Raw genomic sequence first — 144,179 nt, 5'->3', positions numbered from 1 at the left:
GTAGTATGTCTACTATTATAATTATTTATAGAGTCACATTAATTCCATGGTGTGGTGTACATTCCAAGCATTACTTACAATAAAAAAAAATATAAAAAACTGGTACAAAAATAATAATGACCAATAGGAACAATGGGATATAGGGCCCTGCCCACAGGGGGTTGCAATCTCTGAGGGATGGGGATAAATGAAATGCAGTAGGCGAGGTTAGAGGCTGTGTAGATGATTCCAAGACGGTAGTGCTATTGGAGGTTGTAGTCCTTCCCAAAGAGGTGAGTCTATGGGGTCTTCTTGTAGATTGTGATTGTGGGGTACAGTTATATGTGTCATGGTAACAAGTTTCAGAGTATGGGGGATGCACAGGAGAAATCTTGGTGGCAGAGAAGAGTGAAGTTTTCAAATCCTTATCTCAAGCCCAACAAGGTACTATGCTTATCTTTATATGCAATGTTTCAGTTGACAGACTCCCTTTACTTCCTTTACTTAGCATATTGGGTGCTGAAACTAGCTATCTCATGTTATAGCTAAAATTTAGAAATTAACCGTGTCCCCCTTCCTCCGTTCCTTGCAGTCCTGTGACAACTGGCTGCAGCAGAAACCTATCTGCTATGCCCTGTCTGCAGTAAAACACCAATACCATTAAGGGTTAGTTCACATCTGTGTTTGTATTCCGTCCTAGGGAGTCTGCATGGGGACCCCACTGAACGGAATACCAAATGCAATTGCAAGCGCTGTGTAGTAAAAGCACACAGATCCCCATAGACTATAATGGGGTCCGTGTGCTTGCCGCCAGATCTCCGCAGGGATCATGTGGACAGGAAAGTAGTTCACAATCTACTTTCCTGTCTGCATAATTCTTGCGGGCAGTACACGGCAAGCACACAGACCCCATTATAGTCTATGTCAGGGGTAGGGAATGTACGGCTCTCCAGCTGTTGCAAAACTACAACTCCCAGCATGCATACTGGCTCTACTGTTCTGGGAACTCCCATGGAAGTGAATGGAGCATGCTGGGAGTTGTAGTTTCACAGCAGCTGGAGAGCCAAAGGTTCCCTACCCCTGGTCTATGTGGACCGTGAGCTTTTACTGCACAGCGCTTGCAATTGTGTTTGGTATTCTGTTTGGATCCCCATGCAGACTCCCCAAACAGATTACCAAATGCAGATGTGAACGAGAGGTAAGTTTCCTCCCTTGGCTAAGCCTCACAACTTTATTCAGTCTACAGCTAAAAATGAAAGGGATCAACAAGACACAGGACCTTGTTCTCTCTGGATTTCCACAAGACTGATTCAGGATCAAGCAGAAAATGTTATACACTGTCAGTAATGGCAGCAATATTTCACACGCATACATATATAATAACAATATATAATAAGGACTTATACAGAAAGGTGGACAGCCCTTGAAAAAAATCCTGCTTTTGTTGCAGCATTGGAACCACCATAACCTTTCTTCACTGCCCATTTGTGCGTCCATCCGCAGGACAATGCCACCATTATTATTGTGGTGACTTTCCGCACAGACTACTGTTGGTCTTGTCTGGATCCGATTTACAAATAATTAGCTCATTGTCTCTTGCATGGGATTTTTCTTCATCTGAGATGATCCTAGCTAATCCTGTTAACTGGTCTTTTGTGATACGGCTTGTGGCAGCTGATGGGGACATGGACACTGACAATACTATGACAATGGAGCACTCCTTCTACCCCGTCACTGAGATGCTCTGTGACAATAGCTACATTCAGTTTTTCATTGTCTGCTATACCCTATTTAGTGACTCACTTCCTAAAATCTTTCCTCTTTTCTACTGCCTGGGTATACAGAGCTATATATCCATCCGAAATAGAGGTATGCTGCATCAACATGGGTTAGAAAAGGACTAGCAAATAGAAATGATGGTAGGTAAACTTACTTATTATTTGCTCATAGGGAAAGGAAACAGACGACTGTTCCTGGGATCAGAGAAAAATGGCAGCATATACTCAATTCAATGTGAACAAATAAGTCACAGCTATTCTGAATGGATAGAAGTTTATAGTATTTAATATTCCATCTATTATTTGTAGAACATGCAAAAGAGGATTAGATAATCTACTTTTTACACTGTAACCAATGGATAGTCTTCACTAGCTCCGGCCATTCTCTTAAGAGCCCTCACCTCAGCACCCATCCACCAACGATTCTGTTCACTCGATGCTGTACCTCAAGACTGAACTAACTTAGGTACCTCAGTCTATATCACATATTATCAACACTGTCCCAAATAGGGCTCACAATCTAAGTTGTCTTTGGTGTATTGGAGGAAACCCAAGTACCCAGAGAAAATCCACGCAACCACGGGGAGAAGATAAAAGCTACTTGTAGTAGGACCCTAGAGCTGCAAGGGGTCAGCGGTGACCACTGAGCCACTGTACATGAACTATTATTCAAAACTAGCAGCAGTAGCTTGGCTCAGTCTGAAGCCACAACTATTATGTTTGTCCTAAACACGCAAGGAACATTACTGTTACTACTCTTTATAGCATTGCGTGTGGGGACTGTGAGACAATGCAGCAAAGCTATGGACACTGCTTTGCTGCATTGTTTCACACTATATACTCACATGATGCCATATATAGTAATAGTAATGTATAATGTTTAGAGATGGACTGGCAATAACTACACCAGAGAGATAAATAGACTCTATCGACTGTTAAAACTTGCTCTATGATTCAAATCCAAAAGTATGGCATAAGGCAGGTAGTGGCGGTGACAGCGTGAGCATGACAATGGCTGCTTCAGGTCTTTCAGAATTGAAAGGCAATACAGCAAAGCCATGCAAACAACCTTCACGATTGACAATTATCGCTATAGACCATGCCTACTTTGGTTTCCAGTTCTCCACAACCACCAAGATGGGCAATCTTCAGGACTAACTATCTCATAGGCAAAACAGGCTACTACTAGGCATGCCAACCAACCATGTTATACTCTGTCATGGCTCCAGACTTCCCAAGAGACTATCATTATCATACTCAACTGGGTCTAAAGTCCAACAGTCTGAGTTGCACACAGACTTCCCTGGCTTTACATCTGATTCTAGCTACCCACTAAATTGTTGCTCTGAGCTACTTATATATTCATGTCCTATCCTGCTCTGTGTCATCAGGACAGATCAAAAGCTCCCATAGTGGTGAGCGCATCATGGACGGAACTTGGATATCACTTGGTCATGTGCTTGGGGCCTCACCTGGGATGAATTCCATACCTGGAAAAAATTTAAATGCCTATATTGATGTTTTTTCACCGCTTGAACAAAAACTGACCATAATTTTATACGTTACCCAAAATGAAATCAATAAAAACTACCTCTTGCCCCACAAAAAATACCCCTTAGACAGGGCAAAGCTATATGAATTTGGCATTGGCATAATCATACTGACCAACAGAATATAGCATATCATTTTTACTACACAGTAAAATTGTCGCAATTGCATTTTTTTTCCAATTCCACTCAATTCTGAATTTTTTCCAGCTTCTCTGTGCATCAGTTTGTCCCACAAGAAACAAGGCCTCGTACAAAAGTTATGGCTTATGAAAGGTGGGTGTAAAAAAAAGAAAATGCAAAAAATTAGAAATTGCTGCAGCTGGAAAAGGTTAGCATGTTTGTGTACAAGGAAACAAAGCGATCTCCCAGTGCAAAACATACAGGGACTAGATATGAGCGAACACTGTTCGGATCAGCCGATCCGAACAGCACGCTCCCATAGAAATGAATGGAAGCACCTGTGACACCGGCTGGCTGCCGGCAAAGTCAGCGTCACAGGTGCTTCCATTCATTTCTATGGGAGCGTGCTGTTCGGATCGGCTGATCCGAACAGTGTTCGCTCATCTCTAACAGGGACCAATATATCATGCCTTGTATTCCAGTTTTCTGATGCAAAAGCTGCAATTTTTGTCGCACATGACTTCCTTTTAAAATTACGCCTTGTTCACCACTGAAAAAGAATCTAGGCAGATGTAAATTACTAAAGGCCAGTGTTGTGTGTGTACCATCCTAGCACAAGTAGGTTGCATTGCAAAGAAAGTAATTTATCCCACTTGCCCAACCTTGCACAGACTGAGCATAAATAATACTCCACTACTGATTCTGGGCCACATGCACTCACTGCTCCCAGCATACAAGACACACAAAAGGCAATGGATCCGTAGACAATAGAGGGATTAACATTAACATAAACACCTTAATACAAAAAGGTTCAGTGCTTATAAAAAAAGATGGCGATACACTCAGATCTGACAGACTGCACGTGTGTAGCACTATTCATATGGACAAACCTATGTTTTAGGTTTCCTTTTGGGGTTTTTTTCCATCATAATATTCTAAAAGCCATAACTTTTTCATTTCAATGTTGCCATACGAAGGCTTGTTTTGCGAGTTGTATTTTCCTATTGAACCATTTTAGAAAACATCTAGGTTAATAATTACATTTTATTACATTTTGTATGGTGGGCATAATAAATAGCATGAATGACCTACGCTATGAATAGGTTATCAATACTAGAAACCAGATTACCCATTTAAGTCTTAGTTAATTGGCCCCACAGTTTGGTTATCTGTAGGGTTGAACATAATGCTTGACCTCTTTACATCTTCATCATAATAATGACCAATCAGTTGTCAAAGTCATAGTTGTCAACAGTCCCAGGATATGGGTGGGAAGGGGGGCATGACCAGTTCTAGAGGGAACAGATTTTAGCAAGTTATAGGACACAGAGGAAGCCCCTTAATTATATGGTTAAGTCAAGGGACATATTCAGGTAATACGTTGCAGGTTGTTTGTGGGTTGGTGTTGAGTTTGACACTTACATTTTGTTTCTCAGTGTTCGGAGCATCTTGACCTGATGACAAATTTCATCAATATCATTTCTTCAGTTAGTTTACTGTAATGCTCATATAATGTCATCTTACCTTCATCCCGTCTAGTCATTGCAGGGTGACTCAATAAATACTCATAATGGGAACATTAAAGGGCTGGTCCTAAATAAATAGAAATGAATCACTGTATAATGAAAAGTTTTACAGCTTTCTAATATAATTTGTGTTCTACCTCCAAACCTTTTTTGCTGTCAAAAAAAGGAGAATTTTTGCTAGCAAAACCTTGTTCTCATATCAGATAGGCCTGTTATAATGGGAGTCCGGGGCAGAGTTGTATACTATTACTGTGATCAGCTCACAGCGTTATAATAGGAATGACTGATGAATGTGACATTTTATTACAGTGCAGTATTATTATAAGGTCAATCACTTATACCAGACACATAAGGATGAACATGTCTCTGGAGGGGAGACCTATTATTTATAGTGCGGGGAACTATTAAATATAAGGGGTCTAGTATAAGAGATTAACTATTATATATAAGGGGGTATTGTATATAATGGTTCTCCCTTATAATAGTCCTCTTATACGTATATTATAGTTCCTCCCTTATAAATTACAACACCTTTTTAAATACCAGTGATAGATCTCCCTTATATTATTCTAATAATATATAATATAGTATCTACTTATTATAACAATGCTCCTTATAAAAGTTCCCTCTTCTATAACAGTCTCCCCATTCCAATAGCCCCCTTATAATAGACCCCCTTATATACAACAGTCTCCCCTTTTTAATAGTCCACCCTTGTAATAGCCTTTTTTATATATCAGTATTATATATATATATATATATATATATATATATATATATATATATATATGGCCCAATATACTGTACATATACAGTTAGGGCCAGAAATATTTGGACAGTGACACAAGTTTTGTTATTTTAGCTGTTTACTAAAACATGTTCAGAAATACAATTATATATATAATATGGGCTGAAAGTGCACACTCCCAGCTGCAATATGAGAGTTTCCACATCCAAATCCTCCTCTTTTTCAAGGGACCAAAAGTAATTGGACAATGGACTCTAAGGGCTGCAATTAACTCTGAAGGCGTCTCCCTCGTAAACCTGTAATCAATGAAGTAGTTAAAAGGTCTGGGGTTGATTCCAGGTGTGTGGTTTTGCATTTGGAAGCTGTTGCTGTGACCAGACAACATGCGGTCAAAGGAACTCTCAATTGAGGTGAAGCAGAACATCCTGAGGCTGAAAAAAAAGAAAAAATCCATCAGAGAGATAGCAGACATGCTTGGAGTAGCAAAATCAACAGTCGGCTACATTCTAAGAAAAAAGGAATTGACTGGTGAGCTTGGGAACTCAAAAAGGCCTGGGCGTCCACGGATGACAACAGTGGTGGATGATCGCTGCATACTTTCTTTGGTCAAGAAGAACCCGTTCACAACATCAACTGAAGTCCAGAACACTCTCAGTGAAGTAGGTGTATCTGTCTCTAAGTCAACAGTAAAGAGAAGACTCCATGAAAGTAAATACAAAGGGTTCACATCTAGATGCAAACCATTCATCAATTCCAAAAATAGACAGGCCAGAGTTAAATTTGCTGAAAAACACCTCAAGAAGCCAGCTCAGTTCTGGAAAAGTATTCTATGGACAGATGAGACAAAGATCAACCTGTACCAGAATGATGGGAAGAAAAAAGTTTGGAGAAGAAAGGGAACGTGATCCAAGGCACACCACATCCTCTGTAAAACATGGTGGAGGCAACGGATGGCATGGGCATGCATGGCTTTCAATGGCACTGGGTCACTTGTGTTTATTGATGACATAACAGCAGACAAGAGTAGCCGGATGAATTCTGAAGTGTACCGGGATATACTTTCAGCCCAGATTCAGCCAAATGCTGCCAAGTTGATCGGACGGCGCTTCATAGTACAGATGGACAATGACCCCAAGCATACAGCCAAAGCTACCCAGGAGTTCATGAGTGCAAAAAAGTGGAACATTCTGCAATGGCCAAGTCAATCACCAGATCTTAACCCAATTGAGTATGCATTTCACTTGCTCAAATCCAGACTTAAGGTGGAAAGACCCACAAACAAGCAAGACCTGAAGGCTGCGGCTGTAAAGGCCTGGCAAAGCATTAAGAAGGAGGAAACCCAGCGTTTGGTGATGTCCATGGGTTCCAGACTTAAGGCAGTGATTGCCTCCAAAGGATTCGCAACAAAATATTGAAAATAAAAAAATATTTTGTTTGGGTTATGTTTATTTGTCCAATTACTTTTGAGCTCCTAAAATGTGGAGTGTTTGTAAAGAAATGTGTACAATTCCTACATTTTCTATCAGATATTTTTGTTCAACCCTTCAAATTAAACGTTACAATCTGCACTTGAATTCTGTTGTAGAGGTTTCATTTCAAAACCAATGTGGTGGCATGCAGAGTCCAACTCGCGAAAATTGTGTCACTGTCCAAATATTTCTGGCCCTAACTGTAGATAGATGGATAGATAGATAGATAGATAGATAGATAGATGGATAGATAGAGCCGTTCACAATAGCAGTCTCCCCTTATATATAAGGGGCTATTACTCATAATGGGAGCTATTATTTATGAGGGGGCTATTATTAATAAGGTGGAACTATTCATAAGTGAGCACTATTATTTATAAGGGGCTCTTACAAATAAAGGGGTCTATAACTGATAGGGGGCACTATTTATAACAGGGACTATTATTTATGAGGGGGCTATTATTATTAAGGTGGAACTATTCATAAGAGAGCACTATTATTTATCAGGGGCTCTTACAAATAAAGGGGTCTATCTATAACTGATAGGGGGCACTATTTATAACAGGGACTATTATTTATAAGGATGCGCTATAATAACTGATGAGGGGGTGGGAAAATCTATTAAGTGGTTCATGGATGGTCATTTCAATTGTGTGTGGACAAAAGGGGGGATGGTTATTACTGTTTTAGGAACAGAATGGGGGTTATTAAAGGGGCAGCCACTGGAAGTATAGCATCTGCCTTCTGAATTCTCTGAATATGATATTGTCCAGGGTCACAGTTTGGCTAAAACCGGTACTGCAGCCAACCTCTCCGTAGCCTGAAACGGCTGATAACAGCAGCGACAGATTCCATTCACCTGCACAGCAAGTAAAGAGATTCCATTATATAATAATAATATTTCTCCTGTTGTGTAATGAACATGTCACTTGCTCCCCTATCCTTCCCTCTCTCCCAGTCTGTCAGGCTGGTGGCACCAGTAACAACTGAGCCGTTTAGTAATTGTAATCGCCGCAGCGGCTGCCAGCAGAGTGGGAGAGAATTGTCAGTCAACAAATATAGAAAAAGATGAAAAAATGTAAATATTGTGAGCGGAACGTGGCGGCTCCTGGCGCCTGCTGCCTCCAGTCCACACTGTCACAACAGATTTGCCGCTGGGTCCTGGGATGCTATATTCATTCCTGGGTAGACGAAACTGCAGCTAAGACAACTGAGAGAAAGCCTGAAAATTGCCTCCATGAGTACCTTCACTGCATTACTAGGAATAGTCCTGAGCCGCCAATTTCTATTGGATGTATGGAATTATGTTACAGCTAGATACAGACATTGCAGTCACAGTATACGTTCTCTGTTCAAAGTAGACTTACAAAAAAAAAATCTAAATTTTTCAAGAAAACTGGCAAACTTAATCTTCACTACAATCCCATCCACTATGCAAGGACTATAGACCACTGCGTTTATTCCACATGGGGCCCCGGCCTAACTCACATGTCAAAAGTAATAATGAATATATCCGGCCATAGAGTCCCCACCCCGCTCTGCTCACATTCATGCCATGCGGCACACAAGGTACAGAATAGAGTACTGGTGCGTGAAAGGGCCTTGTGCCAAATGTGTGCCACAATAACATCACTTTAGGTCACTGATTAAATCCCCCACTGACTCCACCAGCAGAATAGTGAGTGCAGCTCTGGAGTATAATACAGGATGTAACCTAGGATTAGCACAGGATAAATATAGTAATAACGTGTTGGTGATGTATAATGTAGTGTCCACACCTTTGCTATATATGATGCTCTTGTGCTACAAATTATATATTTGCTATTTCTTGTAGTATTGTATAGTCTACCCCTGTACATAGTATCTCTATATGTGAAAAATCTATATGAAAATCCATAAAACGTGAAGGACTCCGATTATTTCTGGATGCAAATGGTGATCAGAGGTGCGTATAAAGCCTTTTATGGGCTTGGCAATAGTACTAAAATTTGTCTGGTTTTACATGATCTGGAATCAGGAGAGTCAACAGCCAATCCCTAGGTAGTGGAGGTGTGGGATGTGGCCAGAAAGTGCAGGTATCTTATAAAGATGAGCGAATGAGAACTTACCCGAGGGACTGCAGGAAAGCACTGTACACTCTGCACCTAGTGATATAACGTATTCTCTACAATCCTTTATTATACTATAGTTTCCTATTCTGATTGAGAGCAATGCTGGGAATGTCTGGACTTGACTACCCCTAGTGGTCAACAGTGATATTACATATAATGTATAGTACATTATACTACAATATGGATGAAATGAGATAGAAATTCAGTTTCAATCTGTGTAATTAACGCACATAGCATTAGGGGCTGTTCGTACATAGGAATCTGATGCTGATTTGGGGGCAGATACGATCCAGATTCTGCGTCTCATTGTTTTCAAAGGAAGACCAAGATCACAGCAGGGCCCATTCATCTGGTCCTAGTCAGGATTGGAATACCGCGACTGAATGTCAATGCCCTTCATCAGCATCTCGGTATGGGTGGCTGATAAACGGTGGCACAAAATCAAGAGGAATTCTTTTCCACTTTCTGCCATGTGAACGGCTCCTTTTATTAATCCACAGTTTATATCTAGAGATACATTTTTCTAGATTAAAAACATATCACTTAAAGGGTCAGTAATCTTGGTAAGGACTGGCCCCTTTACTTTCTGGATAATACCTATAACAATCAGTAGAGTTTTAGTGCAGCTTTGGAGTAAAATAGACTGTAACTTAAGATCAATAAAATTAAGCAATGCAATGTTATCATGCCAAGGCATGAAAATTCACAATTTTTGCCGCACTTGTATGTGTAAAAATGGCAAATTTCCCTTTTGTGGCCCAAACTAATTTTCAAAATAGTGTGTGGAATAGGGTAGGAATCTAGGTGGGCCAGGGACAACTCACACTCAAATCATATTTACTATAGATTATGCCAGAAAACTGGAGTGAGGTACGCTAGAAATCTATGCCAGTCCCTGACTGGCACAGATTTAATTTCTGGTACACAGGACCACGCCATGGTGTGCCACACAAGTCTCTTAATAATTCTGGTGCATTTTATTCATAATGCACAAGTGCCAGTCTTAAAAATCAGTCCCATTGACTACCAGCAGAAAAGTGAGTTCAGCTCTGGAGTATAACGCAGGCTGTAACTCAGCATCAATATAGGGTAAGTAGAGAAATGTATGTATACAACAACTCCCAGTAGAATAGTGAGTGCAGATCTGGAGTGGAGTATGACACAGGATGTAACTCAGCATCAGTATAGGATAAGTAAAGTAACGTATGTATTGTGAGAAGGTGACAGGCAGAGTTCTGGAGTCACGGTATGTCTCTTCCAGATTCCTGACATGTTTGGTCCAGAGCACTTCTTGAATAAGCTGCAGCCCAGGTGTGAATCCTGAGGCTTGTTACTGGGCCATAAAAGGCTGCAGAGCCTGCACTTCATGGCAGATCTTGGGAGGAGAGGAATTAGCTGGGTCTGTCTTGAAACCCTGAGAGTCTGATGAGACAATACTTTAGTACTGTTTTGGTTGATTCGTGTGGCTGGTAGTAAGCTACACATAAAATTAGTATTTTCGGTTTAGTTAGTGCTCAGACGAGCAGGTTTTGTTTAGCCTTTTTGTCTGAAGTTAAGGCTGTATTTTATTTTCCACAGGAATAAAAAATTGAAGATCCAGCGTATCCGTAAAGAATCTTTTTCTTACTTTATTAAATGGTTCGTAGCCACATTAAAATTGGGTCACAGACGTGGATGGTATAGGCAAGATGGAAACAGCATTAAGTCTGACTGACGCGTTTCGAGAATATAGTTCTCTTAGTCATAGTCCACCGGACAACTGAGCACAGAGTTTAAATACATGTCTACCTTGCACCTGTCTCAGCTGTACCGAATATAAATTAACCAATCCTGATCATACATATAAACAAACAGTTAAAACCAATACTAACACACAAAAGAAATACAAAATGCTGCTCCAAACCAACATGATTACAATAAAACATATAAATAAACATATATAAATATATACAACAGACACAAGTACAAAATTTTCGCCCTCATTGGCAAACTTGGTTATGGCATTCTGGGAACACCTTTTTATATACAATATTCAAAACCCTTTCAGACAAGCAGTGGCCTGGTTTGGCCGTTATATAGATGACCTTTTAATCATGTGGTGTGGAAGGAACGAGGATATTCCTGCATTTATGAGTTATCTTAATAACAATGATTTCAATCTCAAATTCACGCATAGAGTGGAGGATATCAGTATTGATTTCCTGGACATAACCTTAGTTGCGGACACAGACACTGGTACAGTTAAGACTAGTCTTTATAGGAAGCCTTTGTCTGGGAATACTCTACTCCATGCAGACAGCCAGCATCCCACTCATACCAAAAAATCACTTCCTTTAGGTGAACTGATTAGGGCCAAAAGAGCCTGTACCACGGAACAAAATTTTCATAATAACAGGGTACAGATTGGTAAGAGATTTAGAGATAGGGGCTATCCCCAGTGGACCATTAAGAGAGCAGAAACAATTGTGGCAAATTATGATAGGAAAACTTTGCTTATTCCTAAAGAAACAAATACTACCAAAATTGATAATATGAATGTTTATTTTTCTACCACCTTCAGCCACAATTATAAACAGGTTGTTGATATTATTAAAAAGAACATGCCAATTTTATATCAGGATGAGGTCCTTGGATCCATCTTAGCACAAGGGTGCAAGTATGTTTCCAAAAGAGGTAAGACGCTGGGGAACATGTTATCACCGAGCCTTTACAATAGTAATACATCAGTACAGAGTGAGACATGGTTACATCTGAAAGGCTTTTTCAAGTGTGGTACTAATAGATGCAATATGTGCAGATTTGTGGATAAGACTCCTATTTTTAAGGATTCTGAGGAGAAGCGCATCTATCAAATAAGACAATTTTTAAATTGCTCAAGTACACATGTTGTCTATATGATAACTTGTACCGAATGTAATAAAAAGTATGTGGGATGTACCACACGTGCTGTAAAGATCAGGATAGCGGAACACATTTATAGCATAGTGAACAAAAATTGTGCAAAATCAACAGGAGTCTCACAACATTTTATTACTAACCATAATAGTGATATTAGCACATTTTCTTTTAAAGCTATTGACCAGGTGAGGAAATCTGTCCGTGGAGGAGATAGGGAGTATCAATTAAAATTATTGGAAGCCAAATGGATATTCAAACTCAATACACGCTTTCCACATGGCCTTAATAAGCGGAATGATTTGTTATACATTTATTAATGGAGTTGAATACTTTTTTCGTATATTATGTTTAGATACATTGTCTGACTTATTTTCAGGAACCAATGTTTCGTCCCAGGTATTGGGTATACGCTATGACATCAACATGGTTTCCTGTACATTACATTATAATATCCACTCCATTTAATAACATTAGTTATACTAGGTGGTCATCATTTGGATACATTTGTTTCCATATACATATATATTTTTTCTATCTTCAAAATGTGATATACTTACCTGTGCATAGCGTGTTTATTATCATTCATGATTTTTCTTTGTGTCATTGAAGGGTTATCCTGTGAGTTCTTATCTGATTGTGAGGCCCACAATCTGCTGTAGTTTCCGTGATTGAGTCCGGTTTGCATCTCGTTGTAAGCAGGACCTAAGGCATGCGCAGTGCGGGGTATTGGTAATATGAACATCACGTTTATTAAGGGCAGAATACAGTCTTCGCTGTCTGACATGATGCGCATGCGCATTATGATACTTGAACGATGGCAGCGCCATGTTTAATATGGGCAAACACGATATCGGGATGCGCATGTGCATTGTTAAACTCAGTTAGTTCGGATGCCATCTTTCATATGGGCATAATACATTACGGGAGCAGGATACACGGGCATGTCCTTTTTATGGGATTGTGGAAACATACAAGGTAATATTGAATCATCTTATCATGTGACTGTGTGTTTGCTTTTCTAGAGTTGTTGGACTTCCATCGTATGGATATTTAATCGTCCCAATTAAAGACATCGAGTGTCAAGACAATATACAATGTGTTTTTTTGTACTTGTGTCTGTTGTATATATTTATATATGTTTATTTATATGTTTTATTGTAATCATGTTGGTTTGGAGCAGCATTTTGTATTTCTTTTGTGTGTTAGTATTGGTTTTAACTGTTTGTTGCAAGGTAGACATGTATTTAAACTCTGTGCTCAGTTGTCCGGTGGACTATGACTAAGAGAACTATATTCTCGAAACGCGTCAGTCAGACTTAATGCTGTTTCCATCTTGCCTATACCATCCACGTCTGTGACCCAATTTTAATGTGGCTACGAACCATTTAATAAAGTAAGAAAAAGATTCTTTACGGATACGCTGGATCTTCAATTTTTTATTCCTGTGGACGTGTATGAATGCTTCTGACCGGAGGAGCGGAGAAGTCCGTGCGCATATTCCGTGTCTGGGACTACAGATAGATGGGTCAGTAATCCAATCTTATGAATTTTGGAATTTGATATCGATATATTATTCTAAGAACAAATATTGAGCGGGAGGCTGTGTATCTTCCTTTTTTTTCCCTCTCCCTGCATGCAAACTATGTATTTTATTTTGCTTATCCTGTGCCTGATGTAAAGGTTTATTTATTTTGCTGGGTTTTTTAAAAAAAAATAAACTGGTTTTAGATGCAAGACTTGTGTCCCTGTCTCTGACTAGTTGGGTCTTCACCACTGCTTGTACCGAGCTACCTTCCCCACAGTATACAACAACTCCCAGTAAAATAGTGAGTGCAGCTCTGGAGTGGACTATGATACAGGATGTAACTCAGCATCAGCATAGGGTAAGTAAAGTAATGTATGTATGAAACAACTCCCAGTAGAATAGTTAGTGCAGCTCTGGAGCATAAAACAAGATGTAACTCAGGGTCACCGCAGATAAGTAATACAATGTATATACCAAGTGATTCTACAAGCAGAATAGTAAGTACAGCTGTGGAGTATAATGCAGGCGATGACTCAGGATCAGCACAGCATAAGTAATGTAATAATGTGTTGGTGTAGCGCACTGTGTAATGTTAAGCATCGCATACCTACAAAAAAAGATAAACTAGCATTCTACAACCCCCATTTGTCATAAAGAATTTGCCATTTCACAAATGTTGTATTTTTTGCAATTATCTATTTTGTTTTCCTTGTAACTTTGGTGTCAATTGACAGATTTTGGCTATAAATATTTTTTGGGGAGATGTCATAACAGTAAATGAATAAGCCTGTGGTTGTGATTGTGGCAGCAGAGTCTGCTCCATCTGCTGCACCTGTCCCGGCAGTGATTATCACCCCTGCTTCATCTCATACTGTATATAGCACTGCTCAGGAAGTGCTTCGCCTGCCAGTAATATCGATTTTCTATGGATACTTTCCTGCTGAGTGAAAACAGCTTGTGTGACACCAGCCCAAACAAGAACATGGGCACTCATAACAACGTCCTCTGTATCCATCCACCATAACACTGCAAAATGCATTGAAGGTCTATATTTTTATATAAAGCTAGGTTGTTGTAGAATAAAAGAAAATAACAGTTTATTAGGTTATAGGAAAATCAAGATGGTAGAAGACAGGGCAGAGGGCAAATTGTATAGTGCGCAGATTATACGGTAGATTGTGTTAGAACTGACGCAGTCTAATGCAGGGGAACCTGCTAAGGTGACATGAGGAATGGCGTCTACAGCTGCTAAGGTGACATGAAGAATGGCGTCTACAGCTGCTAAGGTGACATGAAGAATGGCGTCCACAGCGCCTTCTCTTTCCCTGAGCCGGCAGCATGGATTGATGAACGGATGAACAATGGGGCATGCAGTATAGTCAGGAAGGAGCAAAGAAATTTCATCATTGCCCAATATGGAGGCGGTTTTAAGAAACCTTTCAGCCCCTCTTATTTCTTTTACTGACATTTTTTTGGAGGTCCTATATGGACGAGCGACTTTAATGGCGATTATTAAGAGGGAACGCACATCTGAACGCCATTTTCGATAATCAGTGTGTCTAATAGAGCAGCCGATCACCTAATGAACGAGAATTTGCTTGTTTATAGGGTTATCATTTGCTTTCAGCAGGTCATAAAATCATTGCTTGCTGGCAGCACATCACCCTCTGTAACAAGGGACGTGCAGCTGGCAAACAAAGCACATGCCAAGGGAACCATCTCTTTAGTGATCGTTCCTTCTGCAAGTGCTCTTACAGAAGTGATGTCTGTAAAGTGGTGTGGAATATGTTGACGTGATATAAGTAAGGCTGGGTTCACATCTGCGTTGGAGACTCTGCCATAGAATCCATTTAGGCTGGGGCCCCATGTGGCAGAAATGCTGCAGAAAGAACCACAGCATTTTACAGTCACTGCAAGGTTCTAGTGAATCACTAGAAAAATATGCGAAGCGGTTGCGCTGCAATTTCAAAAACTCTCACGCCATTGGAAATTGTTCCATGTCAATTATACAGTTGGTAGAGAGAAAAATCCTGCAAGGTGTTATATAGCCTATGGGGTATGCGGGTTTCTGCTTTTTAAGCAACAGTGTCTCTGTCTTTTGGGTTCCAATGTGGAGCCGAACAAAAGAGATCTGAATACTAGTGTGAAGCTAGTGTAAAAAAAAAAAAGATACCCAATGAGCCTAAGGAAGTTGGGGTAGCTGAGCATGCCAAACACTGGTACTTCTGGTCTACAGCATGGCAAACCTGTTGTTGGCAGACCGTGCCATCTATATGTCCACTTGGTGGCTAAGCAGGAGATTCTTAATCACATGCCATAATGGAAAGCTAAAGGCAGTCAAGCAGTTGAAATAACACAAATTATTGTTTGTCATTTGTATACATAGGTGATAAAATAACTGACATAGACCTTTATTTGGGGCAGCTGCCACCTGACATCCATTGGGGACAAGTTCATTTTTAAAGCAAGTGAATCCCTTAACCAATTTTTCTATACCCAGTGGTGAAGTCCATGATGACCGATTTCCTATTATTGAAACAAATTATAAAGTTCCTCAAAAAATGGCAATATCTGATCTGCCTAAAACTACATTTCTATTCAATGTTCTGCAATAATCCAACGTCCTTATAAGATGTTCAGTACAGATATAGGGACTTATTCTGATATTAGGTTCTACAGTGTTGGTGAAAAGTATTGGCACCCCTGCAATTCTGTCAGATAATACTCATTTTCTTCCACAAAATTATAGCAATCACAAATTCTTTGGTATTATTATCTTCATTTAATTTGTCTTCAATGGAAAACCACAAAAAGAATTGTCAAAAAGCCAAATTGGATATAATTCCACACCAAACATAAAAAAAGGGGGTGGACAAAAGTATTGGCACTGTTTGAAAAATCATGGGATGCTTCTCTAATTTGTGTAATTAACAGCACCTGTTACTTACCTGAGGCACCTAACAGGTGGTGGCAATAACTAAATCACACTTGCAGCCAGTTGAAATGGATTAAAGTTGACTCAACCTCTGTCCTGTGTCCTTGTGTGTACCACATTGAGCATGGAGAAAAGAAAGAAGACCAAAGAACTGTCTGAGGACTTGAGAAGCAAAATTGTGAGGAAGCATGAGCAATCTCAAGGCTACAAGTCCATCTCCAAAGACCTGAATGTTCCTGTGTCTACCGTGTGCAGTGTCATCAAGAAGTTTAAAGCCCATGGCACTGTGGCTAACCTCCCTAGATGTGGACGGAAAAGAAAATTTGCCGAGAGATTTCAACGCAAGATTGTGCGGATGGTGGATAAAGAACCTCGACTAACATCCAAACAAGTTCAAGCTGCCCTGCAGTCCGAGGGTACAACAGTGTCTACCTGTACTATCCATCAGCGTCTGAATGAAAAGGGACTGTATGGTAGGATACCCAGGAAGACCCCACTTCTTACCCAGAGACATAAAAAAGCCACACTTCAGGTCAGCACTAGAAAATGGTTTGAGAGAAAGCACTGGAGACTTCTAAAGTGGCCAGCAATGAGTCCAGACCTGAATCCCATAGAACACCTGTGGAGAGATCTCAAAATGGCAGTTTGGAGAAGGCCCCCTTCACATCTCAGGGACCTGGAGCAGTTTGCCAAAGAAGAATGGTCTAAAATTCCAGCAGAGCATTGTAAGAAACTCATTGATGCTTACCGGAAGCGGTTGTTCGCAGTTATTTTGTCTAAAGGTTGTGCTACCAGGTATTAGGCTGAGGGGGCCAATACTTTTGTCCGGCCCATTTTTTGAGTTTTGTATAAAATGATCAATGATTTGACTTTTCTTTCATTCTCTTTTGTGTTTTTTCATTGCAAGCAAAATAAATGAAGATATTAATACCAAAGAGTTTGTGCTTGCAATCATTTTCTGGAAGAAACTGAGTATTATCTGACAGAATTGCAGGGGCGCCAATACTTTTGGCCAACACTATAATTCACAAATTCTGCAGATTCTACTTAACAACATCCTTTCCTTCTGTGAGCTCAGCATTGTAGGAATCTACAGACATCCGTCTATCCACATACAAGGCAAAGGTTGCAAAATACTAAAAAAAAAATCAATATTTTCAGTTAAAGATTTCCAACAGCTGAGGCAGAGACGCCTATGGGGAAGCGAGGCGCGGATCTTATCCTGTAAGATGGTGAATAGAACAAAAATAAATACAGTGAATGTAAAAATAAATGAAAAATTCTACTAAATTTCTGATAAAAAGACTAAAATTGATTTTATATTTTGTGTATCTCACCACTTCTGTTTTGGGGGAAAGTTCTCTACCTTATAACAGTCAGTATCTGTAAACTCTTCCCAGACTTTGGTTTGCAAGTGCTTTACCTTGCTGGCTCCTCACATTCTGTACAAGCACAAAGGGCTGAATATTATCAGGCACTTGAGAGGTTAACACTGTGGACCCCTCACCCTGCCTGCTTCCCCCCTCAGTGGCAGGCCCCAGGATGTATGATAATGCACAGTCTGCAAGACACTACATAGTGTATATGGCTAATGCTCACATTATTCATTGAAGCCTGGGATACCCTAAGTGTGATAGACGACAATGCTTCAATATTCTGCAGCAGTATCAGCATTAACATATATATGTATAACCATGAGGGTCCGGGGGCTCGTCCTTGGCTATTTACAGTTTGATGATTCAGCACATACGTTAATCATAAAAACTATGAATGCAAAAAATAACAAAATACAATTAATAATAAAAATAAATTACTACTAATAAAAATGATTATTGTACAATCCTAAAAAATGAAATAATAAAATCTTAATAAAAAATGAAAAAACAAAACTAAGAATGAACGTAACACGAAAGATAAAGGTAACGAGTTCGAAAAGATAATTAAAATAATAAATAAAAATGTGTAAAAATAAAAATGAAAAATAATTGAATGAGCTTAAATTATATTTACAGTATATATGTGTATGATTTATAAATGTTATATTTATTATATATTATATTATTATTAGAAAGTAATAAATATATTATTAATATTTATATATATATATATATATAATTATTGGAAAAAATATAATAAATTCATAATGAATAAAAACAGAACAACAACTGAATAGGGATTAAAATAGATGATTAAAATCTCAAAAAAAAAATTGTCGAAATAATATAAAAATGAATAATACGGTAAAACTCATAAATAATAATTAGAATCCTTTTCCTGATTTGTGTCTCTAGTGCGCACAGAGAGAAGCAAATGCACCCAAACACATCTGCGTTTTTATCGCCAGTAACACATGTGATTTTTAAAATTTTTTTTATTAATGTTAAATATTTTATTTGGTGTAGGAAAAACTGCACATGTAATAGCAACCTTACAATAACAGCACTGGGCTGGATCCTCTGCTTATATTAAAATGTAGAAAGCAAGCAATTCAGTGCGGAAAAGAATGAAAAAAGGTAAGAAGCTCGCCACCCGCCGTGCTGCATTCACAACCTGCATTGTGTTAACCCTTCCCTTCCCAAGGACTTTTGTTCAAAGGGGGAGGGGGAAAGCTGCCTTGGTTGCAGCTGCAAATTTGCAGTCACTCTGTCGCTTTAAGACTATAGACTGCGACACCTCAGATGAACTTCGCTGCAGACAGTGGAAGAAAAAAAAAAAAAAAAAAGGAGCGCTGGCCCCACTGCTGCAACGCCATTCTTCATGATGTCATTATCCAGGTGTCAGCTTGCAGGAGAGAGAGAGACTCCGGCTTGTTGCTAGGACGTGGAGAGTGAAGTCGGACGTGATTGGTTTTTCTATTTTGTCGTATAAACCAATGAAGAAGGATCAGCGGGAAGCGGCAGAAAGGCACATTCTTCTCTTCTACCAGGACAAATAACCTATTGGCAGCGGCAGCTACACAGGGGGCTCAGCGCTCTTGTATTGGCTTGCACGGGGGCAAAGGCACAAAGGCTCGGCCGACAAAGAAAAATCCAAGAGCAGAGGAAGTGTCAGGGGGTACAGGGAGATCAGAGCAAAGAATCAGCACATAGGAGAGAGGGAGGGGGCTTTAATGTGAGAAATTATCAGAGACGAGCGGATCGATTGATTCAAGTCTTGCAAATCAATTTGCCATCTGTCCAATATTACGGTCTCAGGAGCAAATTGATTTGTTGTGTTTCTGATTCGCTTTCGGACAATTGAACCAACTTTGTGGCAAAATAGTTCACCTGTGTGTTTGGTAACTTTGGCACAGTGGGTGGATCCATTTACTAATTACCTTTAATAAAGGGTATATTATAAAGGTATGGTCACATGGCAGAAAGTGAAGAGGAATTTCAGGCAGACATCCGCCCCGGATTCCTCTTCATTGTCTACCCCTGGTGGAACATTGATCTAGCATCGTCCGCTCCACCACATCTTTAGGCCGCTGACTAGGCCAAGAGTAATGCGACTAAACAGCGGGGAGCCTTGGAGCACTGCGGCAAGATTGAGCAAGGCACTTTTTTTTTTTTTCACCGTTCTGCTGCAATCTCTGCCTCCCATTGGAAATTTCAATGGTAGGCAGAATCAGGGCGGAATCATACTCCAGTTTCACATCCAAGCACAGCCAAGAATTCTGAGATCTGTGATCTTGAGTTGAGTCAGTAGGGACCTGAGGTATAAAGGAGTTAAAAAGGTCCTCTAATATAATCATGTGAAACTATTCTCACTCCCCCTCCCTAATCCAGTCTTTACTGCTATCTGGGCAGCAGGGTGGTTGAGTGGTTAGAACAGTTTCATCCCACACTTCAAAGACATATGGATAGGTAACGTAGATTATGAGTCCTACTTGGGACAGCGAGTGATGGCAAAGCCTTCCTGACTATGTCCTTTCATCAGTTATGGTATATGGCATATTATACCATGCCTGATGAAACGACCTAAGTACAGTAGTCTTGAAAGCTTGCTATTTGTCATTATCTTTTCACTTAACTATTAAAAGGTATCAACTACTCAAGTCTCTCAGTTTTTGACACTTATATATCCACTGACTAATACGGTACAATGATATATGCATTTTCCTTAAACAAAAAGGCTGCCTGTACATTGGCAACTGGGAGTGTACAGCACATACTGTATACAACCCATCCACACAGAGTCATTCAGATGACCGAGTCTCAAAATGAAAGGCTGTTCTGCAGTCTGAATCTGATGTACTGCACGCACCCCCACTGAAATCATTGGCGGCCATACTCTATTCAAGTGTTTGTTTTTTTTTTACCTGGATTCCTGGTCCTCATTACAAACGTTGTGCTGCCCTGAGGATAAAAATATTGAAAGGGACCGTATTCTAAAATCTGCTTCCATGTTTTCAGTTCTCATCAGTGTAAAATATGGATATCATGAGACAGACAGCAGTACGGTATGCTGGCTCAGTGGTTAGCACTGCTGCATTGCAGTGCCGAAGTCCTAGGTTCAAACTTTGCCGGAGTTTGTATGTTCTCCCTAAGAACGTAATGTAAAATTCATAAAATTTCATATCTAGCCTTAGGCCATTAATTCTGACTATCTTGAAAAGGAGCTTGACTTGGCTACCATGGATAGTGGCCTGAAATTCAGGCACCATAAACTAAGCCAATTAATATGTGGTGTAAACTTTTAAACAGGTACCAGATTTATCGTGCAACCTGAGCCAATGTGATATATCTGGGGCACTTTCAGATTAGCTATTAGTAAAAGTGTGACTGTGTCTCTATGGAGTGTCTGGCAAACAATCAGACAATATAACCAATGAAGGTTCGGTGGGATATAGAAGAGGGAAAAGGCCCTACAATGCGGAAACGCAGCTTTATTTTCTGCAGTTTTTGGTGCGTTTTTTTGACCCAAAACAAGTAGTGGATTAAGCAAAAGCTAGAAGCATAAGAACTTTCTATATATTTCCCATTTCTATACATTTACCATTCTAAGCTTTGGCTCAAAAAAACGCAACAAAATCTGCAACAAAAAAAGCAGTGTTTACACAATTTGGGGCCTTAGCCTAAGGGTGTTTCACAGTGTACAATCTTGGTCTGTGTGCCCCATTTTTACTGTTCAAAACACTATGAGGGGAGATTGACCCCTGACATTATAGCTATCTATGATGCTAGGAGTCCCTTCCAACAAAATACTTTTCTGTAGTGATTAATGTATGTAACAGTATTTTGTGGCGACGCAGAGACTTCTAGCATAGTAGATAATATAATGCTAAGCCCCCTTGCACACGACCGTATAAATGGTCAGTGCGGTATCTGGGTTTTGTCCAGATAGCACATAGACCTTTCTATGGGCCCATATACATGACCGTGAATTACAAAATATGGACCAGGTTCTATTCCTGTCCAATTTTGTGGCCATGCTTCTGTGGCTCCTATTCATTGAATGAAAGGAGCAGCAGAAGCATGGTCGATGTACAGGTGACATCTGTGTGCCACCCGTGCCGTTCATTCATGACGGCGAGTAGCACACTATCTTCCTGTCCGTCTTCCCCACATAGTGTTCAGGTCGGTAAATCCAGCACACGGACTAAGTTTCACAACCAAAACTCGGTTGTGCAAAAGTAGCCTCACACAGAATACAGATGTTTCTGCCTTGTTTGTTCTCATGAGCAGCACAAAATATACAGTTTAGAGGTCTATATAGAAACCTGTATAGAGTGGTCACACAATATAACAAACTAAATAAAAGGAAAATAAAGGGAACCAAAAAGATGTTATATGTAAAATTCCAGTTTGTTCCTCTAACTTAGATATGACCTATACTGGTTACCTTGTGTGGTTTTGCACCAGTTTATAGGTCATAGAGGCCTATAGTATCCATAGTTGCCAACAGTCCAGAACAGAAACAAAATTTTCAATAATAACTGAGGCAAATATGGGATATGTTGGCTCAAAAAGGGGGTGGGGTTTGCATAAAGTGGCTTGCATTGAGTGTACTTGGTGGCAAGACTCAAATGCCCCTATTTTACCAATGAAACCTTGGGATGTTATGTTTATCTTGCACTGATGAGCGTTACAAGGCAGAAACAGCTTTCTTCAAGTTGGAAGACGATTTTGGAAGTGTTATATTGCATCTCTGCCATAAACTAAGGTCTTTGTCTGTAGTATTACCAAATGGTGACACTAAATTATCTGTATGACTGCGCCTACCACCATAATTTCCATAGCTTTTGGGATTTTCAAACCATGATCCTGGTTTCTGCAGTCAGATAACAAGGGAGCTGTATGAAGCACAATAAGCAATGTGAATTTTTTTTAAAGGCTCTCACTTCTTATTTTAGGGACCTTGAAAACTTTTTAGCTTGTTTTTTTTTTTTTTTTGTTTAGTTTTTCTTCTTCTCCAAGTGCTTGACTCATCCCGGACTCTGCTGCCACCTACAGGATACTTCCTCACACCTCTTGATTTTATGCAAGTTTGTGGCTTGCCCTCTGTTAGGAAACTTCAACCCCTTTTTTTAACCATAATCCCCCTTAAAGATGTGCAATGATCAGACATGATAGAAGAGCAAAACGTTTGATCCAAATAAATTTTAATGTGGAGGGAAAAAAAACATACGACAATGAACAATGAATTCATAAATTGTGCAAAACACAGTAAAGAACATAAACAAAAAGAAAGGCACAAGTAATTTGGAATTAAAAATATCTGACGCGGATAAACCTACAGGAGGGGGTGGGGTGGGGATGTACCGGGGGTACATAAGCAGCAAATGGCAAACAGAGTGGTGTGTGTATATACAGGGGGGCAGTATGAGGGTTACACTGCATTTACATTAGGATAGAGGGTACAGATCTGCTAAAGCTTTTACTTTATATTGTGTTTTATGATAAAAGTAATGCCGTGTGCCCTTACCGTCCAAGAAGTGGCAGCCAGTGACATTATATGAAGGTAAAAATGTACAGGGCTCTGATCTTTTAGGTATAAAATGCAGAAAACTGTTTCACACAGCTCCTTAAAAGGGACACTCCAGCCTGGGGTCATTATATTTTATTAGGGAATTACATTATTAGAAATTGTTTGAAGGGACCCTATGCTATGAAACAAAACTGTACCTGTGTAACATCATGAGGGATGTGTGAGATTATTCAGACACCAGAGGTCTTACGATCACAGCAAAGGTTATATACTGTATATTACAAAACGGCAATTCTTCGTATAGGTCTCCCCATTATGTAATTACATTAAAGGGAGTCTACCATTAAAAAACTTTTTTTTCTAGGTAACATGTCAGAATAGCCTTTAGGCTGTATTCACACTGAGTAACGCTGGCGTTTTTTGTGCTTATTTTTGCACATAGCGCCGCGTTAACGCCGCGTAGCGCCGCGTGTACGCCGCGCTATTTTGCAGTGGCGTTGCCCGGCATTAACGCGGCGTATATGCGGCGCTATGTGCAAAAATAAGCACAAAAAACAACAGCGTTACTCAGTGTGAATACAGCCTTAGAAAGGCTATTCGTCTCCTATCTTTGGAAGTGCTCTCTGCTACGCCGTTCGTTCGAAATACCGGTTTGTACCGGTATGCTAATTAGTTCTCTCGCAGCGATGGGGGTGGGCCCCAGCGCAGGAGATATGATGGGGGCTTCCCCATTGCTGCTCGAAAACCGACTCCAGCGCCGCCTGTCTTCTTCTGCTTCCGCCCCTTCCTTCTTCAGCTTGACGTCGGACGCCTGCGCAGTACGCTTTGTTTGGCGAAGTTCGCCGAACGTACTGCGCAAGCGCGAAATTGCGGTGTTGGCACTATGGCCGTGGGCATACACAGTACGTTCGGCGAAGTTCGCCAAACAAAGCGTACTGCGCAGGCGTCCGACGTCAAGCTGAAGAAGGAAGGGGCGGAAGCAGAAGAAGACAGGCGGCGCTGGAGTTGGTTTTCGAGCAGCAATGGGGACACCCCCATCGTATCTCCTGCGCTGGGGCCCGCCCCCATCGCTGCGAGAGAACTAATTAGCATACCGGTACAAACCGGTATTTCGAATCAACGGCGCGGCGGAAATCACTTCCAAAGGTAGGAGACGAATAGCCTTTCTAAAGGCTATTCCGACGTGTTACCTAGAAAAAACAGTTTTTTAATGGTAGAATCCCTTTAAAGTTCTGTCAGCAAATTGTCGATAAGTCTTGATCATTTTCATTCTATGGGGTCCCCTGAACCTAGATGTCCTCATAATGTAATCCCCTAATGTGTCAGACTCCACAGAACTAGAGCATGCCACTAAATACACGGATATAGACAACGATATATTCCTCAAAATAATCTAAGTAAAAAATAGCATTGTTCCCGACAGCAACCAATCGGATTCCAGTTACTTTTCTAGTGCACTTTGAGAATGAGAGCTGTCATCTGATTGGCTGCTGCTTCACAATTTGAGTTTTAATATAGATATATATAGTGAGTTCCTATGGTAACATGTGTTACTGGAATGTATAATAAGTGGACTACGGGTACTACAGCACAACGCACCGACGTCCAGTGATATGGCACAATAAGTCGTTTCATATTGCTTACAATAAAGGGGAGGGGTACATGAATGTGCAAATATATCGTACCTATAATGCCGGCACACAATAAGGAAATGTGGAATGTAGAAATAAAATTATCATTTCACAGGTTAAAACATTTCACAGATTAAATCTACTGGTGAATGAGACGCTTATTTTCTTACGCTCTTGAGATAGATTTACTCTTCTGCTCCAGTCACAACTAGAGCTGCATTTACAATTCATTGCAAACACTGTATTCCCTACAGTGCATTGTAGCACAGCATACCCTATGCAGTCAATGGAGCAACATGTGGGATGTAAAGTTGATGACCAGCAAACAGCTCTGGCTGTGACTAGTGTATACAGCATAATATATATTATATATGTATATTAGATGGACAAATAGCCTTGCTTGTAGGCAAGCAGGTTCTATATTGAATACGTTCCCTGTTTAGAATTTTGGCAATTTCAGATGCTGGTGGTTTAGAAGAAAAAAAAGATGATTAAAAATTAAATTAAAAAAATGTGGCTACTAATTTTTGTTTTCACATCTATATGTAAAAAAATATCTCTGAAAATGGTGCAGACAAACATTCACACACAGACTAGATACATTGGTACAAGGATGTATGAAACATGAAGAGATCCTCAGCATATCAAATACAAGGAGTCGACCCGCCACATAACAGCCCACGCTCCAGCACTGCACTGCCTTGGCACTACACTACATTCCTGAGATTTTAGGGTCCTGATACAAACTGACTTCTCTATGCCAAGTGGAAACAAGAGAATAACGTCGGAGTGGCGAGAGCATTACAACAGCGTTCACATGATCGGGGACTACTGAACAGTGACCAACAAGGTCAAAGAAGTGGAAAACTGGGCAGTCAAAATTGAAAAAAGGGAAACTGGCCAGGAAAAGTGAAGTGTAGTTGGACATTTACTGTCTTAATGGGAACTTTTTAGCTTTACAGGTTTTGTTACCTTAAACCAGGGGTAGGGAACCTTCGGCTCTCCAGCTGCTGTGAAACTACAACTCCCAACATGCTCCATTTACTTCCATGGGAGTTCCAAGAACAGCAATGCAAGTATGCATGCTGGGAGTTGTAGTTTCACAACAGCTGGAGAGCCGTACGTTCCCTACCCCTGCCTTAAACTGAACAATGGGGTGTCCTCCCCCACTAAGCATTCTTCCCAATGAGCAAGTCAGGAGCTAAAACACAGCTTGTGACCTATGCCCCTCTGGGGAGAGGGGATGGGGTCACTATTCCCCTGACAGGCACTTTGGGAGCCAATTAGCCATCCAGACTGTAAATAAAGCTAGATCATTGTATAATGAAAAATGTAAAAAGGGGGGTAGCCAAATTTTGGCACACACGTTGTTTTGAAACTACAACTCCAAGCATCTATACTCACTCTGCTGTCCTTAGAAATCTTATAGCAGTAAATGGAGCATGCTGGGAGTTGTAGTTTCATGAGAGCTGGAGTTCCGAAAGTGGCTAACCCCTGATCCAAAATGTTCTAATGTTCTTTACATGTTAGCTCCTCACCACGTTTAAGATCTCTGATAGTAAATCTAAACATTTCTGTCTACATTCACAGTCTTAGGGAAAGTTCAGACTGGGTTTTTTGGTCCGGAACCTGAAAAAAAAAAAAAAAAAAAAAAAGGTAGCCGCAACTGAAAGCCGATGCACTGCAGCAGCATCCAGTCGCGCACTCCGCTCCAGATTAGGCCCAATGAATAATAGTTGGAAGGAGGGAGTGTCTTCAGGCCAAATCGTGAGGCAAAACGGCCTGAAGAACGAGCATGTCGCTCCCATTGATTTCAATGGGAGCCGTCTTTTTGGTCAGGATTTTGAGGCGGATACGGCCTCAAAATCCTGACCCAAAAACTCCGTCTGAACTTACCCTCAGGCCCCTTGCAGATGACCGTGGGCAAGATCCATGTGCTACCCATGTTTTTCGCAGATAGCACACTGACCCATTCATTTGTATGGGCACATGCACACAACCATGTTTTTCAGTGATCAGTGTGCGAGCCGTGATTCTGCACCACATCAGATAGAACAGGTCCTATTCTGTTCAGGAACAGACTCGCCCATAGAAGCCTATGGGAGGACGGCACACAAATGTACTCAGAGTGTCATCAGTGTTTCATCCATTTTTGCGGACAATCTAGGGATAGAAATAGATGTTAGGGCTCGTTCACATCAGCGTTCTCCTCTCCGTAGTTCAGGTTTCCATTTCCTGCCTAAAACAGAGCAGGAGACGGAAACCTGCAGGAGTCTCTCACCCATTCATTTGAATGGGTGAGAAAGCTGTCCGGCCGTGAGCGGCGGTGAGCGTTTTGCGCTGTCCGCCGCGAAACCGGGTTTTTTAATCCGGACACAGAGTCGGACATGCAGTACTCTGTGTCCGGATTAAAAAATCCGCTTTCGCGGCGGAGAGCATAAAACGCTCACTGCCGCTCACGGCCGGACCCGGTCTGTGGTTTCCGACTTCTGGCATGCAGAAGACGGAAAGCTCAGAACGGACAGGTGAATGCTAGTGTGAACCTAGCATTACCTGTGTTTTTTATGATGGATCCACAAACTAGGATCACACACTGATGGCACACTGAAGACACTGTCTGATTTTGTGGATATACTTCACTGGTGCTGAAGAAACACAGAAGACACACTGTCCGCAAAAACTGAAGAGCAATTACTAGTTTGCTGACCGCAAAGTATCCACGGTCGTCTGCAAGTAGCCTTAGGCTGTTTGCACACGATCGTGGCCGTGTTCAGTGTGCTATTGTGTATTTCACAGATAGCACACTGACCCATTCATTTCAATGGGCCTGTACACACGACTATGAATTTCACGGTCCCGTGTGCAGGCCAACAACCATCTGCAACCGGCCTTACATTGTATTCATCCTATGCAATGTGTGGCACATGGTAAAATGAATTAGTTTGCAGTCCACACTGTTTGCTAGCAGAGATCTCAAAAATGCTGTGGAAGTTGAAATAAATTCTATTAGAAAACTTTTTACTGTACACTGCTTCAGCTTTTTACAGACTGGCCCTTTAAAGAGCAGGAGACCTAATGGCGTACCCATCCCTCAAATCAAGTGTCCAACCCCAAACTGGCCAGCTGCTGGTCAGAAGGGCGGACAGGACTCTAGTCCCCTGCTGTAGAATTGCTGCAATAACAGGTACTGTTCGTGAAATCACAGTGAGGAACAAAGTGCAGAGACTGATTCACTTCATACAGAATAATAATAACATTAATAATAAAAGATGCAAATAATATATATACTCTATATACAGTCACAATCCTGAATGCTGCAATGACGTGCCTCTGGAGAATACGCATCACAACCGCCGTTCTATCAACTATTATCATCATATATTTACCCGAAAGGAAGGGAAAATGAGTGCTGCTCATGACATCCACAACTTCACACATTTGGTAGATGCCATGCAAACACTGAACAGCGCAAAACCCCCAATGCTGGGGAAGAATGAAATAACGTGGAACTGCTGCAGAAAAACAACCAGCGAGTTCAGTTTCCTCTAAAAGCATTAAAAATACCATTCCTCTTTTATTAGCGATATCCATTCCTGGGAAAACTGGGTAAGAACCAGAATAGTTGTCATAAGGCTTCCACATTATGTGTCTCCCAACTTTCCAAGAGTCCTGAATGACCAGTCTGCCTACTGATATAGCAATACATTCCTTCCGAGGCAAATCTGTCAAATCAGGAGTGTGAGAAAGCGGTGTGTCTAGCTATACAACCATGGATCGATTCCTAGGCAGGTCAGGAAAGTGGGAAAGCTGGATATGAAACCCTATCGGAGCTGTAACTACAGCTTTACTAGTTGTCATCCAGCTTTCCAAAAGTCTTCAAAGGCCAATCTGTCTAGTTATGCATTAATACCTAGCTTTCCCAGAAACAAATATGACAGTGAAACAACAAGTTGGGGATCATTTTTTTTCCAGATTTTTGGGGTAAAATGAGAGTCTACCATCCTCTTCTAATATAGTTAAAAAAAAATGAAAACACCCCTAAGTACAAGACTGGAGGACACAGTGTGGGGGTCATAACAGACAGATGTTCCGCCAGCAAACATAGTCCGTAAAGATAAACCCCTTCAGCGCCATTCCCCAAACCTACAAACATGATGGGAAGCGAGGACCGCTCAGAAGCTAAAACCTGCGGTATGCTAACCAGTCTCCTCCTGTAACCAGAGTCCTATGGAGAAGTCAGTAAGGCACCGCGCGGAATATCCCAAATTCTGTGACGTTCAAGGAGAGCTGGCGGCACACAGGCTCTATACAAATATATATACATATATATATATATATATCTTCACATTTACAGCAGACAATTGGGGCCGGGCTGAAGGGGTCACACTTTGCGGACGAAAACAGCGATATTTGGTTAACAAAAACGTTTGTTGTATTTCACAGTTGACTATGACAAAGTTGGGATTTTCTTTTTGGCCCATATAAAAATAAGGTATCGCAACTGAAAAGTGCGGGAAATCCAAAGAACAGACGGACGATTCCTCAGAGAAAGAAAATATTTACATCATTTGGTTTTAACCCAGAAAAGAAGAGTTTCATGCTATCACCATGGGCACGTCATCTGAGAAGCCGGTGATCATTGGAGCATCATCATCATCGTCACCTGGTACGAGAAGAAAACACAAGTCACTGCATGAAAAATATGGTAGTGCTACTTCTAGTCAAGTGGTAGTACCACCGCCAATACCATAAAGACTGGATTGTTATAGCGCATAAACCAGCATCTGAAAATCCAGAACATTGCAAAACTGCCGTACCATGCATATTTAAGGGATAACAAAGATAACTACATGGGATATTCTAGTTATTGTGATAGTGACAGAGGGTTCTGCAGTTACTGCTCATGACCACCAACCTGCCCTAACTCATCAACTCAGTGATCTACAAGCTGCCCCCTCCCACTCTCCACATTCCTAATATCTTACATGTTATTCTTCTTAGGAATATGATCCTCAAAAGATTTGCCAGGACTTCTAGTACTAAAACCTGTGGGTTCTGGAAACAAATTTGAGGTGAGAGGACATCTTTCTTAGAATCTTAGATGTGTTACTGGTGGAAGACCTTCAGTCCTTGCAGTGGCATCACACATTAACCTATCCCCCATCCCAGTGGTACACCAGACATTATAATTTCATGTCCTCCTCTAGTTGCCCCCACAGTTTCATGTGCACCTCTAGGTTACCAACACAATTTCATGTCCCCATTCAGTTGCCCCCACAGTTTATGTCAAAGGGGTGGAAATGGAAGAGAAATCTGAGATGGACGTTCACTAGTGCATTCCATTTGTCTCTCCATGTTTTATCTTTGACTTGTTTTCTGACTTCACCTTTGACTAGATCTAAGTTGTGCTGATCCGTCATGTCTGACCTTGGCTTGTATTTAACTACCAAACCCATCTTGCCTGCCCTGAACTTCTGCTTGTCTAGGACTTTGAACATATTCTACCTGCTCATAACCTCGACCTGTATTTGACCACTTTTTTGAGTGACCCCTGATACTTTGCATTGACGTTTCTCTGGCCCTTTGTCAACTGTCACCTAAACCAACAACCTGCTAATATCCCCTCAGCAAAATCCAGATCCTCATGGAGGGGAAGGGGGTTGTTAAACAGTAAAACAATATTGAGGCTATTTAAACAACTCCCTTGGGAATGGACCAAAGTCAACCCAGTTAGATGGCATGGTGGGTCCACAAGCAGCTGCCTCTCAAAGTCTGTTCAGGCCATAGAGCCCTGCTGCCAAGCCAAAGCCCTATTTGCAAGACTTCTACCAGGAGCTCTGATGTCAATGTGATCGCAAATTGAATGATTCAATTCAGAAATATAACTGCAACTCATCTTTTAGACTCTTATGAGTTCTGTTCAATTTGCTCTGCAAGCTGAGTACCTCTAGTAAAGCTTCCACCAACTCCACTTTCCATCGGTTTTTCCACTTTGCAACTACCTCTGACTACAAGCTATGACAGAGATTGTAAAGAAAGTCATGGATTTCTGAATCAACACCTAATCCATTTTGACCTCTGAGCATCAGTTTACCTCTGATCAGATAAAGGTGGCATTCATCTTCACTTTGCTTTCTGCCTAAGCACTTGCCTGAGCCAATCTATTATGGGAATGTGGAAGACCTCAGATAAATTGTAACTGTTCTTGACTACCTTCCCTATAGTTTTTGAGAAACAAGTTTATTCCTCCTTTAATGCTTTCGCTCTTCTCCATATTCTCCTTGTCCAATGAACAATATGCCAGCCAATTTCGCAGACTAGCATTAAAACTAACCTGAAACAGTGAAGCTTTGGTGACAACAACTCAGGTAGGGTTTGTCTGGTTGTATCAAAGATGAGTAGAGACCTCCCCACCTCCTTGGATGCCTTTACATTTCTAGCCACTCACATCGACCTTTGCTTCAAAGAACATTCCAGAGAGGCAGCAGGTGAAAAGAAGATTCTGAACTGGCTACCCCCTTTCATAGGTCTCTTTTTATGCCCACTGCCTCTTCCAAAGAGGAACCTACACTGGTCGAGCATGTCAAACAAATTGTGCATTTACTACGAAAAACACCCACTTTTGAGGGAAAACAAACTCTCATTTCCACTGTTCTTGGTCCACAGTGAAAACTTCATCTCTATCAAAGTATCTATCATTCACCTGCAGACTCCATTGTAGGTACCTTCTATTAATGCTTAACTACTTCCTGAGTCAGTTAACTTCATGAAGTACCCCCTTCTGCTACAAATTGGTTTATCAATAGGTTGTGCCCCACTGTCAACTCTCTCATCCTGGGCTTATCTTGGTTACAATCACATACTCCTGTCATTGACTGGAATACAGGACACATCCTCTGGTGGGGTCTCAGTGTTGTTCCAATTGCCTTTCTATGGTTTGACTTTCCTCTCAACCTACAATTCCCTCTAACCCATTCTGTCTACTACTGCAATATGCTTCCTACATAGAGGTTTTCAGTTTAAAATAAAACAAAGCAAAAAAAAAAAAAAAAAAAAAAAAAGCAGAGACACTGCCACCTCACCAACCTTTTACTCACTGGAACTTCCCCTCTTTGTGGACAACTATATCCACTTTCCATGTGTGAATTTCGGCTATATTTAAAAACATCAAGGAAAACCTCAAAAGGGATTTTTATCTAGAAAGCCACCTCAATGGCTGGAGAAGACTACTTCTATACAGAGGATGTACTGACTCGCAGTCACCAACAAAAAAAAACATTTCTGCTACCTCTTATTTCCAAACTCTTTGCAGAATTCATGGAGCCAAATTCTTCAGAAAATTGGATATTTGCAGTGCTTTGGCAAGTTGATGAATTGGACACTGCTAAAATCTCAAGACTCGTATGATGCCTTTTGGTCTCTGCAATGCTCCTACAGTCTTCCAGTAGTCTCTTAATGAGATCTTCAGAGATCTCCTCTATGGCTGTGTAGTAGTCTACTGGATGACATCCTACTATACTTTTCCAATTTTTTTGTACACCGAGTTCTATCTAAGTTTAGGGATAAGCATTTTTATGCTACATTTGAAAAAAAAAGAAATGTTTTTGCAAGATCCTTTTTTTCTTTCTTGGGATTCATCATGTCTGATCAAAGTCTTCACATGAACCTGGAGAAATTCTTGGCAATCCTGAATTGGCCTGGTCTTCAAACCATACAGAAGTTCATCAGATTTGCCAACTTTTATATGCAATGTATTACTGGTTTCTCTGTATTTGACGTTTCTATAACAGTTCTGGCTAAGAAGGGGGTGAATACTTAGAATCGGACCACTGTAGCTGAGAACATCTTTCTGGAACTTAAAAGGAACTTTTGTTTCTACCTGATTGAACCAAGCAATTCTTGGAAATTGATGCTTCTTCTGAAGGGACCACCACAGTCTAACCCAGAAGAACTCCAAGGGAAAACTAGTTTCTTGTGGATTCTTCTCAAAAGTTTTCACTCCTGCGAAAGGAACTAATCCACTGGACATAAAGTTACTGGCAATTAAAATGGCCCTGGAGGAATGCAGGTATTGCATTATCATCACTGTTCACAAAAACTTAACTTTAGTCAGCACAATGCTTGAATCCTCATTACGCTAAATAGGGTCTTTTTTTGAGACAGATTTGACTTCCATTTTTGTCCAGTCACAAAGAACACCAAGGCAGGTGCTCTCTCCTGATCCTTTGAGGTATCTGACCAAGTAGAGTATCTGTTTTGTAAAACTGTTGGGCTTGTTTCAATTCTGGTGGATCAGTCTCTTTTCAAGATTTCAAGGATTGTGCCATCTGTACCCAAGAGCAAGTCAAAAGCCATCTGGTTTCCTGCAATCTATGCCCGTCTCTGAATGTCCTTGGGAACACATTCGGAACAAAGCCCCCTAATATAAATAGGCTTCACGGTTCCTTGGTCCATTTGGGGTATTGAAACTCATGGACCTTCAAGCTGCAGCTCTCTCCCACTCTCCATGTTCCTGATTGTTTTCATGTTTCTTTCTCTTCAAACCTGTGTTCCTCAATAAATTCTGGTAGATCTGATTTTGGACTTTGATTTGAACAAGATCTGATGAAGCCCAAAGGCCCCGAAACGCATTATCTACTCTAGAATTTGTCCTTCAATAAACCGTTGCCGTATTTCAGGTATTGGTTTCAAACAACCCATCTACAAGGGATTGTGCGCCCACCAGGTTTTTTTTTTTTTTTTTTTTTTTGGTGAATCTAATTCACTTTTTGTTGGTCCTCAATAAATTATGTTATAGAACCAGATCCCAGAGTTGAATTTAGGGTGATAAACATCTTAGATTCTACAAAATCTGGAGGAATGATGTTCTAACCAGGGCAAGGGCTTCAGTCCTGTATAGAGAACATTGGAGCCCACTGAGAATGCTCATGACTTCCTCAAACGCCTCTGATGCCTGAGCAATATAGGTTCCTCACTTGTTACTTCCTGCAAAGGTCTTCTGCTACTACTTGCTGTCTCTCTGTATATTGACCTCAGCTTGTTTTCAGAATCCACCTTTTACCCTGACTAAGTTCTGCTGATCTAATTTCTGACCCTGGATTGCCTCTAACAACTGAATCTGTGCTGCTTGCCGTGATCTTCTGCCTGTCTATGATTGTATTCCCCTTACCCACAATCTCAGCCTGCACTTGACCGCATTCCTACCTGACGCATGATGCTTCACAATGGCATCTTTTTGGCCCTTGGCCAGCTGCACCTACACTGGGATTATTCCTAGAGGTAACAACTGAGAAGTCTCCCAACAGCAAAGTCCAGATCCCCATGTGGAGGTCACAGAGTGAACATCGGGTGGGCTACTTAAACTTCATCTACTTTGATTACATCTGTAATCTGATTAGTGGTGCAGCAGGGGAAAATCAAATGTAATATCTACTAATGGCAAAAAAGGGCAGGGATCTTCAGTTGTTTTTACCCCTTTTACCAATATATTAAAGAGAATCATCTAAAAGAATAAATACCACTAGAAAATGAAAAAGAATCTCCTTGTAAATGGTACTATGGCAGAAGAGAATGCATGCTTTCCCAAAGCCCTGAACAAAACACAGGATGAAGTGCTACATAATTCAACAGAACAGTCTTCAGGAGCCTAGAAAAGAGTTTAAAAAAGTCCACAAAATTCTTATATGATGCTCATCTTACCTATATCATCCCCAGATGAAAAGATGGCGGCTCCAAGGCGCGAACTGTAGTGACTGTTTGCAAATGCTGTAAAGCTGTTCTGAAGTCTTCGGTGTCGCATGTACAATATCACAAAGCCGCAACCAGTGGCCACTAACAGCAAGAATAAGACTGGGACTACTATCGAAGCCACATCTGAGGACTGGACACTAGTGGACGGCAGAGAGTCCATTCCTGAAAATAGCAAAGGAATGTATGTATGTATCAAATGTTTCATACCTACAACTGTCTAATATATGTTGAGTTTTAGTTCACTGCCTACTGTCAGTATATAGAAATATTTAGTGCTTGTTACAATAGTACCCAGTCTAGACACTCTTCTGGGCAACAAATTGCTTATACAGCTTTGATCCACTGTAACACAATCGGCACGCAGAAGAAAAATACAACCATTTACTGACAGCAAAAAGAGATGTTGGTGAATGTACAATATATATTGTAAGCCGATGGCTGGTCAGGTAATGGAGGGGGTGCACATCTCACCCAGACTACTAAGGAAGGTGAGATGAGAAAACTCCAATAGAAATGTTTGTTCTCAGCAGACAACTTTCGTCTGCTGAGCATTTTGGTAAATGCTCAGTACTGGGCTGGATTTTTAGGAATGACAGGTAGGTTGGTAGTGGGACCTGTCATTCCACCCCCCTCCAGTCCACACTTTGGGGATGTTCCAGCATGAGTCTGCCCATCAAGGGAGCTTAAGAAGCCAGCTCCAGCAGCAACACTTTGTAAGAGCTTGGCTGGCGAGCCAAAGAAAGAGGTCATATTTTTGGAGCTGTGTCCTGAGTTATTCAACTGGCTTTTTGATTTCTGTTATTCTAGGTGAGGTAACCTATTCTATGTTTAGTTAGAGCCTAGCCGGAAGCTACTTATTTTTGTATTGTTTCCTTTTGTTGCTGCACTATATTTTTGAGTGAAAATAAAATTCTACCATTGTTTTGGACTAAAGAAACTAGACTTGTGTGTCTGTGCCACCCTACCTAGCAACCCCAGACCTGACTATATATATATATATATATATATATATATATATATATATATATATATATACATATATACATACACACACACACACACATACACAAATACATATAAAATATATATATATATATATATATATATATATATATATATATATATATATATATATATATTAGACAGTTGCAAAACCTTTTCCTTAAACAATAGCAATTTAGCAATGTCCACAACTGTAGCAAATCAGAAATAGCAGATGGCCACTTACCAACAACCCTCTCCACCACCAGCTGATATCTTACCTGTTCCAAGATGGTCATAGAGAAGCATTGCTGGCTCCCCACAGATCTGACCACTATACAGACATCGGGCTTGGACGCTAAATGTGTAGCTGTGACCCAGTTTCAGGTTAGAGATCTTGAAGTAGCTCTCAGTTGTGTTTCCAAGGGAGATGGAGATGTTATTTGAGCTGTCAAACATATGCACTTCATAACCCTATAGCAACAAGAGACCAACACAATAAAATATCACCTCACTATACTGCATCAATTTACACTAGATGCCATTACAACCACCCTCAGTTACTCCTGTGCATTTTAGTTTTAAATCTTATAAAACTCCTTTTTTTGCAGGCAGATTTTGATTTTTTGAGTATAACAGACCATATAAAAACATATAAATTTAGGAAATATGGGCCAATTAATAATCTTACATAATAATAATAATAATAATAATAATAATAATAATAATAATAATAATCTTAGTTAAAACCTGAAAAGTTCCTTGCAATATTTTAAAATTTTTTAGGCTATACAATATTCAACAAATAATCAGGAAATTATACTCTGGTGCTGAATGAGTTCATACAGGCGGTAATATGAATAAACACAAGATAAGGAATGTCATGTTTCTACACTGTGATTCCAGAAGAGAGTGAACACAGTGCTGGAGTATAATACAGGCTGATATATGTAGCTGATGGACTTACTCTAGACTCATTGAAGTATTTCTCTCTCAGCGCTAAGCTCTTCCAAAACAGCAGAACGTGATCCTTTTCAATAATGAGCTTCAAGGCTTCAGGAGCAGACAGGGCAACTGAGAAGAGTAGATACAGCAAATTATGACAGAGCTTGATGATGTCTTTACATGTTACTGACTGCATCTGTATAGAGATGTGCTCAAAAATTAGTCATGTAATATCCATGTTCCAAAAGAAATGTATATAGACCAAGGCAGTTCATGAGTCCTCACAATTTCTTTTATTGGAGCCTTACTTGCATGACCCACCTTAAAACCCAAGATATACCGTAATCTAGTTTTGGTATTAAAGCGTAACTGACTTATAATTTTTTCTTAAATCCACAGTGCAGGTCAAGATCACCAACTTTGCAATATACTTTATATAAGAAAAGTGCCTGTTTCTCCACTTATTTGCCTCCTTCTGCCACTGATCAAATATGTGCAGAACTCTATGGAGAGGGGAGAGAGGAGTAAAAGAAGAGCTCCTCAAACAGTGAGACGTCTGTAATATAGAGACAATTTACTTTCACAACAGAGCTGGGTTATCAAAAATTACTTTCCAGCCTTTTCCTGACATAAATGATTAATACTGTAAATGGTCTCATCTTTTCCCTTCTCCACCTAGCCCTTCCTCTCTATGAAGCCCATTGTAAGCTGAAACTATGAACAAAGTACGGGGAAACACCCACTCGGATAAGTAGTAAATACAGGAGTAATACTTAGAGACACAAGCACTTTGCTTTAGCAACATATATTTCCAGGTTTGTTCCCTTCACCTGCGCTATTGATTTATGAAAAAATAAAATTAAAATTTACTCATGCTTGAAACCCACAATGTAACCCCTGCCCATCCTGCGACCTACCATGATCTCACCTGTGCTGACTTTGGTGCTGGACTCTTTGCTCATGTTCCGTAGCTGGACAATCACATTGTATTTTCCCCCAGGCTCCAGGTTCCCGATCTTAAACTCAATGGTGCTGTTCCGGGTATTCACTTTGTAACTCTTCTCAGTTTTCATTATTAAATCTTTGATGGAGACAATGTATGCCTGTAATATAAAAGAGTGAGAGAGTGGAGTTGGATAACTGCGCTCTCCGACATACATGACACAGAGAAACAGACTATATAGCTACACCCATACAGCACTTAAAATACATAGAACATAGAGTTCCCCCTACATAGTACTTAAAATGTTATATGTAAGATCTCTGCTTGGTGAATGTAAATGAATACTTTGTTGTTCACATTCACAAACTAAAAACTAGTCGGAGGAACCAATACATGTTTTACAATTGTATTAGTGTAGACAATCCTCTGTAAGTAGCACAAATCTCTCTTCTGTCCTAACTCCATGATGATTGTGCTTGCCTAAACTGATACATTGTAACAAACTCTATGTGAGTTCTCAGTATGTTTCCATTTAAATAGTGAGGATGGCTCATGCACATGCTCTATACTAGGGATGGTACATACAAGAGGCATCTTGGACAGAACACATCTGTAATATGCCATGTGATGGAACACGTATCACACAAACCCAATTGCTGAATGCGTTTCAAAACATATATAGGTCCATCTGTTCATTGAGGAAGTTAATAACTCACTAATTCACTGTCTGGAGAGTCGTATGGAGACTCCCACTTCATGACGACAAACGTTTTATCCAAATGCACAGCGTGAAGATGGCGAGGCGGCAAGCGGTTGTCAGGGATCATTTTCACCACGGCATAATCTGATGGGGGACCCTGGTAAGGGGATATGACCCGCACCTGAGAAGAGAGATTCTTATTATCTAGAACAAAAGACAATTAAACCAGCCACAAAACAAAAAGTTATAGGTTTCCTCACCAAGAACAAGTACTGCTCATCTCTGTTCACATTAATGATGACATCATGAAGTGTCGTTGTGACGTTCAACGGATTCCTGTGCAGCTCTGAGAATGAGGTGGCATAAAACACCCCATAGGTCTGGATACAGGAGATGAACAGAAATGTTACTTGCAAGAGGTTACACAAGGACATTAATATCAGGTTGAAAAGCTGTACTTGCAATTCTGTACACTATGCTTAAGGTCACACATGAAAAATTTGTGATTTTTTTGAGCTGCAATTCACAAAAAAAGGGTCTAAATCCTGGCTAAGCGGCAAATTACACCCATGTTTTACTTTACCTTTACAACGGATGGGAGTATGGTGAAAATGGTAATACATGTATCCTAAGGCAGATAAGACACAATTCTGGAGTAAAATAAATAAATGTGGGCTATTATTTACACCAGGAACAGTACGGTATCCTGATTTAGGCTCCCATAATGCAATGTGTCATGAGTTCAGAAACAGTGACTGTCAGATCTGGATGTGACTGAAGGGGACATACGGTATGACCAATAAACAGAAATTGATATATAGACAAATAATAAATGATCCTTACCACATTCCAGACGCCCACCCAGCTGCATTCCACTGCCGTCTGATTTATCACTTTTGCTTTAAGACTTGGGACTGGTGGTCTCGTACCCTTGGTTGTAAAGTGCTCAAATGCTACAGAGCTCTCACCATAAGCAGACTTTGCCCAAGCAGAAATCTCATATTCCATTTGTGCTGTCAGATTGGTCACTAACACAAAACCAACAAACAAGAAATGATCATTCAGAATAATAATAGAATCATAAACACAAATATTAGCAGTGCAAACAACATGTCACCTAGTGTCGAAAGGATTTCTGACACTACGCATACATACAGTACTGATCATCAGTTCTTGTATTACGATCTAGAGCTGCACTCACTACTCTAATGGTGGAAATATTGTGTATATACTGTACATATTGTATCTTGTACTGACCCTGAGTCGCAGTCTGTATTATATCCCAGAACTGCACTAACTATTCTGCTGGTGGAGTCACCGTGTACATATATTGCCTATAATGTATTGATCTTCAATTACCTGCCCTGTTATACTTCAGAGCTGCACTCAGAATGATTCAGAGCTGAAATCTCCAGCTTGTTCAGGGTCTACATAGAGCTTGCTCTGATGACTTGCATTCTGGGAAGTGTTTTCCACACTAGACACTATACAGTCATCTAAAGTGGGGAAAACTAACTGGGCTTCTGTATTACATCAGCCAAAGTTATTCATTAGGTTTAGGAGACATATAAATTACCTGTTTGTGATACAATCCGTCCATCAAACTGTAAAGTTCTTCTCTCCTGAACATGTGCATCAAACTCCCAGGATAAGGTCACCGTATATCCAGTTATCTGTAAAACAATGCAAAGATGTCCAACTATAATAGAAAGATATGTAATACAACTACATGCAGGGCGGCTTTAACCATGGGGCAAACCGTGACCGTGCAGCAACGGGGAACCCCTCTCAATGAAACAATGGTGGTGGGTCATAATTCCAACTTTATCTGTGTCCTCAGGACACACACACAGCTGAATAAAACAGTGAAGCATGGAGCCATTAGCTCCGAGCTCCACCATTCAGGCCTTGACTAGTGCTTTCTGATGTAGGGAAGAGAGATGAGCACCAAGCCAAAGATAGATCTAGAGTAGGAGCCTGCAAGCAGCACCACGGGAACAGAATTAGGCGAGTATGATTATTTTTTAATATATTATAGTATATTATCTGATGGGTGACTGAGGGACATTTTATTGTATGAGGGCCAGAAAGGAGGCATTATACTGTGCAAGGGCCACTACGTGGGCATTATACTTTGTGCAGGCTGCTTAGAAGACCTTATACTGTGTGGGACATGGATGGGGTTATGCGCACAGCCTAAAAACATTCTTGACTACATTTAGTAATAAGTAGTCTTCCCTGCTTAGTGCTTTATGTGTCTTATACCTGTCTGACCTCGATCTTAATATTTTATCCAGAAACATTGAAAATGAGACTAGGATATGACCTACCAAGATATCAGAATCCACAGCCAGCTTAAAATTCACTGAATCTTCGCTGATGGCCTGAATCTTAATATTCGGAGATGGCACAGCTAAAAAAACAAACAAAAAGCAGATGTAACTAATGATAGTAGTCACATAAATGGCCTATGTCCTGGAGACCAAACACTGGTGTACATGGCGCAGATGTGCACCAAAAGATACATACCGTGTTTCCCCGAAAGTAAGACGCCCCCTGAAAGTAAGGCATGCGGGGGTTTCTGTTGAATTGCCTAATATAAGGCATCCTCCGAAAATAAGGCATGCCCGGCAGTGGTGTGCGGGGTTTCGGGGGGCGGGGCTTAGTGGAGCTTTTGTGGGCGGGGCTTAGCGAGCTCCACTTCACTGACACAGCAGCCGTGCTCTGTGCTCCGTGTGCACAGCAAAGCCGGCTGCTGCCTCTGCTGCTAAGCCCCGCTCACCACTTCCAGGACGAACAGAGGCACCAGCGCTGCTAGGAAGAAGGGAAAGGTAAGTATGATAACTTCCCCCCTCCCCTACACTACACTACCTACAACCGGCAGTCATGCTGACGCTCCACTAAGGAAGTGCCGGCATGACTGCCGGTTGTAATAAGGCACCCCCCGAAAATAAGACAGGTCCTATATTTAGAATGACAATTTAATATAAGACACTGTCTTATTTTCGGGGAAACATGGGACATCACACATATCTTGTTGGACAGATTATATATAAACTGCTGTTCCTGTGTTACCTTTTGCAGTGCTGATGGATTTGATGCTACTCCATTCACCAACCCCCCGACTGGTAACAGCAGCCACCTTTAACCAAGACATTCACAAGTTCAATATAATAACCATAAATGCAAGGGCTTAAAAAATATAAAATCATAATGAACCAAATAAGAATGTTATGCAATGATTTATGAAGTAATGGCCATTTTATTGCCTGGACCCATTCTTAAGATCAGTGGGCATCACATTAATCAAAGAGCCCAAACATAAAGGTAAATCCCTTGAACGGCCATGATACTCACCCGCACAGAATATAACGTGTTGGCTTCTGTATAGTGAATATTATAGCAAAAGTCCAGTGTACTAAAAGATGACCAGCCCTTGGACGTATTTGTACTATATTCCACCTAGATGAAGGGGAGTACAACTATTACATTTCTACAGACTTTCCGGTGGCAGAAAAGACACATTTAACAGAATATCAAAGACATTATCTGATCAGAGTGAAATATTGGCTTCTATGGGCAGGTTAATATGTGGCACACTTACCACATATTCCCGAATTAACCCATTAGCATTTGCAGGCGGAGACCAGCAACAGATAATGGTGGATGGAAGATTCTTATTCAGGTCAAGCTGTCGTAGCTGGGGTTGTCCAGGAACTATAAAGATTTTATAACAAAGTATATTAACCCAATCTGCCACAGTAATCTTGTATATGAACAGCATGAAAGCTTAAATAAAAATGTACAGATAAAAGCAACTCCCCATGCTCTTTCCCCTAACTGAGGTCTATGCGTAGTTATTTTTCTAATAATCTCTCACTGGTAAGTTTAATAACTTGTAGAATATCATCATCTTTGTCACTATAGACATGGAAAGGAGTTCATCATGGCTGTAGAGCTTGTGCCAATCTAGAGAGCAGTGCTGCAGTGTAGAGCAATAAGCAGGGACAAAGCTCAGCCTGAACCTTGACTGATCAGAAAGAGATGAGGTCAGTCCTGTTTTTTGAGTTTTTTCTCTGTAAAAAGGGTGCATATATCTTTCACCATGCTGTATTCACCAAGAAAGGACTACGTTCAGTGCCGGATTTAGATGAAAAGAGGCCCCAAGCTATTATGAGGCCCTTTCACCTCCCATTTTTAAGTTTGTAAATTACATGAGAGAGATAATAAAATCCATCATTACTGTGATATATATATTAATATGATAAATGAAACATGTTATTGGTACTAACCTTTATAAAAAATGTGACATGGATAATGCATACAAAAAAAAAATTTGCAACATCTTGAACATGGTGTTTCTCATTAGTTGTCTGCAAAAAATTCTGAATATTCATATTTTCTTGTGGCTCATTTGTATATTCGTGTTCAGTAAGTTGCTCTTGCATTAGTTCCATATTTTTGGAACGTGTCCTCACATACAACGTGCTGCATTGCTTCCAATTGAGTAGTACTAGTTGGCACATGCATGTAAGCAGTAATCGGCGTTCGCTTCTTTGCCGCATACTCTTGTAGCTTCTTTTTCTTGCGTTTGCAAGCGTCACTTTCAAATCTTTTACTCATTCTTAGATTACCTGAACAAATACTTTATTGTCGAGAGCGCGATCCTTCATTGCTGCTCACCGCGTCGAATACAAAGTAGAAGAGAGAGTGACTTACGTCAGCTTCCGGTTTTGTATGTCGCAGGCAAGTTGTTGCTGCCCTCTGGTGGTAGCTCCGCCACAATCTTAACCAATACATTTTTATATTTGTTTATTAGTCATATGCGTAGAAATTTCTCCTTATTTTCGGCTGTGTTTTAGTGTTCACTGTTTTTAGAATAGTGCAATTTTAATTTTGCTAACAATTTGAATGTAGGCCCCTCTTGATCTTGAGGCCCTAGGCTGAAGCCTAGTTAGCCTATTGGTAAATCCGGCACTGACTACATTCAAACCCTGGAGCCTACACTGAATGACCACTTTATTAGAGACATCTGAATTGTAGCTTACCTGAATGAATATTAATATTAATAAAACATAAGGCAAGAGACCCTGAAGTACAGTTTCAGTGTGAACCCACATTAGAATGATGTGGTAAGCTAAGCAGAAAATTCCACTAGTGGAAAAAAAGCCAGTGGAACCCATTGAAATCAATGGGAGGCTTTTTTTCCAGCGTTGAAAATTCAGCACCAAATAAAGCGCCATTTTCCTCCGTGTGAATAGACTCTTAGTCTATATGCCCATTCAGAGTGTATCTAACTGACTGAACCCACTTCAAATACCACATTTAAGAAAGACACTGACTTGAGTAAGTGAATATACATCAGCACAAGATACAATTCACATTATGAGTGTGGAGGTGGGTGATACTTACGTCCTTCAGGCGTTCGGAGGGTGATCATGTCATTGCTGTTGTGCATCTTGCGCAGACATTGCACCTGAACTTTAACCTGATATGTAGTGTCCGGTTTGAGAATCTTTAATACACAAACAGTCTTGCTGCTATGCGTTTCCAGCAACTTCCATGTGCTCTCCCCGATGACCCTTCAGAGATAAGACATATTACCAAAAAGGAGGATAGTATGATATGTCAGTCAGATGGTGCCCTATACTATGTACTTAACTGAACAGTGAATGATCAAACACCCCAGTCATATTTATGGCCTGACAGGGGGGGTGAAGGTATAAGGAGCTACTCCAATGTTTCTAAACACACTTTTTTTGTGATGTAAGCCACAATTTTATCAAAACATTAAAATATTAAACATACATTGGGGAGTCTGGCTTAAATCGTGATCCTTCACCCCATATTCAACAGGACCACGTCTTCCACCCATTTTCTCTCACTCATATGTCAACCAGGCCCAGCCTGCACCTAGATGGCAACCTGGTTTAACCATAGGGCAAACAGTGCACTTGCCCGGGGCCTTGTGGAAATGGGGGCCCCTTGAGACAGCGGGACAGTATCCGCATTTAGAGTTGTGTCCTGCTGTTCTGGGCAATGCGTTTGTGCTACCCAGATTCCAACTCATCTGCATCCTCCGAGCCAAGATGAGTTAAATTCAGTGGTGAAGAAAGGAGCCATCTACTCCCTGGTTCCAGCTCCCGGAGCAATAAGCACAATGTAGTGAAGTCACAGTTGGCTCCTGAAGCCTCCGGGAGTGGAGACAGAAGATAACAGGGGAACAGGGAATGGTGGGTATTAGCTTTTAGTTCCTTTATATGAAACATTGTACTGTGGGCACCAGGAGGGGACATGAAATTGTGAGGGCAACTGGAGGAGAACATTATACTGTGGGTGCACCAGGAGAAAGACTTTATTACTGTGGGGCGCTTGGAGGGTGAAATTATAATATAATGTCTAAAGAGCCACTGAGGGTGACAGGTTAATGTGTGATGGACCATTATATTATATGGGCTAACTGCAGGGGCATTTGACTGTGATGGGCCACTGAGTGGCATTATATTGTATGGGGCTAATAAATAGGCATAATACTGTGTGAGAGATACTAAGGGGCATTATACTATGTAGGACCCATTGAGGGGGCATTATAATTTGTGCTGGTCAGGTATGTCTAAGTGGTGGTGATGGGGGAGGCCCAGTATTCACTGGGCCCACCAATATGTTAAAACAGCCCTGCAGTTATATCTTCCCGACTGACAGTTTCCCTGCTGCTCTCTACAGTGTCCAAAATGTTGTGTTGTGTTGAGATCTGGTGACTGTGGAGGCCATTGGAGTACAGTGAACTCATTGTCATGTTCAAGAAACCAGTCTGAGATGATTCCAGCTTTATGACATGGCGCATTATCCTGCTGAAAGTAGCCATCAGATGTTGGGTACATTGTGGTCATAAAGGGATGGACATGGTCAGCAACAATACTCAGGTAGGCTTTGGCGTTGCAACGATGCTCAATTGGTACCAAGGGGCCCAAAGAGTGCCAAGAAAATATTCCCCACACCATGACACCACCACCACCAGCCTGAACCGTTGATACAAGGCAGGATGGATCCATGCTTTCATGTTGTTGACGCCAAATTCTGACCCTACCATCCGAATGTCGCAGCAGAAATCGAGACTCATCAGACCAGGCAACGTTTTTCCAATCTTCAATTGTCCAATTTCGATGAGTTTGTGCAAATTGTAGCCTCAGTTTCCTGTTCTTAGCTGAAAGGAGTGGCACCCGGTGTGGTCTTCTGCTGCTGTAGCCCATCTGCCTCAAAGTTCGACGTACTGTGCGTTCAGAGATGCTCTTCTGGCTACCTTGGTTGTAACGGGTGGCTATTTGAGTCACTGTTGCCTTTTTATCAGCTCGAACCAGTCTGGCCATTCTCCTCTGACCTCTGGCATCAACAACGCATTTCCGCCCACAGAACTGCCGCTCACTGGATGTTTTTTCTTTTTCGGACCATTCTCTGTAAACCCTAGAGATGGTTGTGCGTGAAAATCCCAGTAGATCAGCAGTTTCTGAAATACTCAGACCAGCCCTTCTGGCACCAACAACCATGCCACGTTCAAAGGCACTCAAATCACCTTTCTTTCCCATACTGATGCTCGGTTTGAACTGCAGGAGATTGTCTTGACCATGTCTACATGCCTAAATGCACTGAGTTGCCGCCATGTGATTGGCTGATTAGAAATTAAGTATTAACGAGCAGTTGGACAGGTGTACCTAATAAAGTGGCCGGTGAGTGTATATACTATGTAAGGGTCCATTCACACGGAGTAACGCGAGGCGTTTTTTGTGGAGGTAAAAATTACAAACGTAAAAATACAGGTGTAATTTACTATAGAACTCAATGGAAACGACTTTTTGCGGCTGTAAAAATAAGCACAAAAAACGCCTCGCGTTACTCCGTGTGAATGGACCCCAAACCTCATAATCTAAATCCCAGCCCTTAAAAGGGTGGGTAAGCAAAAAACAAAAGCTGGATTCTACCACACCTGGTTGCCTTTTTTATGACTGTAACCCCAACTCTTTTACATACTTGGCATCTTATGCTCCTGGCATAAACTCTGTTTTTTTTGTTTTTCAAACGAAATCCATGACAACTTCATACCTCTCATATTCTACCTCCCTACCAGTGACATCTTAGCTTTATTTTAACCACCTCTCAAATTACCCTATAAATTACAAAATATTGCAATTTCTGCTTAAAATCTAACATTGACCATCATGATGTATCAAACCCCAAGCCAACAACCCAGATAGAATGGGAAAGGAGTATGAACATAAAGTTTCCGGCACAGAGGTATGCAACCTGCTCAGCGCTAAGATAAAGTCTGCAGTACCTGCGCATTCCCCAACTACATTAAACCCCCCATGAAACAGGTTGCAGTGACCCTTGTTTTGGCTCTTTACAAGGTTTTGCCAATTTCACTGCTCAAAACTGGAGACATACCATAAGTGGGGAACTAAAATAATAAATTCCTTATAAGTCTGTGTATTGTATCGCCATTTTTTTTATTATTAAAACCAGTTAAATAAACTACTTGCCTAAGCTTCTCTTCTGCTCTATTAAGATCATTTGGTGACAATAGCATAGCTCTATAGCATAGCTATGGCCATAGGGACACATATTCTGGAGCTGACTCATACAGGTCTATGAGAGCGTTTCCTAGGCAAGCTCTGTGCTGTGATATAATCTACTGTCACAGAAAACTAAAGAAACTGGAAGGAATACTCAACATAAATAGAAAAATTACTTTATTAATATGTTAAAAAATGGGGAAGGAACGTTACCAACAGACGAAAAAGGGGTCGACCCTAACGCTGGAAACCGGTAGCAGGATAAGTGTCAAAAAACATACAATACCATAGAGTAAATGACTGACAGAATCAATACCATATAGGAATACAATGAATAGCTGGCCAGGTAGAACTACCATAGGCTCCTAATGGAGCAGGACAAATGTGCCAGAGTATAACATAGCTACAGGAATTAGTGTAACCGTATAGGAATCAGTACAATAATCCAAAATAAGGACTAAATCAACATGGTAGCAAATAGACAATATGTAGCCAGCTACCTACATCAGAGGTAACAAGCCTGTGATGAAGAGTAAGGGCTCGTTCATATCTGCGCCCAGGTGTCCGTTCTGCAGGTTTCCGTTTCCTGCATAAAACAGAGCAGGAGACGGAAACCTGCAGGAGTCTCTCACCCATTCATTTGAATGGGTGAGAAAGCTGTCCGGCCACAGTCCGGCCGGAAATCGGGTTTTTTAATCCGGACACAGAGTCAGACATGCAGTACTCTGTGTCCAGATTTAAAAAAAACGTTTCGCGGCGGAGAGCATAAAACGCTCACCGCCGCTCACGGCCGGACCCGGTCTGTGGTTTCCGTCTTCTTGCATGCAGAAGACGGAAAGCACAGAACAGAGACCAGAACGCAGGTGTGAACCTAGCGTAAACTGCATAGAGTCAACAGTAAAGGTAGATAACAGTGTATAAAATTACTGAATAAGTGACAGCATGCAAATTATAGCACAACCACAGGCTGGAACAAAGGTCAAGGTATAAGAAAAAGTCAATAGAGTAAAGCTAAATAGCAGGAATGGCACATACCTGAGGATGACATGATCGGAGACCAGGAAGGGGAGACCTGATTCTGTCAGTCATTTACTCTATGATATTGTATGTTTTTTGACACTTATCCTACTACCGGTTTCCAGTGTTAGGGTCGACCCCTTTTTCGTCTGTTGGTAACTTTCCTTCCTCATTTTTTAACATGATATTAATAAAGTAATTTTTCTATTTATGTTGCGTATTCCTTCCAGTTTCTTTAGTTTTCTCTAGTTGATTTGGTTATAGGAATACACTGGTCATGATGTGACCCATACAGAGGAAACGTAGTATTTTATATGATTTTCTGTTCCCTTGATGTCATGTTTGTCTTATAATCTACTGTCAGTAGTGGATGTAATGATGGGTAATTATGGGTATTACCTAGAGAGGTGTGACCTTCTACTGTAATGCTGTCTGTCTTATCTTTATAAGTGGAGTGATTGCTGCAATGAAAACCCTTACAGAATTAGTATTTGTCAGTCTACTGATGGAGAATTTTAATAAATTTCCCCCAAAATACATTACATGTGACTGGTAAGATGGGTGCAGTGCTTGGATACATTACCTGTAGTACACATTGTATACGCAGGATGACACTGACATCTTCTTGGGACGTGCCCACGTGAGGGTTATGTTGCCAGAGAAGTCAGCAGACCACTGCAAGTTCTGAACCTTGTAAACTACACTGTCATCTAGAACAGGTAAGAACATGTCATGTCATTTATATATTTACAAAGTCTGCTGGTGCAGCACCTGAACAGATTTCATAAGTGCAGGAATACTAGAAGGTTTAATTGAGGCTGCACTGTAGCAAGCATTACATATTTTAGGTGTCCATTCCTTACAAATTTTAAGATCTTTGTATGCTGTAAGTAAATGGGAGCAATCTTGGTTGAATTCAGAGGCTAAAAAGGTATATCCTGACCTAGTCCTGAGCACACAGATGCTGTTTGTTACAATGTATCAATTTATTTCTATTTAATCACAAATATATGAGGCTAAGGCCTGATTCACATCTGCAATCGGTATGCAGGCTAAGGCCCGGTTCACATCTGCTTTCGATATCCCGTTTGTGAAGTCTGCACGGGGACCCCCCGAACGGAAACCTATACACATTAAAAATTGATCGGGTAAGAAACCACACGGATCCCATAGACTATGATGTCCATGTAGTTTATGCACGAAACATGCGGAGACAAAAGTGCTGCTTGCAGTACTTTTCTCTCCGCATGATTCATGCGGACACCGAGCGGAAGCCACACGGACCCCATTATAGTCTATGGGGTCCCTGTAATTTCTTAGCTAGCCGCTTTTTAATGCAGTTAGCTAAGTGGACTCCCTGAACGGAATACCAAACACATAAGTGAACCAGGCCTAAGTTCCACAGACAGAAAAGTTCTGCACAGAGGACTTTTCTCTCTACTGGTTTCAGTAGAAAAATGGCAGACAGTGGACCCAATTATAGTCTATGGGATCTGCAGGTAACTGTTGTTTCAGCAGTTGGGCTCTCCATCGTTCGGGTCTGAGCAACAGACAGATGGGTGCAGATGTGAACCTAGCTTAAGACTCCCTGCTGATACTTTGCAGCAAGGGCATTATCACATAGCTACGAAGGATCACTTACCAGTGCAGTTATTTTCATCACTGCCATCAGAACAGTCCAGAAAGCCATCACAACGGTCAGACAGCGCTAAACAGGCTTCACCGTCATCACAAAGAGAACCGTTCACACATGAGGAAGGTCTATGAGTAGCTGTATACAGAGAGCGCAAGGTGGGTCAATATAAGAGCAGAATAAACTGCCAGAGAACATAACAGTAATAAAGGATCAAAGAGACAGTACATTTATAGCTGTCTCACCATAGCTGAGTATGTGCATACAATTTATTATCTGTTATCAGTCATTTCAAGACGTATATAGGATGAGTGTAGGACAAAAGAATACAAACTCTACTGCTCTCTTTTATGAGGAAAACATCAAACTTACGGCAGTGAAGCTCATCGGTGCCGTCCTGGCAGTCCGTAATCCCATCACAATGCTTCCACTTGGGTATACAGTATTTCCCCTTCTGACATTCAAACTCAAAACTACTGCATCGGTCGTGCGTTGTGGTGCTTGGCACGGTGGCATTGGTTGCTTAAACAAGGCAAGAAAAAAAAAAAAAAAGTACACCAAATGCAGATAGGAGTAAAGGTAATTTATTCATATTGCTTAGTTCTATCTTAGAAAATGGCCTCTATGGATACCATTACGGCTACAGTGCCAATATGGACTTTCACAGTAAACTATGCCCTTGTGGTGGACTCTCACAATGTATTCTCACCGTAATCTGTGCACTCAGTATAAATTCTCATTATAATCTGTGCACTTGCTATGGACTCTCACAGTAATATTTTAATATGTGCACTCACCATTGCCTCCAACAACAACTGTGCACTCATTATAGACTCTCATAATAATGTAGAATTGGACTCTGTTAATAATCTGTACAAGGGCTAAGGAACCTGGCAATGCAATATGGCCTCTCAATGTAGTACAGGAAAATTTACACTATTTGCAGTCCCCAAGCTTATATATATTTTAGTCGAATAACCTCTTTAAATGGGAAAACTATTCTAAAACTAAATTCACCTTGTGGACCAGTAAGTACAGTATACAAATAACGGGGGAGGGGCATACACAAAACCTACCAGTAGTAGGGCAACCCTCTTCATCAGAGCCATATATACAATCCTTGTAACCGTCACAAACCCAAGTATTCAAGATGCAAACTCCATTGTCACAACGAAAGTGATTAGCCGGACATGTGGATGGTTGTGTAGTGGTTTGAGGGATAGTTTCTGTTCAGAGAGACATATACATTTTTTATTTTTCCATTTTTTCATTCTCATAAAGCTGCTTTATCTGTCACTGAGCCATCCACAGACAACTCTCACAGTAAGGCCCAGTGCACATGATGTTACTTGTCCGTTTTTAGAACAATGGGAATCTATGGATACGTAGACCTGTCCGATTTTCTTATTGACATTGAAAAGGTCAGATAAAAAAAAAAGAAGTGTCCTATTTTTGTCCATCATTCCGAGCTGATGGACCCATACAAGTTTAGGCGGGTCAGCTTTTAACAACATATTTTTTGGGGATGTATCAGTTTCATCGACAGTAAAAATTGGGTTAAAAAAAAACAAAAAACAATGACGTTTTTATTTTTATTTTTTTCTGACAGTTAAAAACTGATCGAAAACTTACATTAAAAACTGATAGTTTCATCCATTTTTAATGTCAGTTTTATTCACTGCCTAAGCCTACATTCACACAATCGGCTTTAAATTCACTGTATATGAATTACCTATTTTTTGGTGGATCATTTTAATAGACAGTCAAAAAGTAGGTTATGTCCTATTTTATCAGTTTTCATGGATCCTTCAAAACACTCAACTTTATGAGGGATCCGTAAAAACAGGCACCTGTTGGGTGCAAAATAACTGTGGAAAAATCAACATTTATCTTAAATCATGAAACCAATGGGAGCTGAGCATCGGCTGTCTGTCAACTTTACAGGACACAGAGCCATCTGCTTCCACCTCTCTACAATGTATAGTAGAGGCATCGGAGTTGGCTCTGAACAGCTGATCCATGCACGGGCCGCCTGCTTGGCAACCACAATCAAATATTTAAGGCCCATCCTTAGAATAGGCCACCACTACAAAAAAAAAAAAATTCCAGGCCAACCACTTTAATGTTCTGCCTAATAACATTTCAAGTATTTTCACAGAATTACATAAAAAGTAAAACTTTCCTGCCGCATAACATAATTAAAAGATATACCTCCGCAGTCCTTCTCGTCTGACCAGTCCCCACAATCATTCTCGCCATCACATTTCCACCGTGTGGGTATACAATGGCCATTTTCACACTGGAACTGATAGTATCGGGCACATGCAGGAGTGTCTGTAGGAGTTGCTGCAGCAGAAAACACAATAAGACACCATGTACAATGTTAAGATAAGCAGTGAATATGTGCACAACCACTATAGGGGAACTCCATCCAATCAGAAGGAGAAATAAGGCAATGCAGCCACTAAATTTAACGAATAATACATAGAAATATTGACTGTATGAACTTGGTCTTCAGATGTTCTCTTTAGGCTGAGGCCTGACCTTGCAAAAATGAAGCTTTTTTTTCTTGCGTTTTTTTGAGCCAAAGATGAGAATGGCTACAAAAGAAATGGAAAATATATAGGACATTTGTATACTTCCAGCTTCTGCTCAATCCACTCCTCACTTTAGCGCAAAAAAACAAAGCAAAATCTGCAACAAAAAAAAATGTGCGGTCTCAGCCTTATATTGGTTCCAGTCTGACTGATGCAACATGAAATATCCAAATCCTCCCAACCACCTTGACTCCCTGCCTTTCCTCATTATTGGGGAACAGGAGAGTGGGTGTCCAGAACAGAGAACATTTTAATAAATATTTGACAACCTATGTCCATGCGCTGGATTTGGTCAGGAGCTGCCTCACACAAAGCGGGCCCTTTAATGATGTTCTAGGACAACGGGCACTAAGAGGTGCAATCCTTGGGTTACTTAAACATAATATTTTGGTTATGGTTTTCCATTATGCAGATTGATGACGGAGACTCACCACAATTTGCTTCATCAGAGTAGTCGCCGCAGTCGTCCATGCCATCACACTTCCAAACCAAGCTGATGCAGACTCCATTTTGGCATGAAAAGCTCTGAGAGTCGCAGTTCTGTTTAAATTCTGGATCTCGAGCTAAACAACAAAGGAGGAAAGCTGTTTATTTTTACTGCATGTGAATCCTCACACTTCTCACAGCTGAGGGATTATTACATTTATATGCAGCCTAAACAATCCTCTGTATGACAAACTATGAGGATTCCAGGCTGACAGTTTGTTACAATGTATCAGTGCAGATAAAACATATCAGAACAGGAGAGAGATTTACTGAGGTGTTTAGCCAACAAAGATGGACACAGCTTTAACAAACCTTCAGCTTTTTTGGTCAACCTATATATATAAAACTGAAGAGCCCCAATACTCACAACATCCAGCATATGCGGGATCCTCGTCCGAGCCATCGTGACACTGCACAACTCCATCACATACCATGATGTGGAATAAACACTGCAGACGGTTCTTACATACAAAATCCATGTAGCGAGTACACAGGGGCTCTGAAACAGATGTCACAAGTGTAAATTTACTGGTCCTATTAGTTGATGCTGAAGATAGTTATATACACAGAATTAAAGGGATTCTATCAATAAAACTTTTTTTTCTGCCTAATACGTAGGAATAGCCTTAAGAAAGGCTATTCGTCTCCTACCTTTACATGTCTTCTCCGCACCACCGTTGGGTAGAAATTCTGGTTTTCGTCTGTATGCAAATGAGTTCTCTCGTAGCACTGGGGACGTCCCCAATGCTGTGAGAGAACTCTCCAGCGTTGCCTCCATCTTTTTCACGAACGGGTCTTCTTCGCATCTTCTTCCGGGGGTTCGCTTCAAACTTCTAGGCCTCGGGCATAGGGCAAAGCAGACTGCGCATGCCCACCGGCCATAAGAAAATGGCTGCTTACACAGTATTGTAAGCAGCCATTGTCTTGTGGCCGGCAGGCATGCACAGTTGGCTGCCCAAGGCCTAGAAGTTTGAAGCCACCAGCGGAAGAAGACCCGTTCCTGAATAAGATGGAGGAGGCGCTGGAGAATTCTCTCACAGCATTGGGGACGTCCCGAGTGCTGTTTGAGCGCTGGGGCCCGCCCCCAGTGCTGCGAGAGAACTCATTTGCATACTGACGAAAACTGGACTATATACCGAACGGCGGCACAGAGAAGACATCTGAAGGTAGGAGACGAATAGCCTTTCTTAAGGCTATTCCAACGTGTTAGTCACAAAAAAATGTGTTTTAATGATAGGATCCCTTTAAGTGTTCCCTTTAGCTTAGCTCACAGGTGAAAAAAGCCTAGCTGATTTTGGCACTGATTTTTCAGCGTCGCTTTTTTTGGACGCTGTTTTTTGCATTGGACGCTGTTTTTGACGCTTTTTTCGGTCGCTGTTTTTTTTAAGCTTTTTTTTTTTGCACTACAAAAAAAGTACATGATAAAAAAACGCTAGCGGTTTCAGTCGCTGTTTTTGCCAAAACAGCTGCAAAAATAAGCGACCAAAAACCGCTAGTGGCTTTTTCAGTGCCCCATAGACTCCAATTAATTTTTTCAGGCGTTAAATGCCTGAAGAAAGGTCATGTCGCTTCTTTTTCTGCTAGCAGAAAAAAAAGCGAGCAATTCACATAGGGCTACATTTTATGGAGGCTGATTTTGAAGCGAAATCACCTGTCAAAATCAGCCTCCATGTCCCCGTGTGAACTAGCCCTTATTTTTTTGAGCAGTATATATGTAGAACAGTGTTCAGAAACATTAAATGAAGTGATGGCAAATGACCTGTTCAGTATGAGGTACATATAGCATTTGCTTCCAATGTTCATAGTGCTGTTTATCACAGGTTAATAATGCTAATTCAATAGCGATCAACATATCCAAAGACTATAAATAAGCAATACATTCCAATAAAGCACAGTGCCATAATGATACTACAGGTCAATATATCTATCTCGATGATCCTGACAATGTCCGTTCTAAATGACCAAATCAATGATGGGTATGAGCAGACAGAGACAATCCTGGTCAAAGATATTAGCATGTAAATAATGGCCACACCAAGAGATTCCATAATCACATAAATACAAGCAAGCTCATCCCCTTTACTTTCTGCAGTGGCTCCTCTTTCACTGCAATGACACCTCCCAGTTCTTCCCCCGATCCTATACAGTTTATTACAGTTACTGTTAGCTATTGCTTGTCTCACCGCCTTAGACTTCCACATAGGCTGGGCGCTGACAGGTAACCCCTGTAGAGGACTCTTATCCTGGCCGACCAACAATGACAATCAACCAGTCACAGCCTCAGTGTTCTACTTGTTCCTTTTCTTTTTCATACTGGTTTATTCGTGTAGTCAACCCCTCGATTTACTCGTTCTACCACGAAAGATGTTCACATAACAATTATACAAGAAACAAGCTATCCAGGGGGTGGAGTCACTCCACCCCCTGACGAATACTGCGTGCCAAAACAAACGTCCGGGTTCCCGGGCAGTAGGTGTCTCTCTCTGCTACGTGCAGTTGTCACACTATTAACATGGGTACGCTCTGTTATGCTCCATTGGGATGTTTTCATGTTGACTTTAAGTATTTTTCCTGAACATAGCTGTATCCCATGTTTTGTATTGCCAAGATTTTGCATGCACTTATGCCCTTTACCACTTGTACCTTTGCGATACAATACTTTGGACTATATTGATTCTGCACTTATGCATTATATTTATTAGAATCATAGTCCTTTTTATGGTGTGTCTTAGCACTAACAGGGATTTAATCCATCCTGGCATTTCTACTGACCCGTAGTTACTGTACATGTTATTTCTTCCTTGTATGTGCCTCCTGTATTAATGATGATAATATATTTAATAAACATTTTTTGTAAATTCTTACTAGAGCCCATTTTTTCTACCTCTTTAAATTATTACCGTATTTTTCGGACTATAAGACGCACCCAGGTTTTAGAGGAGAAAAATAGGGGAAAAAAAAATTTTCAGGCATAAAATGGTAAAATATTTAATGTATGGGAGTTGTAGTTTTGGAACAGCTGCAAGGCCACATTGACAGGTGACCCTGCAGCTGTACGGGGATGTATAGGGCGTTTTTTTTTTGTGGGGCCAGGTGTACTTTTTAGTTATACCATTTTGGGAAATGTTTATTGCTTAGATCACCTATTATTTAATTCAGAGGCAAAACAGAGAGAAAAACCCAGCGGTTTAGCACTTTTGATTTTGACGTTCACTGTACATAAAACTATTAGTAGACCGGGCATTTTCAGACACAGGGATACCTAATGTATATGTTTCACAGTAATGTTATACTTTTATATGTATTCTAGGGAAAGGAGGTGAACTTTTATTTATTTTATTATATTTTTTTTTTTTAAGTGTTTTTTTTTTTTTTTTTTTAACTATTTTATTATCCCCCGCCTAGGGGGCTTGAACCTGCAATCATTTGATTGCAAGTCCCATAGACGGCAATACAAGTGTATTGCCGTCTATGGGAGATTCTAGTGTCATGGACCAGCCGCGATAGTAATATATAGCTATGACAGGCCTGGGAGCCTTCATTAGGCTCCCGGCTGTCATCGGAACAGGTCGGCTCCTGCGGCCTCGCCGTGCAGGAGCCGGCCTGCATCACTAAAGGTATGGGGCCGGTGGGGACCGGCCCCGGGGCTAACTTTCACTGCCGGGACCTGCGGAGGAGGAGCGGATTTACAGCATGCCACCGCTGGTTTTCTTCAGCGGCAGGAGCGTGGCAATCTGCAGGCCCCGGCAGCTAAAACACTCCCCGGCATCTGCTGTAATAGACCGGCAGATGCCGGGGACTGTCTTAGCTGCCGGGGCCTGCAGATTGTCACGCTCCTGCCGCTGCAGAAAACCAGCGGTGGCAGTAGCGCGGCCATGCTGCAAATCCGCTCCTCCCCCCACATTCGGACTATAAGACGCACCCTAATTTTCCTCCGAAATTTTTGGGGAAAAAAGTGCGTCTTATAGTCCGAAAAATACGGTAAGTGTCATACTTACCTTTTGTTTGTTTGCTATGCATTCACATATAGCGCATTATTGATGTTTACAAAATGACCTTGTGCCATCACACCAGCACTTGGGTATGGGCATTAAGGAGTACCAAGACAGCATCGCCTTAATGCCCATGCTGGATAATGGAGACTGCTAAGAACTTCCTCCAATCACTAAAACATATTTAATTGATATTTTCACTATTTCCAGTCCAAGGACTCTGTACCCTCAAGAATGTCATCTGTCTACTTACTGACAAAATCCCCTCTTTGATCCTAAAAAGAATTCAAAGAAAAACTAAAACTCTAGCAACTAAAAACTCTTATATTGCAACTAGACCTCAGTGTTATTCAGTGATAGAGGAGACTACAAGGGGTTCGGTTATTATCAGGAAACCTCCTTAAGGACTTACCGCAGTTCTGTTCATCTTCTCCTTCTGAACAATCCTTCACACCATTACAATGTTTTCCAGATGGGATGCAGGTGCCATTTCTGCACTGGAATCCATTGCACTTCTTTTCTGGAGATCAATGCATTGATAAATTATTATTCTTTATTTACATATTTATATAGCACCATTAATATCATGTTGTTGTACATTAGTGAAGGGGTTTCTGAAAGAGTGAAAAGAGATTCTTTGTGGAGAGATTGCGGGAGGTTGGTGATGAATGGAGGGAACAGGTTGTGGGCAGCTTCATATGTCATAACTAATATTCTGAATTGAATTTGTTGAGCAATGGGTAGCATTGGCAGAGAAGAGAGGCAAATGATTAACAAGGGGAGATGTGGATTAATTGGGCAACAGAGTCAAAGATGGATTGGAGGGGGGCAAGATAGCTGGGTGGCCATAGGGAACGATGTTGCAATAGTTTAGATGGGAGATGATAAGGGAATCAATTAGAATTTTTGCAGATTCCAGGGTGAGGAAGGAGTGGATACGAGAAATGTTTGATGTGTAGGTGGAAAGAAGTAGTAATTTTGGATGTATGGCCTGAAACACAGAGCAGAATCATAAATTACAAAGAGGCATCAGATCAGGTCATCTGGTGTGAGAGTGGAGCCATCAACTGTAATAGATCAGATAGGTCAGGTAAGGGTCTAGGCGAGATAGTGATAACATAAACTTTGTTTTATCCAGGTTGAGTTTTAAGAAGCAGGAGGACAAGAAGTATTCTATAGCTGATAAGACACTCTAGAACTCTGAGTGTTAAGCCTGGTACAGAAAAATATATTTCAATATCATCATAATAGCAATGGTATTGGGTAGTGGGATTTTATGAGCTGTCCTAGGCTGAAGGTGTAGATGGAAAAGAGTAGGAGTCCTGGGACAGAGCCTTATGGGCACCTATAGAAAAGGGCCAAGGTGAAGACATAATGTGAGACTGGTGAGGTATGAGGAGATCCAGAAGAGGGCCATTCCAGTTATACAAAGAAATGAGAGAGTTTCTCAATGGTGGGCTTCAGCCTCAAGACATTTTGAGGCAAATGGGATTAATGAATTGGGGTGGAAGTATGACACAGACAATGGGTCGAGTCAAGAGATGGCTTTTAAAGGAATGGGGGTAATGATTGCACGTTTAAAGGTAGAGCGGAAGGTGCCAGAGGTTAGTGCCAAGTTGAAAAGGTGGGCTAGAGCAGGGAAAACTCTTTTAACAGACTTTGTGACATCTCTGGAGAGGAAATATCCGCACTCAGCTTCTTACCGCAGATGGTGTGGTCTTCATCTGAGCCGTCCTGGCAGTCAGAGTCGCCATCACAGACCCACCTCTGGGGGATGCAGTGACTATCATGACACTGGAAGCTGGAAGGTTCACAGGTATGTGATATGGCTATGGGTAAGAAGGTGGAGAGTATTACATGACATGGTTAAGATTGAAATGTACATATATCGTCTTGTCTATAAGTCCGATGTTGGCTCTAAGATCTCTTTCCTGGTTATTTAGTTTTGCTGGTAGGATGATTACTGGTCAGATTAAGCAGATTTTTGTTAGTGACAATACCTCTATAATACATGCTGTATAGGTTTTGGAGTGCCCTCTACACACTCGTTGGGGGTTATTTATCATCTGACCTTTTTTTTTGCTTCATTCTTCACAGGTGCCACTTTCTATAGACTAGTTTTACTGCGGTGTAGTAGGCTCACCTTTTTGTTAAATGTTCTGCACATGTTAATTTAGTTGAGCCTTTTGTGTACTTTGCCCCTTTTTAATGCTGTCTGAAATGATGGGCCTTTTTTTAAGCTGCCTATGCACTGGAGCGTATTTATGCCTTTTTTTACTCCTTTTTATGCGCAAGTCAGAAATACACAATCAAAAGGACCTAAACTTTGGCCATGCCCCCTGTCCCTGACAAAAAACAAAAGAGGCAAGGGCAGCATAACACCTGGAAAAAAGGCGCAAATGCATCATAAAGTACAGGAAAGAAAAAGACCGTGTTCCGCGTTGACAAAATTCATTATGCACCCAGGCAGAAATATTGGATTGCTACAAAACTTGGCATACAGTTGTGTCTTAGGGAGATATGTAAAGGATTACAAGTGTAATCTGACACAAAAGAGTATAAAAGCGCCTCCTCTGCTACCCTATTTATAGGCTCTCAGGGGCTACTTTTAGGTAGTGTTCCTCTTGGTGAGACATCTTTGTCAAGTTCACAGACTTTGAGAGGCATAATTGTACTAAGAGAAGCAAGATGGTTGTTTTGTCAAACTTCCCGCCATTTAAGCAATTCTGACCTAGCTGTTAGGAGGTGTTGGAAACAGTAGTTATGTTAAGGAATGCACACATGGCGAACAGGCTCCAGATGGCCCAGACAGACCACCAATAGAGAGGATCTTTTGATTTGCCAACAAGCATGAGCTGCTCACTCAGTTCTCTTGTCAAACAGGTTGGCACCTTTATTACACACCCCTGTCTCTGACCAGACCATTTCCAGGTGCTTATCTCCTAAACTTCTTCTAGTGATAACTGCCATCAGACAAAATATAATTTATTAACTCTTTGAATTTGCTGTGAATTTGGAGGTCTATATCAGAAAAAGGGAGCTCCAACCACCATAAAGTTATATAATAAAATTAGCACAGGATGATGTTAAAATGTAGAGAATTACTTTGGGGATAGAGGAACAAAGATTTGTAATTAAAAATACAGAATCCCCGCAAAGAGATTGAAGAGATCTATATCTACCTGTACAGTTGGCCTCATCAGACCAATCCCTGCAGTCATTGTCCCCATCACAGACCCATGACTGTCGGATACACATCCCAGAGCTGCAGTTAAATTCATCTTCTTTACACTGATGTGCCTCTGAGAAGAGAGAGAGTATAAGACATAGCAGAGATAGAGCTATCATTGCCAAAGACAAAACTGATCTTATCTAACCATGTCCACCACTAGCTCCATCCATGAATGTAATGGCTGGCCTTTTATCATTTACCCCGAAGCCTTATTCACATTTTACAGACGTGTAATGCACATGATAATCACGGACAGTACTCCAGCCTGCTCATTTTTGGGTTGTGTGCTGTCTGTGGTTGATCCATTTCCACCTCTTTTTTTTTCCCCATGAGTACCTTTTTGTTCCACTGTGTCAAGACTTGTTTGGTGAACATTTTTTAAATGTACTTAAAGTGGTATCTGGTCAAAAAATATTATTTTAAAAAGGTCTGTCGGTGCTATTAATGGGTTCAAAAGTGCACCCAAATACCTTTATAAGTGTTTTGAGTGATTTCTGGGTTTCTCTGGGAGCTCCTGGCATCCTAAGCATTTGTTTACATGGTGAAGCTTCCTGCTATTTAGCTTCCACACTACCACTATCTCACACTTCCTCTCTCACTCTCTATCCCGCCCACTACTAGTCCTACCCAACTGACTAATTCAGTCTGCCCCCATCGTATCATACTTGCCTATCTTCCTCTTCAGACAGGAATGGCTGTTCCTTTTTTCCAGTCTCTTGACGGTACGCAGGCTGCAGATGTCTGCGCAGTAGAGATGGCACCACTGATGGCGCGCATTCAATCTCTACTGTTCATGTGCCAGAGGTACCTCCACATTGCGCAAGTGCCAATAGTGTGAAAGTAGGCAGAGGAGCCATTCCCACACCGGAAGACATGTAAGTATGATGGGGTGAAGGGGGTTCTAGTACTAGTGATGTTCTGTTTGTTTCATGGAGCGTCACTGGATAATTAGAAAGTGTCCCTGGGGTAGTCACAGGCCAGGCATATAGGTAATTATAGATTTTTTTTTTTAAACAAAGTAAATCAGAAGTTAGGTGGGGAGGGGGGAGTAAGGGGGGTTAGTTTAGGGGTTTTGAGCTTATCCCGGACAACCCCTTTAATTAACTCTTAACTTTCTTTTAATAGAAAAAGAGCTGGTAAGTTCCCACCTGCAATGATCTGAGCATTACAGGGAGAGTATGTTATGTAGGTCTTACAAAAAGGGATGCAGGTGTCACTTTGTATAAAATTCTAGTAGTGGAAGTAGAGTCCCAACCCAGTTCTGTATGTCTGTTCTGTCATGAACTGCTGCTCAAACACCCAACTGTGTTTTCAACTAGTGATATTTCAGGTTGTTGTATATCTAAGTGCTGAAATCCTGCGATCTCAGCTTTTATGTGATATCAGAACCATTTTTCTAGGTGGCATAAAACTAGAGATACAGCCATTTCAAGTTACTGTAACATCCACCCGCTACATATTGGCAATACAAAAGTATAGGGCTTTTTCCTGGTAATAGCTTAGAGAGTTGCTAGGGAGAATTTTAAGGCATGTTTTCTATTAAAATTAAGTTTGATAGGTTAATTAGATATATTACAAAAATGTTCATCAAACTCCCTCCCCTCAAAGATGCTGTTATTTTCACTGACCCCTAGACGTGCATTGATGTGATGAATCCACATCAATGAAAAAACTAACATAATTCCCATTTCCTTCTTATCACATATGCACAATCTAACAACGAAGAGGGTGTCTGAATAAATATACTGGAATGAATGGATACATATTCTACCTGTGAAAAATGAGGATAGCAAATTGTGAATGAGGCCTAAGGATATGTTCACACCGCTTACTTTCCATGCTGATTTCAATTTCCCACAGACAAAAAATATAGCACCCTCTACTGCTTGTTCTTGGTGTGGTTTCTGCACACAAACAGTGTGAAAACTGTGAAGGATTTATTAGCCCCATTGAATGTTTTTACATACATATCCACTGCAGTGCAAACTGAAAATCCATAGCAGAAATCCCAGGGTCAGCCTCAGATTTCTGCAACTGTTTCTTTTAAATTAGAGATTGATTTTTCAGCCTCAAAAATCAGCTTTGTGAACAAACCACAACCAAACACGATACCAAAGCAACTTAAACCTCTCTTGATAGTTTGTTACAATAGGTCAGCAAAGGTAAAATGTATAAATGTAATATCAGTTCACAGAGGATTGTCTAGACCGGATTCAACTGTAAGAAATCTCATTTGTCTGAAAGATTAGGTCAGAGTGAGTTTACAATTGCTGACAGTAGAGATCTTGACAATTATGAGGCATGGAAACAAAAGTATATTAGAAAAATGAAGAAACTTTGTTGTTATATTGGCTTAGCTTTATAAATCTAGGAGAGGACAAGGAGTTTCAAGGGAATGTCACCAACCCAGACAGATAAATAAAGTCAACTAAATCAAACTGGTGTTTTCAGGGGCATAACTTGAGGGAGTGCAGTCGCACTGGGGCCCAGGAACCTTAGGGGCCCATAAGCACTGGCATTAGTACTGAGATTGCAGCTTCCATCTTGCCCATAAACCAAGGAGACCCACAGATTCACCTAACTACACTAAGGTTGATTGAACTCCTTAGCACCCGTAACCATCACTATCGAGAATTCGCAGAATGGATGAGGTAGGGGGGCCCCGGACAAAAGATTGCACCAGGGCCCACATGACTTTAGTAATGCCCTTGTGAATCAGTGCCTCTGTTACTGAGACATTGCTGTTTTTGTCAATATGCATATAAGTTCTTTGGTGAAACGAGGGCATTGCCATTGTTCCAAAAAGGTAAGTAGCAACATACTCGTTTGCATATTGACAATTAAAACTGCAATATCTCGATACAATGTTTCACAAGGGGAAAACAATGTCTGATTAAGGTGACCCTAACTTATCTGTGGTTCTGGGTTGATACCCCTGTTCTGGTGGAGTCCTCATTTAAGGATACAAATGGACTAACTGGCTGCTAGTCATGTTTCCCTATGTTTAAGAGGGTACACGGATGTTATATATGAAAAGTCTTACATTTGTGAAGCCTTCTTTATCGTATTTCATAGTTAAGGCTGATATATTTAAGATCAATTTTCATACATTTGCCACTCACCGCAATGACTCTCATCACTGTTATCTCCACAGTCGTCTTCCAGGTCACATTTATAAGACAGAGGGATGCAGGTTCCTGATTCCTGACACCGGAACAATGTGTCTGGATCACATGCTGTCGTGGCTGAGAAGGTAGAACACAAAGAATCAGCAAGCATTGATTACACAAATACATGAGAAATGTGAAACTATATACAGCACCTTATACTTGCAGATGGCCGTCTCTGTATGTGCTGTGAAGATAAATACAGAACACAAGAGAGAGGATGGGTGCTGGGCAGATGGATACTATCTATTGTATCCTGTTATAAGCCATTAAAGGCTGGAGAAAGGTTGACAAGGACAGATGGATGTAATCTACTGTCCAAGGTAACCAGACATTTAAGGCTGAAGAGAGTCAGACTGTAGAACAGGTGAATACAATCCATTATCGGCCTTCTAAGATTGGGGAGAGACTAATTTTAGTGTTACTTTTTGTACAAAGACTCAATTAGGGAGAAAGGCAACCTATAAGTATTAGCTATATTAGTTGCATTCTGTTATATGCAGTGCCTATACTCCATGGTGCTGGACTCCCAATGGCATCAGAAGAATAGATACAATATATAGAAAGGAAAGAGCAGACTGGATGTAATAAAGATGTGTAGACTCACGGCAGTCTCTCTCGTCGCTCATGTCTCCACAGTCGTTGTCATTATCACACTGCCAAATGCTGTTGATGCAGTTCCCATTGGAGCAGCGATACTGACTGGGGAGACAGGAATTCTCTGCAGTACCCAAAGAAAAAAGACACACATATCATTCCTGAAACACCGCATGTATGAATTGACTATGTATAGTCATTATCTAGGTTAGAAGAATCTTGTGTACCCTATATATTTTTCACAATTCCAGTGAATTAGAATGATATATATTTGTGATATATGTTTGATATTCTTTACACGTGTATTATGCAATACATCTGCACGGGCCCGAAGAGTGGGTGAGCTGCTTTGTACTGTTATGGTCGCAAATGATAGACCATGAATTGCACATCGATCATGGTGGCAGCACATGTCTGGAGGTACGTGACTGGTTCGACCTTTGCTTCCAGACATGTTCAGTATTGCTCGGTGTTCTGACTATTTGAGTGGCTATCAGGACTTAACTGCACATGTCTGAGCATTGCCTGTTGTTACCTGGTAACTCATTTTAGGTGTGTAAACCCTTTATATCATTATACTTCAGTGGAATTGTGTGAACTTTATAGGGCAGGGGTCCTCAAACTTTTTAAACAGTGGGCCGGAGGCAGAGCAGATCGCACAGACATCGGGAGCGGTGCCCTCCAATAGGTAAAGTGAAGTGCGCTCCATGGCCTGGCCTGAGCTCCCCAGGAGCTTCATTATAAATGCACGCCTGCCGGCGTTGTCGGCGGGGCCAGACAGAAGTGCTTGGCGGGCCGCAGTTTGAGGACCCCTGTTATAGGGTATACAAGCACAATATGGTGCAGTGCACAGCTCTAGGAATCTCTAGTCACTGTCACTGGTTAATGTTTATGTGTTATTTAATCCAGTTTCAGCGTTTTTTATGTTTGCTCCATAAGTGCACATCCATGATCAGAGACTCCAGCTGCATTGTCTGAGTCTGTGGTGGTCTGTAATGCACAGTTATTAACAGTAACTCAGGCTGCTGCTCTTATACTGCCCTATGCTCTGCTTGTTCAGAATGGCTGCTGTGGATAAGCACAAGCTCAACAGGAAGCCAATGAAAGCAGAGACGATTCTTATTATGGGGTAGATAACCATAGATTATGGAAATTGTTGTACCTAGACTGCAATAAGGGTTCACAGTAAAAGGGAAAAAACTTAGCACATTTGTTTTTTAACCAGAGTAAATCCATTTGGAGTATATGTATATTTATTCACATGTTTTACAGCTTTGTAGCTTTTTCTCTTGAGACCATGGTACATTTTACCCTCAGAAATCTCCAGATAACTCCTAGGTCTTACCATTTTTGACACAGGTTTTGTTTTTCAGCTGATAACCATGTGGACATTCACACTGAGTCTCCCCAGAAGAAAAAGCCTCCTCCTTCACTCCCTCCGGACATCTGCAAACTCTGCTGTTGTTGGCCTTGGGCAGACACAGGAGACGGCAAGAGCTGGAAGTGCAAGCGTTTACTCCTGGGTAGGGACAAATAAGACAGATGTCTCAGAAACCATCAGTGTGGGTGAGATATTTACTTGTTTGTTTTGATGTAGTATGTGTATATGTCAGATCACATTTCTGCTAGGTGCTATTGTAAACAACCTGCAAACATGCCCTAAAAATTATGCAAATGTGGTATAAGGTTACATGCACACCACCATGTGTATGTGCCAGGTACGAGGGTGAGCAGCACAGACAGCACATGGATGACCTGTCCTGAGTTTTGCCCCAGGCTTACTACCCCATACACAGACTGTGATAACGCATGGGTTTGTTTGTGCTAGCAGTGAAAAATATGGATAGCACAGTAACAATGCGTAAGGTCCGTCATGTGCATGAAACCTTATAAAGGATGTTGTATGCACATAGTGACAGTACTGCTTAGGATGTCTCATACTAGTGACAAGGTGTCCTAAATTGGACATAAGAAGATATTTAGGTTGTGTTACGTTACCAATCCATTTTCCCTTATAAAAAATCTTCATGTCCATCACTCCAGACAATCGACCAATCAGAACCTCTGTCTGAGCTCCATTGTACTTAGAGGCCCTGAAGATGCTCAGTTGCGACCAGTCATCCCAGTAGATTTGATTCTATCAGTGTAAAAAAAAGGAGACATTAACGATAAAGATAGACCAATAGACAAATACGGAGGTATCAGAGCTGACCAGACATCTTACAATAGGTAAATCTGCTGAAGGGAACAAAAACCAATGAAAAGTCATTGGAAAAACATTTTCCATGACTTTTCATTGTTCTTTTCTGGTCTTCTGTACTAATATATCATGCTTCAGCAGTTTATCCAATAGCCACTGACAGATTTGTGATATTGGATCATTTTAATCTATTAATAAATGCCAATGTCTAATATTTTGACCAATTTGTTTCATTTGCTTTTCTTTATCTACTTTTTGGAATTGTGTGAAAATCGGATATAGTTTTAGGTCAGATTTATGCAGAAATATAGAAATTCTGAAGGGTTTGGAAACTTTTAAGCACCGCTGTAAATAGATGGATAGATATTTTATCCCTAAAGGAAATTATAATGTTACACAATAAAAAAAACACAGAAAACACCACAACACTGAAAGATAATACATACATATACCACAATAAAAATAAATAAAATAAAATCTATAAGTATATAAAAGTAACTGTTGTTGTAATGTACTTGCTGATGGTGCCCATCCTATACCTATCCTTAAAGTGAACCTGTCAGGTTGATATGGGAAACGGGGAACACTACAAGTATATAAACAAAATTTTACCAAGAGCCAAAAATATTTTATACAATATGAAAAATAAAAATTTATTATTGCATCACATGATACAAAAATTCTACTAAAATACTCAAATCAAAAAGAGGATGTGATGGCTTTAAATCTGCCTAAAATCCTTCTCTTTTTCAAGCAATTCTGCAAACAGCCAGTTTGTAAGCCCATTCCTTGCATGTTACATCAGAGATACATGGTAGTCGCCTAGAGTCCTAGCTTTGCAAGCAGGGACCAACAAAATGTTTACAATAAAACAGCCATGAGCTGCAGATGGAAATTCAAATAAAAAGGAGCCCAAATAATCCCGCATAAATACTCTGCATACACCTTAAAAAGAATGCATCACCATATTGTTATCCTATTAAAAGCAAATCAATCTGTGAAATACAGCATTTAGTAACATCATTGTCATGACCACAGACAGCAACAATTTAGAGCCAACTCAATGAGGTTGATTGGAAAGTTTTCTGGACATGCTCTGTGCAGAGAGGTGAAGGAGATAAGTTGTGCCTTCCTCAAAAGGGGTTATACAGTTTTTGAGATTGATGGTGTATACTAAGGATAGACCATCGATATTAAATCTGTGGGAATCTGACACCAGGCCCTGCGCAGATCGCTGGTACCAAGGCAACGCAAGATAGTAGACTTCAATGGGTACCAGTGATCTGCAGGGGTCCCAGGTGTCATTCCCACTCAGATATTTCTAAGGATAGGGCATCAATCTTCAGATGTCTACTTTAATTTTTGCAAGTGCTATCTTACATCCTTCATTGTCACCAAACCAGAGCCATTTTCACACAATAAATCAGACTAAGGCTGGGTCCTAACATCAATATTTTTTTAATTTTTTTTTTAAAGCAGAGACCGGGTGCTGGTGTGAACCCGCCTAGCCAGGGCCTCTGAGCCTTTAGCTATGACCCTAATTTTTTTTTTTTTGTAGATTGTGAGCCCCACAGAGCTCACAATGAACATTTTTCCCTATCAGTATGTCTTTTTTTGGAATATGGGATGGAAATCCATGCTGACATGGGGAGAACATACAAACTCCTTGCAGATGGTTTTTTGCCCTTGGTGGGATTTGAACACCATGACTCCAGCGCTGCAAGGCTGCAGTGCTAACCACTGAGCCACCGTGTGGCCCCCTCTAACATCAATATTTTAAGGGCACATATTACTAAATCTATCAGAATACTCATTTGCCACAAACTACCATCCTTATTTACATAATGACCCAAACTCAGTGATCTGCTTCTTTCCAGCTGTCACCTAATGTTATCTTTTAACAGGAACAATAACACCAATAATGCTCACAGAATTTCTTAAGCTACCTGGTAATGTGAAGACCCCATTGTTTGGCTTACCTTGAACACCGCTATTGCATATGGATGGGGTAGATTATCCAAGACCACCTGCCTCTGCTGGCCATTGAAGTCGATCCTCTCTATCCGATCCATGTAGGCCTCAGTCCAATAAATCCAGCTGTCGTCCACACAAATGCCATTGGGCCATTTGATGCCATCAGAAACCAGGTGTGCAACTCCTGATCCATCCATCTCACTCTTGTAGATTCCATGCCGCTCGTCTCCCCAGTCCGTCCAGAACATGAGTCTGAAAACAGCAACATGGAGATCATTCAGTGATAGTTCCATCCAGAAAAATATATGGCTGTGTAAGGCTAATGCACCAAATAGTGGGTCGCAGGAAAAAAGTGCTGCAAGAAAAAAAACACAGCAGCAACGCATTTTAGGGAAAAAGCTGGTGTGTCCTTATTTATAATTGACATACTGAGATTTCCAAACCGCAACGGCCTAAAGGAGTTTTACCATGGAAATATTTAAATTTGAAGACAATTAAAAGTTAAACATTTTTGCGCATACAAATGATTAATAATGTTGCTGAATTTTCAAGATTTTCTCTTATCTAATCCATATTTTCAAAGTTTTAGAAATTTTAAAATTTAATAATTAATAATATTTGAAAAAATGTTTAGCTTTTAATTCATTATCTACAAATTCTCTGTCTTCAGCTTCTCTTTTTCTGTCGGGTAGTGTTCAAAAAAAGAAAAGAAGATGAAGGTGGAGAAGAGCCAGAAAAGGAGGACGTCACTGGAAGAAGAAAGAAGAGGAAGGAGGGACCGAAGATGACGTCGGATCATGCACGACCGCCCAGCGTGCACGCTAAGGTATGATTTACATATATGTTTTTATAGTTTTATTTTAAAACGGGCGGGGGGGGGTTAAAATTAGATTAGCCTTTTTAAAGGCTATTCACGCATATATGGGGCTCATACAGCATAATTTTGCTTATAGAGCCCCTTTAAATATGGATAAGTTCATTGGAAAATCCCTTTAAGGCCAAGGCACCACAGGACGGAAACGCCACAATTTTTACAGTACAGGCAAAGTGGATAAGATTCTAGCAAATCCCATGTCCACTTTGCAGTAAAAAGTGCCGTACGGACATGCCGTGATTTCCAAAACCGGCATTGTTTTGGAAATTGCAGCATGTCAATTATACCTACAGAAACGCTGGTATAACTGAAACATAGGTATAACTGAAACAGAAAGTCCGTGGAGAAAAACTACGCAAACTTTCTGTTTAAAGCGCTGTGGGGCCTTAGCCCCCACTGTCAGAAGGGCGTTCCGCCTACCTCAGTGTCATCGCTGGGCTGTAAAGAAATGCCCCCCCGACAGCATTTGTCCATAGACTTGTAGTGGGATGGGGCTTTCCTCACAGTTCTGCATCATCGTTGTGTGCTAAGGAACCCCCCCTCTGACAGTACAATGCTCCTTTAAGTACCAATTCTGTGTAAAGCATAGGAAAAGGATAGGACAACCTCTGCTTAGACTTCAGAACCTACTAAAATTGATACCAAGACATGTGCTATACATGTGCAAGACATGTGCTACGCCAAAATAAAATAGGCACGGTGCAGTGGTTTTATTTTGGCACTTTTCTTGAAGTTTCAGTATAACGATTCCATATTCTGTGGCTTCCAGAAGGGCAGAGCTAATTCTATCTCATCTATGACACGTGACGATAGTGATGAAGAAGAGAAAGCAAACGTTTCAGTCATTCTGGGATCCCGCTAAAGTTAAACATTATAATCATCTCATTAGGATGTGGCCGTCTTTGTGGGATTATAAGTAAATATACTTGGAGGGTTTCTGCTGTGAGTGCTCGCCATGGATCACTGCCTTCACCAACACCACTTCTTTCCAAGCAAAGCCACATACTCTAGGGTGGTGAACAGCCTCAGAAACTAGGAAGTTCATCATTTATTTTTTAATTAAAAACTTGTAAAATGCCATCTTATTTAAAAGAAGGAACTCCTCTAAGGCCTGGTTCAGCCACCTGGGAAAGCTGGGTACTGCTTACTCAAACCTAGGGCACACCTGAGGTTATATTGTTGGAAGGTACGAAGTGAGGCTGGCTTCACATGGGAATATTCAGTCTGTGAAATTTGGACCACATGTTGGCCGTATTTCCTGGACAGAACAATGAAACTAGACTCCAAATATCATAGTCAACTATGATGCTACCCTATCCTCTTTCCCACAGGACTACTATACCATACTGTGATCATGATTTCAGTAAAGGACAGTGGAATGGCAGAGACTCTGAGCATCGTAGATAACTACAATGCTTAGCGTCCAGTTCTGCTGCTTTGTTCTGAATAACAGGGCCAAAATCCAGTCGATATTTCACATACTGAATAGAACTGTGTCAAGGCAGTCTAAGAAAGCTGTGACATGCAGTCTGTGGTGCACCTATGAAAAGCACAGCAGGGGGACAGTGCAAGTGCCCCCTATAGATACCGTATGGCATACACACATACTCCATGACAAGTTAGGGTCTACTCTAGAGACACGGCATGCGTGACACAATCTAATTGTAGAGAGTCCCATCGACATTTCCACTCACCCTTCCTTGGGCACTAAAGCAAGAGCTCGGGGACGTTCCAGGACAGTGGAGTTAAGAATAGTCAGACGTAAGTCTCCATCGGGATTTGCAACCTACAAAAAGTAAATGTATGCTTACAAGTGTATACATGAATATGGAAGAATGTGCACAAACATCAGGTATATGATCCTATGTAAACTACCGCCCTGACCAGTATTTTTACCAGTAAGTTAATGTGGGTGTTTTGTTTTGTTTTTAACTGACCTTATTGTAGGCCAATATTTGTAACATGCCTTCTGGTATCCTTAGGATTTTGTAGACTTTCCCTTTCTGTGTCCACACAGTGAGAGCTCCCCTAGGACATTTTGTTATGTGTGTTCGGCCGTATCCCTCTAAACTGTGACCCCATATAATACAATGTATTTACTGCCCCAGTAAGCAAACCCACCCACCCAACTAGCCAGAGCTCCTGTACTGTATTTTCAGCATAAACACAATAAATGTCACTTCATACCTCAATTTTTTTAATTCCAGCATCAACCCAATAAAGCAAGTGGCTCAAGGGGTCAAATGCCAAGGACTCCACTGTCTCCAGGCCACTTCTCACAAGGACTTCTTGCCCAGAGCTGCCATTTAGACAAAGTCGCTGCAAACAGTGAAGATATAGTAATTATTTACCCCATTATAATATGCTACCATTTGACTGTACAGAGACAATGGTCCCCAAGGAGTTCTTACCTGTATGGTGTCCAGTGTGACATCTGCCCAATATAAACAGTTACTTTCATAGTCAAAGTCCAAAGCTACAGCCCCACGCAGGCCCTTCAGCGGCAGCTCCTCACTGGCCCCAGACGTCAGGTCATACCGGTAAATGGCATTCCTCATAGCATACAAGATAAACTCATTTTCCTCTTAGAGATAATAGAAGGGATACAGGTGAGAAGAAGCAGAACAATTCAAAGAGTAAAACGATACTACATTAATATCAATTAAGAAGCAGATTTACAATAATTTGGACCAACAAATTGTTTGCTGCTATCGTACAGTACACTGCAATCCACACTAAGCCGAAACTGCAAAATATGTGATGGAAAACTACCTAGACTGGGAATGGCAACACTGTGCTCCAAAATGTTGGCGCATTTGTTCAGCATAATCTAAACCAACAAAAAGTTATATAAACTTAGACAAGACAATGTAAAGATGTATCAAATATATCATCAGCATCTGCCACTGTGATAAACCTGGGACAGTTTAAAGAGATCACTATTGCATCACTATTCTATTATTTTTTTTTTACTTACAGAAACCAGAAGGTGAACTGTTACAATTACTCTAGCCTGTATTATTTTCTAATTGCTGATTTTTTTTTGCTCTATTTTCTGTACAGGGCTACCATCTTACTTGTACTTTTCCTTTGCTTTGCTAAGGTCCCATGTTGCGAAAACGCAGCTTTTTTTTTGTCGCAGAATTTGTTGTGGTTTTTTTGGGTCAAAGCCAAGAATGGCCACAAAAGGAATGGGAAATATATAGGAAGCTCTGATACTTCTAACTTATGCTCAATCCACTTTGGTTCAAAAAACTGCAACAATATATGCAACAAAAAAAAAAAAAAAAAAAACAAAGCCGTGTTTTCGCAACGTGGGGCTAAGGCCCCATGGGTTGGAAAAACCACAGCGGGAACGCATCGCGGTTCTTCTCGCTTCTTCGCGCTTTAAACAGAAAGTTCGCAGAGTTTTCCTCCACGGACTTTCTGTTACAATTATATCTACAGGGAAGCTGATGGCGTTTCCGTAGATATAATTGACATGCTGCGATTTCCAAAACCGAGCCAGTTGCAGCGTATCCATGCTGCCGTTTTTACCAAAAAATGGGCATGGGATTCGCCTAACGGTGATTTAGTTATATGCTTTACAGCAGTCTCATGGCTATACACAGCAATAGACTGAAACTAACTCACTTTGGAAGAGTTTTCTACATATTTATTCTGCAGGGAGAGGAGTAGCCAAGCTGTGACATTATCTATTTTCATTAATGGATGCAATGATGAGCGTCATGTGGGGTGATCTATAGAGACGTTATTGTAATCCTGACTGTCATTTTTATGATGTAAGTGAGGTGAGTGCTGCTAAGACAACCCTCTACAGACCCCGACAGAATTAGCAAGACCCCTTTCCATGAAGTCATGCACCTTTTCGCTGAAGCAGCCCCCATGTCATACAAATCATATAAGTGTCTGAAAAGTGTCTTGAGCACTTGATAAATGTGGTGCACAGCATACATTCTGTGTCCATTTCTCCATTTTTCAGGGCAGAGTGCTATCGGGACACGGACATGTGAACAGACACACTCATGGGTATTGTTTAAAAAAAAAAAAAAAGCCATGTGACAGCCTTTTTTTTGTCTTCCTGCTGAAGCCACTAATGGAATGACTCAAAAAACTGCACCAAAAGAAAGAAAAGTGGTGCATAGTTAGCACAATGGATGGTTGTGTGCCAAAGATGTGCCACATATATGCCCATCTACACCAGAAAGCCGGCATTGATTGAATAGTAAATTCCCTAGTGTGTGCCCTCCACCTAGGAATAAACAGGGGATATGGATGGCATTTAACATATCTGGCTGCTATTTACCTCCCACAGGACATGGGACATCTTCTCCATCCAACCGTGCCTCTATGTCTCCTCCAGAACATGTATCTCCGGAAATCCTGCGGTAACTAAATCAAGGACCTAACTGTTACGACGTGCAAACAATGATGTAACATCTTTGATAAAAATTGTAAAATCCAAAAACACAGAGAAAACAAAAATGTCTTCTGATATATAGCAGCATACAATAACACCTAAAAATCCATTTCAAACACATATAGACAAAGGGGCAAATAAACTAATAAACATGCACCAAATGATTGGTAGGACTTGTGGGTGGGGAGGACTGAAAAGGAGGTGCAGCTTAACATGGAAAATTCTGTCAGAAACTAAGCCAACTATTAAGTGGTGTAAAGTTAGACTAGACAGTGTAAAACTGCGTGATATTTTCAAACAGCATTAGACATTTTGGAAAGACTGGTTCAGTTCATGTCTAGTCTAAGGGCCCGTTCTCACGAAATAACGCAGCGCTCATTCTGACACGTAAATGTGTCAGAGTGAGCGTTTCAAAACAGAATCCCATTGACTTCAATGGGTGCGGTCTTACGCGCGCTACACATTGAACTCAATGGGAGGCTTTTTAACCCATTGATTTCAATGTGTAGCGCGCATAAGATGGCACCCATTGAAGTCAATGGGATTCTGTTTTAAAGCGATAACTCTGACACGTGTTTACGTGTCAGAATGAGCGCCGCGTTACTTCGTGAGAACGGGCCCTTTAACTTTGCACCGTCTAAGGCTGAGGCCCCATGTTACAGAAACACAGGTTTATGTTGCAGATGTTGCTGCAAATTTTTGAGACAAAACCAAGAATGGCTACAAAAGGAATGGGGAATATATACAAAGCACTTCTACGTCTACCTTCTTCTCAATACTTTCCTGGTTTTGGCTCAAAAAAACAAAAAAGCTGCTTTTCTGCAATGTGGAACTTTAGCCTAAAAGTTAGGCAGTTTTAGCTGTTTATCTGCCCCAGTGTCTTTAATCTGTATAATGTAAATCAACATAATGTGCTGTATTTTTATCCAACTTCTCTACCAGCAAACAGATCACAACAAAACAACATAAAATTGTCAAGGCTTTAGCTCTGTATAAGAGTCAGTTCACACGTGAGCGAAGGGGAGGTTTTTGACAGCAGATTTCGCTACAATGGTGGTCTATGCAGACCGTCGGGCTTCTTTTTTCCGCTAGCGGCGGGCTGCTGCTAGCGGAGAAAATAAGCGACATCGCGGCAGGCGGGTTTTGACCAGAGAAAGACGCGGCGAGCATGCCTCTTCATAAATTAGGGACACCCTCCACCAGGTCGGCATAGATTTCAGTGATCATTTTTGCCAGTAAACAACTCTAGTGCGTAGCTCACACCATGCTCCCATCAGTGAAAGTATTGTTGGAAGTGTCTGTAAAAAATGGCTTGGGCAAAAAAATTGTTACTTTTTCTTTTTGTCATGTACTCCAGATAACTGCCCCATTGTCTGAAAGCAAAGCTCTTAAAATGTGAGTCACCATATAAAAGCAATTATTTAATATAAACTTAACCAGCCCTTTAATTTTCTACAAAATAATGACATCAGCATCCAAATATCATGACACATGCTGAAATCAACTGCTATGCTTACCCTCTAGTTCTCTTGTAGGTTGTTCCCACTGGACAAGGAGATGGTATAAGGTAGAGCTTGCCTGCAAATTCTGGGTCAGGAACACAAACTTCAGATCTTAGGTCTTGACTCAGCTTAAAGCCATAATCACTGGAGGGATAAAAAGACGCCTGTTTAAGGGAGACATGTCCTTCCTAAGTAGCACCAAATTTTAGTTTGCAGTGGAACTCTATAGGCGCAGTTCATTGCCCCTTGAAGCACAGGTCACTGCCAGTGTTGGCTTTATAAGAGACATAAAGAAGGGACTCTATAGCAAACTGTACTGATAATATCAGCCTTGCACTATGAGTGCAGTCTCTGTGGCTAGATAGGCTAAAGAACCTGTGATAATATTACATACACCAGGGCCACACAGTGGCTCAGTGGTTAGCACTGTATCCTTGCAGTGCTGGAGTCCTTGAATTGAATCCTGCCAAGGGCAAAGAAAACATCTGCAAGGAGTTTGTATGTTCTCCACGTGTTTGTGTGGATTTCCATCCCATACGCCAAAAAAATAAAGACATACTGATAGGGAAAAATGTAGATTGTGAGTCCTATGTGGGGCTCACAATCTACATTTCATAAAAAGGAAAAAATAATAATATATATGTATATATTATACACCAAGAGTTCACAGGTTCTTCACCCAACACATAACAGCGAGGCTCTTCAGGCTGAATGCTCTAATCTGAAGGCAGCATCGTAGACTGGTACTGGAGGTAGAAGCTCTTCTGTTATCTCCTCTCTCTGACCTGCGGATTCTTCTGATAATGTGGAATTGGGAAATGATTTGCCACAAGTTTGGAAGGTTATATCTTTGGAGAATGCTGCTGCCAAAGAGCTGGAGGTGGAAAAATGGTGGGGGGGGAATGCTACTACCCGTGATACAGTGGTATTTGGTTGGCACTCCTAGGATAAGATGAAGTGCTGCATTGTGCTGTTACTTTGTCTTGCACTGTGGTATTGGTCTAGTACTACTCGACTGATATGTCATACACCACAGAGCAGCCACAGGTATTATCTGCTGGACGTTTGTATTTAGCTCTGCTGGGAAGGTGTTTGTTGCAAAATGGTATTTGCTATTGCTACAGATATTATGTGTGCCAAGTATGCTATTTGGTGTTGCTACAGGTATTATGTGCGCTCTACTATGGTATATGGTTGACACTGGTGAGGATATTACATGTATAGTGGCATTTGTTTTGACTATCCGTGCTAGTCAACAGATTGACAGACTGGTGAGCTCCAAGTTGAAAAATTTTGAGAAATCCTGATCTAAAGAGTCGTACAAACCTGCCAGATGCATCCTACTGACAATTTTCACTATAAAGCAAATGACGCTATACCCGCAAAGTGACATTTGCTACAATGTAACATCTGGCTGCAGCAATAAATGTCTAAAATATTGTACGAATGTTCCCTACCACTCAAAATCTTGTCTGGTGCATGAGCAGTTAGAGGTTGTAATTGGCCGGTCAAAGTCCTCCCCATTGAAGCAGGTGGCATGTGGGGTCCGCCTCTTAAATACGGTCTTGCTTCCCAGCAAACATTCATTGCCGCGTTCATCAGAAGGAGACCAGAGCTTATAGTCGTTTTCAGTGCAGGGGACTCCTGTAAAGCAAACAGAGACCATTAATAGAAATACAAGGAAATTCCATTGCATTCTGCTGTTTTGCCAGTTTAGCGATATTTCATTGTTTCCTGGCTGGCACTTTAGGGTCTATTCCTGCAAGAAGGCATCTATACAATATTAAAAGGGGTGTGTCATCAATCTGAATGGCAATAAACACACTAAAAATGCATTTTAGCATAATCCTGTATAAGCCAATGGCTGGTCAGGTAATGGAGGGGGTGTACATCTCACCCAGACTACTCAGGTGGGTGAGATGAGAAAACTCAAGGAATGTTTGTTCTCAGCAGACAACTTTCGTCTGCTGAGCATTTTGGTAAATGCTCAGTACTGGGCTGGATTTTTAGGAATGACAGGTAGGATTGGTAGTGAGACCTGTCATTCCACCCCCCTCCAATCCACACTTTGGGGATGTTCCGGCAGCGACTCAGCTGGAGAGAGTCTCCTCGTCAAGGAGGCTTAAGAAGTTGCTCCAGCAGCAACACTTTGGCACAGCTTGGCTGGAGAGCCAAATAGAGAGGTCGTTTTTTGGAATTGTTCAACTGGCTTTTGGATTTCTGCTATTCTAGGTGAGGTAACCTATGCTGTGTTTAGTTAGAGCCTAGCCGGGCAGGGATTTATTTTTGTATCATTTCCTTTTGTTGCTGCACTACCTTTTGTGAGTGAAAATAAAACTCTACCTTTGTTTTGGACTAAAAGAAACTGGACTTGTGTGTCTATGCCACCCCACCTAGAAACCCCAGACCCTGATACCGGTTATTAAAAGAGAACATTTCCTTGAAGAAATACTGCTGTTATCTGCTTGTAGTAGCATCTACTGGCGGTCATAATGTACAGATCTGTGCATTGAATTCTAGTGAAGCTCTGTTAGACATGCATGACCTTAATACAGTACAGTTTCTGATGTATTCTCTGTGGAAAAAAAAACAGCCATGTTGTTTCTTTAAGGGCAAACATTGTCTGAAGTCTGTAAGCAGAAGGAAGCCTCTGAGTGGAGAAACCATTAGATAACCTCCTTACCAGTCTGTGCTTTTCCTCATTCTTATCTCTGTCCCTGATAAAGAGGTGAGCAGCAGGGAATGGTGAGGTTATCTAATAACTTCTCCCCTCACTGCCTGGAATCTATAAGCAGAAGGAATATTACAGTATGTTCAACCTTGAAGGGACTGTCTAATATCATGTATACTGTATACTATAACTGGCAACCCCTTTAAAGATTCAGAGAGATTACATACATGTCTAAGGCTAAGTTCACATCTGCATTCGGGTTTCCGTTCATAGGGTCCACTTAGGGACCTCATGAACCGAAATCTAATCTGCTTAAAAAGTAGTTACCCGCGGAAACCCACGGACCCATAGACTATAAAGGGGTTTGTGTGGTTTCCACTTGGTTTCTGCCCAAAAATGCGTAGAGAAAAGCACTGCTTGAAGCGCTTTTCTCTCTGCATTTTTCATGTGGAGAGGAGAACACAATCCTCAAACGTAGTACAAGTACTGTTGTGAACCCTGCCTTAGAGAGCTTCACTAGAAGCAGAGACTTGTACATTTTACAACACCAAGGGATCCTCTTTCAAGTAAATAATTGCAATATTTTTGCAAGTAAATTTCTTCAATGACGGTCCTTTACATAGATATTCTAAAATGCAAACTGAGATTTATGAAACTGTCCAACAGAAAACTTGAATGAATGGTTGCTATGGGCAGATAAGATTTCTTTTGGACAGTTTCACAAATGTGCCCCAGTGAGTGTACTTATTGCCATTTGTATTGATGGCACAACACTTAAACCAAGCGGCCGGTTACGAACAATATTAAAAATCAGGACCCTATATGAATATAGTACTTAAAAGTACTTAAATTCAGTGCACTACACAAAAAATCCATACCAAGGACATCACTGGTGTTGACCTGTAATATAACCCAGCTGTGCCCCTTATTGACATAGGAGCCAAAGATGGTGAACACAGTGCTTTTCTCTCCAGGCTCAGTCAGTAACCCATAGACGATCAGTGAACTATCCGAAAAATTAAAGGTTTTCCACGTTTCCCCTTCATTTGTACTGTACCTAAAAGAGCAAAAAAGACAATTAAAGATAAAAAGAAAATGACAAAGTATAGAAAACAATGGCAGCAATGGCAGATACTACTCACAACATACTTTAATTGATTGGTTTCTACTCCTTGTGCAATTGCCACCAACACACCGCCATGATCTCCCCAAGTGCAAAAATGGGGCCCAAGAAGAGACTGCAAAAAAAAATGTGACATAAGGAAAACACAATGTGGAAGCCAAGCATTCCGGATGAAAAAAATATTTGAAATAAAATAAAGAAACTTACCTCCCTCCACCTCACCCCTGTGCTGCTGGACACATACAGGTTAATTTTACTGATGGTATCTTTCCCCACTGATCCTAGAAAGACAGTAGTAGTAACCAATGTTATATACAGTAGTATGTGCAAGTAATGTGCTGCTTCTTTCTGTCCTCTGGTTCAGCACTGCAATTTGAGCATACAACATAAAAATAACATGGAGCCTGAGGGCTGGAACACAAAAATTATACGGATAATTTAAATTTAGCAGATTTTACTATGAAAATCAGCAGAATGCAGAAAATTAGTAACATAAACCAAAAATACCCCAGTCACTAAAATCACACAAATACCTGTTGCTGCAATTAATCCTGGCGCAGACTCCTTGGAGACGATAGGCATAACTCGTCCTTGAGAAGTCACCTGACTGAGCGGCTGTGCCAGGTGTAGCTGACACTCCTTTGAATTCTGCAATAGAAGAGAATGTAGTAGTTGATTGTGAAGGAACTCCTGTGCCTAACTTTATCCTGCTGCCTTTAAGGGTAAGTTTACATGGGGTATTTTGGTCAGGATTTTGAGGCCGTATCCGCCTCAAAATTCTGACCAAAAAGACGACTCCCATTGAAATCAATGGGAGCCGGTCTGTTCTTTTTTCCGGGAACCGTTTGTTCCAACTGCCGGAAAAAAAAGAAGCGAGATGCTCATTTTTTCAGGCGGATTCGCCTCACGACATCCACCTGAAGACACTCTCTCCCGACTAGGCCCATTCATTTGGGCCTAATCCGAAACGGAATGTGCGACTGGATGCCTTTGCACTGCACCGGTATCCAGTCGCAGCTACCCGTATTTTGGTCTGGACCTGAGGCGGCCTCTGCCTCAGGTTCTGGACCAAAAAACCCCGTCTGAACTTACCCTAAGGCTGAAGCCCCATGTTACAAAAATGCAAGAAAACGCAAAAAAAAATGCTCTTGGAATAAAAGCGATGCATTTCCGCTGCGTTTTGCTACCTGTGGCCTTAGACTCACTGTGACAACTCACCAGACAGCGCGCTGTGTCCCCGTAACCACTATACCCCGGGGCCAGGAGATATTCCCATGTTCCTCCTTTGTCAAAAGTAATGACAGAGGCCACGTTCTCCTTGGACAGTTGCCCAGTGAGGGTATTGGCGATGTATACCCCTCTCACACCTTTCACGCGGTGGATGTCGGCGAACGGCTCATTCTCAAGATATCTAGAGAAAAAAATAAAATTAGCAGCTGAAAACTAATTCCATATTATGGCTGGATTTATACACTGCTACTACTGTTTTTTCAATATGCTTTGGATAAGTCAATAGTACAGACAAATCTAAGATATGTTTGTAATATATCTTATTAAAGATTCTTTCTGCTGTCCCCCCCCCCGGCTCCCAAACTGACTTTCATTTTGAACATTCTACTTTATGCATTGCAGCGTGATCTGCAGGTCACATGACTGAGATTAAACATTTGCAGAAGTTTATGGAGAAGTGAAAGGACAGAGAGAGAGGCCAATACGCAGGTTTAACATGATGTTATTTTTGTTTCTGTGGTTGTTTTCAAACTGCACCACGTTCTTGCTATACATTTTTTTCTTATGTTTCTCTCATGGGCTTCTCCATAGGGCTTGAAAATACACCAGAGAATAATAATAATAAATTTTATTTACATAGCGCCAACATATTCCGCAGCGCTGTACAATTTGTAGGGTTCAGATACAGACAGATACAAAACAAAGAACGTCATTTCACACAATGGGACTGAGGGCCCTGCTCACAAGAGCTTACAATCTATGAGGTAGAGAGGATGACACAAGAGGTAGGAGGGGCGGCATTGCTTATACAGTGTTCAGACAATTTTGTAATAGAGGTTGCAGCCATTACACAAACAAAGCTTTATGGGCCGTCACTAGTAGTGTCCTTTAACATGTGGATAGAGCATGGACAAATATGTTAGGCTGAAAAGGCATCAAGAAGGGTTTGCATTAGGAATTGTTATAGGCCTGTCTGAAAAAATGCGTCTTTAGTTTGCGTTTGAAACTGTAGAAATTGGGAGTTAATCTGATAGTCTGGGGTAGAGCATTCCAGAGAAGTGGTGCAGCTCGGGAGAAGTCTTGTATACGAGCGTGGGAGGTTCTGATAATAGAGGATGTAAGTGTTAGGTCATTGAGTGAGCGGAGAACACGGGTTGGGCGGTAGACAGAGATGAAGGAGGAAATGTAGGGAGGTGCGGCATTATGGAGAGCCTTGTGGATGAGGGTGATAACGTTATATTTTATTCTATATTGAATAGGCAGCCAATGTAGCGACTGGCACAGACCAGAGGCATCGCTGTAGCGTCTAGCCTGGTAGATGAGCCTGGCTGCTGCATTCAGAATAGATTATAGAGGGGAGAGTTTAGTAAGGGGAAGACCGATTAGTAAGGAGTTACAGTAGTCAAGGCGAGAATGAATCAGAGAGACAATAAGTGTCTTTAGTGTATCTCTGATAAGGAAAGGACGTATTCTGGAGATATTTTTGAGGTGGAGGTGACATGAACGTGCGAGTGATTCAATATGAGGGGTGAAAGAAAGGTCTGCGCCAAACATGACCCCGAGGCAGCGGGCCTGCTGCCTAGGAGTTATAGTAAGGCCTGAGACTGCAATGGATATATCAGGGACAGATCTATTAGATGGTGGAAACAGTAGTAATTCAGTCTTAGAGAGATTTAGTTTCAGATAGAGCGAGGACATGATATTAGAGACAGCAGAAAGACAGTCACTGGTGTTCTGTATGAGAAACAAACGTACCAAAATAAACAAAAAATGCCACCAGGAATCCTTGTAAAACATGCTAAAACCTTACGAAATTCATGGGCTTTTTCTTACAAACATGTAAAAAAATGCAGGAAAAAATTATGTGTGTGGAAAAAATCCATGTAGAATATTTCTCTACACAATCCCACCATCAGATGTAAAGTAAACCACATACAATGCGGCAGATTTACTAATGAAAATTTGTGCTATAAACTGTTATTTCTGAGCACTTTATTAATTGGCTCAACTTTCTATAAAACTTTACTTACGCTTTCAAAGACAACAAAGAGAATGACGAAAAACTCAATTATACAGTGTGATAATGACTCATTATATATTAGGTCTATCAATGGCACAGATACAAATTGCACATGATGTACACGAAATGGATACCTCCATAGAACACTAAGGCTGAGTTCAGATGGAGTTTTTTGGTCTGGAATTTGAGGCGGAGGCCGCCTCAGATTCCGGACCAAAAAAAATGGTAGCTGCGACGGCACTCCGCTCCGGATTAGGCCCAAATGAATGGGCCTAGTCGGGAGGGAGAGTCTTCAGGTGGATGTCCGAGGCTGAACCGGCCATGGGATCTGCCTGAAGAATGAGCATGTCGCTTCTTTTTTCTGGGAGCCAGAACAAACCGTTCGCGGAAAAAAAAAAATTGACCGGCTCCCAATGATTTCAATGTGAGCTGTTTTTTTGGTCAGGATTTTGAGCTGAATTCCACCTCAAAATCATGACCAAAAAAACTCCGTGTGAACTCAGCCTAACATTTTCCATGGCCAATATTCCTCCCATTATACTTTATTGAAGCTCAATCTCTGTATACAGACCACTACCCTTATCCAACCTCACTTCACAATTATCTGCTACTTTGTGTTGGTCTACCACTTAAATCTCAATAAAATACATTTAATTTTGTGGTGGTAAGGTGAGAAAATGTGAAAAAGTTTAAGAGGTGTGAATATTTTTGCAAATCACTGCACATGCCAACAGTTGTAATTTTGCTGGAACAATTCCAAGAACTGGGTTACAAAAGCGAATAAGAAGGGAGACATTCTAGGAACCTTGCTAGGAACCTGTGTAGGCCCCAGGCGCATGAAATCCTGGACCACCAGGAGTCCGTAAAGGCAAGATGCCTACTACACCTAACAACATTGTCCCCACTTTCCAGTATTGTAAGATTTCAAAAACAAGTACGGATTTCTTTTTATACTAACCCTAATGGCCTTTTGTGGGGAGCACATCCCTACCCATAATAGCTTTTCCTAGCACATGTTGCTTTGGAAAATAGTTTTTCTCTATTTTTCACCTTTGGAATCCAGAAGATTCCTAAAGAAATACTATCGGAATCAGCCTTCACTCCATATCTTGCAAGTAAGACCCAACAGTTCTGCACAGGGTGCGCTTTTTCTGCTTTCTCTTTCCCACCAGCAGCCTCTCTGTGATTACACGGCTATCACACATGAGCTGAAAGCAGTGCGAATAAGTCTTAAGGGTAAGTTCAGACGGGGTTTTTTGGACTGGAACCTGAGGCGGAGGCCACCTCAGGTTCCGGTCCAAAATAAGGGTAGCCGCAACTGAATGGTGGTGCACTGCACCGGCATCCAGTCACGCACGCCGCTCCGTGACTGCACTCCACTCCAAATCATGAGGCGAAACGGCCTGAAAAATGAGCACCTCGCTTCTTTTTCCGGGACCCAGAACAAGCTGGCTCCCCGAAAAAACTCCTGACCGGCTCCCATTGATTTCAATGGGAGCCGTCTTTTTGGTCAGGATGTTTAGGTGGATACGGCTTCAAAATCCTGACCAAAAATCTCTGTGTGAACTTACCCTAAGGCATGGGATACAAAGAGAGGTGCAGCTACAGCTATTGTCCCAAGGAATAAAACTAAAATGCATAGAATCTTATGCTCATAAATGTCACCTTGCAGTACAGGTCTAAATTGCTTAAGGTGAAAGAAGGTTGGGTCAGTTATGACTAGTCTAATTGGGGCAGTTCTTAAAGAGTAATAAGGTAGTGGGAGATCAAGGTAGCATTAGGCTGGATTCACATGGGGTTTTTTGGACCAGATTTTGACACGGAATCCGCCTCAGAATCTGGTCCAAAAAAAAAAAAAAAAAACACCTCCCATTGACTTCAATGGGAACCGTCAACTTCCTTTTTCCGCAAGCGGTTTCTTCCCGCTCACAGAAAAAAGAAGCGACCTGCCCTTTCTTGATGCAGATTCCGCAGCTGAATCAGTTGCGGGCGTCCACGCAACAATCCTTCCCAACTAGCCCCATTCATTTGGGCCTAATCCGGAGCAGAATGGACCAGATTGGACGAAATTCTGAGGCGGATTTCTGCATCAAAATCGGATCCAAAAAACCCTGTGTGAACTCATCCTAAGGCTTGATTCATACAAACATTGTGCAAATCAAAAAAATTGGTCATTTAATTCACCTCCATTCACATACCATGGATTGAATGCAGCCCTGTGACTGCCATTAAAAAAAAACAAAAAAAACTAACATAGCCTTGTGAATGTAGTCTTAATAGCATGCTGTTTTATGACCATTGGGTGATAAGCTCACAACACAAACATAAATGCCCTGTACCTGACAAGTGTTTCCTTCCCACCTCCGGGATTGAAATACAAGATGTTTTCCAGGGAAAGAGAGAAACGAAGACCCTCCACTTCTGATATATACAAGTTTGTTACATTGTTGCTGTGCTTGACACATGCGAAAACCTGATCCTCGGAGACATCAGTGATATAATATTCCTGGAGATAACAGAAGACACTTATCTTTATCTTCTGAAGCAAATCAAGCCTAGCACAATACTGGCAATACTACCACTGGATTATCAAAAGTTCCAACCTATGGGAAAGTATAAAAAATCTGCAGCTAGTATTTCTTTATTGGTTCTCACTGTGAAGTCACTGATTCTCATTTTGTGAAAGTTCACATTATATTACAGTTCAATGAAACAAGCACCAGATTATCAATTATACTGGATTATCAAATGCTCCATTAAGGTAATTTTGGTAAACCCCAAATAGCTGATGTTAAGTCTGACAGGAGCTGAAGTTGAAAACACGTGCAATTGCGAAACATGACTGACTCACCGTGATCGGATGTCTGGTTATGAACTGCGCAGACTGCATTGGCTTGCGGTTAAAGGAGACCCAAAGCTGCACTGAGGACTGGTCTTTACTACCCAGCAAATGCTGAAAGGAACAAGGAAAGGAGAAAAATGGTAGACACATAAGTGCTATTATCTATTGCATAGAATTGCTGGACAATGAAAGTACACTGATACATACTGTATATGGAGAATACATAACAATCAGAAAATAAAACACATTCATTTTGCAAAGTTCCTGATGCACATTACCGCCTGCATTATATTCCAGGGCTGCCATAACATTTTTGTAGGCAGCGTATAAAAATGTTTGAGTCGAAGCCAGAAAAGGATTCAAAGGGAATGGCAAATATAAAAGAAAAATTTTGATTTCTTCTTCTGTCTGCATTTACTTCTAGTTTTGCATGAAAAACTGCAGATATGTTTTTTTTTCCAAAGAATACTATGGGGTATTTACTAAGTTAGGCATACCTATAGGTATGGCATCCGAGTGCCTGCTGTATCCCATTGATTTCAATGGGGTGGAAGAGGGTTCGGTTCCAATGTCACAGAGCAGAATAGGACCTACTCTATAACTATAGGAGTGGAGCATCAGAACCCCACTTGGAAGAGCCTTGGCCTGCACACTCTGTCATGTGCATGAGGCCTAAGTTTTACCCTTGAACTAAAGTGATGTGAGTATGCTGCATTCAGACAGCTATAATACAACTCATCTATATGCAGCTGAAAACATCTTCGGCTCAAAAAGCACATTGCAAAAAGATTTTGTTGCAGATTTTGCTGCAGTCTTCCGAACCAAAGCCAAGAGTGGACTTAGCAGAAAGGAGAAGTAGAAGTGCTTCATTTATATTCCCCATTCCTTTCCAAGCCATTCTTGGCTTTGGCTCAAAGAGATGCAGCAAAATCTGCAAGAGAAAACGTATCTTTCCACAATGTGTGACCTCTGTCTTCATGTGGAAAACAGGATTTGATCCTTTTTTGGGCACAAATACAAACATGGGGGAGGTGTATTAAGACCACCCAGAATGCAGCCTCAATTTACAATTTTTTTAGGCTGATTTTGTGTGGAGAAGTGTAATTTGAGATTAGTAACACAATGTAACTTCAGATATAATGAGTAGCAACAGCCTCCTCTTCATTTTTCTAAGGTCAAGGCCACACATGACTAGTTAGGTAAAGAGTTATATAACTGATCATGTATAGCGTCAGTCAGTGTAGCCTACATCCACCCAAAGAGCCTGAATCGAATCCAGGCAATTTGCATCCCTATGGCAACCATTTTATTGGACTGACTTTAGTCTATTCAATGATCTCTGAAAATGGCCATAAACAGGACATGCGAGTAGTGGCATAGACACTCGCTGCTCCTGTGCCTGCAACACTGGTATAAAACACAGAGGCAGTAAAAACAATGCAGTTGTTAAAAAAGTACAGAGAGTGTGACAATAGACAGAAAACACAGGTATTTTCAGTCAACGACTGGTCAAAAATATTCAGAATGATCAATCTGTTTTTTTTGAAGACCAAAGTTTGCCATCTGTTTGATGGCTCATAAAGTTTTATGTTTGTGTAATGACAGTCACCTCTATTACAAAAGTGTCTGACCTCTGCATAAGCAATGCCGCCCCTGCTACCTCTTGTGCCACCCCCTCTACCTCAGATTGTAAGCTCTTGCGAGCAGGGCCCTCAGTCCCATTGTGTGACATGACTTTCTTTGTAATGCATCTTTCTGTCTGTATTTGAACCCTACAAATTGTACAGCGCTGCGGAATATGTTGGCGCTATATAAATAAAATTGATTATTATTATTATTATCTGTTGGTCATGAATGTTCATGGTATGTACATGCCATTTTGTCAGATTGTAAGACACAAAGCAAAATCGGAACACAAAATAAACGTAAATATATCAGTTCCATTATGTATTCTACGCCCTATAAACACATGTCCTTACCACAAAAAGCGCAAACACAAACCACAAAAAGGGTAAGTATGACATAATAAACACACTAATAATAAAAATCTCAAAAAATCTTTATTATAATAATTTAACACATACACAAAATAGGACGATGCAAAGAAAGCAAATGTACACATACACAAATGGGTATAATGGATGCCACAGCAAATAGTGGTCCCTGTGAATACTGCTAGTTTCCCTCATGAGCCATAATAAAGTACAAAATACACACTCTCGTATTATGTATTGAAATTCACATAGGTGAGTGTTACCATCATAAACAACTATATAGGACACAAATATAAATTCTGACTCCCAGTATTTTTATGTTCACCCCTAAGGATGAACAATATATACTATAATATCAAAGACTACAGGTCCTATTAAGATTTATCTTACTTCCTGTATACAAAGAGCGGCGTATACATTGCCCTCAGAGGTCTAGTGACCACCATATGTTAGAAGAAAGACATGTTGCAAGTACAAGAAGATTTGTATAGACACTCACCCATGGGGAAGGTAATCAGCAGATCACCAGGGACGGGCACCCACTACCCAAACCCCGACGCGCGTTTCGGTGCAGAGAGCCTTCGTCAGGAGGAGGAGGAGGAAACATACATGTTCCCTATTTATATGCCGGCATATAACATTGGGGTCCAATGGGAGCAGTCCCAGCTGCTCACAATAAACTCGCATCATTGCGAGTGTACGCCGCGGGCGAATGGCGGCGCATGCACATGGTGGCACACGGACAGAACACATGACCGGGACCCGAGGTATCGCGGTCACGTGACCGTGGTCTCGCGATGTTACGGCTCCGGCATGTGTTCGTGCGAGCGCCCACCAGGCATGCGCACTCACCCGTTGCAATATGTTATACAGTTACTATGGATTCATCCAAAGGACCCCAAAGACTATGGGTTAAAGAGATAGTAACCTATATTAAATTCAGAACAATGGAAGTATACAATCAAGATACCTTTACAGGCTAATAATTACATTATGTACCAGGTGATAATGTGTATTATAAATACATTAATACAATTCAAAATAGCACCAGAAGACAAAGGTGCTATATAAAATGTTACAATATATATGAAAATTGTGTATTAAATAACAGAGGTGACACATATATTGGCCCTTGCTAAATGTGATACCAACATTAACCAATATGGTATACAAAAATATTAAATATTATATTTAAATATATATTCTATCAAAGAATGTTTTTATATACTACATCCATAAATAGTGATAATACATTACAGTGATTAAAGAGAAAAATAAAAAATAAAAATTGAAAAATAAAAAATAAATAAAAATAAAAAGTGAAAATAAAAAAAAAAATTATATAAATAAAAAATAAGATGAAAGTGATAATAATAATGATAATAATAATAATAATAAAAATAATAAAAATAAAATTATTATGGCTCATGAGGGAAACTAGCAGTATTCACAGGGACCACTATTTGCTGTGGCATCCATAAGGGCTAGTTCACACGTGGGCAAAGGGGAGTTTTTTGACAGCGGATTTCGCTTCAAAATCAGCCCCTTTACAATGGAGCCCTATGTGAACAGCTAGCTTTTTTTTTCCCGCTAGCTTTTTTTTCCACTAGCTTTTTTTTTCTGCTAGTTATTTTTCAGCTAGCAGAAAAAAGAAGCGACATGACCTTTCTTCAGGCGTTTTCCGCCTGAAGAAAGCAATAGAAGTGAATGGGAGGCAAAAACAGCGCAGGTTTTTTTCAGCGCGGTTTTTTGCAAAAAACCGCGCGGAAAAAACCGCTAGCGTTTTTTTTTAGCCCATTCACTTCTATGGGAGGGGAAAACAGCCTGGCTTTTTTTGGAAGCGGTTTTTACAAAAAAAAGCTCCAAAAAAAGCCTGGCAATGTCAAAAAAAAGCTTCCTAATTAGGAAGCGGTTTTTTTCAGGACCAAAATAAGCCAGGAGGTTTTTACGTGTGAACTAGCCCTTATACCCATTTGTGTATGTGTACATTTGCTTTCTTTGCATCGTCCTATTTTGTGTATGTGTTAAATTATTATAATAAAGATTTTTTGAGATTTTTATTATTAGTGTGTTTATTATGTCATACTTACCCTTTTTGTGGTTTGTGTATGCCATTTTGTCAGCCTAGATGGCCAAAATCACCAACTATGTAAAGAAACATCATAGACAGTGGCTGGAGAAGAACATCTGCATGGAATATATCAGTGAGTAAACAGGCAGTGGGTGACCATTCTGATAGAGATGTGCAGCGGGACTTAAAGACGTTGTCCCGTTATAGACACTTATTCCCTATCCATAGGACTGGGGATTAGTGTAAAATTGCTGGGTGCCCAACCACAAGAGAGCTAGTCTTCTAGGGCCCTAAGACTCATGCCTGGTTTGCTTGTGACACCTACCATGTACAGAGCACAGATGTGCTGCTGCTTATGAGAGAAAGCAGATATGCTGGTACAACATCATTAAACAGGTAGTTGTAAAACAAATATGCCCCATGTGAGCATATCCTAAACCCAATCTTACAACTCCATTGCATCTTTTTGGCTATAATTGTTACCAGTTAACTCTTACCATGGTCTTTGTGGCAAACATGTAATTCTCCCTAAGCTGGAACCCATCCACATTCTCAATAATCAGCTCTGTGTTGTCACGAGACTGGAAATAATCAGTGCTGCGCAGGACAGTTGAAGTTCCCCGGGGTTCATGGCGTTCTACATAAACGGTATTTGGTTTGTCAAGAGGATCAAAGCCCCTGAATAGAGAATAGAGAACCAGTGAAAGAATCTATATGACATTATCACCATTGTGGGCGGGCAGATAACTAAAGGAGTATTAAACCGCGTTACCTAATTCCATCATGTTACTGCTAGTTGAGACATCATAAACACCCGTGTTACCCACGGCCATGGAATTAAAGCAGGTTTCACTAGTAACTTTATATTGTCAAATACATTTGTAACAATTGGAAAACCCATTTTCATTAACCCCCTTCCCACCTCCCAGACATTTTTTGATTTTCGTTTTTGACTCCCCGTCTTTGTACTTTGTAATGATACCAATTAATATTCTGTATGATGTACTCGGCAGCTAGAAAAAATTCAGAATGGGGTGCAATTGGAAAAAAACTGCATTTGTGGGACTATTTTATGGACTTTGTTTTCACAGCGTTCACTGTGCAGCCAAATCACCTGTACACTGTGGGTCGATACAATTCCGGGGAAACTAAATTTATATAGATTTTTTTATGTTTTAGCGCCTTTATAAATATCCAGAACTTTGCAAAAAAGAAAAATTGGAGTCGCCATATTTTGATTCCCGTAATATTTTTAGATTTCCATGTACATATTTGTTACATTACTATTGACGCTGGTCATAGACCAGCCTCAATAGGTATATTCCTATTGCAGGTCTGCAAGACTTCATAAGTCTCCAGGCTGCCATAGGAACAGGACGGCTTCCACAATGATCTCATCACGCAGAAGCAGTTTTGCAACAGTAAGGGCAAGTTCACACAGAGATTTTTGGTCAGGATTTTGAGGTCGTATCCACCTCAAAATCCTGACCAAAAAGACGGCTCCCATTGAAATCAATGGGAGCAGCTCAGGTCTTTTTTCCAGGAGCCGCTTCTTCCAGCTCCCAGAGAAAAGAAGTGAGATGCTCATTCTTCAGGCCGTCTCTGCCTCGCGATTTGGCCTGAAGACACTCCCTCTTCCCGACTAGGCCCATTCATTGGGCCTAATCCGGAGCGGAGTGCACAACTGGATGCCGGAGCAGTGCACCGGCTTTCAGTCGCGGCTACCTGGCTTTTGGTCCAGAACGTGAGGCAGCGTCCGTCTCAGGTTCTGGAACAAAAAACGCTGTATGAACTTACCCTTAAAGTATGGAGGCGGAGAGGAATGGCCCCAGGGAGTAAATTTTCACTTTGGATGGGGTCTCAATTAGTAATGCCCACGATCTGAGTGTACTCTGATAAAGGGCATTAGCTCTGGGTCTCTGCTGTAATGTACAGAGCGGCCTACATCTTTGGCTGCAGCAGAGTTGAATTATTTGTTAATTTATTTGCCAGCCAAGATTATGAACCTTGTGGTGAAGACCTCTCTCAATCATTGCGTGCACCTACCAGTAGAAGGACTTGACGTGCTCCTGAATCATTATCCATGTCTGTCCAAAATCTTCAGATTTCCAAAGCTGAAAAAAGAAGAAAAAAGTTTTTCTATGCACCCTATTCACCCACAGAAAATGAATCCATGAAGCAATATTTCCTCTATTTGAATAACGTGTACTTCTTATCTACACGAAGGAGCTGACAACCTATTCTGTCCTAATACTTCTCAAAGTCGAGGTTTTTCTGCAATTTTATCTAGTCTAGAACAGGGGAACCCAATGACAGGGGTTTGACCGGTATGAGGCCGTAGCTCACTTGGTTACGAGCCGATTCGACTATTGAGAACCGCTGAAAGCTACTAGTTGTTGGCTGATGCTCCTCGGCTGTGTGTAATATGCGGCAATACAAGCATGTGAGCATCGGAGGACATCTGGTAAATGTCCACAGGACCCATTTTTGAGAGTGGTTTTCCAGTGTAGGCTACACCATCAGATCACTTACCACTTACATGGTTACTAATGCAGCTCTTCTATTCTGCTCCCAGAACCCTCGCTATGGTGCCACTGTGATGGGGAGCATAACAGAAGGTACATACATCCTGTATAAAGAACAGATACTGGGAGCTGCATTAGTAACCAGGTAAGTATAATTTAATTGTAATTATAATATCGGTATGTGGGGGAAGGGAAGGGGGCTATTAGGCCACAATTACAGAAATAATGCCACACCCCCAGTAACATTACCAATGTGTGTGGAGGGAGACTATTACCTATGGGAGAGTACTATTAGAGTTATAGTGCTATTAGAATTATAGTAACCCCCCCACAATTATAAACAGTCCTCCCTACACACACACTCACATAATGTTATGAACTGGAGGGCACTATTACTGTAATAGTGCCCTAATAGTGCCCCCACAGATAATAGTCCCCCCTCCACTGTGGGGGGGGGGGGTACTATTACAGTAATAGTCTTCCCTGAGTGATGGTCCCCCCTGTCCTACCTATACTTTATTAAGCGAGTGCTCTCCATATCACCCCTGCGCCGTACCCATACTTTTACTAAGGGAGCTGTCTATAGCACCAATAAATTATGCATGATATGGAGAGAGATCTCTCTTAATAAAGTATGGGAAAATGTATAAATGTAATAACTAAATATGCACTTTGTATTGTCTTATGAGTCGCTCAAATTGCCTCAACCATGCCCCGCGACCAATAACCTCCGCTAGGTCACAGGATAATTGTCTTGCATTAAAGTGGTCCTTAGTACAAAACAGGTTGGAGACCACCGATTTAGACAATGTTCTGTGAGTTCCAAGCTACTCACAGAACACAGACCTTAGCTGTGCCAGTCTGTATGCGTTTTGGTTGAAATCCAGACATCCATACCAGACAGTCACGCGAGTTTATGTCTACTGATAATAGAGCGATTGCCTGCAAAGTGACTTAGGCACTTCTACGAGCACTGATAATTTGCTAACTCAGCACAACTCAGTTTTGATGCAAAAATTTCATATAACTGCACTTTACCTGTTTATTTGGATGCAGCTTGTCATATCCCAGAACTAGGTTCGTATCATTGCTGTGCAAAAGGAGATCAGTTGGTTTAAATGGAATTGAAAACCCCTTCACAGTAACGCAAAAATCTGTCGAGATCCACACGTAGTTGGCATTGGCATCAACAAAGATGTACTAAAATGAAAGAAAAAAAAAAAATCAGGACACAAAAAGAAAAGTTTCATTGTCGCTAATTTTTAGGTCACATGAACCACCCACTGCCAGCTCCAAAAATAATATGGTAACGGGAACAAGTTTCACGCTGCCAGAGGCAGTTGTCACCTTTGGCAGAATTACTGTACCGATGGCTGCAAATAGATTGAAAACCTAGCATATATCTCAACAACTAAAGCTTATATTCACACAACGTCATATAACGTCCTTTTTTTTTAACAGATGTCAGTATTAAATTCAATGCAAGCAAATGGTGGCTATTCACGTGACCTATTTTAATGGTCTGTAGTAACGGACTGTGAAAATAATGGTCTACCATTAGCCTCTATTTATTGGGCTTCAGAGATGATGTTATCTGTTTATACCACTGAGGTCAATCTCTGACTGCAGGGGTAAAATTGTGTCAACATGACACCATGGACACTGGAGGTGAGTAATGAAAGAACAGCAGGAGACTAGGGAAACATCACAACAACTGGTAAGGTTATTACTTATTTTGTTATTTTATACCATGGTCAATTGTTTGGCTGGAGAAGCTAAGGTTACACATGCCTGACCCATTTCGGGACATTCCACAGCAAACATGCTTCTGGCAAAAGTAGCTGAAATCAGGTTTCAATTGCATTGTGACTACAGCCAAGCAGGTAAGCACAGTTGTTTCGTCACCATAACAAATGAATGCTGCCCCATCCCATAGCAGACATTCCCCTGGTAAAAAGCATATGAAATTATCCGGTTTTCGGAACATATGTTACACCTGTGGCTGGTCCAATTTTCAACATTTGCATTGCTTGTGGCCCCATTATTTAAAACGGTTGTCCCATTGTGGACACTTATTCCCTATCCACAGGATAGTTATCATGAGGACAGGGGACCGAAAGTCTCCCTCAGGTCTCCTTGTGAATGGAGCGCCAGTGCTCCTGCGTGACCAGTGCACCATTCACTTCTACATGGCTGCCAGGACCCTTATCTCCAGCAGCCCCATACGAGTGAATGGAGGGCCAGCCACACATGCACACTGGTGCTCCGTTTAAAGGAGGTCTGAGGGGGACTTTCGCTCTTCTCACCTCCTGATTACCGGAAGACCTAATGATTGGGCCCTCAATGCTCGGACACTAATCTCCTGTCCTATAGATGGGGATAGGTGTCCATAACAAGACAACCCCTCTAAGGACAGCTGTTTTGTTACCATAACAGATTGTGTTGCACTATTCTGTTTATCAGACTGAAAACATCGCCTCTTCTGTTTTCTTTTGTCACATGATATTCTATAGGTGTGGTATCCCTAGTTAACCACGCCATCCCATTATCCACTGGGTGGGTAAACCTGCAGTTTAAAAGTTACCCGCTTGTTGTCCACAGGGCTGTGGAAGAACTGGGCCACAGTGGGAACGCTGTCGTCTGAGGAGTTTCGAAACTTGTCGGATATTCTCTTGAAGCTCTTTCCATAGTCATAAGACACGTAGACCTGAACAGAATCAGAATTATAAACAGCATTATATACAGGGAGGATACAAGGACAGGCATCAACAAAGGATGATTGCCTAAATTTTTTTTAGATAAATCAGATCGATAATGGACCTGTACATTCAGTGCAGAGAGCAGAGGCAGGACGGTGCAACATGGAAGAAGCAGCCCACTTCTACGGAGACCTGGGCGACATGACACACAATTAAATCCTTTAGTGAAAGAAAGACTCTGTGCTGACTTACATTGCTGCTTTTTGTGCCCAGAGATCCCAAGCTGTCTCTGGTGAGACCCACAATGACGTTGCTTCTTTCTCCGGCCCAGTGGACGACAATTTGGTTGTGAGAGTCATTGAGGCTGACCTGAAATTGGAGGAATGATTTAATCCAATTACACTTAGAACTTCCTTAACATTGTCAATCCTTTGCTTGTTGTCAGTGGGCACACCCAGAGGCCACTGCTTACATATTACTGACTCTTTTGTTCAGAGCAGTAGCACAGGTCTCTTTTGTCCTGGTTTTCATAGTTTTAATCTACGTTAAATACGTTGTGACGTACCCACCAGCTGTTTGAGAACTACTATGTCAGGACAAATTTTCAGCTTCGGCATCTGAACAAGAATTGTCCCATTCACTGATAGCAAGCATAGAGAAAAATTGCTTTTTGTGCTAAAATATTGATGACTTATCCTTATCAAGTCAGTGAGGATCTGACACCCCTCATTCCCAGAGAAAGGAGAGGAAAGACAGTTCTGTTCTTTGTATAATGATAGAACCAAGTGGCTGCACCATATCCCTTATTCAAGTGAATGGGAGCGGAGCTGTAGTACCTGGTTTGGCCACTACGCTGAGAGTCAGGGTAAGTTCACACAGAAGAAACGGCTCCCGGAAAAAAGAACTGACTGGCTCCCATTGATTTCAATGGGAGCCGTCTTTTTGTTACGGATGTTTGCAGATACAGCCTAAAAATCCTGACCAAAAAACTTTGTGTGAACTTACCCTAGAAGCCGTACGTCTGTGCATTCTCTCTGTATCAGCTGCTGTGAACAACTGATCCTAGGGGTGAAGGATGTCAGGCCCCCATCAATCTGATAATGACCTATTTAGAGGGCAGGTCATCAATACTTTGAGTCCAGAAAACCTGATTAAAATAGTGAGGAATTTACTTGCACTCATACATGTATTAGGATCACCACTGTTAGCAAGACTGTAGAGGATCACCTCTGTTAGCAGGACTCGGTTAGGAAGGTTACACAAGAGATTGATGTATTGTCTGTGCAAGTCATGAAGGACAGAAGTGTACTTTAATATGCTACAAGTCTATACATTGACATGTGTCATGTGATTCCTTAAAGGTTCTGATAAATGTTTGACAGGGCTCAAAGAGTTTGTGCTTATACACATCAAGGAAACAGAACAAGCAAAGTTCTGCAAGTAAAGCAAAGGTAGGGCAGGAGGGGGATTGCAAACAGCAATGGAAAATGCAGCTAAGCTGGAGTTACTGATCAGTGTCATGTCCTATTGGAATAGATCCAAAAAATAGCAGATGCTAAACAGAAAATGACATCATGACTGCACTGGCGACTGCAGCATAATGCTGCTATAAAGCAATAAACAGCAGAGCCTCATAAATAACAGACAGTATTGATACAAGGGCACAATGAATGGAACCAGTGTGACTTGTACAGTTCACTCTGTGCCCATGTAAACCAGGGACATCCAGCCAGGAGAAGGATATACTGTATACTGCATCACCCATCACGCTGTAAGACAGCTGCAGACAGGAACCACAAATGTCAGATCATGTCCTGAGACCCGCTCTAGTATTCTCCCTGGTATAAGTATCTGAAATCTGCAGCAGAAACCGCACTTCACACCAGTCAAGTGATCATTTCATTTTACAGTCAAGTGTGTGGGTGTAAATTTTAAAGAGACCTAGTCTATTTCTTCTCCATACAGTCCTTTGCTCCCAGTTATCAGCCATTTGAGGCTGAGGAGAGGCTGACTGAAGGACACGGCCTGATGAAGGAACCTAGCAGATCTGAAAGCTTGCAATATGTCATCATTTTTTGTTAGCCAATAAAAAAGGTATCAACTACTGACAACTCTCAATCTTTACATGAAGGACATAGTGAATACATTCTAATGCTTTTTGTCATCAGCCGCTTCAGACATAGAACAAGATGACTGTAAGACAGGTATATACAATCTATTGCTTTCCGATATCAGTCACTTCAGGTTGATGCTAGGTTCACACTAATGCTTGGGTTTCCGTCCTTTGGGTCCACCTGGGGACCACCCGAGTGTCCACCAATTTTATACTGAAACCAGCAGAGAGAATAGTCCTCCTGGAAGGACTTTTCTCTCCATTTCGGCAGAGTTTCCTATGGAGGCTCCTACGCTAGTGTGAATCCAGCCTGAGAAGATACTAACTGACATTAGGACAGGTTAAAATCTATTATCCCCTGTGATCAGCCATTTTGGGCTAGGGAGAGGCTAATCTACAGTAAGTGAATGAAAACATGCCTGGAATAAACAGGTTTGTCCAAAGATAAAATGGAAATAATATAAGGGCAGACTAGATAGACCATGTCGTCTTTATCAGTTGTCTACATTTCTATATGACTGCAGTGTTCTTCTCTAGGAAAAGTGACAGTAAGTAAAGAAACGTCCCTGTAACCATGACCAATACTTTGTGACATATCTCCATTGTTAATAACTGATAATGGCCACTGTGATCTAAGTGGACATTCACACTACCGTTGGTGGCTGTCAGCAGTGTCCCTAGCTATTGTCCATTACAAGATTTTAGCAACAGACACTCAGAAATTTGTTAAAATCTTCATTCATTTAAATGGGATTTTATCTTGTGTCCATTAGTGTCTGTTAGTGTCCGTTTACACCCAAGTCGTTTTTTTTCCAATAGACAAAAAAATCCTACACGCAGGACTTTTCTGTCCGTTCGAAAAAGCGTACGGCAAATGTCCATTATTTTTTTAACATTGAAGTCTATGGGCAACGGTCAGTAACTGATAGCCATCAGTTACAGTCCGTTTGTGTCTGTTATGATAGGTGTTTTTTTTTTGTTTGTTTTTTTCAAACTGACACCTTCATAACAGAATCCAACAGTAGTGTGAACCCTGCCTTAATAATTTACATAAACTGGGGATATTTAGATTGAGTCCTTTCATTTATGCAAAACTGGTAGAATAAGTTCAGCTTTTCTCCAATCTATTTCTTGGACAAGTAGCATGATGTTTTGAAGACTGAAAAATTTGATGAAAATGAACTCATGAAATCTAAGGATCTTTTTTTGCACAAATTGACTGTTTGGATGTTCAGAAGTCAGACAAAGCTGGATGAAAGCCTACCTGCCACTTTATAAGCCTAAGCAGAGCTATTCAGTAACCTGGGAAATCTGGGAGAGTAAAAGCAAGCTTTGAATGAGCTGTAGAACAAACTGAGGATCACTGACATGAGCGGAAGATGAGAAAAAGGAAGGTGTCACTTTGCCTCTGGTTAAAATCTACATTGCAAATACTGTGACGACTTCACCACTAATAAAGAGGATGTGAATTCACACGTAGAGGCTGCAAATGTCAGCACCCCATAGAAAAAACTGATCAGCTACAATGTGGTACACTACTGATGGCTGCTGTCCTATAAATCCTCTGTGCTGCTATTTCATTTCATTCTATACTGTCTAGATCATCCATTGTGGCAAATTTGAGAGATAATTCATCAAACACGTAAAGGAGGTGAACCTATGAGAACCTACTTTGCACATTCAAGGCTGAAAGCCATAGAGACCAAATACTTAAGAGTATTGTATCGCCTCTGCACCACCCTCCACTCAGACGCTGCAGCGCAGGAGGAGTGTTCTGTTTGATTCTTTGCTTAGAGCTTTTTGTTGCTCTATGTGAACACTGCTCTATGACCTATCCTCTGTAATTGGATTTCCAGCGCACCCATCTCCTGCACCTTGTTTCCCTCTGTCCATCATATGGTTAATCTTAGTTTTGCCTGTGTGATTGACAGCCCATCTAATAATCAAGTCTAGGGCGGGTCTTGGACTTCCTATATACAGATCATCAGCCCACACAGGTTTGCTGGCTATTGTGACTCTGTCTGAGACTTTTTCCCTGCTAAGCTCCTCTTTCTGCTACTATGGTATTACTGACCTCTGACCTTTAGCTTCTCTTGTGACTACTCTTTTGAATTTCGATTTTGTACTGCTTTGTCTTTCTGGCTTTGACCCTTGGCTTGCTGACTTCACTTCTTTGTTGTTTTGTCCTGTCTTGTTCTGTGTGACATTTATTGCTAGGAAGGGTTTTGTTGCCCCGTTGTCACCTAGGACAGGTCAGGCAAGTAGGCAGGGACAGGGGCTGGGTCGAGTTAGAGTTCACGGTCTCTGTCTTTCCCTTCTTCCATTGTTCCAGTAGCAGCACTAGGGAATTGCACAACTAGCAATTTCGATTTTGATAAATTTGCCCTAAAGTCTATTGGAAAGTTGCAGAACTAACCATTACACAATGACTAACCATTATTTACATAACTTCAGAATAAATCTTTAAAAGATCAGAACACATTTATTGTCAGAAATATACAATACTGGAAGACAGGGAGGGGCTAATACTTTTTCACAGTACCGCCATTGCCCTGTTATTGAGAGAACTCAATAGGAGCTGTGCTCTGCTGCACACAGTGAAGGTTGAATAAATGGATATATATGGGATGGGAGGGGGGCTGTAACTGAAGATAATGGCTCTGAGCTCAGGGACGATAGTCTCTGGGCGATGGTTTCTAGGTGACTGAACCCATGATCTGTTTGTTGTTTGTCTGATATGAGATTAAACAGGTTCATCGCTGCACACAGCCTGCTCTACCTGTGTACACAAAGAGTGTGGCTGACGTCTTTCCCCATTCCTGTCTGCGATATTTGTCTCATGCAAAATGTCAAATTTTCTCAAAATTTCATTAATGAATATAAGTAATTATACCCTTCCCCCACACACAGATCAAGTTTAAAAAGCTTATGTGGACTCCAAACCAAAAGGGAACATACCAAAGAGGCAGCTGGAGAGGGGTGACCTTGGCAGGTGTATGAACAAGGCTTCCCCATCACATACAGTAGGAGAAGGCAGCATTGTCTATAGACCCTTTAGAGGATGGGGGATGGACCTAGAACATACAGCTCATCCATCTTCTATCTCTACTCTTTATTTCCTTTGTGTGTATTAGAACAAACACTGAGAAAAAAAAAGCCAAAAGTTATATAATTTCATGCAAAACTACAAAAATGGGGCGGAACAAATTACTGGCACCCTCAACTTCATATTTGGTTGCACACCCTTTGGAAAAAATAAGTGAAATCAATCACTTCCTATATAGAGATGAGCGCGTACTGTTCGGATCAGCCGATCCGAACAGCACGCTCCATAGAAATGAATGGATGCACCTGGTACTTCCGCTTTGACGTCGGCCGGCCGCTTAACCCCCCGCGTGCCGGCTACGTCCATTCATTTCTATGTGAGCATGCTGTTCGGATCGGCTGATCCGAACAGTACTCGCTCATCTCTATTCCTATAACCATCTACAAGCTCTCAACTGGAATTTTGAACCCCTCTTCTTTTGCAACCTGCTCCAGGTCTCTCATATTTGGAGGGCGCCTTCTCTTCTCCCAACAGAAATTTTAAGCTCTCTTCACAGGTGTTCAATGAGATTTGGATCCAGACTCCCTGCTGGCCACTTCAGAACTCTCCAGCTCTTTGTTTCCATCCATTACTGGCATCTTTTTCAAGTATGTTTGGGGTCATTGTCCTGCCAGAAGACTCATGACCTAGGACGCAAACCCAGCCTTCTGATACTGGGTCCTACACTGAGACCCAAAATCCTTTAGTAATCCTCATATTTCATAATGCCTTGCACAGTCAGGGCACCCAGTGCGAAAGGCAGCAATACAACCAGAAAATATCTTTGAACTACCACCATATTTGATTATTGGTACTGTTTTCTTTTCTTCGAAGGCCTCATTCCGTTTTCAGTAAACAGTAGAATAATGTGTTTTACCAAAAACCTCTATATTGGTCTCATCTGTCCACAAGATGTTTTCCTAGAAGGATTTTGACTTACTACATTTTGGCAAGCTGCAGTCTAGCTTTTTTATGTCTCTGTCAGTGGTTGGGTCCTCCTGGGTCTCCTAACGGATAGTTTTTTGTTTGTTTTTTCCTTTTTTCTATGTATATTGTGAGGACCATATAGAGATCACAATATACTTTTTTTTTTTATCCTATCAGTATGTCTTTGTAGAATGGGAGGAAATCCACGCAAACACAGGGAGAATATACAAACTCCTTGCAGATGTTGTTCCTGATGGGATTCAAACCCAGGACTCCAGCACTGCAAGGCTGCAGTGCTAACCACTGAGCCACCGTGTTGCCCCACCTAACAGATAATTGCCATTGACAATGATGCACCCTGAGTCTGCAGGACAGCTTGAAAATCTTTGGAACTTGATTGGGGCTGCTTATCCACCATCCGGTGTTGCAACACCATCAATTTTTTTTTCCGTCCACATCCAGGGAGATTATTTACAGTGCCATGGGTTGCATACTTCTTGATTATTTTGCGCACCGTAGACAAAGGAACATCAAGATCTCTGGAGATGAACTTATAACCTTGAGATTGTTGATATTTTTCCAAAATTTTGGTTCTCAAATCCTCAGACAGTTCTCTTCTCCTCTTTCTGTTCTCCATGCTTAGCACGGTGCAGACAAACACAATGAAAATAATTAGTCAACCTCTCTCCCTTTTTATCTGGTTTTAGATGTGATTTTTATATTGCCCACACCTGTTACTTGCTACAGGTGAGTTTGAATGAGCATCACATGCTTGAAACAAAGATATTTACCCACAATTTTGAAAAGGTGCCAACAATTTTGTCCGCCCCATTTTAGGGGTTTTGTGTGAAATTATGTCCTATTTGCCTTTTTTTCTCAGTTTTTTGTGTTGTTCCAACACACAAAAAGGAAATAAACAGGACATGTTGATCCAGGGTTTTTATACTGACTGCCAGATTGGAGTCGGGAAGGAATTTTTTCCCCCTGAAATAGGGAAATTGGCATAAGCCTCATGGGATTTTTTTTTTTGCCTTCTCTTGGATCAACACTGTAGGGGATTGTAGAGTTATAGGTTGGACTTGATGGACTGATGTCTTCATCCAACCTCATCTACTATGTAACCATGTAACTACCCTGCATACTTTAAAATGCTCTTAAAGGGATTCTATCATTGGGGAAAAAAAACTCATTTTTAACTAAGCACATATTTGCATAGCCTTTAGAAAGACTATTCCAGACACAAGTTTAATTTGTTAGTCCTCTCAGCTGTTTATTGACATGCTAATTATCCACCTCGGCGCACCGGAAGTTCAGTGAGCTCCGTGTACTGTGTGTAAACAGGGGAGGTGAGAGCAGGGAGGCTGCTGCTAATGATGATGAGCCTCCTTGCTCTCACCTCCCCCCTGTTTACACACAGCACACGGAGCTCACTGAACTTCTGTTGCTCCGAGGTGGATAATTAGCATATCAATAAAAGCAGGCTAATTAAAAAACGGCTGAGAGGATTAGAAATTAGAGGTATGTCTAGAATAGCCTTTCTAAAGGCTATGCAAATATATGCTTAGTTAAAAATGAGTTTTCCCAATGATAGAATCCCAAGGGGTTGTCCAGGATAAACTCCTAATTACCCCTAAACTAAACTCCCTCTACCCACCCAACTTCTAATTTATATAAATTAAAAAAGATGTATAATTACCCATATCCCTATAGCGGTTATGTGACCACTCCAAAGACACTTTCTGATAAGCCAGTGACGTTCCGTTCCACCACTTCCAAAACGGAATGTTACCATTACTCTTCCTCCTCCCCTATCCCTTACAATATTTACCAAGCCTTCCTGTGTGCTTGGAACAGGTCCTCCATTCGGGCGGAATTGCTAGTTAGTGAGTGGGAGGGGCTAGACTTAGTGAGTGAGTGAGGATGGGAGGGGCTAAGCTAATGAGAAGCAGGGTTTGGTAATGGAGTGAGAGAGGGGGAGGGACTGAGGGAGTTAGTGCAGCAATTTACACAGGAAGCCTGCACAGCAGGAAGCTTACACCATGTGAACAAACACAAGAGGACGCAGCAGCAACCAGAGACTAGCACTAACAGACCTTTATTTAAAAAAAACTAAAACATTTTCTGCCTGGAAAACCCCTTTAAGTGTACCCACACTATGTAATCCAAGGTTCTCCCCGCATCATATGTTCCAGTAATGCAGGGAATATCAAGAGCGGCTGAGAAAATGACGCTCTTGAAAAATCTCACCCTTGGTTTAAGATAGGAAACTTACTATTAGCTTCAGTCTGTGTCTTAGCTTCTCTCTCATTGGGCTGCTCTTACCCCTCCCCATAGACTTCTAGGGCAGCAGTAATTTGATACTTCAGTTAGCAGACACAGTCTAGCTTGGTAGACCAAGATGGATTCCGCAGAGATTTCTGAGGGAATCTTCATTTAAAGGGTGACGGAGGTGGGGTTGGAAAAGCCTGATAAGTGTAAGGTAAATGTATATTACAGTCACATTTTAGGAATGAAATCCATTCGTGTAAAACATATAATAAAACTAAATATACTGGAAAACAGTAACTTCCTGCAGTATAAGTGTTTACCACCCTGAGCTGGATGACATGTATGACATAGGGAAGTTGTAAAGGTGAAGGTCTACCCTAAAAACAGGTGTTACCACGTGGAGCCGCCCTTAACAGCGTAAACAGATAACAGAAAAGGATGGATATTATTTTACTTATACTTTTTATGCAGAGAATTTTCCCATGAAAAGACAGTGAGAGGTAAAGGAAGCCAAGACATTTTCACTGCCCCATTAGCAGGTTTCATCTTTCATAGGACACAATACATACTTGCTGATTTGTTCTGGAGACGGGGTCACTTTTAGGGCTGTAGTTGTAATGTGTATATGTAATAAATATATATATATATATATATATATATATATATATATATATATATATATATATATATATATATATATATAGTGACCATATTTCAGAATCAGGGTAATGAGTCCCCTCATGGGTAATACTGACAGCAGGGTTCGTGCCGAATGTAATCTGTACAAGTACAAGACTTTTACAATCATTTTCCTAATCTGCCTGGTACAAGGAGACTGCATGACGGAGCTTGTCGGTACAAGATGACCCACTTGGCATCAATGAAAAGAGTGTGGAGGTGCCAAAATTGGGTCTTACACCAAAATGTACATGCAAGAGTACAAGGAAAATATCCAATTCTGAACCCTATATGATATGCTCTGATACTCCAGAGCTGCACTCAATATTCTGTTGGTGGAGTCACTGTGTATATACATTACTTATCCTATACTGGTCCTGGATTACATAGCGCACTCTCTGTTCTGCAAGTTGTTAATGGAAACAATCAGCAGGCTTGTAGACAGACATATGTCATCCAGCTTACCCTAGAATTTGAACTGAATATAAATCTGTACAGTCAAGGAGAGTTGCATACCACCTCACTTACTGTCTTCTACTGCTTTGTCTGTAAATGTGTCAGTCTTTACTGTAGTTTTGACATTCTATTCCTGAAGCATGAATGCATCATAACTACCATCATTAATGCCACATCTGTAATCTATGAAGGCTCCTGGAGGGAGTCACATCAGTCCAAAATGTCATCCCAGGACATGAAATGTCAAACACTGGAATATACGAGAAGGCAGCAGTGCCAAGCAGACATAATAGAATTTTCTGAGCGGTATAATTCAATGTCACCGCTCTCAGCCCTTCCCTATCAAAAACAATAGATAGTTTATAATAAAAAGACGCAGGAGGCCAGGATGAGGTGGTGGATTCCATTTCTGGTGTCAGATGATACTGTCATGGCGAACTATCCCAAAGAAAACCACGAGTGGCACATGCAGAATACCCTCCATGATTTATGTGATGGTGTATGACATGACAGTGTTCACATGTGAACCGTCCGCGCGGGTTTTGACACAGAGAGATTGAGTAGCCTGTCCCTAGCGGCGAGCCGTGTCTCTCTCTGGTCAAAACCCGCCTGCCGCGACCATCGCGGTCGCGGCTTTCCCCTCCTATGTCGGCTCAAATGAATGAGCCGATATAGGAGGGTGCTGCTGCTAGGCGGAAGTCGCGGCCCAGCGCGCCGCGGCTTCCGCCTGAAGATAGGACATGCCGCTTCTTTTATCCGCTAGAAGCAGCCCGCCACTAGCGGAAAAAAGAAGCCCGGCAGTCTGCAAAGACCACCATTGTAAAGGGGCGGATTCTGAAGCGAAATCCGCTGTCAAAATCCGCCCCTTAACCCACATGTGAACGAGCCCTTACTCGTATATAATGGGTGCTATAGCGGTGAAGAGAACTACAAAATATCTCACTGTGATCATATATAGAATGAGGTACAGCACAGATGCCCCTAGGTTACCCCACAACAGTATTTGCCAATAAATTGGACACTGAACAAATGCACACCCCTGTACAGGACATGTGTAATGTGGATATAGGTGAAGTATACAGGTACCAATACAAAGCAAAAATATAGTATACTAGCTGGTACCCGCGACTTCGTCTGCTGTGATTGTAGAAGTGGGTATATACAGGCGTGGGTAAGGTTTTCGTACTGTGTATAAGGTATGGGATATAAAATGTAACTGTATCTTGTTTTTGTTGTAATTCTGAGAGCACATGAGACTTTTGTGTTGAATTTAATTTGTATTTCAGCCGCTATACGGTGTTGGTATAAACTGTACATAGTGTCTTTGGGACAGAGGTATTTCAGGTTAATATACTTCGATATACGACATTGTATGAGTTGTTATTTTGCCCAAGTACATGTAAGTTTTGGGCACAGGATACTCTTGAGCAAGCAACATAAAGTCTGGCCCTGTGCATGACAGTTTAGTAACTCCATGCGCCTCTTATTAATAGCAATTAACCCCATCATGTCCCTCACATTAACCCCAGTGTAAGAGTTACTGATAGAGATGAGCGAGTACTGTTGGGATCAGCCGATCCGAACAGCACGCTCGCATAGAAATGAATGGACGTAGCCGTCACGCGGGGGGTTAAGCGCGCTGGCTACGTCCAAGCGGAAGTACCAGGTGCATCCATTCATTTCTATGGAGCGTGCTGTTCGGATCGGCTGATTCCAACAGTACTCACTCATCTCTAGTTACTAATATGTGAGAGACTTGGAGGTAATAATTAAGTATCTTCATTACTGAGGTCTTTTATTATTACCTCCATATGTCTCACATATTAGTAACCTTTATATGGGGCACACAGGGGTTAATATGAGGGACATGATGGGGTTTATTCCTATTAATGTGAGGCACATGGAGTTACTAACACTAAACTAATAACCCCAAATGCCTGACATTAATGAGAATAGGAAGTAAAGGAAGGGAGCTGTGTGTTTCTTACTTTCAGTTTGCTAGCAGCTTCGGCAGGAGCTATCACTATAGCAGGCAGAGACTTGAGCGATTAAGCTCCACCCCCTGGGTTTCCTGCACCCCTCTCAAAGGGGTGTGTCCTTATGCCTCAGCTCTAGCAGAGACTTCATTTAACTCTTGCAGGTCCTGTGCTGCTGGCATGCCAGTGAAATATGGCAGGAGTGCCACTCTTGGCATGTGTGCCAGGGGTTGCTGACCTCTGCTGTAGAGGGTAATATGAATTTTGTGGCTTGCTATGGTCCAAAGTGTGTGAGATTGCAGAGATAGTGATGTGAGTTTGGGTTTTGTGGGGGTCCTGGGAAAAACGTATGTGTGCTATTGTGACGAAAAGTAGCCTATTGCGCAATCGAGTGTAGGGACTATGTTTGTGGAAAATTTCAGCCAAATCGGTGGAGCGGTTTTTGCGTGATTGACCGCCAAACATCCGAACATCCAAAGGGTCCTGGGAAAAACGTATGTGCGCTATTGTGACGAAAAGTAGCCTATTGCGCAATCGAGTGTAGGGACTATGTTTGTGGAAAATTTCAGCCAAATCGGTGGAGCGGTTTTTGTGTGATTGACCGCCGAACATCCAAAGTCACAAACCCACAAACATTTCACATTTATAATATTAATAGGATACAGTTGGGGATAATGGATCTAGGCAGAATATAGGTACAAAGGTTAAACAGTATAACAAAACACAGTATTTATCAAAGCATGGGGCTGTATAAAGAAATGGGGTACAAAGCTGTACACAGAAGTGGGGGATAAAACATAGACATTCAGGTCATATATGCCTATAGGCAGTATGTAAGTGCAGGGGGGCAGTATACAGAGACAAAGAGGCAGTATATAAAGTCAAGGGAGCAGGAAGTATTATATGGTTGCAAGTACAATATGTGGGGGCAGTGTGTTGAACAAGAGGCTCAGTATAGAAACAGAGCGGGCATTATAAAGGGAAAAGGAGGCAAGTATACAAAAGGGGACAGTATACAGAGGCAGAGGACAGTATACTGATGCAGTATATAGAAGCACAGGACAGTATACAAAAGTGGGAGATTAGTATACAGAGGCAGAGGACGGTATACTGATGCAGTATATAGAAGCACAGGGCAGTATAAAGAGATAGAGAACAGTGTGGTATGCAGTAATGGGGCAATACACAGAAAAAGAGGACATAAAGGTAAATAGGTGGTGTATAGGTACAGGGGCAGTGTACACTGTATGCGTGGTTATGCGCTGTATAAAGAGACAGAGGGGCAATTTTCATTTGCAAGGGTCAGAGAGGAGCAGGGGGTATTATATAGTGGGTAGTATATATGGACAGCATCTTAATGCAGATAGATAGATAGATAGATAGATAGATAGATAGATAGATAGATAGATAGATAAAAAACCATAACAGTCTATAGAGGTAAAGGACAGTATGTTGATGCAGTATATGGAGGCACAAGCTGTATACAGGGGAGTAGTATACAGAGGTAGAGGGAAGTCTGTAGATGCAGTATACAGAGGTCTTATAGAAAAGGCATTACATGATAGCAATGTGACAGACAGCAGGCAGTATACAGAGGTTTCCTATATTGGACAGTACATATGTGCAGCTGAGAGTCAGCAGGCAGTACACGGATGCAGTATACGGATGCAGTACCTATACATAGCGGACAGCCCTATACATTACGTGATATGAGGACCCGGGGCGCACACAGGTGAGCACAAAGCACCGGGCACACTATCAGGCTCCCTCTCGGCTGCGCGCTCCCCTCACCTGGCCATACACCCGCACCGGGTGCTCGGCGCTGGGCTGTGAGCTTCTCCTGCTTCGTGTGTGTTCTCCGCTCCTCCCGGGTCCTGGGTACCGAGCCGTCAGTGTATGCCCCTCAGCAGCGGCGACCCCCAGCAACAGCAGCCCCAGACCAGCCACGGAGACCGTACATCGCCGCCTCCTCACCGCCTCACACTCCGCCATCTTCTGACAACACGTGACCCCCCCTTCCCCAACACCGCCGCCTACCGGAGACACGTGACCTACCGGCGCCGGTCCTCTCTCAGCAAGTCGCCTGTCCCTGCGCGGGTCCTTCGTCTGTAGACCTCCAAATATCTCCAAGGGTCAGTCATTGCACCTCCATCTCTCCATATATCAATCATTACACCCTAAACCTATCAATGCATCAGTCATTACACCCACAATCTCTCCATATATCAGTCATTACATCCCAAGTATCTGCAGGTATTATTCATTACACCCCAAATACCTCCATGTAGTATTTATTACACCCCAAATACCTCCATGTAGTATTTACTACACCCCAACTACAGAGAAACCTCATTGAGATGACCACCCAAAATTGTATCAGAAAGTTATAATCTGTCACCTAAAATGTGGTCTGACTGAATAAGGGGGGGTCTTCTCAAATATCTCCATGTATCAATCATTATGACCCAATAACTTAATGTAACAGTCATTGCACCCCAAAATCTCCATGTATTATTCATTACACCCCAAATATCTCCATGTAGTATTTATTACACCCCAAATATCTCCATGTGTCAGTCATTACACCCCCAAATCGCCATGTGTTATTCTTATACCCCCAAATATCTCCAAGTTTCAGTCATTTCACCTCAAATATCTCCATATATTATCCATTACATCCCTTAATATCTCTATTGATCAGTCACTACACCCCAAATATTTTGTGTAATTCTTTGCAACCCCAGTTATCTTCATGTATTATTTATTCTATCCTCAAATATCTCCATGTATCAATCATTACGACCCAATAACATAATGTACCAGTCATTGCACCCCAAATATCTCCATGTATCAGTCATTACACCCCAAATATGTCCATGCATTATTCATTACATCCCTAAATATTTCCATGTATCAGTCACTACACCCTGAATATCTCCATGTATTATTTGCTATATCCACAAATATCTCCATATATCAGTCATTACTCCCCAAATAGCTTCAAGTATCATTCATTACATCCCCAAAGATCCCAATGTAACAGTCATTACACCCCAAATATTATAATGTATCATTCATTACAACTCCAGATATCTCCTTGTATTATTTATTACAACCCCAGATATATACATGTATCAATCATTACATCCCCAAATATTATTCAGTACATCCCTAAATATCTCCATGGATCAGTCATTACACCCAAATATGTATATGTATCAGTCCTTACAACCCCACATACTGTATCCCCGGTATCATTGCACCCCAAATATCTATGTCTCAGTCATTACACCCCAAATATCTCCCAATAACAGCCAGTGCATCCCCAGATATCTCCATATACCAACCATTATAGTCGCCAAATATCTCCATGTATCTGTCAATACAATTGAATATCTGACTACGGCACCTGAAGGGTTAAGTGCCTGCAGTCTGTGATAGCTGTGATAAAAGGCATTGCTGCTGCATAAAGTCCCGTCATTCGCTGTATTACAGCCAGGGAAGTAGCTATAGGGTTGTGCAGAGATAGCAGTCACTACTGGGCCGAACGCATGATGGCCCAAAGGCCTCTCCACAACATAAAAAAAATCAGTATTATAGATGACACACGATAAGTGGGGCCCTGGTACACATTTTGCATTGGGGCCCGGGAGCTTCACGTTATGCCTCTGATAGCAGCGGGTGTCGGGTTAAGGTAATAAAAATTGAAGGGAGTTATGCTCTTGAGAACCTGTCACATCCTTACATTACACAGACAGTCCATTGTTTTCAATGAGAGCTGTGTAATGCCTCCTTTCTCGTATGATGTCACTGCACAAAAATTAAACACTTGCTGCTGGATTCCCCCAATAATACAGCTGAGTGATGGCGTTCTCACTAAAAGGACCATGCGTGTAGAATGTCAAGGTGGTATATACTGTATGCCCTAAAGTTAATACACTGCTCAAAAAAATAAAGGGAACACTTAAGAAACACTGATTGACACTGAATTTCACATGCTGTTGTGCAAATTGAATAGACAACAGATGGAAATTATTGGCAATTATCAAGACACACTCAGTAAAGGAGGGGTCTGCAGGTGGGGACCACAGACCACATCTCAGTACCAATGCTTTCTGGCTGATGTTTTGGTCACTTTTGAATGTTGGTTGCGCTTTTACACTCGTGGTAGCATAAGATGGACTCTACAATCCACACAAGTGGCTCAGGTAGTGCAGAACATCCAGGATGGCACATCAATGCAAACTGTGGCAAGGAGGTTTGCTGTGTCTGTTAGCGGAGTGTCCAGAGGCTGGAGGCGCTACCAGGAGACAGGCCAGTACACCAGGAGAGGTGAAGGCAACCTTAAGAGGGCAACAACCCAGCAGCAGGACCGCTACCTCCGCCTTTGTGCAAGGAGGAACAGGATGAGCACTGCCAGAGCCCTGCAAAATTACCTCCAGCAGGTCACAAATGTGCATGTGTCTGGATGGGGGTTATCCTCACAACCCAACACCGTGCAGGACGCATTTGCCACAGAACACCAGGATTAGCAACTTCGCCACAGGTGCCCTGTGCATTTCACAGATGAAAGCAGGTTCACACTGAGCACATGTGACAGAGTCTGGAGATGCCGTGGAGAGCGATCTGCTGCCTGCAACATCCTTCAGTATGACCGGTTTGGCAGTGGGTTAGTAATGGTGTGGGGTGGAATTTCTTTGGAGGGCCACACAGCCCTCCATGTGCTCACTAGAGGTAGCTTGACTCCCATTAGGTACCAAGATGAGATCCTCAGACCCCTTGTGAGACCATATGCTGGTGCGGTTGGCCCTGGGTTCCTCCTAATGGAGGACAATGCCAGACCTCATGTGGCTGGAGTGTGCCAGCAGTTCCTGCAAGATGAAGGCATTGAAGCTATGGACTGGCCCGCCCGTTCCCCAGACCTGAATCCAATTGAGCACATCTGGGACATCATGTCTCACTCCATCCACCAACGTCACGTTGCACCACAGACTGTCCAGGAGTTGGCAAATGCTTTAGTCCAGGTCTGGGAGGAGATCCCTCAGGAGACCAACCTCATCAGAAGCATGCCCAGGCGTTGTAGGGAGGTCATACAGGCACGTGGAGGCCACACACACTACTGAGTCTCATTTTGACATGTTTTAAGGTCATTACTTCAAAGTTGGATCAGCCTATAGTGTGTTTTTCCACTTTAATTTCGGGGGTGACTCCAAATCCAGGCCTCCATTGGTTAATAAGTTTGATTTCCATTGATGATTTTTGTGTGATTTTGTTGTCATCACATTCAGCTTTGTACAGAACAAAGTATTCAATGAGAATATTTCATTCATTCATATCTAGGATGTGTTATTTGAGTGTCCCTTTATTTTTTTTTGAGCAGTCTATATAAAGGCAAATAAGAGGAAACATGCTTTAGCTGGAACCCTAGAGGCCAAAGATCAGACAAGCTAAGGCACACCCCCAGAGCAACTCCCTCATTTACATATGAATGAACGTTTACATGTGAATGGGATCAAAAGCTGAATAAGAGAGCCATACTTGAAAACTGTAGAATCATCTGTACAAGGTGCTGGGATTAGGTTTACAACCAATCTACTACTGACAGACTCCCTTTAACCGCTAGGACTTCTTAACAACTTTTGGGTTAAGGCTCCCCATTGTGGAAGCGCAGCTTTTTTTGTTGCAGATTTAAGCCAAAGCCAAGAGTGACTACAAAAGGAATAAGAAATATATAGGATGTTCTTATATCTCTTCCTTCTGCTCAATCCACTACTAGCTTTGGCTCAATAAAAACACCAAAATTTGCAACAATAAGCTGTTTCCGCAATGTGGGGCCTCAGTTTTCATGGTCAAAAATCCATGTGTTAAGGGGGCCATACGGTGGCTCAGTGGTTAGCACTGCAGCCATGCAGTGCTGGAGTCCCGGTGTTCAAATCCTGCCAAGGGCATAAAAGCATCTGCAAGGAGTTTGTATGTTCTCCCCGTGTTTGCATGGATTTCCATCCCATATTCCAAAGACATACTGATAGGGAAAAATGTGCATTGTGAGCTCTATGCGGGGCTCACAATCTACATTTAAATAAAAATAAAAAATCCATGTGTTGTCTTTGGTACATCATATGTAATGAAAGTAAATGCCATGAATATAACATGATGCTTGAAGACGTTCCATACATGGATTTTTTCATATCATGTTATGGTCACTTGTGATTTGCATTGTAACAGTTTACGTTTATTAATGTTATGCGAAGAGCGTGATATAGCATATTTTTGGCCGTGGGATTTATACATGGGAAAAGTCGCATTGTAGCACTAGTCTTTTAGCACAGCTGTTTTCTGCAGACACCAGGGCTTGATTTTAGTATAAAATAACATTATTGTAAGACCTTTCCTGTTCTAAGAATATTGTGCCACTGCAATTCCTATTGTCTGCATTTGTGATGCTGGGAGTTGTAGTGTTACATGTATTAGGTCAACTGGAGAAAGTGATTCCTTTTCCCTTGTACAGATCTGCAGTTCTGTCATACTGGTTACGCTCAGTAGTGAGTTCTTGAGTTTCTCTGGCTCCTTTTAGCTGTAATTAATTAAATCGAATGGCATTGTTTAAAGAGGACCTTTCACCACTTTTGGGCACATGCAGTGTTATATACTGCTGGAAAGCTGACAGTGCGCTGAATTCAGCGCACTGTCGGCTTTCCCGATCTGTGCCCGCTGTAAAGAGCTCACGGTGCCGGTACCGTAGTGCTCTATGGTCAGAAGGGCGTTTCTGACCATTAGCCAGAGACGTCCTTCTGCCTCGCGGCGCCTATCGCACTGTGCTGTGGAGCGGGGAGGAACTCCCCCTCCCTCTCCTGATAATGCTCGTCTATGGACAAGCTGTGTGAGCAGAGGGAGGGTGCGTTCCTCCCGGCTCCACAGCACAGCGCGATAGGCGCCGCGAGGCAGAAGGATGTCTCTGGCTAATGGTCAGAAACGCCCTTCTGACCATAGAGCACTACGGTACCGGCACCGTAAGCTCTTTACAGCGGGCACAGATCGGGAAAGCCGACAGTGCAGTCAGCTTTCCAGCAGTATATAACACTGCATGTGCCCAAAAGTGGTGAAAGGTCCTCTTTAAATTAAATCCTCCCAGATCCATGAGATGAATGATATAAATGAGAAACATCTCCTGGAAATAAGTGAATGTATGCCCAGAGCTATACAATAGAAATAGAAGATGACACCAGGAGAGGGTATGCTATGGGGAATTTGGGATATCTGTTCTGTAATACTGTGCATGGTGCTGTTACAGGGGCACAATGAATGATACTATCTTGGGGGCGTTGTGAATATATGTTATGGAGACAGGGTGGGAGGTAATGTTATGGGCTCATTACTGATGGTACTATTGGGAGTATTGTGGATAGCTGTTAAGGAGGTACTGTTCATGGTACTGTGTTGTTGGTGCTATGGATTGTCCTGGTATACGGACACTGTGGATAATGGTTATGGAGATACCGTGGATTACATGGTTATGGTGCACTGTCAATGGTACTATTAAGGAAGCATTTTGGATATCTGCTATGTAATACAGTGGAAGATGCTGTTATGGGGACATTATGAATTTATGTCATGGAGATACTTTGGATGGTACTATTATGGGTGCACTGTGGATGGTACTCTTATGGAGGCCTTGTAGATATCTGTTATGGAGGTACTACAAGGGAGCCCTGTGGATACGGCTACTAAAGGGATATTGTAGATAGTTCTTATGTAGCTACTGTGGGTGGTATTGTTATGAAGCAGTGTACTACTATGGGGACATTTTGGATAACTATTGTGTAATACTATGGGTTGTACTGCAAAGTGGAGCGTTATCAACACATGGTACACATATGTGGGCATTGTGAATTAATGTTATGGAGACAGAGTGGGCAATACTGTTGTGAGTGCACTGTGGATGGTTCTGTTATGGGGGCATTGTGGATAGCTGTTATAGGTGTACTGTGTATGATGCTGTTATGGGGCACTATATATGGTACTCTTATGGGGGAAGTTTGGATAGCTGCTAGATAGAAAGTACTATGGATTCTACTGGAAGGAGGAATTGTGACTAGTACTGTAAGGGGGCACAGAATATAGGAGCACTGAAGTAACCTCTGCTGAGGGACCACCAAGGATGAAACTAATTGAAGTGTTACTGTGATATGGCATTATAGTGAAGGCACTGTGGCTGGCAATGTTAACAGAACCATGTAGATGGCACTGCTGTGTGGTGTACTGTTACCTGCTGTTATTGGTGTTTTGTCACAATACTGGGGTTCAGTACTTTATAATTTATATTGTACAGGTAATGGCACCTGATCATTCAGCCAGCGATTGACAAGAAGTTCTTTATTGCATAGCTTTACTGCGATAAAGTGGGGCAGATTGTGAGAAATGTAATAGGCATGCTAGAAGCTACACTAGACTAATGCACAAAACTCCATAGCTCTGGTTACACTGCATGATGGGAGCTCAAATAAGCTTTTGCAGAGTTATCTATTTTATTTATAGAGCGCCATCATATTTCATAACTCTTTATGGGGAGACCCTGGATTCGAGCCTAAGACTCATTAGCCTGGTCATATACATGATATTTCGGCTATTGTCCTGTCAATGATGGGATCATCCATATGAATCATGAAGTTTAGTTATTTAAAAAAATTAACAAAGCAGTGAGTCTGCACAAATTGGCTGATGGTTGGCCCATTTTTGACTGATCTTACCAAACTCTGACCTTGGAGTTCTAACCCTAAACTTGCAGATCCGTAAAAAGTCACTGACTAAAGTGATACAAAGACGTACGATGGGATTAACAATGGCTAATGTGATTCCAGTCGTCTTTTCCCAAGGGATACATCTTAGTTTGCGTGCATTTGGAGACATGGTGTTGCTCTTTTCTGTACAATTGTACCCTATCCCCCAGTCCAGCGTTATAAAGTAACAATGGGCGCTAGATTTGAGCAGCATGTTTTGTGTTGGAGCCAGGCCTGCGCTGCAAGGGTACAGATGTTTATAATAATGGCTCCAGTGTAATATTCTTTTTAGGCACAGTGCCGACTCAAGACACGCTCTCTTTCTTGGCTCTAGCGTGGCAAGATGCTTTCAAAGAATGCTGTTGGACACGTTTCTTAATGTTTGTGTGGTGTTTTCTGTCTTCTGTACATACAATATTATTCCATCTCACACATTATCTTCCAATTCTTAGAAATGAAGTATTGTCGAGAAAAAGCTAACGCCAAAAACCTGAGTCTAATTCACATCATGTCATTAGGGGGAGACTTCTCAAATACTGATACTTAAAGGGGAACTCCATCACTGTGTGTATAGTAATACAGCCTAATCTTCACTGATTGCTTTCCACATTGATACCTGACAAAAAAAAGTAACAAACCCATATACAAATGTCAGATACTGCAAAACTCAACATTCACTTTATGTCTCAGGCAGATATGTAAATGATTAGAATTGTGGTCTTTGGGTCACTGGGACATTCGGACTTGCCACAAGAAAGTATAACTGTGCCCACTGCCCTATTAAAAAAAAGACTACCGTATATATTCGAGTATAAGCTGACCCGAATATTAGCCGAGACCCCTAATTTTACCACAAAAAAAAACTGGGAAAAATTATTGACTCGAGTATAACCCTAGGGGGGGAAGTGTAGCAGTTACTGGAAAATTTAGAAAAATTAAAATGGCCAGAATTTTTGGATGCAGTAGACGCTGGGGAAGGGGAGGGGGTGTTTTGGTTGTCTGTCTGCCCCTTCCCTGATCTTGAGGACTGGGTTTTTTGTCCCCCACTTGGAATTCAGTATGACTGAATATAGGGTATCTGCAGTGCTCCTATTAACCCCTTCCCGACAGAATAGGAGCACTGCAGATACTCTATATTTAGTCAGGCTGAATTCCAAGTGTGTGGGGGGGGGACCCAGTCTCAGGGAAGGGGCAGTTAGACAACTATTTTTTCCCGCCACGGCGTTTACCGTACAGTAAAAATATTTTTATAGATATGTGGAGCGGGCGTTTTTAGACACAGGGATACCTAACGTATATGTGTTTCACAGTTTTGGTTATTAATTATATGTGTTCTAGGGAAAGGGGGAGGATTTGAATTTTTAATACTTATTTTTATTTTATTTTTTTTACTTTAAAAAAAAAAAAAAATTTTGCACAGCTTGTATTTTTTAAACTGCATGAAATAGTGCAGAAGGTAGCTCTATTTCATGCAGTTGCTTCCAATTAAAAAAAAACTAAAACATATTCTATATGCACATCATATGCATATGCACATTTTAACACCTAAGGAAGATGGATGCTACTGTCTGCCAGGAGCTTCCCTAGCACATAGGTTGAACTGAGCTGATGTGAAAGCCCCATAAGAGATTGTCCATTCAGATGTGCACAGAGCTTAAGGCCTTATTCACATACTTGCACAGTACTAGCATTAGTTTAGGCTAGTATACAGAATGCTCTAGCACAACTTTACCTCTAATGAAACACGTTAAAGGGATTCTACCATTGAAATGAATTTTTTTGGCTTCACACGTCGGAATATCCTTTAGAAAGGTTATCCATCTCTTACCTTTAGACGTGGTCTCTGCTGTGCCGTTCCTTAGAAATAGTTTTTTACCGGTATGCAAATTAGTTCTCTCACAGCGATGGGGGCGGGCCCCAGCACTGAAAATGCAATGGGGGCGTCCCCACTGCTGCTCGAGAACACGCTCCAGCGACGCCTCTATCTTCGGCTGGATCCTCCCCTTCTTTCATCGTCTTCCTTCTGCGTCACCTCAGATGCCTGCGCAGTTGGCTCTGCCAGTGAGACACTAGTAGAGCCAACTGCGCATGCCAGCCGTCGGCTATTTTTGGGAGGCCGCTCTTGCTCTTGTAGTTCGATACAGGAGCGGCCTCCCAGTAGTCATCCTACGTGACCCATCCTAAGCTCAACTGTGATATATTCCACCAACCCATAAGACAGTTCCAATTGGTTTTTAATATTGGTATACCTCATTTGACCTCTTAACTTTGTCTCATTAAAAGTTATGTTTTAATGGTTTTTTGAAGTATTGGTTATCAAGCTGATCTGATTAATAAGTATATAATATCTCAACAAATTTAATAACCATATTCCTTTAGATTTGCTGAGTTACATTTCTAGGCAGTGTCACTTAATATGGCACTGTACCGATAGAAATACTAATTGGACCCCTTGGGCCATCATTCTCAGATACCAATGTGTGATATGGGGTTCTTTCTCCTTTCCAGTTGTCAAATGTTTATCTGTGGACACAAGAGAAATGGCCGCTTACACAGTAAATAAGCGGAGGCGGCGCTGGAGATTTCTCTTGCAGCATTGGAGATGGAGTGCTGTTTGAGCGCTGGGGACCGCCCCCAGGGCTGCGAGAGAACTCATTTGCATACTCATTCTCCATACCGAATGGCGGCATGGAGAAGACATCTAAAGGTTGGAGAAGAATAGCCTTTCTTAAGCCTTTCATAAGGCTATTCCTACGTGTTATCAAGAAAAAATTTGATTTTAATGGTAGAATCCCTTTAATGCTAACAGCTAGAATACACCAGAGAAACACTTGTCACTGCTCCTGTTTTGGAGAAATAGGGTCCAGGTGGCATTCACCCAAGAGACGCACTTATAGGAGCGTTCCGTTCTGACGTATACCACAATTGCTTCTCTGACTCTAAGTCAAAGGGGTTTAGCATCCTATCCCCTGAGGTGTTTGTTTGGTGGAAACACCCTCGGTTGCACTGCCTTAATGATTTTCTTTTTAGCCGACGGGTTCACACCAAAGAATACTTCGCTACATTCTCCCTGCCTCCCTCAGAGGCCTTTCAGCAGCTCAGGTTTTCCACTTTCTAAGTCACCTAACTCCACAATCCTGAGATCACTCCTTCTAGTTTTGAGAGACTCTGTTTGTTTCATGCAGCAGAAAGGGATTCTCTCTTATTTATATATGCTTTGCTTAATGCTCTGTTCTCTGACACTAACTTGACTTTATGGCAGCCTGGGAGCAAGACCTTGACTCTACCCTAACCCCAATCCTAACCCTAACCTTCATTGAAGGACATCCATGGGACCTATTTGGTCGCTCATCAATTGCATAGCTTTTACCTTGCGGTCTCCCCCCTTTGTTTTAGGGGTTGCAGTGTCTTAGGCACTACATTACATATTTGCTGGTCCTGCCCTCATACCCGTTGCTTTTGAATAGCCATTCATAGAATGAATAAGGATAGCCTTAACCTACCAGCCTCAATATGCCCAATTTAAATTATTCCAATACATTCTGATGGCTGCCCAAAATTATATTGCTTTCAACTAGAAGAAATCTCACGTTGACTGACTCTTTTATCAGATTGTTGACACCATTATGCTCCACGAAAAAAAATAATGCCTCTATCTCTGATACCTGCCTGATTTTCAATAAGGGTTTTCATATTTTTTACCCTTGTTTCTATTTTATGCTTATACCGACTCCAGATTACCCGTTTTGTTTTTCTGTTATTTTACACTTTTGTATTTGTATTAGGATTGTCTCATTGCATGGACTGTTTTATGCTATTGCAATATTTCAATAAATACTTTTGAAATGAAAGACGGCCATTTTGCATTCATTCCATTCTGCTTTTGATGACCAAGTGACCCCATGACCCCATAGATTGTAAGCCCTCGCGGGCAGGGCCCTCTACCCCACCGTGCCAGTCGGTCACTGTTAGTATTATATCTACCTGTATATTCTGTGTATTGTATGTAAACCCCCAAATGTAAAGCACCATGGAATTAATGGTGCTATATAAATAAACAATAATAAAAAGTGCCATTGGTTTTACATTCATTTTTTATTGGATGGTTGAAAGAAATTTTTGACCCAACCCACAGATCACTTTTTAACCAAAGTAACTCTAACTTAATTCGGTATACATCCGCAAAAAATGGATGAATTCTACTGGGTCCGTGTGTCTGCCAAAATGGACAAAGATAGAGTATGTCAGCTTTCTAACTGACTATTTTTTCTGTTCATTAAAAAAACATACCGTATTTTCCGGACTATAAGGCGCACATAAAATCCTACGATTTCCTCAGAAATCAAAAGTGCGCCTTATAGTCTGGTGCGCCTTATATATGGATGCAAGCGGCGGCACGCGATGAGTTAAGCGGCGGCCGCCGGCAAAGTCTACGTGCCGCTTCCATACATTGCAATGGGAGCGTGCTATTCGAATAGTATTCGCGCATCTCTAACTTCAGTTGTAACTTCTTACAATTGAAGTTAGAGATGAGTGAATACTATTCGAATAGCACGCTCCCATTGCAATGTATGGAAGCGGCACGCAGACTTTGCCGGCGGCCGCCGCTTAACTCCTCGCATGCCGAGCGCTTCCATTCATTTCAATGGAAGCGTGCCATTGAAATGAATAGAAACGGCTGGCACGCGGGGGGTTAAGCGGCCGCCGGCAAAGTCTACGTGCTGCCTCTTTCAATCACGTATAAGGCGCACCGGACAGCGCTGCGCCTTATAGTCCGGTGTGCCTTATATATGAACCTAGACAGAACTATAAGGCGCTCATGGGTAATGCGCCTTATAGTCCAGTCCGCAAAATACGGTACATGTGAATACATGTATCCTCTCTCATGGTTTTTAAAGCAACCGTGTGTCTCATACTGCAGTTGCCTTTCGCTGTCATGCAACTAAGGCATACGAGAGAGGACACAGCATGTTGGGTTAAGATTTTGCATAATGACTTATCATGTCATCCATCATTAGGTTTCCCTGTGTAAACACTGCAGAGAAGACTGGCCTTTCCTCATTCTCCTCCATCACTACACCCAGATCATATTTACTTTCAATGTTGAGTTTCCTCTTGAGTTTTATTTATGAAATTTTATATTTTTGGGTTAATTTTACTTTCGTTGTTGAGTCTCTGTTCCAGTCCTTGCCGCTTTTCTTTTTTAACTTTTTTTTATTGAAAGATGAAATGACAAAAGTAATTGAGGGATAATTACAAAGCGCAATAAACCATAATACAATATGTATGGTAAGTCACTACAGTGCATTAAAGTTAATAGATGACAGTATGAGAAACAGTACATATTGTACAGCAAAGAATATTTCTTCTGCAACACATATCCAGTGTGTGTTTTCACAACAAAAGATTGAAGATTGAAAAGGCATGTACTAGGGTCCCCCATGGGGATAGGACATTTTGGTAAGCAGGACCCCTGGGCCCTCAACTAATAAGGTAGTTGTCAGACGGCTTTGAAGCTTTTATGGGTCCTTTATACAGTTCATCTGTTTCTCATCCCTATTTTATTGCCTTAGTTTGGGATTCCTTATTAATGTACACCATTTGTGGTATAAAAAAATAAAAAAACACAAACAGTTGCAAGCGTCGTTTTTGGCTCTGCCCTCGTCACTTTTCTCAAATGGAAGTGGGTTTAGTGAGGCCCACTGGCTGTGCCAGATTCAGTATCACTTAAAAAATGGCAAAGATCTATGCCAGCAGGGACATTTCATGCAAGCCCATGGGGGATAATTATGAAGACTGGCCTATTGAACGCCAATCTCAATATCCTAAGCATCATTCATGGCAGATCCTTTGCAGGGCCATTCATTTTTGCAGTAATATAGGCTAGCCTCTAATAAATAATAATAATAAATTTTATTTATATAGCGCCAACATATTCCGAGGCTCTGTAAAATTTGTAGGGTTCAAATACAGACAGAAAGATACATTACAAAGAAAGTCATTTCACACAATGGGACTGAGGGCCCTGCTCGCAAGAGCTTACAATCTAGCCAGTAAACTGGTAGAAATGAAAATAAATGCAGCTCAACTACTAAGTCACTTTCGCTTTCATGAGAGTGGTATGGGAAGGCACAAAAAAGCCAACTATTAATAATAAATTAATAATAATAAATCTCCCCCCTAGACTGGCATAGAATACGCCTCCTCTGTTGGCACAGGGAACATGTAGACTGGTGTACAATATGCTGGTCTTGATAAATCCCTCCTTTGTTTTTTAGCATTTTTGTGCCCCTCAGTTTAATTTAAGGGGATCCTTTCATACAAACACATTTTTTTCTTAGTAACACGTCGGAATAGCTTTAAGAAAGGCTATTCGTATCCTACATTTCGTTGTCTCCTCCGCGCCGCCATTTCATAGGAATTCTGGTTCTTGTCGGTATGCAAATTAGTTCTCTCACAGCACTGGGGGTGGGCCCCAGCGCTCAAACAGCACTGGAGGCTTCCCCAATGCTGCCAGAGAACTCTCTCCAGCGCCGCCTCCATCTTCGTCAGGAACATCCTCTTCTTCCGGTGCAGGTTTCAGACTTCTAGGCCTCGGGCAGAGCAGACTGCGCATGCCCACAGACCACGAGAAAATGGCCACTTACAATACTGGGTAAGTGGCCATTTTCTCGTGGCCTGTGGGTATGAACATTCTGCTCGGCCCGAGGCCTAGAAGTTACAAGCCACCGCCGGAAGAAGAGGATGAAGAGGATGCTGCTGACGAAGATGGAGGCAGCGCTGGAGAGAGTTCTCTGGCAGCATTGGGGACGCCCCCAGTGCTGTTTGAGCGCCTGGGCCCGCCCTCAGTACTGAAGAGAAAAATCATATAGCCATGTTTATAGCCATCCTACAGCGATGTCTATAATTATCATCCATTCAAGTTTATAATCATCATTCAGTTTTTTTCTAATCATCATCAAATCAGGCATATATCTATCATACATCTATGTCAAGCCATCATACATCCAAGTCTATAACCAACCTCCAGCCAGGTGAATAACCCTCATTCAGCCATGTTTATAGTCAACATTCAGTCAAGCTTGTAGCCATCATCCAGCCAATCCTATAGCCATCATCCAGTCCTGTTTATAGCCATTATTCAGCCTGGTCTGTAACCATCATCAAGCCAGGTTTATAGCCACCATTCAAGCATGTTTATAGTGATCCTCCAGCCATTTGCCTCTTATTCTCACTATGTCATATTTTTTCCAACACCAGTTTTGCTAATGTTGGCTTCTGGCACTGAGATGCGCACAGTTTTTGTGTTTTCCCTATTTCCATTCCACTCCCATTTTCATTACTTAGTTGCTGGTTACTAGCTATCTATATCAGCGCCGCACCTCCCATGAGGCGACCTGAAGCGACCGCTTCAGGTGGCGCTATGCCAGGGCTGTCCTGGACTGGCTTAGCGTCACCGAGCGGTGGATTGGGGAAGCCCTGTGGACGCAGCGCTGCTCCAGCGGCCTCCCCTCACGCTCAGGCAGAGAGCAAGTCCTCTCCCTGCCTGCTCTCTGCCTGCTAACGCCGCTCTGCCATGCCCCCTTCACTCCGCCCCGCTTTCTGTCGTCCGCCTTGGGCGGCAAAAAAGGTAGGTTCACCCCTGATCTATATTCCCATTCCCCTCTTATACTGTAATTGCTCCTCTACTTTAATTTGTTTTCAAGTCATAGGAAAAATATATTATTTGCATCCTTTTTTTTAGCTGTATGCACCTTTTATCTGAGATATATTTTTATTTGCCTAATTGACTAAAAAGGAGTAATAAGTTCACCTCAAGGCAGTTATGATTCCACTGCTGTCAGATATTTTGGGTGTTTTTTACGCTGCTCACGTACTGGAGAGTAGATGCCCTGTTTTGTTTTGTTTTTGGAAAAAATTCACATTATGTATGCATCATTAAATGTTACTGCAGATAAACCAATATCACTGGTCATACTGGTTGTTTCTGTAGGTTATGCACCACCGCATTTTACGAACACAACAATCCCTTCTTCAGGTCATTGACATTGCATTTCAGGTTGGTTCTTCAGGTCATGTTACTATGTATTTAAGAATTGTACGGGGTGGGTCTTCAGATCATACAGCGATGTATTTCAGAATCATGATAATATCTTTCATGATAATATCTTTCTTCCGTGGTAACACGTGGCAAGATCATGCTGGTTTGAGCCTTGCAATAACATGTTTTAGACTTTCAGAATCCTACCAAAAGCTTCTTTATGTGTCAACACCTCTGAGGCTCATACTGTTGCATTTTTCTGCTCATAAATAGGAATAGATCAGTATGATCCCAAAATGCTTTGTATTTCTCAACACAGCACTTTGGTGAATTTTTGGTGACTGGTTGTTATATTTCTGCATATTCTCTGCATTTAGTACTCAGTGATTGCTCTTCTGGTAAAGGCGCATAGAAAGTTATGTTTTTGCAAGAAACCAGAATAACCAGTCTGTCCCCGTGTCAGCCCAGAGCCGAAGATTCACAAACCAGTCCAATATTTGTGTAGAAGAGAGAATGGAGGCGCCCGAGGCAGATTACACAGAATAACAGCTCATGGGGCAGAGCAGACACATCCTGTTATTTGTGTACACAGGCGCCATCATGCACATTGGATCATCTCCCTGGCCTAATAATATTGGTTCAGCCAACTTTTATCTAATGTGCTTGGCCTCCATTATTTCTGTTTTTTTTGTAATAAGCTATTTCAGGAACAAATCTAAATTTGCTGTAAATAAAAACTTTTGTTGAAATTCATCATGCCTTGTTCAATAACATCATGTAAAAGGGATGTGACATGTGCAGGGCCACGATCCCCATCACATTTATGACCAATTACACCAGAGGTTGAAAATGTGTCCTGATCTAATACGTCTTAGACCTGAGGGTTTGATGCATTTGTTCCCAATACACAGCATAAAAAAATGTATAACCTAAACTGATACACTGGAACAAAAATTCAGGAGATTTGGGCTACGGCCCCACGTAGCAGAAACACAGCTTTTTCTGTTGCAGATTTGCTGCGTTTTTTTGAGCCAAAGTAAAAAATGGCTAAAAAAGGAATGGGAAACATAGGAAGCTCTTATACTTCTCCTTTCTGCTCAATCCACTCCTTGCTATGGCTAAAAAAACTGCAGCAAAATCTGCAACAAAAAAGCTGTGTTTCCGCAATGTGGGGCCTGAGCCTAGTGCTGCTTCTGTATATAACTCACAGAGCATTGTCCACACAAATACAATTGTACAAACTTTAAGCTATGAGAAGTATTAGGTCTGAACAGGTTTTTAGCCTCTGGATGTAAACAAGAATGTTTCCCTTTACTGACGGCAAGCATACTGGTGAGGAACTGAAATGTAAAATATATAGAAACATAGAAGATTGACGGCAGAAAAAGACCACAAGGTCTATCTAGTCTGTCCTTGTATTATTTCCATTTTATCACAGGATAGGCGTGTTTATCCCCAGACATGTTTAACTCCTTCTCGTCCCGTACATTGCATTGGGAATCTGAGACCCCAAGTTCAAATCCCTGAAAAAAAAAAGTTTGAAAAAGTTTAAAAAGTTAACAATAAAAATCAATAAACAATAAAAAAGTTCAAAAAAATCTAACTTTAAATAAACTCATAACATATACAAAAAAATAAGCAAATATGTTAGGTATGCTCATGTGCGTCCATGTCTCCTCTATCCAAAGTAGCCAATGTCTGCTGAGCAAATAAACTGGATTTCGCAACGAGACTTCGGTTTGTTGTGATTTTTTACTAAATGTATTTTCAACCAGTGATATCTCTGGGAATAGTACAGTAGAATTGCAGTGTCATATAAAAGATGAGAATGTCCTTCCTATAACTGCTTGAAGGGACCCTCCTTATTTTCCTTGTCTTACACATACACTGTCTACCAATAAGTATTTGGACACCTGTGGTAGAATAGAAAACAACATTTATTCATATTCAATGGTTGGTAGAACATCCACGAGTGGCAATTACAGCCTCAACCCTCTGGGGCATGCTTTCCACAAGTTCTTGAATGACGACTAGTGGTAATTTATTCCATTCGGCTTGGAGAAGACAGGTAAGTTCTTTCACCGATTTTGGACGGCTGCTGCACCCCTTAGTTCCCGGATCCAACTCGATAGGGTTCAAGTCTGGCCTCTGGGCAGGCCAGTCCAGTTGGATAACCTGATTGTCACTGTACCAAGCCATGGTAGACCTCGCTACATGACAGCTGGCATTGTCATCCTGAAAGTAACATTGGTCTGACCTATAGAACCGCCATAATGTAGGAAGCACACTGTTATCTAAAATAGTGCAATAGGCGTCGACGTTGAGTTTACCATGCACTGGGACCAAGACGTGACGTACATCATGACCACAGATAGCTTCATTTGCATGGGTATCCAAATACTTATTGGTAGACAGTGTACAAGCCTGTACACTGCACAGTGAGAAGCAGGGTACAGACCTCAATATAGAAGGAAGGGAAAGGATTTCATAGGAAGAAGCCAACATTTGTTAATAAAGTATTTTACAATATTTGTTAAATACTTAAATGTTGCCAAATATTTCCTGACATTCCTTCTGATCTTCCTTCTAGCAAATTTCAGATGGTATCCCCTTTTCTTGTGTATATTGTGTATAGTTTTTGTTTTTTACTTAAAACCACTTCCTTCCTGAAGTTTATTTATACCTTTAACATATTTAAAGGTTTTAATCTTGTTGCCCCTTCCCTTCTTTGCTGAAAGCTACAGATTAAGTTTTTTTGTATACCTGAGTTTTCATGAAAAGTTGAAATATGTCCTTGCTGGACAGTCTGTTCTATGACCGTATAATCCTTCATACATGATGTAGAGTCAGTTTTTCTGCTGCTAATAATCAAATTATGGCTGAGGTATGGCTGGTAAATTATTGGAAAAGTAACCGAAACTGAGCATCAACCAGGATAGCCAATTTGATTTTCTTCACTTTGGTTATTTCTGTTCAGTTAATACAATATTTACAATGTTCTAACTGCAGTTTTGTTCAGACCAAAAAGACTGCTATTATTATACTGGGGGGTTTCATCAGACCTCAGAATATAATATAAAGAGACCCAGGGAAGGTGATTAAATACACAGTGTTACCTCTCCTGAGTTCCAGCAAAACTCCCCGCTGTCTTCTGACTGATGTCACGTAGTGTTGCAGTGCATAGACGCAAGTATCACAGTGCTGCATGTCCCATATGACCACTGTCTAACATCAGTCAGTAGATCCAAAGACAGTAGGGAATCGTACCCTGGAGAGGTGAGTAACACTAACATAACTCCATCCACTCAATGTAAAGCTGTCTTGCATCTATGGACAAGACATCCCTGGGGACACATTTAAATAAATCCCATCCGCTACATATAAAAAAAAACCCACAGGCTGTCCACCTTGGACTCGTGGCTGATATCTGCTGTGAAAATGAGTCTATTTCGATAGTTTTTTGACCCACCTAAGTCCACTACTGGATCTCTTCTTCAACAAGCTACAGTAGGCCCATAACATGTGCCCCTAACCTAATGCAACTGAGCCGAGACTCGGACATGTATTTAGCTGCATCCATGTTGCACCCTTTTTTGCATGGACCGACTAACTTCAATGTATAAATTGGGTCCATGAAAAAGGTTTTGATATTCCAAGGCGTGATGTGTTGTGTATTATACAATTGACTATATGGCATTGTGCTATATTTCGTGACAATGACATTTTTATTCTAAGACGTTTCTCTTCTGGGAACTAATTCTTCTTGAAAGCAGCTCCTATACTGTGGCTGTAAATCTTCATTTTCCATAGGCCTGTGGCTGAGCCATTGCCTACTTGGACCTGCTTCTCAACCCTACCCCCTCCAGCACTGTGGTTTTTGAGGGTGAGTTCTTGGAGTCTGGTCAGACCACGCCTGGGTTACATGCATGCTTCTCTCTTCCACTTTATCTTCCTGTACAGAGCCAGCGCTTTCATCAGCTCATATTTCTTGCTAACAGATGGGGCGACCACCATGATGATAAGCTGATGGATGTCGGGGGGCTGTAATTAATATTTCACCAATGTCTCAGGATTTTATCTACCATATTGCATTGCTAAGCTGCAGGATATTATCCATACACAGATGCCGAGGAGATCACAAGAACATTTCATAAGAAAAAGGAAACACATTGCTCTGTGCTAACCCATCATGTGCTGGATAAACAAGTCAGCAGCTTCTGGTCTGTAAGCCAGATGTGATCCTATAGTTTTAATGTTACTTAGAATATTAAGACTTAATGTCAAGTTACTTGGAATATTATGAAATATTACCAGAAATGATTCCACAATACAGCAACCGTGTAAAGTGGTATTCTCACCACTGACATTTATGGCACATCTATAGGATATGCTGTAAATGTGTGGTAGATGTGAGTCCCACCTTTGGTACACACATCTATGTCAATGGGAGCCCTCAGACCCTCCTCTTGTAATAAGTATTAGGAAGCAATTGCTGGTATGCTGTCTGTGGCCATATGGTGCTCAACCATGGCTGGCACTGCTCTTCTATACTATTCTACATACTATGGATGATATGCCGCTTCTTCATTTTATATCTGGATAGCAGCCAGCTTGCACTGTACACATGGCTGATCTCTATGGTTGGTAGGCAAAAATAGATGTATTTTTAGGGTGCAAAGAACGACAGAGAGACTAAAAGAAGCATCTGTACAGTGCTCTGCAGTAAAAAACCTGTGGACTTCGGGTCATAAAACCATGATGTCACTTAGATCTTTTACCATTTTTAGCTAGGGAGACTGCAATTGCGACCACCCCGGGAGAACCGTGCAGGAGGCTGGACTGTCACGGTGATCTTATAGGCACCAGAACTCCCAGGAGAGGTGCACAGGGAAATAGGCAGAGTCAGTTAGTTGTGACGCCAGTTGGAGTATTGAGACACCCGCTGGTCCCTGGGCTGAGATGGTGATGTGGGTGCCGGTGCTCTACTCCAACAAAGAGCATTTGCCCAGGGCTTAGCTGCAAGGAAGGCAATGTCCAGGCCAGGATCAGTAGAAGTGCTCACTGCTTTATTGTAACAGGCATCTGCTGGTCACTTGTCCTGTAGCAGTGAGCTGTGGCACAGTGGCTTGTAGCTGGCTGACACCTTTCCATGTATTAGCAGAGAGTCTAAGATGGCTGCAGGTCCAGTTGCTGGTTTACTGCAGGGGCTCATTTACCTTGCAGAGGCAGGTGCAGGCTGCCAGGGTTATAGCTCTGCTCAGCCTGATGTAATCCTGTCCTCTTACTGATAGTGATGGAGGCGCTGTCACTGCTTGTCTGTCCTACTGCTGCTGTGGCAATCCTCACAGCACCCAGTGTCTGAAACACAAGATGGCCACTGCCACACTTCTCCTTGCTTCTCCTTCCCTGGCTGCTTACAGAATACTACTTCCTCTCCCTGCTATGACTATTTCCTGTTCCAGCTACAGATCCACTCACTATAGTGTGTGTTGCTATGGAGACCACAGCTCACTAGGACAAGTGAAACCAGAGAACAATAGCTTAACAACATTACACAAATGAATACAGAATGAACATGGCAACACATACAATCTATCATAACATGTAAGGCACTTATATGGCCAAATAACCATTAGTAACTCCTGTGAGGGGGTTACATCCCTCCCTTCTTGAATGTAGCACGTCCTCGGGCTACCAATAACACAGAAAACAGTCAATGGCTTAAATATCCCATAGTACAAAGTAAATGGAATAAACGTTAAATGGGTTAGGAACAAATAATAAACATAGAGGTAGAACTTTGGGCAGTCCAAGCATGGTGTCGCCACTATGGCACCAGGTATATGGCTTATTTGTTGAAGTGAAGACAAACAACAGTCTCCAAGGCAGATGATCAGCTGAAATGCACAGTCTACTAGGGCTGATCTTGGCATGCTCCTTTAAGGGCTGTAGCGAACTGAGGGTTTACCCTTGTTTACCCTTTGGGATCTCCTATGAGAAATTGTTTCAGGCTCTGAGGCCTCCTCTCTGTCAACAGGGAGTACCTGAGTGTCTGGAGTCTCTGACACAAAGTCCTCTAAGGAAATGGAGTCACTTGTTTCCCTTGACACAGAGGGAGTCTCTCTTTGCAACGGTGTAACCGTAGGTCTCACAAAGAAGTATAAGTTAGGGGAAGCCAGAGCAAGTCCTAATTCTGTACCATGTTGGCCAGGAATGGGTATACAGGGTAATGTCCGTCTTGGTTGTGACAGAGCGTGTTGAGTAGCAGGTAACCGACGGGTCACTCTAGGACTTGTATAAGAGGGGGGACAGACTTTGAGATCATCTCGAGACACTAACTGCGATGGACCTTCTCCATCCTCTGGAACAATTTTACACACTTTAGAGTTATCATGTGGTGCCTCTTGGACAACATAGGCTTTGTCTTCCCAACGATCCTCTAACTTATGATGCCTAACATGTCGGTTTTTTAGGACCTTATCTCCAGGTTGCAATGGTTGAGCATTTGCTCCTTTGTCATACTGGAGAGCCTGTTTGTGTCTAGCCTGGTCCAGAGATTTACACACAAGTTCCTGAAGTTCTCTATTAACCCTTAGTCTTTCTGCTACCCAAGTGTCATTTGGTAAAGGTGGGGACCTAACCTCTGTAATCACTCCCATTTGGTGATCAGCGGGGAGCTGTCCTATCTGTCCTCTAAGGAGGTATGCAGGAGTGTACCCTGTGGAATCCTGTCTGGTGTTATTATAGATCTCAGTGATCTCTGGCAATAGCTCTGGCCACTCAGATCGTTTTTCACGGGCAACTGTTCTCAGCATGTTGATAATGATTTGATTGGCTTTTTCACAAAGCCCATTACCCTGGGGATGGTAGGCTGTAGTGCGGATCTTTTGACACCCATAGAGGTTGCAGAACTCTTGAAAAAGCTCTGACTCAAATGCAGGACCTTGATCAGTAAGGATCTTTTCAGGATAACCGTAGGGTCGCCCAAAATGTCTTTGGAATTCCCGAGCTGCTGTTTTACCAGTGAGATCTTTTACTGGGACTACAACCATGAATTTTGAAAAATGATCACTCATTGTTAGTGCATAAGTGTAACCTGACCGACTTGGAGTCAACTTGACGTGGTCAAGTGCTACCAACTCTAGTGGTCTGACTGTGACAATGCCCTGTAGAGGGGCCCGTTGGTTAGATCCTCTCCGCAAAGCACATTGTGCACAATCCCGGCACCACTGTTCAATTTGAGGGCGCATTCCCACCCAGTAGAAACGATCCTTAATGGTTCGTTCTGTCTTTTGGGCATTGAAATGTCCTGACTGATTATGATACGCATCCAAGATCAAAGGAGCGTCTTGTCTTGGTATCACAATCTGAAACACTCGCTCATGGGTACAAGCATTTACATAACGGCGGACCAGTTTTCCCTGTAGATAAGTTAAACGACCGCGCTCTCGCCAGAGATTTTGAAGTTCAGGGCTTGCATTGTTATCTGGACCTATTGAATTAGAATCTTTTAAAAGGTCTTTTAATCTTTGCAATGTTGGATCTTGTTTTTGGACTTGTTCCCAATCCATATGATGGAGGGACTCAACTCGCACGGTCTGAAGGGTACAATATTTGGTCCGGACATTTTGATTAACACGTTGAGTGACTTTATCATAGAAGTCAGGGAGTTCAATTTCTTCCCATATGTCAGGGTCATCTAGGTCATTAATTGACTCTTGGGGTAACCGAGATAAAATGTCAGCATTAACATTCTCCCTCCCTGCACGGAATTTTAAGGTAAACTGATAATTGGCAAGACGTGAAGCCCAACGCTGCTCAATTGCTCCCAATTTGGCAGTGCTAAGATGGGTCAGAGGATTATTATCTGTGTATGCAACAAAAGGAGTGGCGGTGAGATAATGATGGAATTTTTCAGTAACCGCCCAAACCAAGGCCAGAAACTCCAACTTAAAGGAGCTATAGTTAGAGTCATTACGTTCAGTCGCCCGAAGCGAACGACTGGCAAATGCAATGGGTCTAATCAAACCTTCTTGTTTCTAGGAAAGGACAGCACCAAGTCCAGTTTTACTTGCGTCTGTTTGCAGAATGAACGGTTTACTGTAATCAGGGTAAGCAAGGACATTCGGACCGACTAAGGCCGCTTTTAACTCATCAAATGCTTTTTGCATTTCAGGGGTCCATTGAATAGTTGGACTCTTACCAGATCGGGTGGTAGACTGACCTACCAGTACAGCCTGTAAGGGTGCAGCAATCCGGGCAAAGTTTTTTACAAATCGGCGGTAATAACCGGCGAACCCAAGGAATCTACGAATGTCTTTTACCGTTTCAGGAGTTGGCCAGTCGCGTATCCGTTCAGTGTACTGAGGATCTGGCGACACCCCATCAGCGCTCACAATGTGTCCCAGGTATTGGATTTCAGATTTTAGGAGATGGCATTTGGAAGGCTTGAGTTTCAGACCATAGCGATCCAAAGACTCAAACACTCTCGCAAGGTGATCCAAATGCTCTGCATATGTCCTGGAGTAAACAATTATATCATCCAGATATAACAGGACAGACTCAAAGTTTAGATGACCTAAACAGAACTCCATGAGCCGTTGGAATGTAGCAGGCGCATTGCACAACCCAAATGGCATCCGGTCAAATTCAAACAGACCCATTGGTGTTGTGAAGGCAGTTTTTTCAGCATCAGCTGGGGACATAGGGACCTTCCAGTATCCACTGGTAAGGTCCAGGACAGAGAAGTAGGCTGCAGACTGAAGAGCTGCAAGGGACTCCTCTATCCGGGGCAGCGGATACGCATCCTTGTGGGTGATATCATTCAATTTGCGGTAATCCACGCAAAGGCGAATGGTACCGTCCTTCTTTTTGACGAGTACTAAGGGAGCAGCCCAAGGGCTTCGGCTGTCCCTTATGACACCAGAATCCTTCATGTTTTGGAGTAAGCCTTTTACTTGTTGGTATTGTGCTGGGGGAATGGGCCTATGTCTTTCCTTGATGGGAGGATGATCACCAGTTTGAATTGTGTGTTCCACTACAGTGACATGCCCAAAATCCATAGGGGACTTGCTGAAAATGTGTTCGAATTCGTGAACTACCCGCAATACCCCTTCCAGCTGAGATGAAGGCGTCTCAGGGGTTCCAAGGTGAATCTCTTGCCACCATTCTTTTTGCTCCCCAGTGGGGTTATCTGTGGGTTGTGAATTGGTGGTCTGAGCTTCACAATGGACTCTCTGGAGGCAATCGGCATCCTGAACTCTGGATAATTTGGCAACCACTGTATACCGAGGTAGTGTAACTTCAGAATCCCCAAAATTCAACAATTGTATAGGGACTCGTCCATGGGTCACCTTAGCCAAACTACGGGCAGCAATAACTGTACGATCCGTAGGCATTGACTTGATGAGCACGGAGTAATCCCTGCCTTTGACACCAAACCTGGCCCGGCAACAGACCATCATCACATGACCAGGTAGTAAGATGATGGGTCTAGCGTCAGTCACCCTAGCTTTTCCGATCTCACCTTGGGAAAGTTGGACCTGTTGTTGTTGTTGTACCAAAACCTTAATGGCCTTATGGTAGATGTATCTCTCTTTTGGAGCGGCTATTTGAAGAGTGTCAGACAAGGCAGCGATGGCTTCATCAAAACAATTAACTAGGACATTGGTCCCAATAATGATGGAGGGAGTGCCGCTGTCTTTGGCAACGTCCACAATGACAATCCCTTGATCCTTCAGTTCGGTTTTGCCAATCTTAAGGGTGGCTAGGAAGTATCCCACCTGTTTAAGTTCTTGTCCATTGCTGGCAATTAGAGTCACATGCTCATGAGGATTGCATGGTTGTAGCTGATCTCGAGACCAATATTTTTCAAACTGGGCAAGGGGCATGGTAGTCATCTGTGATCCCGTATCCAAGAGAGCAGTCAGTGGGATGTTGTTCATATTGATGGAAAGGATAGGACGGTCTCCAATGAAACGTTGGCCCCATTCAGGTGATAGTGGACCATGGTGGTGGTTGTCTCCTGGGGGTAGGTCCTCTGCCCCAGGACGGCCTAGTTTAAAGACTGGCATTCTCGTTCAATGTGTCCTGGTAAATGACAACTTCGACAGATGGGCCTTCCGGATGAATCAAACTGGTCCGTGACCCTGCGACCAGGTCGGAATAACGGTCTGCGTGAATACCGACGTGGCGAAGGTCGCTGCCAGTGCCGGGATGAGGGAGACATCGGTGGTGTCAGCTGAAGGTCATCCACTTTTTTGCAAAGCTTAATCAGATTCTTTGAAAGTTCAGCGATTTGTCCTTGGAGTTCAATGTTGGAGTCAGAAGGTTGGATCTGTGCGCACTGAGCAATGGGTTGTTGGATTACACAGGGCGGAGGTGCTGTAGAAGCTGAGGGCACATTATGCTGCTCCTCTGGCATTGTGTCCACTTTAAGGATTTGGATGGCTGTCTCTTTAAATAGGTTGAAGGGTCGGTCAGGGTCTTGAGCGTTAAGCATACGTAGTTGCATTTTAACTGCATCAGGTGTAGCACCCTCGATGAATTGCTCCTTCAGCGTGCAATCATAATTGTGAAGCTCATGGGGATCTAGTTGCGCAACCTGGCGGAGAGCTTCATCCAAGCTCAGAGCATAGTTTCTAAGACTTTCACCTGCGTTCTAGTTCTGACAGAGTCTTAGTTTCTGCGTTTTAGTTCTGACAGAGTCTTAGTTTCAAATATGGCGCGCAGTTTATCAAATATTTGCTTAACAGTTTGTTTCTCCTTAACATCCCAGGACTTAACTTCACGGAGGGCTGCTCCTCCCATCTGACCCATTAACATAGTAACCTTCTGCTCAGCAGTGAGGGGATAAACTTTGAAAGTTGCTTGCATCTTTTCTTTAAAGTCCTTTAGGGTATTTGGCTCGCCTACATAGAGTGGCAGCCATGGCACGCCTGGGTAATAAGGCATTGTGATTGGCATTACTGCAGCTGTGGGGGTTGAAACACTACACCCCTCTTCCTCATTACTGGACGCTTGGTGTTTAAAACTGACAAAATCCCTTTTTTCTTTGTTCCTAAACATACTGGCAGTACGTGGCTCACCTGCTTTTGCCTATGCTGTAGATTCAGGTATAGCATGCGATGCAGGGCCAAGATGGCGATATTGCACAGTGTCGCAGTCACAGATCCTTTTTCCTGCCAGCAGCTCAAGTGCCTCCCTTCTTTTTCAATGGCACAGCAATCCTGTTCGTGACGCCAACTGCGACCACCCCGGGAGGACCGTGCAGGAGGCTGGACTGTCACGGTGACCTTATAGGCACCAGAACTCCCAGGAGAGGTGCACAGGGAAATAGGCAGAGTCAGTTAGTTGTGACGCCAGTTGGAGTATTGAGACACCCGCTGGTCCCTGGGCTGGAGATGGTGATGTGGGTGCCGGTGCTCTACTCCAACAAAGAGCATTTGCCCAGGGCTTAGCTACAAGGAAGGCAATGTCCAGGCCAGGATCAATAGAAGTGCTCACTGCTTTATTGTAACAGGCATCTGCTGGTCCCTTGTCCTGTAGCAGTGAGCTGTGGCACAGGGGCTTGTAGCTGGATGACACCTTCCCATGTATTAGCAGAGAGTCTAAGATGGCTGCAGATCCAGCTTCTGGTCTACTGCAGGGGCTCAGTTACCTTGTAGAGGTCGGTGCAGGCTGCCAGGGTTATAGCTCTGCTCAGCCTGATATAATCCTGTCCTCTTACTGATAGTGATGGAGGCGCTGTCACTGCTTGTCTGTCCTACTGCTGCTGTGGCAATCCTCACAGCACCCAGTGTCTGAAACACAAGATGGCCACTGCCACACTTCTCCTTGCTTCTCCTTCCCTGGCTCTTACAGAATACTACTTCCTCTCCCTGCTATGACTATTTCCTGTTCCAGCTACAGATCCACTCACTACAGTGTGTGTTGCTATGGAGACCACAGCTCACTAGGACAAGTGAAACCAGAGAACAATAGCTTAACAACATTACACAAATGAATACAGAATGAACATAACAACACATACAAACTATCATAACATGTAAGGCACTTATATGGCCAAATAACCATTAGTAACTCCTGTGAGGGGGTTACACAATGATAGTGTAGTCTCCAGTGTCAGCACTGGCAAGGATCCGCGCCTTATCAGACAATGAGTCACGCCTCACTAGTGAGGTCCTTCCTCCCAGTTTGAGAAGTGCTGGTCTAGTTGGAACTCCACAGTAAAAATGACCCCTTAGAGTGCCCTAGAGTAAAGTGCCTTGATGCCCACATCAAATAATAATGTTCCCTTTGAGCCATCCAAACAGTATTAATGGCCTGTATATGTATTTGAACACTTGTTTCTGACCCCCACACAAAAATTTCCACTGTTGTGTCAATATTTACTGACTAGCAAAAGGGTAACAATGTTTTAAACCTTAGAGTTTCAGGCTCCATAGCTCACTATCTACTACAGCTTCGAATGTGAGACTTCCATCATTTCTCATGGCTATCTCATAAGTAAATCTGACTTTCAACTATTTAGCATATGATTAGTTATGCAGATTGTCATGTAACTGCATTGTTACTGTTTTACTCCTGGTGGTGGAAAAATCTTTTTCTTCTTGTACACTACAAATTACATCCTGTTCTCAGATTCCCTGATAGCTCAGTGTGTTACTAGGTTGTTTCACATTCGTAAGGTCACTGGTTCAAATTGAGGATCAGCCATGAGGAACATTATCCAGCTCATCGATAGCAGTCTCTCAGCCAAGAAAATTTCCAAACTGCATGTGAGTGCCATGACATGGAAGAATACAAAATAAACTCTGTTTATCCATTCAAAACTCAAGAGATCAACGTCCAGGCAAGTCAAGTCAGCTCAACACAAGGTCTCTCAGTTTTGGTGCAACAAACTCTGTATCTATATGTTTCATAATAGTGAGAACACAGAGATCCGTGCGGCGTCCATTACTTAAGTCTGGAAAAAGGTGAAGAAGCCTTGACTTCAGTATCGTGGTAAGATGTGTCAGCTCGAGTTAGCAAAAAAGAAATAGTATGGAAATTGGACAGTAGAAGATTGGAAAGGAGTGATGAGATGAAAGTCAATAGACTGGGCTCTGATGCGTGCAAATTGTCTAGAAGGGAATAGGGGGCTAAGGCATTAAGATATTGAAGGAACTGTCAAATTTGGTAGAGGAAGCCTGATGATATGGGGTTGTTTCACAGCCAAAATTGGATACTATATGAACTATATGTGAGCTATATGATGAGCTATATGTAAGTATGCTACAAGACGAGTTACTTCGTACACTCAAGTACTATGGGTATTGAAAGAATGACATAATGTTCTAGCAGAACAACGACCTGAAGCCTCCGTTGAGATTAGGGAAGAAATGATTCAAATAGTATACGAAGAAAGTCAGTCCTTACTCCTACTTTTCCTTTAAAATTCCATCTTTAATGTATAACTTTAAAATCGTTGCATATTACAGGCGAGATACAAAAAGTGCAGGTGAAAACACACACAAACGTGATTTAAAACTTCATGGCTGACGCGTTTTTGGTCACTCCGACCCCTTAGTCATAGAAATGATTCAATGACAAAGAAGCAGAGAATACAAATAGTTGTGGGATGTATCTCCAGGGAAAAATGAAGACCTGGGTGTTATAAGAAGCAGATTAATGATCCATCCTAATACACAAACTCTGAACAGTTCTTGCTCAAATTTGTAGACCTACCTTAAGAACACGGACTGCTTTGCATCTTAAGGGAGCCTTCACACCATGTAGCGCTGCGCTCATTCTGATTGTAAAAACACGTTCAGAATGAGCGCGTAAAAAGCAGCTCCCATTGACTTGAATGGGAGCCGGCATACGTGCGCTCACCATTGAAATCAATGAGAGGCTTTTTCCCCTATGCTTTCAATGTATTACGCGCGTATGCCGGCTCCCATTCTTGTGTTTTTATGATCAGAATGAACGCAGCGTTACATCGTGTGAAGGCTCCCTAACATTGCAGCCCCATTTAAATCTTACAGGTGTCACTTTATGTAGTAATTTTGGCATGCATTAACATCAATCCAAATGATTCTGAGACTGTTAACACAAGTTAGGTAAACTGAACAATTATTTTTTTTTATTGTTTTAAATAGTTAACAGAGTATTAAAAAAAATTAGAGCAAGTCTTGGATTATAAATCATTGGTAGAGATGTCACAGATCAGCTACACTGATGCTACTAATACTGAAATACGTTTAGCTATGTTCAACTGGTTGTGTCCTGGGCACACAGCACAGCTTACAAGTAATATTTGGATAAAGTTTAGGTAAAATTTGGATAAAGTTTGGAAATTTGGATATAGCCATGGCTATAGATGAGTGGACCTCTCATGATTCGTTTTGTTTCGGGTTCGGGTGGCTTAAGTCCAAAAGTTGTTTCGGGGCAAACAAGTTCTGTATGAACCACACCTTACAATAGCTTAAAGGGGCTGTATCAGCAAAATTATGCTTATAGAACCCCACATATGCGTGAATAGCCTTTAAAAAGGCCATTCAGGCATTGCTAATGTTATATTAAACTAACCCCCCGTTTTAAAATAATACCCTAAAAAAGTATATGATAATCATACCGTATTGTGCACGCTGGGTGGGCATGCACGGTCCGACGTCATCTTTAGCCATGCCTACATCTTCTTTCTTCTTGCAGCGATGTCCTCGGGTCCCGTCTTCCTCGCCTTCTTCTTCCGACGTCATTGCTTGTAATCATGCGTCGGCGCAGTAGCAGGGGAAAAGTAGCAGGGAAACTGAGCATACTGAGCCGCCGTGTGTAGGAGAGAAGATGGAGGAACACACAAAAGCCTGACTCAAGATCCCATCATCATGTGCAATGTCATCCTGTGACTGACATGAGCAAGCTAAGTAATCTAAAACTTCATTTTCATTCTTAGGAAGTAAAACATTTCTGTGGCTAATGGCAGTGTCACCAAGGCCAGAAGTAGTGTTGCTGTTGCCATCCACATTCTTATTGTTAGTAGTACTGGCATGCGTGTTTCCTCATCCCCCTCCTTTTGCCTGTCCCCTGCTTTGTTTTATCCAGTAATTTTTTATGGCACACACAATTTTGACTTTTTTTTTTTTTTTTTTACAAACACATATTTCAAGAAAAGTCAGCTTTAAATAATGTATTTTAGTGCAGCCTGTAATCCTGTGTTTGGATGGATGTTTGTTCCTCAATCACACCCAAACGGCTGAATGGATTGCTTTGAAATTTCACACACATCTACATATTGGCCACGAAGGATACATAGGCTACTTTAAACGTGTCTCACTCACCCCAAATCGCCACTGCGACCCTCAAAAGTTGGCTCCGGCTCCACTGTCGGCCCTGAGGTCAGCGCAGGTAGTGACACGCAGCTCCGATTGGTGCATGGCGGGGCAGGATAGGGAGACAGCACAGTGGCCCCATAGGTTAGTGTCGAAATGTGGGCGTGGCCAGCGCGCAAGGACACTTGCCTGAACATGGCAGCTGCCTGCATGTTCCCAACGCTGCTCACATGCCAGCCAGCCACATATCACCTAATGCTGGCATTACATACAGCAGCACGACCAGGCCTCAAGCCCACAGCCGCCCGTACCCGCGTACTGTGTGGCCGGGAACAGACAGCACAGACAGCACTCACTCTCATGTCACGGTCAATACACACAAACATCCCCAGCATATGCAAGGTGAGTGCTGGAGGTTCCATGATCGCCAGTTTCCTTAGTGGTGGTGGTGGTGGTGGGGGGGGGGGTTTACAAGAGTTGGTGTGTAAGGGGCGGGGGGGGGGAAAGAGACACTGGGTAGGAGAAAGGGGGGGGTGGGGTTGGTGGTTTAGGGGAGGTGCTGGGAGTTAGGGAGGGGGCCTGGAGGGGTTTTTTGTTGGGGGGGTTGGGACCAGAGGGCCGATGGTGAGTAGGAGGGAGGCCGATTGCACAGGTTAAAGGGGGAGGTGGGCGGGTGACTGGGGTCACGGGTGGTTGGTGGTGGTGGGGGCAGGGGGGGAGATGTGGAAGGTGACTGTAGGCTCTAAAGGGGGGAGGGGGTGTGGGTGGGAGATAAGGGGAGAGCAGGGGGCGCGGGTGAGTGCTAGGTGGGGAGCTGGGGCCAGAGCAGCAGGGCTGTGGGGTCCCACCACACCAGGGTGTGGGAGGGAACTGTGGTGGCCACAAGAAAAGAGCCGTGGGGGGCCAACGGGCCGCGCTGCACATGGTTCACGCAAGGAAGGGGGGTTTGCGGACGAAGTCGCGGGTATAGCTAGTATTCTATATATGCACAGCAAAAGAAAAAAAAGATTGAGAAATTATTTTTAAAAAATTTCAGACTAACACTATTCATTCAAACTGTGTATTTGGTGAGCAGAGTAGAAAATAATAAAAAAAAAAACTAAATAAGAGGGGTTTTTTTTTTACACATTAGTGCAGAATATACTATATATTGGGTGAAATTAACACAGCAAAAAAAAAAAAAAGCTTAAATAACTTTCTATTTTTTAGATTAGCAGATGCTGCAATGCTGTATATATGTGCAGAAAAAAACGCTTGTTAGATTTACAACATTCCTTCACACTGAATATTTGGTGGTGAGCAGAGTAAAAAATAAAATTCACATTAAAAAACAACAGTTTTTTTAAGATAACTGCAGGCTAGACACTTGAATAATAAAGAGGTTTTTTTTAGATTAGTGGAGGCAGAAATACTGTATATACACAACCAAAAAAAAAACCTACTTAAATAAGTTTTTTTTTAGATTTGCAAAGGCTTCAATATTGTATTTATATACAACAAAAGAAGCTTAAGAAACTATTTGAATATTTTTTTGTCACATTAGTAAACGTCGGTAACGCTTGGTAATATTTTCTACTCAATTGTGAGCAGTGTAGAAAATAAAACAAACCTCTTTAATAACAGAGTTTTCTTTAGATTGGAGGCTGCAATACTGTATATATGCCCAAAAAAAATACGCTTAAGAAATTATTTCAATATTTTTTTCATATTAACAACACTCCATCACACTGCATATTTGGTAGTAAGAAGAGTAGAAAATAAAAAAAAAATGAAATAACAAGAGTTCATTTTTTCAGATTAGCTCAGGCTAGACTGTATATTGGGTGAACTGAACACAACAAAAAAAAAGCTTACCCAGAGATTTTTTTTTTTTAGATTAGCTGAGGCTGCAATACTGTATATATGCTTAGCAAAATAAAAAAAAATATATTTTTTCTTTACAGATTAACAACACTACATCATACTGTGTATTTGGTGGTGAGCAGAGCATTAAAAAAAAACATTAAAATAATATGAGGTCTTTTTTTTTTCAAATGAGTGCAGACTAGACTGTATATTGGGTGAGCAACAATAAAATATGCATGATACATATTAATTGCATTTTCAGCACTTGTAGTATTACTGTTTCATTATTATGTTCCTAATTGATATGAGGAATACTTAACCTATGATCCCATCAGGTTTTGCCCTTTTATCAATGTTCACATCTCCTGTCCTGTTTATTGTAGACATGTTTTTATAGTCTTTCCAATAAAGATGCCATACTTTTATATTATCCTATTATCCTCCAGAGTGTTTCATTGCTTGGTATACGTGGTTTATGTACTCATGGGATCTATTACTATGTAGCCAGTGGCGTAACTAGGAATGGCGGGGCCCCGTGGCAAACTTTTGACATGGGCCTCCCCCCCCCAGCCGACGCCGAAAACCCCGACCAACCGACCCCTATCGCCGCCCCCCCCCCCCCCCCCCGCGCATAGTATTATGTCCCCATAGTGGCCCCAGTACACAGTGTTATGTCCCCATAGTGGCCCCTGCACACAGTATTATGTCCCCATAGTGGCCCCAGTACACAGTATTATGTCCCATTGTGGACACACATGAACAATTATTATACTCTGGGGTCTTTTCAGACCCCAGAATATAATAATCGGAGACCCAGAGGGATACAAACAACAAACTACTGTTACTTACCTATCTCCAAAAAGACCCCCTAGTATAATAGTGCTTGTGGGTCCTGTGCCGTCACTTACCTGTCCCGGCCCCTGTCAGGATCGGTAAGTGTATAGGGCCCGTTACCGGCTGGCATAACTCCAGCCAGTAACGGCCTATAAAAAAAGAAAAAAAAAAAACGCAGCGGTAGCAGCTGTTGCCGGACCCCTAATGTCCTGGGCCCTGTGGCAGCTGCCTCCCCTGCTACGGCAGTATTTACGCCACTGTATGTAGCATTAGCCCTCTTTTTCTTAGGTTTGTTGGCCGAAAAGCTGTCAGCTGATGCTAGGTGGTGCTAGAACATCAGAGTCTGAGTCATACATACAGTAAGTCTCTTCTGTATTTCCTGCTTAAATATGTGTTAATGGGGTCCGTTGGGCTCCATGTCTGTTTCAGTGGTCCATCTGTCCATTGTTCTGGTCCTCTGACAGCGTAAAGCGTACAAACAAGTTATAATATAGGCTTATATTAGGTGATCAGTGATGGCAATGGCACAGATCAGTCAGGGGAAAACAAAACTGGACATGTAACAACATCTTATCTAAACTACTAGATCGCATTTTAATATAATATAATTTATTATAATTGCATATATCATAGTATTTTTATAAACTATGATTTTTTTTATTACAGTTTTATAAAAGAGTTACAAAAGAAAGATATAAAACAAGAAATAGTGTTCAGCCCAAGTCACTTCCAATGGGAGTCCAATGCTCCGTTCCGTTCCAATAGAGCAGGTCCTATCCTGCTCTGTGATACTGGAACGGAACAGATTGCATTTCCCCCACTGAAATCAATGGGAACTGGAAGGCACTCGGATGACACTTGAATGTCGTCTGACTGTATTCTGTAATAAAATCGAATTCACTCAACCTGCACAACCTGCAAGTTATGTGCTTGAGACCTGACAGAATCTCTGAAGAAAAGTTACTAAACATAGATAATGATGACCAAACGTTTTTAAAACAAAGAGAATTAAAAAACAAGTTCTCAAAAAAGGAAGAGCAAGACTTGTATTAGATGATCAATAATGTTACTGATCCGCCACAGTTACAAAATATGGATCCCAGAAGGGGTAACCAATAATATAACAATTATTTTTTATCGGAAATAAAAATGAAAAAATGGCGATAAAGAAGAGAAAACAATGAACAAATGATCTGATAACTTACGTCTGATCAGCCACACAAAGGATAGGGGTGATCACACATGGGTATACGCACACTAGAGCTGATGATCAAGGCTTTGAAGGATGCGGGTTAGGCCGAGTGCAGACGACCGTGTTGTGGGTCATTGTGCTCTCCGTGTGTTTGCCGTGAAATACATTCATTACATTCATGCCGTGAAATACATGCCGTGAATACTCATTCTTTTTTATGGGCCCGTACACACGACTGTGATTTTCATGGTCCCTTGTGTTGGCCCACAGTCTGGGCCATATAAGACAGGACATATCCTATTCTTGTCCTGTTTTGTGGCCCGTGCTTCTGTGGCTCCTATTAATTTAATGAGAGGAGCCAGTGGTGGATCCAGGCTTTGCGGGACCCTGGGCAATTGACTTTGGCGGTGCCCTACTTACCGGGGGGTCTGGGGGTTCCCCACAGGGGAAGGGGTAGTCTGGGGGTTTTCCCCCCCCCCAGGATTTTTTGAAAAAATTAGGTAGGACACCGATGAGATGAAATCGGGACATACCTCCGCCGACCGGGACCGTTTTGTTATGTCCGGGCTGCGCCGCGGGGCCCTGGATCCACCCCTGGAAAAAGGGACGGAATGTGCGGCCATGTCTCTTTGTGCCCCTACACAGTATAATGTCCCTAAAGTCACCCTAACATGATATGCCCCACATTATAATTTAATCCTTCTGCCAGCTTAATATCCCCATTCATCTTCCATCAGTTTAATATCCCCATTCATCTTCCTTCAGTTTAATACCCCGTCTCTTCATCTGTCTCCAAAGTTTATTGTTCCCCTCATCTGCCCCCCAGTTTAATGTTTCTCTCCATGTACCCCCACAATTTGTCCCTCTCATCTTGCCCTCCAGTTTAATGTCCCCCTCATAGGGCCCCAGAGTTTAATGCCCCCTTATCTGAACCCCCAGTTTAATGTCCCCCTAATCTGGCCCCAGAGGTTAATATTTCCCTCATCTTTCCTCCTAGTTTAATATCCCCCTCATACGGCCCCAGTGATTAACGTCTTCTACCTGGTAACAAACATAAAACAAAACACTAACACTCACCTTTCCTCACTCCCTTCTGCTCGGTCTGCAGTCTTTTCTCCTGAAGTCTTCAGGGAGTAGCAGGCCTGATGTGAGTGACATCACATTGAGCCTAGATCTCCCGGGCGGGAGCACACAGAGACACAGGAGATGTCTGCAGACGGCTTCTGCTTCACTACTGTATTCAACTCATCTGTGCCCTGTGGACGCAGATGAATTGAAGCTGGGACATACCTCTCACCAACTGGAACAGCAGGACAGGACCTGGAGTTCTGGACTGTCCTGATGAATCTGGGATGTTTGTAAGGCAGTATTATACTAACAAACAAGAAACTGTTTGTAATAGCTCCTAGAAGAACAAACAAAATGTCCTCTTGTAGCTATTTTATCAGTTAATTGACATATTTAATGTAATATTTTGGCTATATTTAGTCCTTCATGTGTTATTTGTTTTTTTTTATACAGTCTTATTTTTACACGTGTATTCTTTATACATGTATTTTGCCAAAATGAGCCTGCGTTTATTCCATGTGAATGGACCTTTAACATGGGGTGCCCATTTCAAATAAAGGCTGCAGTTAGACTTCCCACTCTGTAAGAAACATTTGTAGATAGTTCCTTCTTGGTTTCTGAAGAATTCTTACACAGTCTTTCCATAGGAAGGCATGGATACATCAACATTGCACAAACCATGCAGTCTCTTTGTACTTTTTACTTAATTGCAGTGGTTGGATGAGGTGGCTTCCTCTTTAAAGCGCTCACTTCTGTCTATGTGAACCCTGCTGCTTGCTAGTGGCCTTGAAGTCTCTAGCAGCTTTCTCATGGGCTTCACTGCCATCTCAACAGCCTGTATCATAGCTCTCACCACTGCCATGATAGCTATCTCTCAGTTATGTAGACACTTATCTCAACCCGCCCCAGTCTCCCTAAGCCACACTCAAACTATGGAACTTGGCAGATCAGTCACTTACCAGGAGTCTCATCTTAATATCCTATCAACCCCTGGACAATCAGCTGTTTCAAGAGGCTACAGCGCCATACATCTGCACAGTGGCTGTGCTGGGTATTGCAGTTCAACCTATTCACTTGAACGGGACTGAGCTACAATCAGCCCATGTGACGGATGAACGTGAGAACACATGGTCTGTGAGGCAGAAACATACTGGAAAAAATGAGAGTCTTCAACTGATGATAGGTCTTCAATTATAAAGTCCAGGAAAACCCATTTAAAAAGGACCTTTCACCACCTCAACCAACTCAAGTTCTTTGTATATTGATTTTGGCACGGTTGGAATTTTTCCAACCCTCAATATTCATGAGCAATAAGTGCAGTTAGTTTTGGTGCCTAATATGCTATTTAGACCGTCATGAGGGCACTGTCAAGCAAGAGCAGACAAGGGGTGTGATTCTGAGCTCCAATCAGAAGTAGATAGTGTCAGAACTCATAATCACACCCCCTTGTCTGCTCCTACCTGACACCACCCACATGACCGTAATGAGCTTAAATAGCATATCAGTCACCAAAACCAACAGCACTTCTTAGTGGGAAACAGTGGGGCTAGAGAAAAAATTCTGACTGTATTGAAATCAGTGGAATAGCGGCTATTAAATGATGCAAACTGTTGCAGTTGGTGTACGTAGTGAAAGGTCTCTTTTAATGTTGCTCTATTAAGCTGTTAAGGCACAGTA

General features: G+C 41.8%; 1 protein-coding gene across 1 annotated transcript; it reads right to left on the bottom strand.

Annotated features, from left to right (window-relative positions):
* Positions 1 to 27,736: 27,736 nt before the first annotated feature.
* SORL1 (sortilin related receptor 1) lies at positions 27,737 to 107,438 on the bottom strand. Its single transcript, XM_075280066.1, has 48 exons — positions 107,226 to 107,438; positions 94,184 to 94,300; positions 93,817 to 93,939; positions 92,271 to 92,432; positions 90,754 to 90,821; positions 89,205 to 89,385; positions 84,652 to 84,753; positions 84,140 to 84,306; positions 79,769 to 79,961; positions 79,084 to 79,198; positions 78,758 to 78,831; positions 78,577 to 78,665; positions 78,306 to 78,484; positions 76,214 to 76,400; positions 74,772 to 74,900; positions 73,141 to 73,226; positions 71,246 to 71,418; positions 71,022 to 71,153; positions 70,529 to 70,620; positions 67,966 to 68,212; positions 65,785 to 65,923; positions 65,132 to 65,305; positions 63,797 to 63,910; positions 63,145 to 63,267; positions 59,973 to 60,092; positions 58,494 to 58,619; positions 57,203 to 57,310; positions 53,166 to 53,297; positions 52,744 to 52,875; positions 51,927 to 52,061; positions 50,792 to 50,941; positions 50,088 to 50,237; positions 49,725 to 49,853; positions 48,666 to 48,792; positions 43,911 to 44,080; positions 42,103 to 42,215; positions 41,856 to 41,960; positions 41,574 to 41,640; positions 40,829 to 40,911; positions 40,075 to 40,171; positions 39,342 to 39,526; positions 38,759 to 38,878; positions 38,515 to 38,679; positions 37,784 to 37,958; positions 36,878 to 36,984; positions 36,192 to 36,384; positions 34,879 to 35,091; positions 27,737 to 29,842 (listed from the first exon to the last, which is right to left on the bottom strand). Exons 1-48 carry the CDS (start codon positions 107,424 to 107,426, stop codon positions 29,775 to 29,777), a joined length of 6,537 nt encoding a protein of 2,178 aa, XP_075136167.1. The 5' UTR covers positions 107,427 to 107,438; the 3' UTR covers positions 27,737 to 29,774.
* Between the last annotated feature and the right edge of the window lie 36,741 nt (positions 107,439 to 144,179).

Source organism: Leptodactylus fuscus, chromosome 6 (assembly GCF_031893055.1).
Source record: "Leptodactylus fuscus isolate aLepFus1 chromosome 6, aLepFus1.hap2, whole genome shotgun sequence".
Lineage (NCBI taxonomy): Eukaryota > Metazoa > Chordata > Amphibia > Anura > Leptodactylidae > Leptodactylus > Leptodactylus fuscus.
The sequence above is the reverse complement of the archived record's forward strand: the minus strand, read 5'-3'. Positions and strand labels throughout refer to the sequence as shown.

Bases quoted from the DNA above. Each gene is read 5' to 3' on its own strand.
- SORL1 (XM_075280066.1), bottom strand. From the start codon at position 107,426: ATGGCGGAGTGTGAGGCGGTGAGGAGGCGGCGATGTACGGTCTCCGTG. The intron at 71,419-73,140 runs GTAAATAGCAGC...ATTATCTCTAAG, and splicing joins TGTCCCATGTCCTGTGGGAG to AGGAAAATGAGTTTATCTTG. The intron at 70,621-71,021 runs GTATGAAGTGAC...TACTTTTTGTAG, and splicing joins CTGGAATTAAAAAAATTGAG to GTTGCAAATCCCGATGGAGA.